The sequence below is a fragment of the Delphinapterus leucas genome, chromosome 14 (assembly GCF_059928025.1).
Source record: "Delphinapterus leucas isolate spDelLeu-1000000601 "Yukka" chromosome 14, BTC_Dleu_Yukka2, whole genome shotgun sequence".
In the NCBI taxonomy this organism is placed as follows: domain Eukaryota; kingdom Metazoa; phylum Chordata; class Mammalia; order Artiodactyla; family Monodontidae; genus Delphinapterus; species Delphinapterus leucas.
The window spans coordinates 17,229,622-17,370,189 of NC_143142.1; the positions used below are offsets into that span (position 1 = coordinate 17,229,622).

Consider the following 140,568-nt stretch of genomic DNA (forward strand, 5'->3'; position numbering starts at 1 on the left):
TTAATTTTCTGCATTGATGGATGTATTGCGATTCTGTAGGAGAACATCCTTGTTTGGAGGAAATACACATTAAAGTATTTAGGGTGATGGGGCATTGTGTCAGCAACTTAGGCTCAAATGATTCAGGAACAAAAAGCTATTTGAATTGTACACCTAACTTCTATGTAAGTTTGAGATATGTCAAAAGAAAAAAGAAAAATGTTTTGTGTTGCTTACATAGCATTAAGAAAGTTTTTTAAAATTAGTTGCCAACATCTAAAAATCAAGAGATTTTGCCCTCAACTCTAGGTTTCTGACTTCCCTTGAGAAATCTGAAAAGCTAGCAACTCCGGGAATGAGTTGTGCCACAGTGCCCTTTAGATGGTCTGTGCGATCCCCAGTTCTCCACAGTCCCCTCCACTCCTTATTGTGTAACCCTCAGCCCACAGCATCCATCTATGCTTCCAGCCTGGCCCCTAGGACCAGCCCAACCCCTGTCATAAGCTATGGGAATCCATAGAGCAGGCACTTAAAACATTTGTTGGATGGATGCGTGGGTAGACAGGTGGATGGACGAACTTTCAAGACATCGCATTAACCCAGAGCAACAACCTATCACAGCATCCTAAACCCATGTTCCATGGCAAGACAATTCTTCCAGACTTGAATTTTTTATATCAGCCATAATCTCTGGTGGTTTGGCTGCAATGGAGCAAGTTGAGAAATCAGGGCATTGTCTGAGGCTGGAGGTCCCTATGCGGGTTGTGATCTTTCTGTGGAATTAATGGCAGTGTCTGAAATGTAGGTGGGGTTCTGGCACTGGGTCAAAGTGCTGGGAGGGCTGGTGAGGGAGGCTTCAAGGAGATGGTATCTTAGGATGCCTGAGGGGGTGAGGTTGGGTGGGGTGGGAACAAACCAAAGTTGATGGCTTGGGCTTCCTATTAGTGGGTGAGTTGACTTTATGGGACATGTCAGGGTTTGGGTCATGGGTGAAAAGTGATGATAGCCTTGTCTCCCCCAGACCCTCTCATTTCCTGACTGTACATGGGTCGTGTCCTTGGTTTGGAACAGCCTCTTCTCCCATTTGCCCCCTGAAAGATTAAATTGAAAATATTGAATAAGGTCCGGCAATTATTTTTCTGACACCGGTGATTTCTCATTGCCCTTAGGATAAAATCCAAACTATACCACCCTCTACCTAACCCAACAAGCCCCTGCTCACCTCCCTGAGCTCAATTCCTATCCCTCCACTCCTCTGCCTCTTCCTCGCACTTGCTCCACTCCCATTCCCTCCCCCATTCCCCCTGGCTGCTTGCACACACCAAGTTTTTTGCCACCTTAAGGCTTTTGCACATGTCCCAGCCACTCTGGCTGTCTCCTACTTCTCCCTCAGGTCTTGGATCAAACGTCACCACTTCATAGGTACTTACTGCCCCTAACTCTCTACATCCTATCCCAGTCATGTCCTCAGTCATTCCCTGGCACTCCACCTTGTTTTAGTTTCTTTGTTTACACTTAGTATTTGAAGTTGTCTTATTTGTGTATTGTGTTATAATGTATTGTATTGTGTTGGGTTGTATTGTCTCCCCAACTAGAATGTCAGCCTCACAGGAGCAGGGATTTTGCTGTACTTTTCATCACTTTATCCTCAATGCCTAGCACAGTGCATGGCACCTAGTGGGGGCACAGTTAATTATTTATTCTGGAATGAATGAGCTCTCAACAACTGTGTGCTAGATTTTAGGACACAAGCATCTAGGTGGGTTGTGGCTGAGGTGAGCTGTGCTCCAGGTTGTGACAGGCGTGTACTCTGAGCTAGTGGGCTGAGGTCAGGTTTGAGGAAACAAGCACCAGTCAGGTGTTGATTGAGTTGGATTGTAAACTGGGCTGAATCCATCAGGTAATATCAGACTGTTGAAGTCAGACTCGACCCCAGATTTCAGGTAACAGGAGTCCTAGTTAGGCATGGCGGAGTTAACTTGTGACTTGAGCAGTGTCCAACAGGCATAGGATCACTCACGGAGAAGAATTATGCGTCCCCAGTGGTTGTAGCCAAAGAGAACTGTGACCACAACAGTGTCCAAAAAGTCACTGGGGGCTGTTGGAAGACAGGCTCTGTTTGCGGGGAAACAGATGTCCTAAGGGACGCTGGCTGGATTGGGCTGTAACCTGGGCTGGTGGATGGGTTGTGAGTTGTGACCTCGTCCATCAGGCGAGGACTCGGCCCAAGCCAGCCCGCCTGGTTGGGGGGGGGTGCCACGCCGGGGGCGGCAGGTAACTCACCTGGGAGCGGCTCACCTGGGCGTACCTGGATTCACGAGTCGGCGCGCTTTCGCGCCGGGCGGGCTAGCCCCGCCCCTCGGCCAATGGTGACGCGGAGGTCCGCGGCCGTGGGCGAGGATTGGGCGCGGGCGGGCGGACGGGCGGACGGGCGGGGCGGAGCGTCCGGCAGCTTAGGCGCACTGCCGGCGGGCGGCGCTGAGTGCTCGTCTACGCGGGCGCGGAGCGGGCGGAAGTGGCGACGCTGGCGTCCCTTGATCCTGCTGCGGGCGGCAGTGACGGACCCGGAGCTGACGGCGGCGGCCCGGGGGGCGGCGTGGACGCCCGCGGCGCCGGCTGGGGCATCCCCAAGGGCCTCAACCCCGAAATGGCGCTGCTGGCGGAGCACCTGCTGAAGCCGCTGCCCGCGGACAAGCAGATCGAGACGGGGCCCTTCTTGGAGGCGGTGTCCCACCTGCCGCCCTTCTTCGGTGAGCCGGGGTGAAGAGGGGAGCTGGCCCGCAGCCCTGACCCAGAGCGCACCCGCATCCTTCTTCTCCTGAGCATCCCCCAACCATCCCTCAACTAGACACCGCAAATCCTAATTCCCCACGCACCCAAGATACCCTTTTTCTCCAAGCACCCCAAATTTTCCCTATCCCTGCCCGCTCCCAAATCCTCTTTCCCCCGAACATGTCACATCCTTCATCTCTTCCCAGACATCCCCATATCCTCCATCTCCCTCAGACTCTCCCAACCCTCTTGTCTCCCCAGACACCTCACATGCCAACATGTCCTTCAGATGCTGGCAGTTCTCCGCCCCCTGGTGCACCCCAGTCGTCCTCTGCCCACAGACACCCCTACTCTTCCAAATCCCCAATCCTCCAATCCCCCATCTCCCAGAAAACATCTCTCACCCTATCATCCCCCTCTTCCCTTTCAGAATGGCTCTCAACTCCCTCCCCTTAAAATGAATCCCCCCCATTTCATAAACCCCCTCTTTTCTGTAAATTCTCCCAGCCTCTCCCTCATGGGACCTTGTGAACACTTCTTTCCTTAGAATTCCCTCATTTCAGATCAGAGACACCACCCACCACCCCCACTCCAAGGGCAGGAAGCCTGGCAGGGTGAGGAGGGGCCTTTTGGAGGGAGTTGCAAAACTCTGGGGCCCCTTCCTAGGGAGAACCACCTAAAGCTTTCCCTCCATTTAGAACAGGGCTCAGGACAGGGGGGCTGCTATGTGGGGCGACATCAGACATGGAGTGCTTGGGATGGGGTCCAAAAGGGAAAGATCCCTCCTCCGTATGTCATGCCCTGGGAGGTCATTGGAGCACTGAGCTGGTTGCAGACCTTCCTTTCTCCCATCCCTCAGCCCAGCCCACACCCTGGATGGAAAATGGGAAACTGAAGACAGTACCATCCGCCCCTGCCCTTTGCTTTGCTGGTCCCGAGTAAAGGCTGAAACCTGAGCTCTGCTTTTTCCTCTTCTATGTGGGCTTGCCCAGCGCCCCACCCTGCTGTTTCATTTGGTGGCCTTGCAGGAAGAGACCAGTCCGGAGGGCAGAGTCTAGCTGAAACCCGCAAACTGACAGAACCTTGACACTGACTTGAACTGAAGGGAAGGGGCACCTGGGGCGGTCACTCCCTTTCCCCCCTAGTGAGTGACCAGGGCTCATGGTGGGCAGTAGTCCCTGAAGTGCCGTGGGCTCTGGGGTGGTTGTGACTACGTGGAGTCGTGTGCCAGCTCTCCTCCTCCACCTCTTGAGCCTCAGCATCCCCATCTGTGAAATGGGCATGCTGATCTCCTAGGCTAGCGGCAAAGAGTAAATGAGGTGGTGTGTGTAAAGTTCTGAGGCCTTAAGTGCCAAATAGGTCTTAGCTGTTGGCAAGGGGAGATGTGTGGTTGTTATACAAGTTCCTGGATTCAGTTTTGGTTCCTTCATAGAGTGGATAATTGATTAATGAGTAGTATTTGAGTGAGTGCCATTGGCTGGTTTGTACGATTCTCAGACTGGCTCTTTTACGTCCACTGTTACATCCCTGGTACCCAGAACAGTGCCTGGCACACAGTAGGTGCTCAGTCAGAACTTGTTAAATGTATAAAACATTCTTATTTTCTGTATCTCAGTGTTGAGATAACACTGACTCTCCAGGCAGGAGCTTGGGAGCTATCTGGTTTGAGCGTTGAGGAGTTGTTGATTTTTGTGACAGGTTTTTCCCCCCTCCTTGGTTCTATGAGCATTTGCCCTGAACAAGGATTCAGAATCTGTTTAAGCTAGTCGTTCTCAACTGAGGGCGGTTTCGCCTCCTCAGGGGACATCTGGCAATATCTAGAGACACTTTTGGTTGTCACAACCTGGGAGGGGGGCGTGGTGGTGAGGGGCACGGGGAGATGCTACTGGCACCTAGTGGGTAGAAGCCAGGGATGCTGCAAAACATCCTCCAGTGCACACACAGCCCTCACCACAAAGAACTGATCCAACCCCAAATGTTAGCTGGATCTCAAGGTGGAGAAACCCCGAGTTAAGCTCTGTGGCCCTTTCCTCCTTCATCTTCAGCAAGGTTGCCCATCAGTTCTGCATTTGGGGGCTCCTTCATTTGATGCGATTATCGTGCCGGTTTTAGAGGAAAGGGGGGTGGTGGCGGCTGGAGCTGGCGGTGATCTGGTGTCCCTGCTGGAGAGCACCCCCTCCTCCTTTCCCTGATCTCAAAAGACCCTTGTCTTTGCTGCGAGCCGGGTGCTGTGGGCCGTCACATCTGTTGACAGAAGCACCATTTATACAGAGGCCTCAGTGGGTTGGCCCACAGAGGATAATTCTTAGCACTATTTTAAAAAACGTGATGATCTGTTTTGAAGCCTTAGGCTCTTCTTGGGGGAGAGTTCCTCCTGAGGGTTTAAGCTTCAGGAGGATGCTCCCACCAGTGGCTTTTCTCTGGCACTCAGGGGTCGCTGGAGATCCGCCGTCAGCTCTGACACACGGGCTTTGTCTAGGTCTTGGGAACGTCTGGTCCCCTGGATGATCTGGGTGGTGTGTTTCTGGAATGGAGCAGGCCTGGGATTATGGACACAAGAAGTCTGAAAGGCATTCGGTGCCAGTTTCCTCGAAATCAGGGTTTCTCCACCGTGACACTGCTGACATTTGGGGCTGGGCCATTCTTTGGGGTGGGGGTCTGTGCTTTGTAAGACGTTTAGTGGCATCTCTGGCCTTTCTCTACCAGATGCCAGTAGCACCCCATCTCCGCAAGTTGTAACAACCAAAAATATCTGCAGGGAGACCGAGTTACCCTTGGTTGAGAGCTACCGCTCTTGATATAAATAGGGCAGAGGGCTGAAAGCTGTGTTTTTTTTGGTTTTTTTTTTTTGAAAGCTGTGCTTTTAAAAAGTATTTTAATTCTGCAAGGAAGATCTGTTTCTCAAAGGAAAATGGAACAAGAAGAAATGATACATTAAAAATCTCAAAAAAAAAAAAAAAAAAAACTCCCTGCCATTTATTGAGCATTTACTGTGTGCTAAGCATTCCACGTAGATTAATTCACTTAATCCTCTCACAACCTTTTGAGGCAGAGTTTGTTGTTGTTGTTATTTGGGAGAATCAATGCTGACATTTCAGAGTATTTTCATTCCAGACCCATTTATATCTTTATCTATATTTAAGGGGAAATGTATAAGCTGCTTTTTTACACCCAACAATATAGCATAACCGCCTTTACCCATCAATCAGCATTTTTCATAGCTGCCTAGAACTTTGTTGTTTGAATGTGGCCATAATTTATTTAACCAATCCCCTGCTGTTGGACATTTACATTGCTTCCTTTTTGTTTTTTTGCTCTTGTAAACTGTGCTACAGTGAACATTCTTGTATATATTTCTTTGCATACTTCTTTGGTTATTTCTAACGTTTAGAAGGGAAATTGCCGGGTCGAAGGGTGTGAAGGCTTTTAACCTGTTAGCACAACCCATTTCTTAAACCATCATCGGTGGTGGTTTGGGACAGAATTGGTTGGGCTTGATGAATGCTAATTGGTTGGGCTGCAGGTCAGATGTAGCTCAGAACATCTGAATCCTGGGCTAACTCTTCCATATCTCCAGCCTGAGTCTCCCGAGCTGTATAGGTTTTGCTGTGTCCACTTAGAGGTCAGCCCTTTGTCCATCTTCTTTCTTTACCTTGACCCAGTAATTGGATCTCACCTCTGACTGATCAGTTTGCAGCTGACTTCTGTGAGGCCCTGCTCTCTAATCTTTTATGGTCAATTATGCAGCTGTTCTAGAACATTTGCAATTGGAGGATGGGGGGGGTGGAGGGAGGGTGAGGGAGAGGCTTAGTCATTTAGTCTTGTCACTCCCTTCCTAGAAGCCTCAGTGGCTCCCTGTTACCCCACCTTGATATCTGTGCTGTAGCCTTTCTGAATGGCTTGCAGCCCCACAGAGGGTACCATGCCATCACCTGCCTCTGGTACTTTACCCACGTCAGTTTCTCTGCCTCGGGTACCACTCCTCTCTGGCCCACCACCTTCCTTTCACCTGGCTGGGTTCCACTTATCCTTAAGGAATCAGCTTAGGGGTCACCTCATCTGGAAAATCTTTCCTGACTCCCATGGAATCTACCCCATTCTGACACTTGGAGTTATTTCAGTGCACTTGGTGAGCTAGTGATGTTTGTCGAGTGAATGCTTTTGGTTCCATTCCCATTTTTCTGGGTTCTTCTAAAAGTGTTTTGCTTTCTTCTCTCTTTCTAAGTTAAAATATAGAATCAAATTAAGATACATAACTCATATCCTGTACCCATGGCAGACGTTAATAATCAATCATGATACTGTTTTTTTCCCCTTTAAGTCTAAACACAGCTTCGGCCACTCCGAGGTCCATTAGAATTGATGCATGAGGTGACACCTGTTTGCTCTCACTGTTTAGGGAGCAACCAAAGATGCAGGAGCTGAAAGCAATGATTTCTACCTCTTGGTTCTTGAGATCCAGATTCCAGGGGTGATTTTACTTCCTTCAGGCTTCTTAGCTTAATTAAATGGATGTGCATAGAATCGAGCCTTACAGATATCTGATACTCACGAAACAGTCCTAGAGTAGCCCCAGAAAGAGTGGTTTTGCATCACTTTGGTTCAATGCTAGCTCTATTTGGCGGGGGCGGGGCTGGGGAATAGCAGGCCCAGAGGCACAGAATTATCTTGTTTTACAGCCAAAGAAACCAAGGCCAGAAAGGTTAGGTGACTTGCCCAAGGTCACACAGCCAGCAATTGACCACAGAGCCAGACTAGAACTCTGGCCTCTGGACTGCTTATGCAGTGCTTTTGCTGTTGTGCCTGCCTGCTTTCCTGGCTTCCTGTCTGGTCAGTGGAGCCAGCCTGTTTGGCCACCGAAGTCCAGGAGCTCTGCTGGCTCCACTGTGGCTTATCCAAGACACTGGGAGGGCTTCCCTCGTGGCGCGGTGGTTGAGAGTCCGCCTGCCGATGCAGGGGACGTGGGTTCGTGCCCCGGTCCGGGAAGATCCCATATGCTGCGGAGCGGCTGGGCCCGTGAGCCATGGCCGCTGAGCCTGCGCGTCCGGAGCCTGTGCTCCGCAACGGGAGAGGCCCCAACAGTGAGAGGCCCGCGTACCGCAAAAAAACAAACAAAAAAAAACAAACAAAAAAAAGACACTGGGAACTCCAGACCAACTATGCAGGTTTCCTTGGAGCTGCGTGCCTCATAATCATCTTGCCATGCTGGGACCATATCTCTTGCCTAATTGAACGCAGATTTGATAACTCGGGCATGGAAGTCATCCAGTGGGGAGGCCCCAGACAGCTCAGTTTTTCCTTTAATTGGGACATTGAGTTAACTGCCTGGGGACCAGCCCCACCCACACCCCCTTGGCCTCTAAGAAGTTGTTCCTACCATTGCAACAAGCACCTTTCAGGACTTGGGACCACAATTTTTTTGGTTCTTGTTTTATAAGTTGATACAAATGTATGTTTATTTTTGGTTTTGTATAGAATATCCCAAGAAAGAGAAACAAGAAACTGTATTAACCCTCGTCCAATAGCAGGTTAGTTATCATTTTGGTTGAGTGTCTGTTGAGAGCTGGATGCTGTAGGAACCGGCAGTAGACCGCTTCTAGGAGGAAGAAACAAGGTACTTTGCGGAGGGCGGTGGATAAGTCACTTTCAGCAATGGGTTTTGCAAGTTTGAACCGGCCTGCAGACTCCTCTCATCCACTGGGAGTGTGTTTGCAAGTAGTGAGTGAGGATTCATTAGCCTTGAGGAGCACCTACTGCGTGCTGGAGGGACATGCTCATGAGCTCACCTGGCCCGAGTTAGAGCCAAGTAACACCTGTATAGAGGGCCGCCGCTGGCCCTGTTGTCTTATCCCGTCCGTCTGTGTAACAGCCCATGAGCTGGCTGCTTTGGAGGCTTAGAGGGAAGAAGTTGCTTTGAACCTGGGTCTATTGTCCACTGAAGTCCATGAATCGAAGTCTCTAGATAGATGGAGATTGGCATCAAGCAGCCAGCCTGAGCTTGAGTGCTGCTTCCATGGTGCCCCAGCTGTGTGTCCATGCCCTAGTGCTTCCCCTCTCTGAGCCTGCAGCCCCAACTGTACAAGGCGGAAGCTGGGCATCCCAGGAGGGCCGAAGGAGGCGGCCTCCCCCAGATGATGTTGGCACCCAATGCCCAGAATCACTCCATCTTTTTGCACAGGTGGGACAGACATCCTCAGACCTTTAGACTCTGCACTTCTTGCCACACAGCCCTTGGGAAACAAGGTTCTTGCAAAAACAAGCTGCCTCTGGCTCTTGGTGACCAGCTGCCAGGGCTTGGGGCCAGCTGAGCTGCCTGGCTACTGAAGCAATTCTCACTTATAACATCCAAAGGCCAGTGCAGAGCATGGACAAATGGTGCCCACCTGCTCTGTTCCCCCAGTGATAAGGATGAGATCCTCTTGATCCTCTGGGTTCAGAAAAGTCCGGCCCTGAGGTCAGGGACTGAGGTCTGGCCTCTGCTCCTGGAGGGAAGAGGATGGAGAAGAAAGAGGGAAAAGACCCGAACGTCCACTCTGTCACTTGCTAGCTCATCCAACCCCCGTTTCATTCCTCATCTGTGGGGTGTCTGTCGCATAGGGCTTCTTGGAGGAACAGGGCCCCATTGTGAATCGCCTCCCAGGCCCCAGCAATGTGCCTGGCAGAGCGTAGGTGCCCAGCCAACATGGGACTTGAAAGGGAATGGAAAGAATGCGTGACAAAGGGCTTTGTAAAATATAATGCATGACCCCATCATAGCTAGCATGTAAAATATAATGCATGATCCCATCATAGCTAGCATAACCCCTGTTTTGAGTGACTCCCCTGTGCCAAGCATCGAACTAGCCGATATCTCATTTCCAGTCCTTATCATGACCTTATGAATTAGGAGGAATTGGTGTCATTTTACAGAAGAGGAGACCAAGGTTCAGAGTGGTGAAGGGATTTAACCAGGTCACACAGCTAGTAAGGGCTTTGTAGGGGGCCAGCCCTGCCACAAGTCTTCCAGAGCAGAAAGGGCCCTTTTGAGCTGTTTGTCAGGGAGGGGAAATGATAGGAAGTAAGTTCCCATCTGGCAGTGTGCTTATTTCAATGAGCTTATTAGAATGGAAATGTAGGTTGCATTGTTTCAGTTTTAAAATGGCCTGGATGGATGTTAACTCCTTGTGTTACATTCTTACAGAGTTACTTGTAACAGGGTTTTGTTTTGTTTTTTTTTTAATTGTTACAGTGTTAACTGTATCTGAGCTTTTAAAAGTCATTACAATGGGGGCTTCCCCGGTGGAGCAGTGGTTAAGAATCCGCCTGCCAATGCAGGGAAGATGGGTTCGAGCCCTGGTCCGGGAAGATTCCCACATGCCGCGTGCACCACAACTACTGAGCCTGCGCTCTAGAGCCCGTGAGCCATAACTACTGAAGCCTGTGTGCCTAGAGCCTGTGCTCTGCAACAAGAGAAGCCACCACAATGAGAAGCCTGCGCCCCGCAACAAAGAGTAGCCCCCGCTCGCTGCGACTAGAGAAAGCCCACGTGCAGCAGCGAAGACCCAATGCAACCAAAAATTAAATAAATGAATTAAAAAAAAAAAAAAAAGTCATTACAACGGATCAGCCCTCTCCAGAGTCCTGTAAAACCTCTGCTTTCTGTCCCTGCAGTTCCGCAGTCAGCTCACACTTCCCCTGGCTCAGAAATGATTCCTTTTCTGCACTGCTGTTCCCCCGAGTTCCTTTCTCCACTCCCTTCTGATCTCAGACATTAATGGTCAGGAATACATGGTCCTTATTTTATAACTGAAGGGCTCCTGTTAACTTTACCCATATCAATCAACTGACAACACCTTCTTTCCCTACCTCTCTCTCCTCCCTCCCTTCCTCTCTTTCTCTTTTGATTTCTTAATCATTGGAATCACACTTTTCTGGATTTCTTCTCTAAAGAATGATGATATAATGTATAATAATAGTTATTATAATCATAATCATAAAGAATACTTCTTAAAAAATTTAGCCAGAAACTATGAGGTGAGGCCTGTTATTAGCCTCATTTTACAAATGTGGAAACTGCGGCTCAGAGAGTTTAACTAAATTCTCCCAGGCCACACAGCAAGTAAGAGAAATCATTTTCCCATCTGCATTCCTGATTGAAGGCTGGTTTTTGACAAAGGGGTCAATTTTGGATAAAGAGAGTTGGCATGTCATGGGGGTAATTTTTAAAAGCATCACTTTGTAAACATTCTTTTCTCTTAGATATTAGGATAGTAGAATTTAGAATGGGAACTAGTTTTAGGAAGGTGGGCATTCTCAGGGCTCTTATGCTTCAAAATAGGCCTTATTGCAGACTGAGCCATCTCCACACACACACACACACACACACACCACATACCCATGGATTAATAAATGATTCATCTCCATCAGCTGTAATTTGAGTGCCTCCCATTATGATCCTTGTAACCCAGGATCTGTAAAGTTAATCTGCCCCATGTGTTTAACAACGAAACCTTATTCAGCTATTGAAAAAAAAAATTGAATTTGAAATAGAACCTCCCCAAACCAGGCTCCTAGAGTCATGACACAGGTACACTCTTCATCCTTTTTCAAATAAGTATTTATGGGTTGGGTCTGGTATTCCCACACTGAATCACACAGGCTGAAAGTGAAGCTGTGCGTCTTAAAAATGGGATGCTTTTTGTTCTTGAAGGAAAATTATTCCTGAGATGAAATGAGAGGGCGGGCCAGGGCGGGGGCGGTTCTCTCACCTTGCCTAATGTTGGGAACATCACCTGTTGGAAGATGTGGTTGTCTGAAGAGGCAGGTGTTGAGGGGCAGCTTGGATGGAAATTTCCAGATATGTGCTGGGGGCTTGCTCAGAGCATGATGGCAGGTGCTTTCCAACTACGTTGAGGCCAGAAAAAGAGGAAGTGAATGTGATTCTGTGTGGCATATGGTGACTGCTGGCTTACGGGGAATTCTGCTGTCTGGGCAATCTCAACCATCTGAGCTATGACAGAGACCCGGGCAGAACTGTCACAGAGGTCATGCACAGAATGCTTGCTTGGTGCCTGTTTCCTCTTATTTTGCAGGCAATGGTGACAAAGTTAGCTATTTGTTTTCCAAGTATCTAGCAGAATCAAAGCACTGCAGAGAAAACAAGAGGAGTTTAAAAAAACTACATAAAACTGTCCTAAGTCCCTGAAAACATACCATGTAGAGCCATTTAGAGAAGAGTTGAGGAGGCCTGTGACGTCAGTGGGCCACACCTTTATCATAATTCCTGTTTTTGATGATGGCCCTGTTTAGAAAACTGCAAATGGCTTGCTGTATAAAGGCAGGGACGTTTGAGTTACATTTTGAGAAGTTCCATTCAGAATGGCTGCATGTGAAAGTTGGTACATTCATAAAATTTGGTAGATGGAAAATATTTCACTGCTTTATTTTCTTTTTATTATTGAGATTAAATGTCTTTTCCTTTCTTCTTTTAATTGTCCATTTTTCTATAAGTTGGTTGTTGTTTTTTTCTTATTGATTTGTTCCAGCTCTTTACATATTAGGGATGATAGTCTTTGGTCTATGATATTTGTTACACAGGTCATCCCCTCCCCCAATCAGTTTGTTCTTTGGCTTAGATTGGTGATGGGATTTTCCCCCACCCCAACCCCATCCCATATAGAAGGTTTCTGGGTTTTGTAATCAGACTTATTGGTCTTTTCCTTATGCCTTTTGGGTTGAGTAGCATGCTTAGAAAAGTCTTCTAAACAGAAGGGGCCATTTGCCAACACGTTCCAGGTAACCAAGGCTTGACTGTGTTTGGAATCCGTGCCCATTAGAGTTGGTTCCATGCAGTGAGATGGTGAAATTGTACCTGATTTTTCTTTTGTTTTTGAGACAACTTCCTTTGATGAATGAGAAAAGCATCCGAGCGCCCCCCCGCCCCCCCACCCCCTGCCCTTCCCTTCTGGCAGGTTCCGGGTGTCATTCTAAAGACCCTGTTGGCTGACAACAATGAAAAACAAGTTTCGGTTAACTGCAAAACAGGTAAAACAAGAAAGGTAATAATTTTGAGACAGGACTGCATTCTGTGGGAAACGTAAAGCTGGATAACCCTCCAGAAGCATGTTGTGTCGTGTCGTATCCAGAGCAGCGGCCAGTTTGCATTTCAAGGCTTAGGCCACGGTGTGCTTGGGGGTTAAAATCATTTCGGGGGGCTTCCCTGGTGGCGCAGTGGTTGAGAGTCTGCCTGCCGATGCAGGGGACACGGGTTCGTGCCCGGGTCCGGGAAGATCCCACATGCCGCGGAGCGGCTGGGCCCGTGAGCCATGGCCGCTGGGCCAGCGTGTCCGGAGCCTGTGCTCCGCAACGGGAGAGGCCACAACAGTGAGAGGTCCGCGTACCGCAAAAAAAAAAAAAAAAAAAAAAAATCATTTCAGGGTTTTCCCGTCAGAGTCCTTTCGCTTTTGTTGAGTTCACACACACAGTTATAAATGTCCTAGAAAGAAAGGCTAGAGGAAGTCATGGCACCAGCCTTGGCTAATTGTGTCTGCGTGCCTGACTCTCGCCATGTGACCCTGGGCCAGTCACTTGGCTCTTCTGGGCCTGGTGGCCTCGGGCTGCGCCAAAGCAAACATAAACCCAGAGCCTTCCATGAGGCGTGTTGAAGCTGGCTTCAGCTTACCTGGAGCGCCTCCTGTTTGCCCAGCACTTCAGGGCTCTGGAAAGGGAGGGGCCTGAGCCCAGCATGGTTCAGGCACTTGTCCAGACACCAGAGCTGAGAGCCGAACCCAGGAGCGGGGCTCTGGAGCACAACCGTGCTCCTCCCCTGATCACAGGCGGCCCACCCCCAGATGCTGCCAGCCCGACTCCTGTGTGCCCATCTACGTGTACACAGTGATGCCTTTCCTGCCAGCAATTGCCCCCTCGCCCCGGCCCCATGCAGCGGGGAAGTGGATTCTGGGGTCGGTCGGCCTCACCACCTCCCTCTGCTGGGGTCCATCTCCCAGCCCTCGACTCTCCCCTCTCTTGCTTCTGCTCTACAATTGGCTCCAGAAGTCCATCCAGACCCCACATCCTACCCTACAGTAGAGCAGAAGCTCTGTCCCTGCATGGTAGCCACGACGCACAAGAACAGCTGCCTTGGGGCCCGGCTCCTGCCAACCATGGCAGTCTCATGACCCGAGTGACACGCTGTCGGGAGAAGGCGAAACAAAAAGCCTTTCTCCCCGCCATCGCAGGGTGGGGCGGGCACTCAGAACCACACAAGAGCCGTTTCTAGAGCCAGGGAAGCTGAATAACATTCTGTGCATGTCTAAAATGCACACCCAGTGACCTGAGTCGCTGGGAAAAGCTAGGAAGCCACCCACGCATGGTTGATGATGGTCTGTCACCAAGCTCTGGTTCCGCATCTCCAACGTGGGATGGCTTTACTTGAACATCAGCCGGTGGTGGGAATCAAATCACGGCCAGGCTCAGGGCCCTCACTTGGCACATATGGCGCCTGCCCCATCACAGCAACTCTACAGGGGTGGTCCCTTTCCAGGTGGGGAAACAGGCCAAAGCCCCTTCTCATAGCCTCTGCCATGTTAGTCGCGTGGGTCCTTAGACCCGGTGCATTGGGTCAATCTTCACTATAAGAAAGTGGCTAGAAAAAGAACCTGGCAGGAAATGTGCCTCTAGATTCACGTTTCCTATTATCTGCCCCCTCATTCATGCTGGGGTCCAGCTCCGTGCCAGGTGCTGGGGGCACAGAGGCGGACTGAGGCCCCCTGGTCTCTGCCCTCTCTGAGCTCAAGTCCATGGCAGGGATGGGTGGAAAACAGAGTTACACGTGGAACCACAATCACAGTAGCAGTGCAGTGGACTTGGAGAAAAAGTGGAAGGAAGAAGTATGACTTTTATGAGCAGAAAAAAGTGTCTGACATTCTTGTTCTTTTTTTTTTTTTTGGCTGTGCCGCACAGCATGTGGGATTTTAGTTCCCCCACCAGGGATTGAACCCGTGCCCCTGCAGTGGAAGCACAGAATCTTAACTGCTGGACCACCAGGGAAGTCCCAAGTCTGACATTCTTTTCCAACTTTATATGTGAACACTTTAATACATACAGCACCCTGTTTGGGAAAAGCATCTTAGGAACTTGTGTACGAATGAGCGATTTTTAGAAGATGGCTGCTGTCATCCGCCGATGCTGGCCTTCAGCTGCGACATTTCCAGCCTCCAGCCAGCCCTGCTCACTTTAGACTGGCCTCCACAATCTGAACTGGCTCTGGCCAGTCCCTCCTATTACTGAAGGCAGTGGTTTGTGTATACTGACAGACTCCCTCGGTTTGTCTCAAGTCTGAAGTCAAGGGGAGATCTTGTCAGCAACCAAAGACCTCTGTTCAGTCCTGAATGGCGGGGCAAGTTTGTCTTCCAATTCCAGGGCTTCTTCCTATACTTGGTGCTCCTAAGGGTATAGTCATACCCCTTCGATTGACTAGTTGGTGAATATATGGTGCAGTGTTAAATACATCGCAGCCTTAAAGCTGTTTGCCCATTTTGTCTTTAAAAATCTGAACAAATGGCTAGTGAACTCTTGGTGAAATTTAAATGTTAATAAAATAGTATACCCATAAAAAAAATGTACAGCAAAATTGAAAGAATTTTACAGTGAATATTCATGAATCTGTCACGTAGATTCTACCATTAATACCTGACCATACCTCTCTATCCACCTCTCCATCCATCCATCAATCCACCTCATGTCTTTGGACAACATACATTTTGAAAGATGTGGAGGTGAAGCCATTGGCCATCCCTTTGGAAGGGTTTTGTTTTTTTTTTTTTTTGGCTGAGCTAGGTCTTCGTTGCTGTGTGCTGGCTTTCTCTAGCTGCGGCGAGCAGGGGCTACTCTTTGTTGCGGTGCGCGGGCTTCTCATTGTGGTGGCTTCTCTTGTTGCGCAGCATGGGCTCTAGGTGCACTGGCTTTAGTAGTTGTGGCATGTGGGCTCAGTAGTTGTGGCTCGAGGGCTCTAGAGTGCTGCCTCAGTAGTTGTGGTGCACGGACTTAGCTGCTCTGCGGCATCTGGGATCTTCCCGGGCCAGGGATCAAACCCGTGTCCCCTGCATTGGCAGGTGGATTCTTAACCACTGCGCCACCAGAGAAGTCCCCCTTTGGAAGGGTTTCGCCAGTCCCTATGCTGCCCATCCATGGCACCTGCCCGGCTCCTGTGAGGCTCGGAATTGGTGACCCTTGGTTGCATAGTCAAGAGGGGAAGAGTCTCCAGTGGTGGAGAGTCCTGGCTGTCTTGCGTTATTATTATTTTTTTAAAGGAGGTTTCTTTTTATTTATTTATTTTTTGGCCACGCCGCTCGGCATGTGGGATCTTTGTTCCCTGACCAGGGATTGAACCTTTACCCTGAGCAGTGAAAGCACTGAGTCCTAACCACTGGACCGCCAGGAATTCCCTGCATTCTTTTTTTTTTTTTTTTGCGGTACGTGGGCCTCTCACTGCTGTGGCCTCTCCCGCTGCGGAGCACAAGCTCCGGACGCGCAGGCCCAGCAGCCATGGCTCACGGGCCCAGCTGCTCCGTGGCATGTGGGATCCTCCCGGACCGGGGCACAAACCCACGTCCCCTGCATCGGCAGGCAGACTCTCAACCACTGCGCCACCAGGGAAGCCCCCTGCATTCTTATTTTAAGTCTGGAATGCGTTGTCCTTTGGGGGAGTCGGTGGTAAATGTCCCGGGAGAGAACACGTTACAGGGCTAGCAAATTGCACAGACTCCCAGGTTGGCCTTGCAGGATGAGGTCAGCGATACATCAGGGAAGATGAAAGGGTGGGTGGAATCATTACCTCATTAATGCCCTTGGCAGGTCCACCTGGGAGTCCAGAGCGCCCAAGATCAGGTGGGACAGGCAGCCTGCATCCCCCCACCCAGCACCTCGGAGCAGCTCCTGTGGCCACCCCGGGGGAGGTCCAGCGTAACCCCATGGATGGAGATGTGCTCCCACGGGCGTGAGAGAGAGGCCGGTAGCTGAGAGCAGTGGGCTCACCTCTCGGCCCGAGGATTCTGTGCCCGGGAGCCTGCAGTGGGGCAAGGCAGCCACCCCGGGCCCCATGAGGGCCTCAGTCGGGAGGTAGGAGAGTAGAGGTGGCAGGGGGCACAGGCCCAGTGTTCCCACTCAGCAGAGGTCCTGACGGACCTGGTGCCTTCCGAGCCTGGGTGACATTTGCTGGACCGTGGAGCCTGGCCCTGGTCATGCTACAGAGTCATAAAGATGGTCACAGTTCGTGCACTGAGGGTTCCCGTGCTGGCCACTCTGCTAAACGCGTTCAGTGCGTGCATTTTAATCCCCACGTCAACCCTATGAAATAAGTACCACTGCTGCCCCATTTGACATGTGAGGAAACTGAGGCACAGGAGACTTGCTTAACTGGATTCAAACCCAGGGTGTCTGGATATCTACCCGACCTTCTTTCCATTGGGTTTTGGGGTATTTCATTTATAACGTCCAATGCTGTTTCCCCAATGCACCTTTTTTGTAACAGCTGCGATTAGAATGTTCCAGATGGCCGGCCAGGTGTGCTGGGTCACCTTGGGTGGAATTCAGCCCACAGGTGTCCCTCCCCCAGTCCTCCGCCCCATGCGGTCAGCTGGCACACACACTGAGGCCCCAGCCTGGCCAGCGGACAAGGGGAAGCTGGCGCTGGTGTTTCCCCGCCGTGGGTTTGGTACCCACTTGCGTCCTGCTTGGGCAGCTTTGCCCCCTGGGCTCTGTATCGAGGACGGTGAGAGGTGTTGGGGAAGCACAGCTGTCTTTAGGCTCTGAGGTGAAGTGCTTGTTGAGTCTGCTCAGGAGAGAACTGGCCCTTCCCCACGTGTTTCCTCCGTGCCCAGCCCTTAGCAGGGGGCTCTGACCTGTGGGCTGTCTTTGGTCCCTATGACAGCCTGCTGGGGGATCATAGAGGAGGGAAAGGAGGAGAGACAGTCCACAGTCAGCTCACATTTCCCATGGAGTCCTGAGTTCCAGGCACTGCCAGTTTCTAGGTCCACATTTCATCAACTCAAAGGTGCCACCTATTTTAAAATGCTCTGTTGTTTTATGAACCACCAAGACAGGAAAAACGCCTCCAGTTAAGAACATTCCGATTCCAGAGGTGAACAAAATTTGTGTCTTGGAAGTGGGTTGTTTCACATCATCCTCACAGCAGCTCTGATAGGTTCTGTTGGCCCATTTGCTAGATGGGAAAGCTGAGGCTCAGAGAGCAGAAGGGACATGACCAAACCCACACTGCCAGTGTGTGCAGAGTGGGTATGGAGCCCCAGTTCATCGAGCTCTGCTAAGTGACCAGAGTCCCACTCCTGGTGGGTTCTCCTGGGCTCTTATGCAGAGTCTCAGAACGGTGGGGCCTCTGGGTCACCAGCTCACTTCCTCCTTAGAAGCTGGTGAATGAGTCGGGTAGGATGCATTGGGAGATTGGAATTGACATATATACACTATGGGTACTATGTATAAAAAAGATAACTAATGAGAACCTAGTGTATAGCACAGGGAACTCTACTCAATGCTCTGTGCTGACCTAAATGGGAAGGAAATCCAAAAAAGAGGGGATATGTGTATACATATAGCTGATTCACTTTGCTGTACAGTAGAAACTAACACAACATTGTAAAGCAGCTATACTCCAATAAAAATTAAAAAAAAAAAAAAAAAAAGCTGGTGAACGAGCTCTTCTTCCAGCTCGTAAGATTCCTCGAGCTGCCTCCTGGCCAGCTGGTTCATTCGTGCCTCCGCCTTGTCAGCCAAGATGGTTTCTTAGAGTGTTAGTTTTGCAAGATACTCTACACTGTGCTGTCCAATTAGGTAGCCACTGGCCACGTGTGGCTATTTAAATGATGGAAGTTAAATCAAATTACAAATTCAGTCCCTCGATCACACTCAGCACATTTCAAGTGCTCAAAGGCCACATGTGGCCCATGTTAGACGGTGCAAATATAGAACATTTTGTCTTAGGAAGAGACGGTGCTGTGGACAAAACGGTTTGCCCCCTAGATAGTCCAGTTGTACTTTTTCTTTTAGTATTTATTTATTTATTTGGCTGCGCCAGGTCTTAGTTGTGGCACGCGGCCTCTTTTAGTTGTGGCATGTGGGTTCTTAGTTGCAGCATGCGGGATCTAGTTCCCCGATCAGGGATCAAACCCGGGCCCCCTGCATTGGGAGTGCGGAGTCTTAACCACTGGATCACCAGGGAAGTCCTAGTCCAGGTGTATTTTAAAGGCTCTGACAAGTCCTGCAGTAAGAAACTGGTCTCACTCAGAGCCCAGCACTCCAGATTGCCCATGAACCATTTTAGTACTTAACAAACAGCTCTGCCTTTCCTTAAACACACCAAGTGACCTCCCCTCCTGTCCCCATGGCCCATGGAGGTCCTGAATATCACCCTCATTGGGAATCTAAATCTCTCTTCTTGTTTTGTCCCCAGATTGCCTCGGCTCCCCAGTGTTTACTCCCATCAAGGTGGACATAAGTGGCAACATCACAGTACGTACTTGGCCCTGCAGCCCCGGTACCCAGATCAGGACTCTATAATCCCGTCCGGTCACCAGTGCCCTGCTCCCTGCCGCAAGTTCCCCAGGCTGAGGAACAGGAAGGAGATGTGGAAATGGGCCTGGGCCCCAGCTTCTCTGACTTGGAGCTCCAGGTTCTTGGTCCTCTTTGCGGTCATGCCATCCAGTCATAGCCAAACTAGGACCACAGTCTGGAGGGTTGACCTGAGAAGAAACCTACTGGTTCTTGTATTCACTCTACCAAACAAAAAATAAACTCCAAGGTCCACAGGTGCATTGACCCTGCCCTTCCCTTCCCCAATCCTGAGAGTTCCGGATGGCATCCCCTAGCCACTGACCCTCCCCCCATGAGGATCCACTCTGAGGCTGGTTCTGTGTCATTATCCCCATTTTATAGATGAGGAAGCTGAGGCTCAGAGCTGTTGAGGGGCTCATAGCACGGAAGTGGCAGAGGTGGAATTCACATCCAAACTGCCTGCCTCCAACTCAGGAGCCTTCTTCCTGGACATCTCAGAATCCTAAGAACCTATTTCCATTTGTCCACAAAAGCGAAACTTCAGATGCTAGGGGTTTGAGGCGCTGTCAGTAGTGGTTGGAGAATGTGGACTCTGGGGCCTGGCCAGTGCTGGAACCCGCTCGCACCTGCACCAGCTATGTGACCTTGTGCACGTCATTTCCCCTCTCTGAGCCTCGGTTTCCTCATCGGCAAATTGGAATCATGACAGCAGCATCAGTGTTGCCATGAGGATCAAATGAGGCTGTGCCCATAAAGTACTTCGCAAGTCCTGCAAATGCGAACAGTCATGGTTATTGTTATGACAAGCCCCTCTGACAAGCCCCACTGCAGGTCCTGGCACTGGGGGGCAGGAGAGCGAGGCTCTGGCGGGGTGCCCCTCCACCCAGCACGCAGGCAGCCGTCTATGGGGGCAGCCTTCCTAAGGGGGAAACCCTGTGTGCTCCGTTTCAGAAAATCAAAGCTGTGTATGACACCGACCCGGCCAAGTTCCGGACCCTGCAGAACATCCTGGAGGTGGAGAAGGAAATGTATGGAGCAGAGTGGCCCAAAGTGGGGGCCACGCTGGCGCTGATGTGGCTGAAGAGGTGATGGGCTCAGGTGGCTGGGTGTGTGTGGCTGGTGGGCCCGGAGTCCTGCTCTGCAGAGGAGGGACAGCCAACCCTGCCACTGCCCCACGGGGGCAGGACGGGCACTTCCTGTCTTTCACATAGGCGCTCTTCTTGTGCAAGGCTAGTTAGTGACAGAGAAAAAGCACCCTGGGGGCCAAGGCCAGCCTGATGGTGACGCTTCCTTGCTTGTTCCAGCCCCACCAGAGGCATAGCAAGCCGGCGGGTACTCTGGCCGTTGTGCTAAGCTGTTTAGACACCCAATCGCATTTCATGTGCTGTGAGTTAGGTGTGGTTATCCCCATCTCCCAGAGGAGGCCGCTGGGGCTTCTGGAGGCCAAATCACATGCCCAGGGCACAGGGGCAGTGCTGGGACTGAGTGGCTGAGCACAGCTGTGCAGGTTGTACACTGCACCAAGATATTCTGTCTAGGGCCGGTCACATCACACACATGGTAGATTTGTATATTATGACAGCTTCTTGACAGAAATACAGCATCTTGAGGACAAAGAACTCTAATTTGCACAAATTCGTCCTGTGGCCTGGGGGCAGGGTACCCCGATATGGGATATGAACTCAGACAGTCTTACCCCAGAGTTGACAGTGCTTGTAGCCGTGTTACATATTGTCCTCATAGCACATATTTGGAGCCGCATACAATTGTTCCATCTCACAGATGAAGCCATTGAGGCTCAGAGAGGCCAGGCAGCTTGCTTGCTGAGATCACCCTGCTCTCTACCAGCTCCAGAATTCTCCTTTAGCTGTGCAAACTCCACAGTCCCTGGCAACAACTGTGAAGCCAGGGACCCATTCTCTGCCCCACGGATGTTCCCAATGTTGCCCTTTCTCTGGGGCCTGGAGTCAGGAGCCAGGAAAGGCGCTCTTCCCCTGTCTCTCTCTCCATTCCCTGAAGCTACCCCACCCCCACCCCCATGCACTTCTTTGGTGAAACAGAACAGGAAGAATCTGCTCCCTGGAGGGTGTGGCCTGTGTGGGCATCAGGGGGTAAGTGGGCTATAATTAACAACCTTATGGCCTATTTTACGACTCGCCCCCACTGAGCTACCTACTCTTATCTGTCAACAAGAGACTCACAGACCTGGAATAAGGAACGCCCCTGGGTCTATCCATTGGCAGGTTCCATAGGTTTCTCAGGAAGAGCAAGCCAGAGAGTGACGTTCAGATCAGTTAGATGGTTTGTGTCCAGATCAGACGTGGGCAGAGCCAGGTGACTGGGAGAGCACATGCCGGTGGATGTCAACAAATCGAGCACATAATAAGCACCTGCTGTGTGCTGTGCATGGTGCCGGGTGCATGGGATGATGCTTGGAGAGGCGTGGTCCCTCTTAGGGTATCACAGCCTGGGCAAGGGGTCAGGATGGTGGGCAGATCCTGACAGCTGGATATCAGACTCTGGAGCAGAGAGAAATCAGGGAGGGCTTCCCGGAGGAGAATCGCCAAGCAGGGTCTCCAAGACTGAACAGGAGTGTTCCAAGAGGAAGAGGCCTTGCAGAGGCCTTGGGAGGGCAGGAAAGGCACAGCATATCTGCCCCTCCAGGAAGATCTGGTCTAGCCAGGGCCCAGGATGCAAGGCAGGAGCAGGGAAAGATGAGATGGGATTGGACAGGGATGAGTTCCAGCCTCCTCAGGGGTGCTAGGGAGCCACTGAGGGGCATGAAGTCCATTGGCAACAGGGTAAGATGGGGCTTGAGAAGGAATCGTCCCAGCTGCTGGTTAGAGGGGGATCATTTGGGCTGGGAGAGGCAGGGGCTCAGGAGAGGTGGTCAGCCAGGGCAGGGCTGGGACTGGACCCCGAGCTTGCTTCCACACCCCAGGCTGATCCCCAATGGTTGAGGGTTGTGATCCAAGCATGGAGTATTTCCCTTCACCTCATAGGTGATAAAGCTTAACTTTTATTCCTTTAGTCCTCGGGCCCAGAACACTTGCCCCTAAGAACCCCCCAACCTGAATCCTACCGCCCTGCAGGGAGGAAGCAGAGGACCCCAGCTGGGGAGTGAGACAGGCTGGGTTCACATCCCGGCCTTTGATTGAGCTTTTGGGGTACCTCTGTGTTCCCTTCTGTGAAGTGGGCAGGTCATGCTGAACTTAGTCTCACAGGGCTGAGGGGAGCAGATGAAATGATGTGGAGTAAAGGGCTAGTATTGATCTGATTTTCAACTTGGTCACTCTGCCGTGACCCACACCCTTCTTCTGGCTCTTGAAGCATCATCCTACCCCAGAGGAAGGGCTCAAGTGGCCATTGGAGGATGCAGACCATGGCTCAGGCAGTGATGGAGGCGGGGAACCCACAGGGTCAAACTCGCCTGTGTTCTCAGCATGTCCCTGGTCTCTGGTCCCTGAGCCCTTTGAGGACCAGAGCTGTAGCTTCAACCCTGCACTGACTGGCTTCATTCCTCAAGCACTGATGGCCATGTGGCCATGGAAATAGGCAAGACAGGCCCAGACCCTGCCCTCACAGACCTTACAGCCCAACAGGGACTGGCCCCAGACCTGGTATAGACGAGGTACTTGGGACATGTGATGTGAGCCGGGGAGTCACATTACACGGAAGCTGTTGTAGACACATGACAGCAGAGGAATCGTCACTCCCTTTGTGGTGTCCGTGCCCCGGCTCACTGTAGGAGGTTAATATAGAGCGCATCCGGGTCTCCGCGTGCGGCACTGGTGGGTGGTGCCGACGGGGGCGTACAGGGCCCTGAAGCGCAGTCTCCCTTCCGGCTGCAGAGGCCTGCGCTTCATCCAGGTGTTCCTCCAGAGCATCTGCGATGGCGAACGCGATGAGAACCACCCCAGCCTCGTCCGCGTCAACGCCACCAAGGCCTACGAGATGGCCCTCAAGAAGTACCACGGCTGGATCGTGCAGAAGATCTTCCAGGTGAGCCGCGCCGCAGGCCCGGAAGGACCACCGGCTCGCAGGGCCCGCCCTCTGCTCCGCGCCCTGTGGCTGCGGGCCCCGCCCCCCTCCCACCCCGGCTCAGGAAGGGCTCCCCTGTCCATCTGGGGTGAGGCTGGTGCTCCGAGGGACCCCTGCCGCGTGGTGGGCATTTTCCTAGATGCTCCGTGGTGGTTCTGATGAGGGGCCTGAGTGGGAGGCCATGGGAGGAAGCAGGGCAGAGGCTGAGGCTGTCAGGTTGATGGTGGGCTGGCCTCACTGGCCCCTTGGATTCAGCTGGGACCCTCGCACTGGGGTGGGGAGAGGAGGAAGGGCCCCTGTGCCCACGGGGGTGTCTGCTGAAAGAACGTTGGCCCACGAGGCTCTTGGTGACTTGTGTTGGGGTGATGATGACCACTGGCCTTCAGCAGCAGCCCGGCTTTGGGAGAGGTCCACTGGGGACGTGTGGAGAGCCCTCGGGGTGCCCTGTACACTGTCGTGGCTGCCCTTCCTCCTGAAGCCCCCACCACCCGCTCTTCCTCACTCCCGTGAGAACCGGCATCTGAGGGCTGGTCTCTGTCCCACCTGGCACAGGTCGAGGGTAGGCTGGGTTGGGAATCTGCTGGATCCAGGCAGGAAATAGGGCCACATCTGGGCCATCTGCCCTGGCAGGGCTGGGGACAGTGCTCATCCTGGGTGGGCACCGCAAGAGCCCTGTCCCCCGCCATCCTCGGCAGACCCCCTCCCCCTTGAAGGCCTCACGACCACCACCTCAGTAATAACCATGTGTGCTGGATGCCTGGCCTGGCGGGCTGCCGGTGGAGGGCGATCCTCACAAATGCACCGAGAGGTACTGTCCTTGCCTCCATTTCACAGATGAGGAAACTGATGCCCAGAGACGTTTAGGATCTTGCTAGAGGTCACACAGTAAGAAAAACGGGCAGCTGGGATTCTACCTCCTGAGCCTCAGTATCCTTATCTTGCAGATGGGTATAAAATAGGCCCTGCCTCACAGTCTCATTGTGAAGAGTCAGCGTGTTACTCTGTATAAAGTTCTTGGCATGTGGTTTACACTCAGCAAATTGAAGCTATTTCTATTTTGATTCCTAATGATAACGTAATTATTTGTAATTTCCTCACCTTCTCAAAAGGCTTGTAGCCTAAGCTTTTTATCCGGTTGCATCCTTTTCCTTCTGGCTCTGAAATTCTGTGTATGTCCGGTTCTCTGGACTTTTCAAGTTGTCAGGGAAGCCCTGAAATTTAGGGAAGTATCACCCCCTGAAGGACAAAAGAGGAACAGCACAGATCAGCCATCCTCTCCCCGGCTCAGAAAGGTGGGGTCTCAGGAGGAAGCTGTTCACTTTCTCCAGGGCAGGGAGCCCTGGGGGAAGAGGCTTATCCAAGCCGAGCACCTGCTATGTGCCTGGTGCTGTGCTGAGTACTTTGCATGACCTCCTTAATCCTCACAAAGGCAGCCTGATTGGGTGGGTGTCATTATTATCCCCATTTTACAGATAAGGAAACTGAGGCTCAGAGAGGCTAAGTAACTTGCTCAAGGCTCACCGCTAGTCAGCGGCACAAGCTGGAATTTGAACCCAGGTCTGTCTGTCCCCAAAACTTCCTGCTGTCTCTCACCGGAGTAGAAGGGGACACACATCCCCCTTGGCCTTTCCCGCCCAGCACCACGAATAGCACAGACCCCTGCCCAGCACGGACCTCTGGGGAGTCCCCTCCCAGAACCCCGACGGGCCTGGCCCGGTGGCTCAGGGTCTCCCCCTCCGCTAACACTGAGCACCCCCCTCTCACCCGTCTCAAGGCAGCACTGTGCGCGGCCCCCTATAAGTCCGACCTCCTCAAAGCACTCTCCAAGGGCCAGAACGTGACGGAAGAGGAATGCCTGGAGAAGATCCGCCTCTTCCTGGTCAACTACACGGCCACCATCGACGTCATCTACGAGATGTACACCAAGATGAACGCTGAGCTCAACTACAAGGTGTAGGCCAGACCCTCAGCGGGCACCCCGGGCCACACGCCCCTGACCACAGCCCCCCGCAGGAACAGGCAAACCCGAATCACTGTGAATCCAGCCGGCCGGCCACCCCCAGCCTGAGGCGCCCCCCAGAGCAGCCCAGAGACGGACCAGGGTCTGCAGGGGACCGGCCCTGCTCTTTTAAAAGTCACTTTTGGGGTCTATCCTCCTGGAGCAATAAATAACGATCTCACTTCTGAATTTCATGACAGCACAGACTGACTTTATGCCTTCATTTCAGTGTGATAAAAATTGATTAATGTTTCTAATAAATCAAGTCCTAGGGTTTTTTTGGTTTCCCACCACCACCCCATGCGGAGCGTGACTCTGGGGGAACTGGTGTCAGACTCCTCACTTTAAAAATAGGCATGTGTCCTTCTGAGGATCTGGCTGAATGACGTTTGGGGTATTTTAAGGACCACGAGGGGGTTTGATCTGAAATTATACAGGGCCCCTGTTGTGGGATTTTTTTTAAAGTAGACTGGTGTGTGTTCTCAGTGGTTTGCACAGCCCAACCTCACAGCACTGTCATTAGAGCCTGCTCTTTCTTACTGTCTTTTGCTAGGCAGTGTTTTTATAGCTGAAACCAACCAGCAAGCCTTTGATGACCAAGGGGAGGGTTATTTTAAAGCTATCAGGCACAAATAATTGACCATAGATGACTGTATTTGCATTCTTCTCCATAATTATCTTCTTCAGGGACAGCTTTTCCAACCTAAGAAACTACCTACCATGTGTATTCTTTCAAGGGAGAGAGGATGAACCCAAGAACACGCCTTGCTGCCTTAACTGTCCTTCCTGGCGCTAAAAAGAGCTGTATCTTTGAAAGTGTTGGGGCGAACAGAGCAATCCCCAAAGAACTGGTATGTGTTAAAAACCCAGTGAGGAACAATTGGTGATTTTTATGTGGAAACTAAATAATCCTTAATAAATAAATCTCTATTTTGGAATCACATTGGTGTGCTCTTTTGGTTCTTGATTTTTTTTTTTTTTTTTTCTGTTCTTTCTGGATCAGAGGTTACAACTGGGGATAAGCCAAGGACCTGTTTTCTGGCCTCCAGGTCCTATTTCTGGTTTAAAAAAATAGAACTGGTTGCCACACTGAGAAACTGGGGACATGTCACAGAAAAATCTTGATTTCTAGATTCTTTTGAAAAATCAGACTGCCTGTCAGGAGCTGAGAGATGACTGCCCCCTTGGCTGGATGCGGGGAGTGGGTGGATAAATTTTCCACTTTGCCTCAGTCCCCACCAATCCCTGTTGCCTCCCCAACCCTGTGACCATTGGTTATTGGAGTTTATCGTGGGCTGATGCTTTTTCTGTTCCTAGGGTCAAATGTAGAAGGAAATGTTTTACTTCATTCCTGCTCCTACAGAACTGATCGTCTAGTGGGCAAGATGGACCAGTAAATCACCAGTGATGATATAGAGTGGTCAGTGCCCAGAGGGAGCCTGGGGCTACAGGTGTGTGTGTGGGTCACATCCTGGGATGACACTAAACCTCGATGGAAGGGTTGGGGTGGGGAAGATCCCGGTAGAGGAGGAGAAGAAGGGGACACTGCAAACCATCAGCAATGTCCTGGTGGCTTGACCCAGAGCAGGCTGTGTGTATATGAGACATCATGCCACTGAGGGATTTGAATTTGACCCTGAAAATTATGGAACGCCTTCAGGGGTCTTGTGCACAGTCAGTTTGATATCCAGTTCGGAAGGCTGCCTCTGATGTGGCCAAAGGTTGGATGCCTGAACTAAGTTGTTTTGCTGTCTCTGATTTTATTATAGTTTCTAAGGTTGCTGATAGTAGGAATGCCACTGATCTTTCTAAACTCTAACTGCTTTTTAGGATTTTTCCCTCTGGATATAAAATTCTGCCAACAAAATTATAAAATTCTGTGTATTCCTTTTAAAAAAAAGAGCTTTTCTTCGTGTTTTCAACATAATACAGTGAGACCAGGAAGGCAGTTTCTTTGTGGAAGGTCAGAATATTCCCAGGAGAGCCTCCTTCAGTCCTGGTACCTGCCTGGCCCCAGGAGCCCTTTGGGTTTTTGACCCCAGAGACAAAGCCAGCAGTGCATGTATGCCTTCTCATTTCATCCTTGTCAAAGTGGGACTGAGTTCTGCCCGGGGCAGGGAGGAAGGAACACATTGAGCACCAGCTGTATACGAGGCCCTGCACAAGTGCTTCATATGCATCATTTCACAAGCGCCCTGACATGTGGGCATCAGGAGCACCATTTATCAGATGAAGAAACTGAACCCCCCAGGGGTTCAAGAGGACTCGGCTAGGTTGATCCTGCCAGGACTGGGGCCACTGGGAGTTCACATCTGACTCCATATCTCCCCCCAGCCATGCCCACTCCGGTGCCAGCGGACAGAGTGAGCCCGCCTTCCAGCATACATCCTGCCAGGACACTCCCACCGTGGGAAGCCCCGGATGTGACCCAGGTTAACATGATGGTGCACAGAAACCTGAGCGAGCCCCAAAGTTTGACAACGGCTGACTCTTTGCTCACTTGTTGCTGCATTCAGTTAAACCTCATGAGCAATAGTTCAAATCCGTCTTAATACATCTCTATTACAGACAAGGAACTGAAGCTCAGTTCTCCATAAAAAAGCCTCCGTTTCCTTTTCTGTACCATGGGGGTCTTGCTAACACCCATCTCACAGGTTGTGAGGCTTATATTAAATGTTACTATTTGTAGGGAATTTCCTGGTGGTCCAGTGTTTAGGACTCTAAGCTCTCACTGCCGAGGACCCAGGTTCAATCCTGGTCCGGGAACTAAGATGCTACAAGCTGTGTGGCATGGACAAAAAAAAAAAAAAGAAAGAAAAAAAAAAAGGAAAAAAGTTACTATTTGTAAAGCAATTAGAAGTGTCTGCAACGTAGTAAGCTGTCTTCGTAAGTGTTAAATAAAACTGCATGGATATTTTTGGTGTGTGATGAAGGGCGTATGTATCGAGTGTTGGAGTCCTGGCTCTGTTATTTATCAGCTGAGTGACCTTGGACAAATCGCTTCACCTCTCTGAGTCTCAGTTTCCTCATCCGTACAATGGGGATACTAACAGTTCCTAGCTCGCTGAGAGTCAATGAAACTGCCCAGGCAGGCGCTTGGCTGCTAATCGTTCAGTGTTGACCCAATGATCATCATTGACAGAAGCTTAATAGGAGAACGGAGGAGGATTCCATTCCCTGGGTTTAGTTGTCCGGTTGATGGGTTCCTTTGGTTCATTCCGTTGCATCTTCGGGTTGCGCGCCCCACCCGCCCTTGGGCCTGCGCGCTGACCTCCTGCAGGTCCCACGGGTTCCGGTAGGTGGCGCTGTTAGCACCGCGGCGCTACGACAGAGCTGGGAGTCCCCGCCTGTCCGCACCTCCCGGAACTGCAGCCCGAGCCCAGGGTGTGTGCCTTGCCTCGCTAACGTGTTCGGGGTGGTTTCCAAGGGCTACGTGAGGAGCCCTATTTGAACATTGTTGGAAAAGTTTGAAGCCTCTTAAGTGGGTGCTTTGGGATTCTGACTTCATGTCAGCCGCTGGGTCGAAGGTATGTCCTATTACTTCTGCTACTACTACTAGTACTACTACTACTACTGCTGCTGCTACTACTACTGTTGCTACTACTACCACTAGCACCATCACCATCATCACCTCACAATTTTTGGGTTCAAGTCCAGGTTCTATAACTTTGTAGCTGTGTGATCCAGGGAAGTCAATTCACCCCTCTGGGCCTCAGTTTCTGCATCTCTAAAATGGGACAGGAACACCTCTACCTTGCAGGATTACATAAGATAATGTGTGTAAAATGCCTGCCACAGAAAATGTTCAATAGTTGGCATTTATTAATATTTTTATTGTGATGCTATGGCCTGCCAGGGGCTCCTGAGGGGCAACCCGACCCCTAATGCAGTTAAACCGTAGCATGTTCACTTCTTGGTTTGAAAGATACAGCAGGGTGCACGGAAACACATCCACAGGAACACCCCAGAAAACATCGTGCAGTATGGCTGGGATTCCTCGCTCTGCCCTAATCTGCTGTGTGACTCTGAGCAAGTGCCTTCTCCCCTCTGGGCCTCAGTTTCCCCATCTATAAAGTCAGGGGGTTGGACAGTTCAAAGCTCCTTTCTAGCTCTGTCAATCTACAGTGGACTGTCACTGCATCCAGTCCCTGGTTTGTATTCGTAAGTCCAGGGAAATCAACACTCCATCCACAAGTGGGTACTTCGGTTTCTCCTTGTGACATCTAATGGGACCACATGTGCAAAGCACTTAGCACAGGGCCTGGCACCTAGAGGGTGCTTGATAAAGGGCAGCTATGATGATGCTGATAAGGTGCTTGATAAAGGGCAGCTATGATGTTGCTGATAACAATCAGCTGTCCACCTAGCCCAGAGAGGAGTGTCTGGAAGGCAAGTCATTCAACTCCTGTTTGCTGAACGCCTACTATATGGGAGCCCCAAGTCAGATAAGGCTGCACCCTCCAAGGGGCTCAAGGTCCACGGGAAGACATTTAGATGGAGGAGGGCAGGGAGAGCCCCTCTGAGGAGGTGACATTTGAGCTGAGATCTGAAGAGGGAGAAAGAGCAGACCAAGAAAAGAAGCCGCTACAGCTGATGCAAAGGCCTTGAGGCAGGAGAGAAAGCACCACGTTCTAAGGACAGAGAGAGGCCAAAGTGTCTGGAGCCTGGTGATCAAGCGGGGAGGAGAGTGAGGGAGGAAACCTAGCGATGCTGAGGCTAGTGTGAGTTTGGTTTTTATTTTAGAGCAAGGGAAGTCATAAGCCTCTGTGAGTACAGGGTGACAAAGACAATTCTCAGTTTAAAAAGCTGTTAGCCAAAAAACAAACAAAAAAAAAGCTGTTAGCTAGGATCTTAACCGTCCCGGCTGCTCCCTCCGCTGCCCCAACCTCTGCCCCTTCCTGGCTGGGAGAATTGAGCCCTTCATCACCTATGTGCCAGGGGGCAGGGGTGGAGGAGTGGCGGGGGAGGGGCTCCCAGGCCTCTGTGAAAGTCATGGACCTCTCAGGAACATGTTCATTCACCCCCCCTCACAATTCTGGTCACCATCCCAAGGGCCTCCATGCGTCCCCAGTAGCCCACCCAGGGGCCCCAGCTGGGAAGCCTGGAATTACTCAAACCCCACTGGCGCCAAGGCTCCCCACCCTCTCTAGGCCATAGCTCCAGATGAAGGCTAATTCCAAAATGCCCGTGGCCAGCTGTGGCTCGGCCACACCCACAGGCCACCAGGCCTGCTGCCCAGCAGCAGACTGGAATCACAGCCAGTGGCTGAGGGCTGAGGGTGGCTGTTCCCATGGCAACGGATGTCTGAGGGGAAGGGCTTCCTCCCGACCTGGCCTCAGGTTTCTGCCCCAGGGAGAATTCCAGAAGAGCCTCATGGTCTCTGGGACAAAGCCCGCTCTTTGTAGGACCGAGGTGGACAAACCAGCTGAGTGTCCCCAGCCTCTTGGTATCCTGTCTCTGCGGCTTCTAGGTAAATGTGGGGAGATGTGATCTCATGGGGGGCCTGCTGTCCATTGGGGCAGCCCCCCAGAGGAAGACCATCAGACCCCACGCCCTCCTGGCTCTGTGACCTTGGGCAGGTTCCTTCACCTCTCTGAGTATGTTCCTGTCCTGTAGCTGGGAGGGATTGGTGAGGATCAAGCCCTATGCAGTGCCTGGCACACAGCAGTTGTTGCATAAATGCACACAGCCCAGCACTGGTTCTCCCCCACCCTCGTCCCCAGTTGTTTCTTCTCCACATCATGACTTGAGCCCTTCCCTGGCACTCAGAGAAAAAGCCAAAAGGCCAACCAGAATTCTCACGCCTACAACCCCATGTTCCCTGATCTCACCCAGGTGGATGTGAGCAGGGCTTCCCATGTCAGAGTTGAGGGCACTAAGGCACAGGGGCCAGTGCCAAGTGGCTGCTAGAGGGGCTGGAGAGTGTCGTCCGAATTCAGACGGTCCTGGGTTCAGATCCTGACTGCATCACCAGCAGGTACCTCAGGCAAAGGGCTTGCACTGTATGGAGGCTCAGTTTGTCCATCTGTGAAAAGGGCTGGAGAAACCCACCCCTCTGAGGTATATTCGGAGGACGGGATGAGATGGCCAGGGTCTGCAGGAATCTAGCCCCACGTGGTGGTTTTGGCTGCATCCCTAACTCTGAGGAGAGCTTCAGGCCCTCAGGAACCTAGATACCAACTGTTGGCCTAAACCAAGCTCTGGAGCTGTGAGGACACCAGCAGGGCTAAGGGGGTGCCCAGGGGAGAGAAGGAGGGGAGAGGGCAGAGGCAGAACAGCATGGGGTGTGGGAACAGAGAGGAAGGAAGTTTCTGCCTGGGAGTGTAGGGGAGAGCCATGCCAGGGATGCCTGCTGCCTGCTGGACTCAGTAGTTCTCATCTGTAAAATGGAGACACTAATGCCAACCTCACAAGATGCGGGAAGGAAGATGTGTAAGGGAGAGTGTAGGGTAAACATAAGAGCGCTCAGAAGGGGATGTTGGTCTTGGTGGGGGAAGCACGGTGCCCTCACAGGACTAGTTACTGAGAGTTACTATGTCCCGGCATTGCCGGCCCTCACGAACATGATCGTGTTTAATCTTCCCAGGTAGGGGAAGGGGTAGGGGCAGTTGCTATTCCCATGTTATAGACAAAGAAGTAAAGCTCAGAGAAGCAAGGTCACCTGCCTGAGGTCACACAGCTTAGAAATATGGTACAGCCACTCCCAGATACTTTGGACTCCAGAGACCACATTCTTCTTCTTTTTTTTTTAATCTTTTGTAACAGCTCTATTGAAATGCAATTCACATACCATGCAATGCACTCACTTGAACTATTCAATGGTTTTTAGTATATTCGCAGATAGATGCAATTCTTACCACAGTCAATTTTAGAACATTTTCATCATCCTAGAAAGAAACCCCATACCCTTTAGCCATCACCGCTCCAAGCCCTTCCAGCCCCTTGCAAACACTAGTCTACGTTCTTTCTTTTTTCTGTTTTTTTTGCGATGCGTTGGGTCTTCGTTGAGGTGTGCGGGCTCTAGCTGTGTGGGCTTCAGTAGTTGCGGTACTTAGGCTCTAGAGCCAGGCTCAGTAGTTGCGACACGTTGGCTTAGTTGCTCCGCGGCATGTGGGATCTTCCCAGACCAGGGCTTGAACCCATGTCCCCTACATTGGCAGGCGGATTCTCAACCCCTGTGCCACCAGGGAAGTCCCTAGTCTACTCTCTGTCTCTATGGATTTGCCTCTCCTGGACATTTCATATAAATGGAATCATACAGTATATGGTCTTTGATGTCTGGCTTTTTTCACTCAGTATAATGTCTTCAAGGTCCATCCACTTCGTATCAGGCATGAACCCTTCATTCTTTTTTTTTTTTTTTTTTGGCGGCACCATGTGGCTTGTGGGATCTTAGTTCCCCGACCAGGGATCGAACCTGGGCCCTCGGCAGTGGAAGTGCAGAGTCCTAACCACTGCACCGCCAGGGAATTACTTCATTCTTTTTATTGTCAAATAATATTCCACAGTATAGATATACCACACTTCATTTATCCGTTCATCATTTGAGTCGTTTCTACTTTGGCTGGTATGAATAGTGCTGCTGTGGACACTTGTATACGAGTTTTTTTGGTATTCATATGTTCTCATTTCTCCTGGCTGTATCCCTAGGAGTGGAATTGCTGGGTCATATGGTAATTCTGTATTTAACTTTTTGAGGAACTGCCAAACTTTTCCACAGTGGCTGCACCATTTTACATTCCTACCAGCGGTGTATGAGGGTCCCAGCTTCTCCACATCTTTGCTGACACATATGTCTTTTTTTTTTAAAATCAAGTCCTTGAGGTTGCTACCAAGGACTCAACTTTTTTTTTTTGCGGTACGCGGGCCTCTCACTGTTGCGGCCTCTCCCGTTGCGGAGCACAGGCTCCGGATGCGCAGGCTCAGCGGCCATGGCTCACGGGCCCAGCTGCTCCGCGGCATGTGGGATCTTCCCATACCGGGGCACGAACCCGCGTGCCCTGCATCAGCAGGCGGACTCTCAACCACTGCGCCACCAGGGAAGCCCTATGATCTGTCTTTTTGAGACCATATTCTCATTGACTTTGCTATACTAGAGTCTGCCCAGCTTGGGTTCAAATGCTACCAGCTGTAGGATCTCAGGCACGTGAGCTCTCTGTGTCCTTTTATAGAAGATGGCATAGGAATCTCTCCCTTCCTCATTGTCAGGAGGTGAACTGGCAGCATCAGGGCTATGCTAACTGTAAAGTGAGGTGCGTATGTCTTGTTTTTATAACCGGGGGTTGGGGCAGATGTACCAGGTATAAAGTCCCTGAGATGTGGACCCATCTGGCTCCCGATCTCTCCCCAGTGCCTGGCACTGATTCTGGCATACAGTAGGCACTTGCTAAGTGTAGACCCTCGATGCTGCCCAGGAACCTCCCTTAGTGGAAGTGGCCGTGCCCCTGCTAGGAACTCTGGGACCCATGTGGGACAAGGTGCTGGGCCTGCCTATAGCCTCTACAGGACTCTCTGCCTGTTTTAAGGGCTTTGAAAATTTTTCCTTCCCTAAGAGGAAAAGTTCCTTTTGTTGAGAGTCTCTTGTTCTTCCAAGGCAGAGCTGGAGAGTTTCACCAGAGACAAAAAACAGTGAAATAATGGCAGTCACATCCTAGCAGTGGCCCTTGTTCATATTTAGTCAAACCACCGAGTGTTTGCTGGGTGCCCCGAGCACCTCACTTTCTCTTCCCACTCCCCACTTTCCTGCAAGGCAGGCCTGCATGCTTTCAATCAGCCAGTATTTTTTCCCTAATTTTTCTTTTATTGTGGTAAAATACACATAACAAAATTTGCCATCTTAAGCCATTTGTAAGTGTACAGTTCAGTGGCTCAAAGAACACTCACATTGTTGTGCAACCATCACCACCATCCATCTCCAGAACTCTTGTCATCTTGCAAAACTGAAAGCTTGTACCCATTAAACTGTGACTCTATTCCCCCCTTCCTCCAGCTCAATCAACCAGTATTTTTTTTAAATAATTTTTTTTATAACGTATTTGGCTGTGCCAGGTCTTAGTTGTGGCACGCAAGATCTTTGTTGCGGCATGCAGGATCTTCAGTTGCAGCATGCGGTATCTTTAGTTGCGGCATGCATGTGGGATCTAGTTCCCTGACCAGGGATCGAACCTGGGACCCCTGCATTGGGAGCACAGAGTCTTCACCACTGGACCACCAGGGAAGTCTCAATCAAACAGTATTTTAAAAGCACCTACTAAGTGCCAAGGGGCTGGTCCTGTGGCTGCAAATGAGACAGACGTGGTCCTTGTCTTGTAGGAACTGATACCCATTTTTCAGATGAGAAGACTGAGGCACTGAGAGGGAGAGGCTCTTGCTCACGGCTCCCACCTCATCAGTGGCAAAACAGAGTTTAAACCCATGGCTGGCATAGGGGCCAAGATTCAGCTTCTTGGCCCAAGATAAGTCACTTTTTTACATGGGGCCTCAGTTGCCCCGTCCATGAAATTGGGTTCAGGAGGGAGTTGGGTTAACCATACAGATGCTGAGGGCTCATATCTCTTCCTCCTAATTTTGGAGAAGAGCGGCCACCCTCCCCGACCCTATTTTCTCTCATCCCCTCCATCACCTTCCTACTAACCTGAATTACCCCTGTCATTTTCTTTTCATTTGAGAAGGGTCTTTCTGCAGAAATGGGCTCCAGGCTAGTTATGCCCATGACTCCTCTGCTTCCCGACCTGGCCCAGCCCCAGCCCCGGCCCAGAAGACCCCCAACAGATGGGCTTTCCATCAGGGAAGTATGAGGGGCCCCTGTTTACATTCCTCACTGCCAGATAGCTGCCTGTCTGCTCTGTTTAAGATCCTGGAAACCCAGAGTAAAAAGTTTCTCTTCCCCATCCCCTCATGGAGGGAGCTTTGGAGAGGCCACACTACCTTCCAAGCCTCAGTTTCCCATCTGTAAAATGGGCACAGCAGTCCCTACCTCATAGCCTGGTGGGAGGAAGGTTTACATGACACCCCCCCACCCCACCCCTTGCTCAGTGAGTTCATTATTAAGGTTTCTTTTTGGTAAATGTTTCACACTGGTGGTTTGAATTTTATTTTAATTTTTTGTCTGTTCGTTTTGGCCGCAAGGCATGCAGGATTTTAGTTCCCCGACCAGGGACCGAAACCATGCCCCCTGCAGTGGAAGCACGGGGTCTTAACCGCTGGACCACCAGGGGAGTCCTCAAACTGGTGGTTTGAACACATCACTTCCATTAAGGTTCTCTGTCTCCAGCGATTCTCAAATTCCACTTTCTAGCTGCCGAACCGACACCCCATGGGAACTATTTCTACTTGCAAGCTCATGAGGAAGGACGTACCCCACTGTCTTCCCAGTGGGAGATTTAGCTCAGTTTAGTAAAAACAATAACGATAAAAAGGGCTAAGAATGCTCCTTGGGCTCTGCACAGACCTGGTGCCCCCAGCATCTTCACTGTGATGTGAGGTGGGGACATATCTACACTGCGCTCTACAGAGGGGACACTGGAGCACAGAGAAGGGACCAGCTCTTCAGTTAGTGAGTCACAGAGCTAGGGCTTGGGCTCAGGGAGCCTGGCTCGAGGCTTCCAACCAGTCCCGGCAGAAGTGAGCTGCCCGTCCCATGGAGGTATTCAAGTGTCTGGGGTAGAAGGTGTGTCTGGGTGGTGGGGCTTACCTTCGCCATCTGATAAAAGAAAAAGCACTCGTTGATCTCCTACTCAGTGCCAGGCTCCGTGCTAGGCGCTGGGTAGAGGTGAAGTTAAGAGGAGCTCACATTGATTTAGTCCTGGACCTGCACTGTCTGTAACACAGGTGTCTCCCCTCCTGGACGTGGAGCTACCTGAGGCCCGGGACCTACCGCAGACCTGTCTCTGAATTGTCTGCTGAATGAATGAACGAGCGAAAGCGGTGAGCAATCAGCGAGATGCCCATTAACAGATAAGGAAGGAGTCCCAGGCTGGAGAGGTCAGGAGTCCATGATCTCAGGATTCCAGGCAGAGCCCCCTCCACGGAGCGCCTGCCCTCTACCAGGGATCATGACGCCCACTTTCCAGGTGAGAAAACTGAGGGCCCTCCTCTGTTCCCCGCAGGGGAGCCGATCCCGGGTGCGGGGTAGGCTCGGTGCCACAGCTGCAGGGCGGGCGGGGTGGGCGGGGTGCAGTCCGCGGGCGGCGCGCGAGGTGGAACCTGAGCTCGGGGAGGAGGAACGCGGCGGCGGCGGCGGCGGCGGGCGGGAGGGAGCGGGGCCGGCTGCCGGGATTCAGGAAGCGCTGTGCTCCCGGCCGCCGGCGCGGAGCCCTCCCGGAGGTGAGTGGGGCCTGGAACTTCGGGGCGGGGACCCCGGGAGGGACGACCCAGCCGAGGACCTCGCGCTCCTCCGGGCACGTCGTGGAAGCTGCGGAGTGGTGGCCTGGAGCGCGGGAGGCGCGGGACCCGCGGGACCCGCGGGGGGCCCTTGGGCCGGGCACCACCTCTCTGGGCTTGGGTTTTGTTACCTGCGAAGAGGGCGCCAACGTGGGCTCCGGGGATGCAGGCCCAGGTCCCCCAGTATCTAAGCCCAGGAAGCAAACACAGAAGGCCCTGCAGCCCACCCCGGAGTCACCTCCTTTTTGGAGAGCTTGGAAGAGGGAGTTGGGGTCCTGAGGTTTGCCCCCCACCTCTGGGAGGGAATTGGGAGCCTGGAACTTCCAAAGGCCACTTCGTAGTTACTGAGCCCCAGAGAGATGGCTCTTTCCCCGCAAGAGGCAGGAAAATCTTTAGCCTCCCCTCCAGCTATGCCCTGGAGACTCCTGGGAGGTCTCTGAAGACAGAGAGAGACCTCCCATCCTCCCCGCGTGGCTGGCTGTCCCAGCCACAGGCACCCCTGCCTGGCCCAGCCCCAGCGGGTTTCTCCATCTGTCTTCCCCATTTTGCAGATGAGGAAACTGAGGCTCTCAGGTCGGGATGTAGCCAAGTGGAATTTACACCCAGGGCTGTCCGGCTCCAACGTCCTCCCTGCCTGGTGCCCAGGGGGTGTCTTGGAAGTTACCCAGGAAGGGGTGGGCTTATGGCTGCTGAGTGTCTGCAACAAGGGCTTCTGCTGGGAGCAGGGGTAGGGGCCTGATGTCATGTGTGAGCTTTGATCTGGGACACTAAGACCCACTGGAGGGTCTAAGCTTTGCCACTTTATCTCTGGGGCGGGGACAGCGGGGTGAAGAGGTGGCCTCTTCTGAGAGATCAGGTACTAGGGTCGGCCCAGGTCATCTGTGAGGTTAAAAGTGGGGCTTGTGTGGGCCCGAACCCTCACTCTGCCACCCCACTACTGTGTGACCCTGGGCTGCTCCCTCAGCTGCCTGAGGGACAGAGAGCTCATCTGGAAAATGGGGTCGGCTGAAGGTGAACCCCGGGGCTGGGGTGAGGACAGCGGACCTCTGAGGGGACCCACGCCGTGCCTGGAGCCCCAGCTGTTACTATGCTCGTGCTGTTGTTGCCCCAACATCTTCTTAATGGAAGGGGATGAGAAAGGTGATTGGCCATTTCCGCATTTCTCTGCATCATTCTGTTTGAGTAACAGTGGGAACCAGAAAGGCTGGGGGCCCCTTTGCCCACCTTCATTGATCAATCGGAGCGGGGAGGGGCTCCCAAGACACATGGCAAATGGCGGTCATGGGCCAGTCAGGCTCACGTTTGTGAAAGCAGGGTGGGGTCATTCTGAAGGTTTAGGGAATGGTCACCTGAGGAAGAAGCGTGCAAGAGAGCCCCAGTGGAGATGCCTGGGATTCCCCAAGCTAAATCCAGACCAGATGCCTTACATCCGGCCGCGGCTGTGGACACCCCCGCCACCTCCTCAGGTGTGAGCTGGGCCTCAGCCATTTCCTTTGTCCATCGAACCCTCCGGGAAAGCCATCCTGTGTCAGCCCTAGGCTGGGCACTGAGGCACCTCAGACCCAGCCTAGCCCCAGCCCGAGGGGCGTGAACTGAGCGGTCCAAGAGAGCCGGTGAGATGGGAGGAAGGGCTGCCCCTCTCCCACGGCTGCCTCCCTGACCCTGGGGTTGCCCCTCGTGCCAGCTGTGGCTTCCAGCAGGAGCCCCCGCACCAGACCTGAGGGCGCCCAGCAAGGGAGCACTGTGCTGGATGCCGTGAAGGGTGTGCCGCCCGTGAGTGGGGGCCAGGAGAGCGCTCTGGGGGTGGCACTGTGGCGATCCAGTACCCGGGACGGCTTGATCAAGGTGGCACTTGAGCCTCACCTGGAGGAATAAATGCAGATATTGGGCAAAAGGGTTTTTAGGTAAAGACCTGACTCCTACCTGTCACCAGGTGGAAAACTAGGGTTTGGAGAGCTGAGACATCATCCTGTTTGTCTGGAGTGTGTGACATGAACAGGAAGGACAGGGGATCAGACAGGCAGGGACTGGGTCAGACCCAGAAACCCTATAGGGGTCCAGGCTGGGAGGGACATGCCGGATGTGTGGTCTTGAAAGGTCCGCAGAGTGGGGGCCAGGCGGGGAGGCCGGTCCCCAGGCAGGGGAAGTCATCCAGGCCAGAGGTGTGAGGCCCCAGGTAGGGACTGGCAGGGGCGGCTGGAAGGTGTAGGAGGGAGAAAACCACACAAGCCTTGGCCTCACTGCACCTGGCATGTGGTGCTCAGTAAATCACTGTTGCACGGTTGAGTGACTGAAAACATCGTTTTGAGAGGGCCAGAGTCCTTTGAGGTCCTTCGTGTGTTCCCAGGAGGGAGGGGGCCACATGGAGCAGGCGGCTCTACCCCTCCCAGGCCCGCAGCCTGCTGTCTGCCTCAGTTTCTCCCATTTGACTCCGGGAAAGACACTCCAGGCCCCTCCCCAATTCATGGGGACCCAGGGACTAGCTCCTCTTCTTGTCACACACAAGATCTGGGGAGCCAAGGGAACATTTCATGCTAGCAAGCCCTCTGGAATGCTGTGTGTCACCAAGTTGGGGTGGAATTCACCTGTTAAAGATTAATTCAGGTCTCTTGAGATGCTTGTGGTCCTGGGCCCCGCAGCTGCCGCTCTGAACTCTGGGTGCAAGGTTCTTTCTGGCTTTAGCCAAGCGTGGGCTGCATTAGCGGTCATTACGATGGTTGCGAACATTTATTGAGCACTTACTGTGTGCCAGGCACTGAGCCCAACACTCAGTACATTTGGATGCAAAGCTGGGATTATACCTATTTTTGAGAGGGAGGAACTGAGGTCAAGGTGGTGAAGTTGCTTGCCCAGCTGGGAAGGGCCGGAGCTGGGATCTGAACTCCATCTATCTGACTCTAAAATCCATGCCCTTAACTTCCAAAGTGGCCTGTCCGCATTTGTCTGGATCTGGGGTCATGGGAAGATAGTCTGTACTTTAGAGATAAGAACCTGAATTGTTCAGACAGGCCTGGGTTTAAATCCGAGGCCTGCTGCCTTCTCACCAGGGGAGCTCGGGCAAGTCACCTCATCTTTCTGAGCCTCGGTTTCCTCATCTGTCAAATGAGGCTGTCAACCCCCTCTTTGCGAGGACAGTCCAGGGCACACAGATGGGGCTCTGAGCATTATCGTCTTCCTCATCCTGTCCCCCGGCCTGTGCCAGGGTGCCTCTTCCTCCAGCTCATCTCTCTGAGAACCCCTCTGTGGCAGGAAAGCAGGTGGAAGGTAGCAGGGGCAGAGCTAGACTTGCGTTTGGGCAAGGGGTGCTGCCTTTTCAGCTACAAAATATTTACGGGCATTGACTGAGCGCCAGGACCGCCAGAGTTTCCTGCTTTCCTAATGTAATGCTACCTGGTTCAGATCCCGGCTCTCAGTAAGTCCCCTTACTTCTTCTTGGGCCTCAGTTTCCTCATCTGTAAAATGGGATAATGTTAGTGCCTGCTTCGTGGGGTGGTTGTGGACAGTCTCCAGAGCAACACGGACTGTTCAGTGTGTAACCAGTGTCTATTGCCTGACAGTCCCCTTGATGGTGTCACGGCATCACCCCCACTGGCGGTGGGCAGGGCAGGAATACTGAGTCCCATTTTACAGCAGAGGAAAGAAGTAATTTGCTCAGAGAGGCTGAGAGAGAGGAGTAATTTGCCTAGGGATGCCCCGCTGGCTCATGGGAGAGCTGGACCTGAAAGCCAGATCCCAGTGACTGGACATCTTGGGTCCCTGAAAACCCAGTGGGTGGCTCAGCTTCCTTCCTGGAAGGCCACTGGACTCTCCCCTCTTGGAGTCTGACCCACCTCTGTTCGCGTCCCAGCTTGGCCACTTGCTGCGGTGTTCCTGGGGCTGCCACCTGGGGTTTGCTGGAGGTCAGAGCTCTGCCAGTTGGGGAGATCTGGGTTATTCTGACTGCCACTCCTGCCCCGGCCTGGACTCCCCCTGCCTTGGGTGCCCCTGAGCTGTCACCCTGGCCGAGCAGGAATGAGGAAGGGAGGCCAGGCCCTCGCTTTCACTGTGACTCTGACTTCCTTCCCACCTCTGAGCCCCTTCCTGGTCATCGGCTTCCCCTTTCTGCTCCGAGCCCTGCCCACTGCAGGCTGTGTGACCTCAAGCAAGTCACCCCACGTCTCTGAGCATGTTTCCTCAATTGTGAGGGATGGTCACAGGCGGCACGCCAGGGGCATAGGAGGCGCTCACAGGTCTGCTCCAGGTGAGGTCAGAGGGTGGGAGAGGCTACGGAAGGAGGTGGTGGTGTGGTGGGGCAGACAGGAGGGCCATTGACCAAACGGGAACATGCTTATTTTTCTTTGGGTGGTGAGTAACGGCCGCCCCTCCTGCCCCCGCCCTTGCTGCCGCCGCACAAAGGGTCCTCAGTCTCACTGGACGCCTGTTTTTCCCTGAGGGTGGAGTGGCCTGGCTTCCACCCGGCTGACCTGGAGGGCTGACCACCTTCTGGGACAGCTCGTCAAGGGTATATATGGGGGGGGGCTACTTCCAACGTGTGTCCCCGATGGGCTCCACAGGCTCAGGGGGACCCCGGTGGGCAAGGGGCCAACTGACCTCAGACAGGGACCGGTTTGCCCGTTCACTCCTGTCCCTGTGTCCCTTGGCAGAGAGGAGGGGCTGAGGAATACCTGTGGACAGAGTGAATGGTGAAGGAAGGAAGGAATGAGTGACTGAACAGATGAATCAGCAAGGCGGGGGCATCAGGAGAACCCGCCTGCTCAGATTCAGACTTGGGTTTGGGCAAGTGTCCTGGCATCTCTGAGCCTCAGTTTCCTCATCTGCAAAATGGACTCATGATAGCTGCCACCTCATGGGGGGACATTGAACCTCATAGGTCAGAGAGCCCAGCACGCAGTAGGTGCTCAATAAATTATGTCAAAGGATGGGAAGGAGGAAGTTAGCTAGCTGGGTAGAGGTTCAGCTGTGGAGCTCTGTCTGCCCTGTGGAGAATGACTTAGCTGTTTGTGATTCCTTTCACTTATACACATGCGTTCATTCATTCGTTTGTTCATTCATTCAGCAAGTATATCTTGGATAGATACTATGTGCCAGGCCCTGTCCTAGGCACTGGGGACTCAGTGGTGACTGGAACAGAAGAGGTCCCTGCCTTCCTGGAGCTTGTGTCCGCGTTCCCATCATTGGGGGCTGCACTTTATGAGGCTCTGACACCCACAATGACCATGCAACCCAGCAGTAGGTGCTGTGATTAGTTCGCTTTTAGAAATGAGGAAACTGAGGCTCAGAGAGCTGACATAATCTGCCTGGGGTCACACAGCTACTAAGTGGCAAAGCCACGATCGAAACTCTAAGTCTTTTTGTGCAGTGCCCGCTTGCCCCGTGACTTCCAAGGGGCGTGGCATTTAGAAAGATGACCCCAGGGAGAGGGCTTCATAGACCCTGAAGGGATGAACTCAAATGAGCTTAAAAGCAGGTGGTTGGAATCCTAGCCACATTCCCTTCCTGTTGAGTTGTGACCTCGGCTGGGTCTCTTGGTCTCTCCAAGCCTCAGTTTGCTCATCTGTGAAATGGGGATGAGAAGTAAACGCGAGAGCGCTCAGCACATGATGGGTGTTGGATAAATGTCAGCCCCTCCCCTCCATTCTCCCTAGACGTGGTTTATTCATCTGACAATGGAGACGATGATATCTAACTTCTAGAGTTATTTTTTGGATTAAAAGAGATAGAAGATGCTGTGTGACATGTATCAATGGGAGGATAGGCACTGCTAATGTGGGATTTCAGGCCTTATTCTCAGCCATAATTCCAAGCAGTTAGCCAGAGACGCAGCCTACTGTTGGCATAGGCTGGTGAGGCCGGCTGGGGCAGAGACAGGATCTCAAACTGGTTTTCTGCTGCCTGGGGCTCCCTTCCCGGCTCCTGCCCGACCCATTCATTCCACGGTGTCTGCTCTCTTCTCTGACTTGGTCACCTCGAGATTTTTGCACGTGGGTATGAGGTGGAGGGGTGTGTGTAGGTATGGGTGGGTGGGTATCCTGTCTCCTCTGGGCCTCAGTCTCCCAGCTAGGAAATGGGGCCGTGACGGAAGACAGATGGAAACAAGGAGGGGAGAAGACCCTTTCAGAAGGCCAGGTCTTCGCGTAGAGTCACAAGTCCTGGGTCACGTCTCCCCAGCTGTAAATTGAGGGAATATTAACAATGAAAAGGCAGCTGCCTTTTGTTAACATTTACTATGCGCCAGGCGCTGTCTTAAACTCTTGAATTATCAACTCAATCAATTATCTTCCATTATCATTCAATCCTCACAACAGCCTTTTGGTGTAAGAGCTATCATTTTATTTTTTAATTCAAAGCATGAATGTAGAGTCCAACCAATAGCTATAAAGCAAATATGGGTTCACCCCTCCCAGGTGGCAGTAATTGTTTCCCCCATTGTACAGATGAGGAAACTGAGGCCCAGAGAGAGATGACTTGCTCCTAGCCGCCCTGCCAGGAAGTGGCAGGTGGGGAAGAGGACATAGGTTGGGTAGTTTCTGAGGCCACAGAATCCTCTCTGGGGGGGGCTCTCTGTGGCTGTGACTGTCCTCCAGGAGAGGGGCTGGGCTAGGGAGAAGGGGCCTCCGTCTTCCTAGCTGGATCTGGGTAGCATCACGCTCTGAGCAGGGCTGAGTTAGAGGGTGGAATCCAGGGCTGTGCTCTGATGGGAGGGGGCGAGGCAAGGGAAGAAGGAGCCGGAGCCTCCTGGGACAGGGACTTCATGTCCTTGAGCCCCTGCTCTGTGCCAGCCCCTGTGCTGGACCCTTTATGAGCGTCTAACCTCACGACGTTCCCTTGTTGCACTGAGGAAACTGAAGCTCCGGGAGGGGAAGTGACTTGTCTGAGGTCACCAAGCTGGGAAGTGTTATTGAGATGTAATTCACATGCATCTCACCCTTTCAACGTATACAATTTAGTGGCTTTGTAGAGTGTTCAGAGTTATACAGACATCACCACTGTCTAGTTTCCGTGCCTTTTCATCACCCCCAAAATGAACCCCATACCCGCTAGCAGTCACTGTCTCCCCGCCTCCCCCCAGCCCCTGGCAACCACTAATTTGATTTCTGTTGCTATGGATGTGCCTATTCTGGACATTTCATGTAAATGGGATCCTATCACATGTGGCCTTCAGTGTTGTTCAGCGTGTGCTCTTAAACCATTTAGCCACACTGCCTCCTGGTGGCTCCCACCCTGGGGCCGGGGACCTTGGAAGCAAATGCGTGCCCGTGAGAGCTCAGAGGGGTATTTGTGTGCACTGTTGGAATCCCTCTGGCCAAGGACTTGCAGAATGACCAAGTAACTGCCGTGGTCACATTGGCCTTGCCCTCTGTGGGGCCCAGTGAGTCACCCCAGCCCTGCCCCGCCTGGGCACCCTCCTGGGTGGGGGGACCCGACAGGACACTGGGGCTCTGTCAGGCCTGGTCAGGCAGCCACTGTGCAGCAAACAGGAAGCGGGCTGGGCTGAGACCTGCTAGGTAAATACAGGCTGTCTGGGGAAGGTGCCCGGCATGGCGTGATGCCCCCTGTTGCTGCCGCCTGCCAGGGCCCAGGGAGCCTCGGGCAGCTTGGCAGGCAGTGGGTTTTGCCTGGCCAAGGGGCTGAGCTCCCAGCGGCAGCTGCTCTGAGGTGGCTGCCAGAGTCCCAGGCTCTGGGCCCAGCCAGTCCGCCCTCCCTGGCTATCATACCTTCCTTGGTCCTCAGTCTGTCTGTTCATCTTCTAATAATGATGATGTAATGATACCGATGATGCTGACAGCAGCCATCATTTACTGGGTGTGTGCTCTCTGCTGGGTGCTATCTTCTTTAACCCTCTCAACAATCCGGAGATAGGTGCTATGATCATCAGCATTTACAGGTGAGAAAACAGAGGCACAGAAAGGCCAGTGACTTGCCCAGGGTCACACAACTGGTGAGTGGGCAGTTTGCCTCTGGGGCCCCTGGTTCCCACCACTCACCCTAAACCACTCTTCTTCAACCCCCATCTTCCACCCTTTTCTTCTCGAGTCTCCTGGTCCTTGTAAAGTATCCACTGAAGGCGTAGGTCCTGGGGCCACGTGCATCCTAGACCTGCTTCTGCCTCTAAGGAGCTGGGCAACCCTGTAAGAGTGACTCCACCTCTCTGAGCCTCAGTTTCCTCACCTGGAGGGAGGGGGGTTGGACAGAGCCGGTGTTTTCTCTCTCGGCACCAGCAAACCTTGGGATCCATCCTCATCTTCCTCCCCACCTCCCCATCCGCCCACCCACTCACCCATCTTTTCTTCCTCCCCACCTTTCTTCTCTGATGCCTCAGGCTGCACCGTTCCTCAGTGCCCCCTGCTCTTTCCCAGCTCCGTACCCTTGACCTTGCTGTCTCCTCTGCTCTTGTATCCCATTCCACTTGTCAAGCCCTCCTCCTTGCAGCCCCTCCCTGTGCCCGTCAGGTTTAGTGCTGCCTCCTCCCACCTTCCTCCTTCCAGAACTTCAGAGGACCTTGCCTTGCAGTGTAAGAACTTACTGATGCCTCGGCACGATGCTGATTGCTGGAGAGACAGCAGACACAAAAGAGTCCCTCCTTCATGGAACTCAAAACTAGAGGAGAAGAGAGAAGATGAATAAGAGAATGATATAAGTAAAGGTCAAAGTCTAATCATGAGAAGCGCTATAAAGAGAGGCACAATTTGCTCTAAGAGTGAACACAAGGGAGCCGGCTTAGACTGTGGGGGGGGCAGGAGGGCTTTTCAGAGGAAGTGCTGGTTGAGATGATACTCAAAGAAAGGGTTAGTGGAGGAAGTACATCCCAGGCAGAGGGAACAGCCCAGGCAAAGGCCTGGAGGGGGAAAGCCACCTGCCTTCCCTCCTAGACTGTGAATTCCCTGAGCTTCCACTCCTGTTTGCCCTGCAAGCAGGTGGCACTCAGCAGATGGAGTGCACTGATCCCAGCTCCCTGGAATTCCTCCCCCTGGGGTAGAGCAGCCCCTGCACGCCTAAACTTGCCCCCAGATTTAAGCAGCTTTCCTTGGTCACATAATCAGGAGGATGGGATTTGACATTACGTGCCAGGGTTTCCATGAGATCAGGCAAAGCCACGGGGTAACGGTGAGGATGGGTCCCTTCTTCTACCCTCTGCGTGGGGACAGGGGGATGGAGCAAGAGACTTCCACCCCACCCCGGCTGAGTCCGGGATTCTCAGAAGGCACCTGCCATTCACGTAGTCTTGCGGTTTGCTGTTTACTGAGGGCTTACTCTGTGCCAGGTGCTTGACTCAATTCATATAATCCTCACGATGACCCAGTTAAGTTCCTCAGGGAAAGGTGAGGCAAGCGAGCCTCGGAGAGGCTAAGTAAGTCTCTCAAGCTCCTCCAGCTGATGAGCGGTGAGTCTGGGAGCCAACCCGCTGATCTGACATCAAAATGCAAGTTCTTTCCATGCCCCCTTAGCTCCTACCAGGTGCCCCCTCCTTAGGGGGGAGGGATTGTGGGTTTGGCTGCTCTGACTGAGTCCGCAGGGCCATCAGAGCAGAATGCATGACCTTCAGCCATGTTTCTGGAGAGCCTGGAGTCTGACCCAGGCAGAGAGGAAGGCTTGGGGACCCTGGCTCAGCACTGTATCTCCTCACCCTGCCCGGGACCCCTGCACCCCTGACCTCGGCCACTCCCGAGCCCTTCTGGTCTAACCAGCTCTTGCCACCAGACATGCCTCAGCTTCTTGCTTTGTCTATAGCGGTTTCTTCTATCTTCCCACCAGGTCAGCCCCAGCAGGGCAGGAGTTCTTTGTCTTGCTGACGTCTGTGTCCCCAAGACCTGGCACACAATAGGTGCTCAATAAACATTTGTTGAGTAAATACATAGGTGAATGGTTTCCAGTCCTGCTGCTTGATGCTAAAACAAAAACATTTGAAATCTGCTGCGTTAAGTGAACACAGCGGTCACACAGTGTGTGGGGATGTCCACGCTCTGCCTAAATGTCCTTCGCTGAGCCCCAGACATGCTCCTGGTGCCATCTGGGTGCTACCTGCTGCAAAGGCATTCCCAGGGCTCACAGCAGGCAAGCCGGCATGTGCCTGATCACATGGGGAGAGACAGGAAGAAACATACACGATATTTACACACAGAGGAGATGAAGGAGGACTCTCAGCCTCTCTCCTGCCCTGTACCCCTCCTTCCCTCTAAATATGGCATGGGTTTGGAATGTGTAATAACAGCCTACAGGGCAAATTAGAACAGGGAGTGAACTGTATCCCCAACCACAGAGAACAGGGCAGTGTTTGGGGAGGGGATGGCCACAGAGCAGGCTGTGTGTGTATGTGTGTGTGCGTGTGTGCACACGCACGTGTGTGTACACGTGTATATGTGTGTGGATGTGCATAGTGGTGTCTGTACACACTTGGGTTGTGTGGTGTGGAAGGAGTCCAAGGTTCGGAGTCCAGAGGCCTTCTTCAAGGCCGTTCGTTCACTCTCTGTGTGGCATCTCAGAGTCAGTTTCCTCAGCTGTAAAATGGGAGGCTCTGGCCGGTTAACCAAGGGAGAGGCTGGGAGGGCTTGGTGAATGTTAACCTGGGCCGAGAATGCCAGGCTGTAGTCCTACCACATGTGTGTGCCCGGCAGGCGGGGTGGTGAGGAGGACAGGTAAACTGGGACCGTATCATAATGGCGACGATGATTAAAGTATTTGTCAAGTGCTTATTAGGTGCCCAAGAGACAGCTGACTTGCCCACTACAGCAGCCCTATGGGATAGAAGCTGTTTTGCAACCCTCATTTTATTGTAGGGAAACCAAGGCTCAGAGAGATTAGCATGAGCTGAGAATAATAACCCTTACCTCCCGGGGCTGTTGTGCACCTTGAACAAGATATTCTAAGGGTCTGGTGTGGCGCCTGGCTCCCAGGCCATGCCTTCAACTGAGGGGTTAGGGTAGCCCAGGCTCCACAGCCAACTGCCAGGATTTGAATCCTGGTTCTGTCACTAATCTGCTGGGTGGTCTCAGGCAAGTCACTTAACCTCTCTGAGCCTCAGTTTCCTTATCTGTGAAAGGGGAGTTATAGCAGTACCTACCTCCAGGGCAGGATTTCTCAACCTCAGCACTATTGACTTTTTGGGCTGGGTCGTTCCTTGTGGTGGGGACTGTCCTGTACATTGTAGGATGTCTGGCACTATCCCTGGTCTGCCTTGACCCACTAGATGCCAGTAGCCCTCTCTCCTCTGCGCAGTGTGACAACCAAACATGTCTTCAGACATTGCCGAGTGTCCCTGGGGAGCAGTAGGGCCCCCAGCTGAGAACTGCTGGTCTAAGGTTGCAGTGAGGACCGGGTGAGAGTGCGTGTATGAAGCACTTGGGCCCATCAGAGCCACATAATCACGATGATGATGGGGGTTTAGTTCAAAATTGCTACTTCACCATAATTAATATGTTCATATTGATCTCTATGTGTCTTGTCAAGGCTACGAGCAGTGTGTGAGTGACTGAGGGGGCATTTGAACCTGGGGCTGGCTGACTCCAGACCCCCTGTTGTGGAGTCCCCAGAAACCCTGGATGCCATCTGAGTTGAGATTTCTTAGGGCAGGGGGTGCAGGCATGGTGGGGGTTTGAGCGGCTGCCTCCTCTGGCCCCCCTAAGGCAGGGGCTGTCCTGCCCCCGTGGGGCCCTGGGACGGGGTGCAGGAATAAGGAGGGTGTTAACAGCAGAAGCACGTGCCCAATGCCTCCTCTTCCCTTGACCCTGGGTCCCCATTGAGGTGAACAGGACTGGGCCGGGGGAAGTCTAATCTTCCCCCTCAATGCCTGCACCCCAGTGGACACCCTCTCTGCCTCCACATACCCCCATTCCTGCATTACTAAGCCCAGACTCATGTGGCAACCACTAGGGGTCTCCCTTTCCCACCTGGCAGGTGGATAGGAACTAATGTCTCCTGAAGTCCTACTAAGTGCTGGCATCAAGTGGGTGCTTCAAATTCCTGAGGGCACTGGCATTTCCCAAGAGCTTTAGGAGGAGGTGTGGTTACCCTGGTTTTACAGGTGGGGAAGCTGAGGCCCAGAGAGAGGAAGTGATTTACCCAGGATCACACAGCTGCTAATTAACCAGGGCCAAGATGGGAACTGGGTATATCTGATTTCAGCAACTGTGCTCCTAACCCTTACTTACTCCTTTGATTATAATCATTGACAGCCCCCAGTTTAATCCCAGGGTTGACACTGGACATGCCTGATCTCATTTACTTCTTCCTGCAAATGTATGAAAAAAGCTACTATATTGTACCCATTTTACAAATGAGGAAACTGAGGCTCGGGTAGCTAAGGTCACTTTCTCAAGGTCATGCTGCACATAAATAGCAGAGCTGGGGTTAGAACCCAGGCCTGGAAGACTCTAAAATCTAGGCTCTCCCTACCCTCTGGTGCCTAGAAGGGGGTCTGTCCCCGGCAGGAGCTCTGACCCTCTGTGTGCCCTGCTGCACCTGCCAAGAGAGGCCTCTTGCAGTGCCCTAGCCTTCCCTCCTGGCAGCCACAAAACAAACAAGGTGGGAACCAATCTTTATTTGTTTTTCTGCTAATGTGTGGGGATGGAGAGATATAGAAAAGAGGGCTTTCCAGACATTTTCCTGCAGCCCGGGTGGGATGGTCGGAGTTCCAGGAAACTTGCCCTTGGTGTCTAGCCCTCCCAGTGGCGTGCTGCAGAGGGCAGGGGGCTGACAGCCAGCAGGGCCTTGTCCCTCCCTTGCCCTTCTCCTGGCTAAAAGTTGGGCCTGGGAGCCAGAGAGAACTGGGTTGAAGTCCAACTCTTCTTATAAGCTATGTGACTTCCCCTCTTTTTATTTATTTATTTATTTATTGCTATACGCGGGCCTCTCACTGCTGTGGCCTCTCCCGTTGCAGAGCGCAGGCCCAGCAGCCATGGCTTACAGGCCCAGCCGCTCCACGGCATGTGGGATCCTCCCGGACCGGGGCACGAACCCACGTCCCCTGCATCGGCAGGCGGACTCCCAACTACTGCGCCACCAGGGAAGCCCATGACTTCCCCTCTTAAAGCTCCATTTTCCTCATCTGACAAATGGGAACAAATAATACCTTTGTCATCAGGTCGTGTGTCCATGTGGCACCCTTCTAGGTGTCAGGGACACAGGAGTGAACGAAACAGATGCATTCCCTATCTTCTGGTGCTCACAGCTCAGGAATTAACTAATCTCATGAACAAATGGTCAGGGAGGGCTTCCCAGAGGAATGGACATGAGCTGGGATCGCAGGTGGGCAGGAGTTAACCAGGCAAAGAGGGGAGGGAAGGGGTCAGCGCTTGGCACTGGGGAGCAGAGTTTGTGCACTGTGGGAAGTTAACTAAATTCTCGGAACCTTGGTTTCCTGTTCTGTGAAATGGGGTCATAATGATGGTGCTGGGAAATTGAGGGCTACTGACTCCCACAGTGGGTTCATGAGTATTTCTGAGCACCTAGTGTCCCTGAAGCATAGATTTGATGGTTATGTTTTAGTAGGTGCTTACGGTGTGGCAGGCACGGCACTGGCCACTGGAACACATGCTCTCTGCTTCAGCATCCCCATTTCACAGGTGAGGAAACCGAGGCTGTGAACCATCCACTTTCGCGTCACACGGTTGCTAAATGTGGAGCTTGGAACTTGAACCCTGCTCTGGGGGCCCCGAAGCTGGCTTGGTTGGCCAGGAGTAGGCCCCAGGCTCCAGATCTGGGGACCCAGTGTGACTCTGATGCCCTTTCTCCTCCAGCTAACGTCCAGGGTACCTGGACCTGAGGCAGACTCATGTTTCCAGGTCCCTGAAAGAGGCTCTGTTGCAGCTCCTGCCGGGGGCTGGCGGCCAACCACATCTGGGAGTGGCCACCCTGAACCCCTGTCATTACAACGGTGGCTTTGAAGAAGCTGGCAGCAGTGCTGTTTGCCCACGTGGGAGGGGGCTTCCTGGAGCCGGCCTGACTCCCCTCCTGTTCCCTTGCAGGCCGAGCAGTGCAGACAGGTCCAGGGGCAGCATGGCGGATCCCAGCGAAGGCCCCCGCGCGGGGCCTGGGGAGGTAGCCGAGCCCCCCGGGGATGAGAGTGGCATCCCCGGCGGGGAGGCCTTCCCCCTCTCTTCGCTGGCCAACCTGTTCGAGGGGGAGGACGGCTCCCCGTCGCCCTCTCCGGCTGATAGTGGTCGCCCTGCCGGCCCAGGCGATGGGCGACCAAACCTGCGCATGAAGTTCCAGGGCGCCTTCCGCAAGGGGGTGCCCAACCCCATCGACCTGCTGGAGTCCACCTTGTATGAGTCCTCAGTGGTGCCTGGGCCCAAGAAGGCGCCCATGGACTCGCTCTTTGACTATGGCACCTATCGTCAGCACCCCAGTGACAAGCGGTGGAGGAGGAAGGTCATAGAGTAAGTATTGCTGGCTGCCTGGCCGAGGGTCTCCGCCTCTGTATTGAATCCATCCATCCATCCATCCATCCATCCATCCATCCATCCATCCATTCATCCATTCACCCATCCATCCATCCTTCTATCCATTCATTCGTCTACCTATTCACTCATCCATCCATCCACCTATCTGTCCACCTTTCTGTATACTTGTCTATTCATTCATCTGTCTGTCCACTTATCCATCCATCTGTATATCCATCCATCTGTGTATCCATCCATTATCTACTCATTCATTCATCCAGCTACCTATCTTTCCACCTAGCCATCCACTTGTCCAGTCCGTCCATCCATCCACCATCACTCATTCAAATATCTATCGACCCATCTATTCATCTGCTGTCTCTCTGCCCAGCCATCCGCCCATGAAAACCTCTCTCAGGCCTGTGTGTGTGTCTGGAGGAGAGTCTTAAAGTCTGCGGATGCCCTGTTGTCACCTGGTCCTCCTCTGTTCCCCCTTGCTGATCACAGACTCATTTATGCCCTTGGATGAAGCCCACTCACCTCCTCAGCCCTGGCTTTGTTTCCTTTATTTATTCACTGAGCCACCGATTTGTTCGGTGACCGTTTCTGGAGCACCCACCACATGCCAGGTAGGGCGGTTGGCCCTGGGGCTCCAGGGGTGAGTCAGAACAGACGTTACCCCTACTCAGCTCAGACACTGAGTAGCTGTCACTGGTACCTTCAGTTTGGAGGACAAGACAGGTAATAAGCAAGTGATTAGACAATTCACTTTTGGGGAGGTGCTGAGGTGGGAGAGGGGAGCTGATACAGAAAAGGTAGTCCAGGAGGGCTTCCTGGAGCAGCTGACATTTAAGCCCAACGCTAAGGGGTGAAAAAGGGCAGCCACACAGTGGGGGTGGTGGGAGGAAGGTGTTCCAGGTGGAGGGAAGTGCATGTACAGGGGCCCAAGGCTAGAGGGGCTCAATGTGTCCAAGAAATGGGGCCTCGCAGTCCACATGCTGTACTGGACAAATTGCATAACCTCCACTCAGAGGTGGAAACAGGCCCAGGGCAGCAAAGTGCCCTGGTGTCCCATCCCTCCAAGGTCACATTGGAAGCTGGTGGACTCCCTGTCTCCCTTTCCCCTCCCTCAGACCCCCTCCTTCAAGCCCTCATCCCCACCATCACCCCAGACAGCCAGGGCTAACGGCTTTGCGGGGGCCGCAGAGGAGTTGGGACGTGGCTAAGCGGCTGAGGTCTTCAGAGACCCCGAAGGCTGCCTCGGTGAAGACTGAGGGTGAGGGTGTTACTTCATCTCATTTTTTGGCTCAAAGGTCACAGTTCAGGAGCAGATAAAATGGGGGCTGCCCTAGCCTGTGTGCCCCCGTCGTCAGGAAGCACCTCTTCCCCCTTCCCTGGCCCCCCATCACTGGAGGCCCTGCCCTGGGGTGTAAAATCTGGGGCCCGGGCAGAGGAAGGAGGGAGAGCGGCTGTCCACTCCCCCTGGTGAGCCGCTGGCCTTCTCTGCCCTGAAGCCCCTGCCTCAGTGTCCCTTCCCCGTCTGGCCCTGCCACCTCTGTCGTGGTTCACTCTCTGCTCCCCTACACCCCCTCTTCTCCCTCCCCATCTCCACCTCTTTCTCTTCTCCATCCTGTCTTCATTTCACAGATTGTTCTTCGCCCTTGTATGTTCCGGGCACTGGGTGCGTGAGGACATGACACAGGGCGTCCCTGCCCTCATGGTGCCCCTGGGCTGCTGCTGCTCCAGCTCTTTGGCCCTCAAAACCTAGCACACAGTAGGTGCCCAATGAGTGTTTATTGAATGACTGAATGAATGTGTGTTTTTTTCCCTTTTTTCTTTCTCCATTGCTTCCTCTCCCCCAGCCCTCTCCATCTTGTTCTGTCTCCACCTGCCTCTGTAGCTCGGCATTTCTCCCACACATACAGACTCTGGACACACAGTAGGCGCTAAATAATAATAGGAATATCAGCTAACATTTATTGGGTGTTTACTTTGGTGGGGCCTGGACTAAGAACCTATGTGCGTGGCCTCATTTGTCTCAAATGTTTGTTGAATGAATAAATCAAGGAGTGAATGATTGAATAAAAGATAGAGTTGCTTTATCTTTTAGTCTGGTGTTCCTCCTTTATTTTCTTACTATCTTTGTCTCTTCCAGTCTCTGGATTCTTAAGTACTTAGTAAATGACAAATGGATGGATGGTGGGTGGGTGGATGGGTGGGTGTGTGGATGGGTGGATGGATGGCTGGAAGAGTGGATGGGTGGATGGGTGTGTGTGTGCGTGGATGGATGGATAGGTAGACGGATGGATGAGTGGATTGATGGGTGAATGGATGGGTGGGTGGATGGATGGATGGATGGATGGATGGATGGGTGGGTGGGTGGATGGGTGGGTGGGTGGATGGGTGGGTGGGTGGATGGGTGGGTGGGTGGATGGGTGGGCTGTGTGTTTTCTGTCTGTCTCCAACCAACACACTGGTACCAGGTAGAGTCTATTGGGATAAAACTTTCCTTTGTGTCTCCAGATGTCTTTCTCCTCTCAGTCTGGTCCCTCCCTAGGGCTCCAGCTGCCCCCACCCCCCAATCCCTGGGCCCCTAAGGCTAGAGACTGTGGGATGGGCAGAGGATGAGCCCTCCTATCACCCGGCTTCCTCCCCCTTCAGGAAGCAGCCACAGAGCCCCAAAGCTCCCACGCCCCAGCCGCCTCCCATACTCAAAGTCTTCAACCGGCCTATCCTCTTTGACATCGTGTCTCGGGGCTCCACCGCTGACCTGGACGGGCTGCTCCCCTTCTTGCTGATCCACAAGAAGCGGCTGACTGACGAGGAGTTCCGGGGTAAGCCACCCAGGAATAGCAGGTGGGCCAGCTGGGGGTTGGGGGAGGCCTGGCATTGGGGGCCCCCTTTCCCCTCAGCATTTTCCCTTGGGTTAGTGGGCTGCGCTAGCCAGGAAGAGCACTGGACAGGGAGTCTTGTCCTGTGTGTCCTTTACCATATTACTTAACCTCTCTGGGCCTTTGCTGCCTTTCTTTGTTCATTCATTCAGGCTTCATTTATGAAAAGATTAGTGTCATAGGTGAGCAGAGTTTACCCACCTGGATTCAAATCCCACCATTACCACTTAAGGGACGTGTGGCCTCTCTGGGTCTCAGTTTCCTCATCTGTACCCTGGGGAATAATAATAGCATAGTCCTGGCCTCTGAGGACAGAGAATTCCATAGTGCCAAGCACAAGGCAGCTGGGGTCCCAGGAGCTCCTGCCCTCTCTGAGGGGAGCTCTGGAGTGGGGAGCAGGGCATTCCTGCTTCTGCTTCTGAGGCTCTGCCCCCCTCCCCGCCCAGCTTTCTGGCTCCCCGCTATAGGCTGGAGCCCAGTCACCATTGCCCTGGGACTTACTCAGCCCAGACAGCTCACTCTCCAGCCTCGTCCAGGCTCAGAACACCCACCTCGGGGCACTAGCTCCCTCCACTACCCCAGGGCTTCCCTGCAAATTGGGGAAGGTGGCCTGTGAGCCTCTCCACCCAAGTCAGCCACCTGCTAAGTGCCGGGTGCCAGGTGAGCTGTAATTAACTGGCCGAGTGACCCCACAAATCCATATAAAATGTCGAGAATTGTGGCAGCTCGGGGCTGACGAAGCTTCAGGGAGATCAGGGGCCATTTTTGGAGACTTTAGGTACTTCAAGTAAATTAAGTGTGAAAGTAGGCTGACCGGGTCTGCAGTATATTTTTCACATATACCTTTATCAACCAGATTCTTTGAACACCAAAACGATATGATGCTGTATTATTGTGTCCATCAGAAGAGAATTACCGGACTTATAAAAAATATTCATTCATGGTGCCCAGCCAGGTGCTGTGGCCTCGTTTGGGGCACGAGCTTAGAGTTGCGGAGAGGGTCTCCGTGATGGTGTGAATCTCATTTGGCGATAACCCACATTTAAGCCCCGGCCAAATGGCCCCAGCTGGTCCCCCAAGTTCACCAGGCAAAAGTGGGGAGCTTTGGGGGTGGAGTGAACCCCTGTGAGATGGGGATCATGGTGCCTGTGCTTCGGCGTATAGAGCAGCATCAGGCTGGGCTTGCCAAGCCTTCTGGCTTCTGAGTTCAGGACTGAGCTGAAAGGGGGCTCTAAGCCTAGGCTGGGAACCCCCAGGCCAGTGTGTCTGCATGAGGGTGGGTGGGGGACCCTAAGATAGGCTGGGAGAGGGCCCTGAAATTGTACAAAATAACGCACCTGTAGAGGGGGATTTACCGTGAGGCCCATTAATTAGGCTTCAGGCCCCTTGCGTGCTCTGGCCCTTTGTAGCCCTGGACCTAATCTGGAACTTGTAATTGTGTGTTCGCTTTCATTAACAGGATCCCCAAATTGTGTAAGTCTCAGGCTCCCCAAAACCTGGATTTGCCCCTGCGTGTTTTTCTAGCCAGAGGCTCGTGAGCCAGAGGCTCATTGATTCTTAGGGGAGTCAGTGACCGGCCCTCCCCTCCGCCCACACACAACCTCCAACTTGGCAGTTAACTTAGGGCCCTTGGCTCCAGCCGCCCCTCATCCCCTCGTGGGCAGAGCTACTTCGCCACCTACTGGTGGAGTCCGTAACTGCAACCCCTCCCCATTTCTGGGTAGCCGCCGTTCTTTGTGTCTTATACCAGGACCCAGGCTGGCAGCCCCGGACCCTGCTACAGCCTGGGCCTGGGGGTGTGGAAGTCCAAATCCAGGGTCTAGTTCCACATCCCACACAAACCACTTGAGCTCCTGTGGTTTGGAATTCCCTGCAGTGCCCAGCTTGCCCCTTCGCTGAATGTGTATTAATTCAACAAGTGGTTATTGGGCACCTACCAAGTGTCAGGCTCTGTGCTGGTGTGGGGCGGAAGTGGTGAGTGAAGCAGATATGACCCTGTCCTCAAGTTGCTCTCAGTCTCGAGGGTGAGACCAACTTGATCAAGCAATCACAGAAATAAATACACAATTACAAACTGTAATTTGTGTCCACAAGAGGCTGTATTGGACAATTTGACCTAATCAGGAAGATCTGGGAGAATTTCTGGGAGGAGGTGACACTTGAGCTAAGTCTGAATGAACTGCAGTTAGCCAGGTAAAAAGAGGTGGAGGAAGGATTAGAGAGGAGGTGAAAGAACAGCATGTGCAAAGGCCCTGTGGCTAAACATGACCAGAGTTGGACTCAGTTGCTATGTGGAAAGTGGATTAAAGGACGTCCAGAGAGGCTGGTGGAAACCAGGCACGTGAGAGAAATGGTGGCTGGGCCAGGTTGGTGGCAGTGGAGATGGAGCGTGGTGGAGGGGTTGGAGAAATAGGTAAAATCTGTGGGACTTGCTGGATGTGGGGAGAAGGGAGGACAAAGATAAGAGTGACACACAAGTTTTGGCTGGCTGGGGACACCATCATCTACGGAGGGGACACATGCAGACTGGGTTGGGCTTTGGGGAGGGAAAGATGACGAGGTCAGCGTGGAGAATCATGAGTTGCCTGACAATTAGAAAACAGACTGATTGAGGTTCCCCTGAGTGCGGGTGTGTCTGGACAGAATCTCCAGGGGCCTCGGCCAGCATTTGGGGTCCCCTCCACCTTATGAAGATGGGGAACTGGAGTCCATTATCATTTGGTACATAGTTACCTGGTGTCGACTCTGGGCTGGGCGCCAGGGGTGTAGCAAAAAGTAACCAGAACAAGGCTTGTCCGAGCAACCTCACTCCTAGGAGCATGGGACAGAAATTCAGGTCTCTGCGTTTTCACCACTTCCCAGCACCTAAGGAGAGGCTCTAAAGCATTTCTCGTGGAGTAATAAAGGCAGCAGTATTACTTATTGAAGACTCCTATCTGCCTGGCTCTGGGCTCATCAACAAATACCTATTAGCTCACGATTTCCCTTTTATATATATATAAGTTTATTTATTTATGGCTGCGTTGGGTCTTTGTTGCCACACGCGGGCTTTCTCTAGTTGTGGCAAGCAGGGGCTATTCTTTGTTGTGGTGTGCAGGCTTCTCATTGCGGTGGCTTCTCTTGTTGCAGAGCACGGGCTCTAGGCGCGTGGACTTCAGTAGTTGTGGCTCGCGGGCTCAACAGTTGCGGCTCACCTGCTCTAGAGCACAGGATCAGTAGTTGTGGCGCACGGGCTTAGTTGCTCCGTGACATGTGGGATCTTCCTGGACCAGGAATCGAACCCATGTCCCCAGCATTGGCAAGCAGATTCTTAACCACTGTGCCACCAGGGAAGTCCCACAATTTCCCTTTGTAGCCTCAATTTAGCTAGACAAGAAACTGAAGCAGAAAAGGTCACACAGAAATCAGGAGCAAAGCCCAATTCGAGCCCCCAAAGACCTGGCTCCAGAGCAGGCCCCTCAGCCCACACCTGCATTTCGCATTCCTCATCCCTTTCCTGATCCCCTTTCTGCATCTGGCCGTTTTGCCCCCTGCCTGATTCACAGGTAAGTTCTCTTTTCATTGACTCGCTCTTTTAAAGATATAAATCAACTCCTGTCACCATAAAAATTAATACAAGGGAAAGAAAATTGCAAAGGGACAGTAAGCATTAGTGGGAGGTGTTAAGGACCAATTAGGACAAAACAAAGACTGACTTCACAGGAGGGATTTGTCAAGCGGATGAAACCTTGCACACTCGGGTTTTTAATGTTATTATTGCTGCATCTGCAGAAGCCCCCAAATCCTCGAAGGTAATTTCACGTTCGCTATGGCTCACAGCCTCCACTTTGGGGAATGCTGCACTCCCTCTGCTCCCCTCTAGGGGCACTAGTGTAATCGCTTCATGGGAAAAGGATCTATGTGCAAATAGGCAGGAAAAGACTGCCTCCTGGGTCTGCTTTTAGAGGTTCACAGTCCTCATTAACAGATTAAAGGTTCTGAGAAGTCCTGTAGTGAAGAAATACGGTTGGCTTTGTTTAACCCAGCATTCCGCCTTTTTATTTGATTTTTAAAAATTCTCTCCAGATATGCTTTGGTAAACACCAACCTCTCTACAGGCTGCAGCTTCCCACATTTTAAAAAACTTCTGCTCCTGGGCTTCCCTGGTGGCGCAGTGGTTGAGAGTCCGCCTGCCGATGCAGGGGACACGGGTTCGTGCCCCGGTCCGGGAAGATCCCACATGCTGCGGAGCGGCTGGGCCCGTGAGCCATGGCCGCTGAGCCTGCGCGTCCGGAGCCTGTGCTCCGCAGCGGGAGAGGCCACAACAGTGAGAGGCCTGCGTACGCAAAACAAACAAACAAACAAAAAACCTTCTGCTCCTCTGAGTTTATTTGACCTTCTCAGTACCATGGGGAGCAGATAGGGAACAGGCTCGGAGAGGAGGACCGACACGGCCAGGACCTCTGGCTCCCTGCCCAGTGCCCTGTCCACAGCTGCCCAGCAGTTTGGGCCACGGGCCGAGCGCCCCTCCTCCCGCACGTCTCTACTCACAGAGCCATCCACGGGGAAGACCTGCCTGCCCAAAGCCCTGCTGAATCTGAGCAACGGCCGCAATGACACAATCCCTGTGCTCCTGGACATCGCTGAGCGCACGGGCAACATGCGCGAATTCATCAACTCGCCCTTCCGGGACATCTACTACCGAGGTGAGGCCCTGGGCTGGGCGGGAGGGGGGCACCGTCTTCACTTGTCCAACCATCCCCCCAACTGAGAGCTTCAGTCTGGGCCCCAAGTGCCAGCACATCCCCAGGAACCAGTTGTTGAATGAATGAATGAACGGACGAAAGGACAATAACTACCCCTTCCAACTTGGATATTCTGAGTTTCACAATCAAAGGTTCCAAGGTTCCCAGATGCAGTGAGCCAAAGGGGCCGTGAACCTGGAAATCTGGACCCAAGATGCTCAGGTTCTGGATACTCTGAGGCTTTGTTGCAATAGTTCTATGAGCCACCAGCTCAGAGAGGCACAGGTGTCACCAGTGCCAGCTCCCTGGGTCTAAATTCTGAGATCTGTGAATCCAACTTGACCTTCCAGATTCCTGGATATGCAGATTCAAAGGCTGTGAATTTTATATCCCAAATTCTGTGAGACCATGATGCCGTTGTTTCCTCTAGGATGAAAGCCTCTTATGAGTCTGAAAAGTTCCCACATTTGGGACCCTCCAAGTTGGATATCTCTTGAGCCTGAGATTCTGCTTGCGTGATGCAGCAGATCTGGGACCTTGGGCATCAGAGGCTCCACATCTGGGAATGTCTGAAGGTCTATTTGCTGCCCTCGGGTGGATTTCTCCCTTTTGCACCCCAGCGCCTCCCACGACTGGTTGGGTCTTTGCCCCTGGTGACTGTCCCTCACCCCATCCCAGGCCAGACCGCCCTGCACATCGCCATCGAGCGCCGCTGCAAACACTACGTGGAGCTCCTGGTGGCCCAAGGTGCCGATGTTCACGCCCAGGCCCGGGGACGCTTCTTCCAGCCCAAGGATGAGGGAGGCTACTTCTACTTTGGTGAGGAGGGGCCCGGTGGGGCCTGGGGCCCACGGGGGAGAGGCTGCGGGCTGGGGGCCTATGGTGGTGCTGGCAGCCCTGACCCCTCCCCAAACAGCCAGGGCTGCGCTGGCCACAGGCCCAGACAGCACCCAGTACACAGGCCGCCTTACTGGTCTTGGTCACTGAGGTCTTGTCTTTGAGGAGTAGAGCATCACCACACTGCCCTGAGCCTCAGTTTCCCCATCTCTACAGTGGGGATCGTGATGGGATCAGAGGGTTGTGATGGGGTGTCCCCACCCCTTAACACTCGCATCCTCCAGTCTGACTTAAGCTGGGACTGATGGTCGATTGCAGGGCCCAAATTCCATCACCGCCATGTCCCAGTTGGACCCATGAAAGATTTTAAATTTCACCCCTGCTCAAAGGCCCATGTTATTTGGGGTTCAGGCACAAAGTCCCTTAAAGAATCCCTCACAGCCTCCAAGTCACACGACGCCCCCCCCCCCCGCCCCCGTCTACCCGGGGGCATTGCCTCCAGACACGTGCAGCCAGCCGGGGCTTGTCCACGTTGACCGTGGGCACTGCATCCATTGTCACGGCGTCTGCCCCTGAGTGTCCGCCCCCGGGGCCCCGTCACTGACCACCCCCTCACCCACAGGTGAGCTGCCCCTGTCGCTGGCGGCCTGCACCAACCAGCCCCACATCGTCAACTACCTGACAGAGAACCCGCACAAGAAGGCGGACATGCGGCGCCAGGACTCCCGTGGCAACACAGTGCTGCACGCACTGGTGGCCATCGCTGACAACACTCGCGAGAACACCAAGTTCGTCACCAAGATGTACGACCTGCTGCTGCTCAAGTGTGCCCGCCTCTTCCCCGACAGCAACCTGGAGGCCGTGCTCAACAACGACAGCCTCTCGCCCCTCATGATGGCTGCGAAGACGGGCAAGATTGGGGTGAGGGCAGGGCCGGGGGCACACACCCATTCTTGCCCCTCCACACACACACACACACACACACACACACACACACACACACACACGGGAGGGACTGCTGCTGGCATGCATTATTATTAATGTGCACACCCACCTCCCATCCTGCCAACCCCAGTGTGCAGATGTCCCAGCTCAAGAACTGCTGTGGCTCCCTATTGTCCAGCCAAGCTATTCAACCTCATCCCAGAGCCTCTCTGCTCCTCCCACCCCATTGGATGCTCACTGCCCCATTCCCACCAGCCAGGGCAAGCCACTGACAGAGAGCTGAGTCCCAGAGCTGCAGCCCTGCAGTACTCCCCTCTGCTCCATGGCAGGGGTCCTGGCTCAGCCTCTAACCTGCTGAGTGGCTGTGTGCCAGTCGCTTCCCTGTCAGGCCTCACAGCACAGGGCCTAGAGCAGGATTTCTCAGCTTGGGCACTAGTGCCATTTGGGTCTGGATGTTCTGGGGCGTGGGGCTGCTCTATGTCATTGTGGGATGTTTAGCTGCATCCCTGGCCTCGACCCACTAGATGCCAGTAGTACCCCCCACCGATTGTGACAACCCCAAATGTCTCCAGGCATTGCCAAATTGTCCCCTGGGTGGGGCACCCATCGACCTGATTGAGAACCAAATCTGGGGTTCTCTAGAGTCAGGAGCACCTGGGTCCAAGGCCAGGCTCTGCCGCTTCCCAGCATGTCACCTCAGGCATCTCACCGGTCTGTGCCTCAGTTTCCTCATCTGTAAAATGGGGATAACAGTAGTGCCCCGTGGTATGGTGTTCTGACAACTCAGTGAGGTGATCCACTTAAAGCTGTTAATAAAGATCCTGGGATGGGTAATAAGTGCTCAGTAATCGGTAAGAGTTATTATTCCTCTATTTAAAACATAGCAAAAAATTACTAAAATCACAATTATGCCAGAGTCCTGAGGTGGTAGAAAAGGCCTGGGTTTAAAACCTGACTTTGCCTATTGAACTCTGTGGCCTGGGGGGACCCCCACCTGGATCTGTTGCCCAGTTCCCCTGTGTGTAAGCCAGAGATAGTGGGAGTAGCAATAAGAAGGACCGAATAGGATAATTGTTACTAGATTTAACTGATCAGTAAGATTGATTAATTGCTGTTTTAATTAATATAAAGAAGATACTCATGACAACTCAGATTTTCAAGGCTGACCTGGGTTCAGTCTGGATTCAGTGGGCTGTGTGGCCTCAGGCAACATCCTTCTTTTCTCTGAGCCTCTGTTTGCTCATCTGTCAACCAGGATGGTAAGGGTAGGAAATAAACAAGATGATGTGAGGAAAGGGTCCGGCATGCAGCAGGTGCTCAGTAAATATTTTACCCTTCCCTCCATCCTGCTCTCTGGGAAGGTGCTATTTGATGGGCTGACCAAGCTCCCCGGGTCCCTCCAATGTGTGTGGCCCAGCAGCAGTGCTCCCCGCCCCCCAGAGGACCCCCTGACCCTCCCTCCTCCCATGCAGATCTTTCAGCACATCATCCGTCGGGAGGTGACAGACGAGGACACCAGGCATCTGTCCCGCAAGTTCAAGGACTGGGCCTATGGGCCAGTGTATTCCTCGCTCTATGACCTCTCCTCCCTGGACACGTGTGGGGAAGAGGCCTCCGTGCTGGAGATCCTGGTGTACAACAGCAAGATCGAGGTAGGCATCAGGGCAGGAGATGGGGCCCAGCGAAGGAGGGGCCCAAAGTGGTGGGTCTGTGAACTGGGTGCAGAAGAAGAGGCCAACTAAGTGCCCAGAACAGCATCTGGCACTGGGGGGCAATGAGAGGTTGTAAGGGTCGGCCTTCAGGGGCAAGCAGGACTGGTTCAGAATCCTGGCTCTGTAACTTACGTGCTGTCTGACTCAGGACAAACTACCCAACCTCTCTGAGTTGCAGCTTCCTCTTTTGTACCATGTGGATAAAGATAGAGCATTTCTCATTGGGTTGCTGGGAGGACCAAATGAACAGCCTGGCGCAGGGTAAACAGTATGTGTCAGCTATTATCATTAGCATTTGTTATATGAAGTTTTCAAAAGCTCTTTTTTTTTTAACTTAGGAGTATTTTATGAACATCGTTCTGCACCATTAAATATTCTTCTGCAATATCATTGCTGTGTGGAAATGTACCACATTCTAATGAACCATTCCTCTATTCTTGGTCATTTGGGTTTGTTTCTGCACTTAACTATCAGGAATAACACTGCAGTGGCATCTTTGTGACTACATAATTGCACAAATCCTTGATGATAAACTCAAGTCGTTAAAGGGACAGGATGCTGTACAAATGGGGTAGAAAGTGCTGGGTCCTGGGTGCAGAAGGTCTCCCTTCTAGCCCTGGCTCTGTGAGCTTGGACAGATGCCTTTCCCCTACCAGAGGTCACTTCCCTCATCTTTGAAATTAGTGACCAACTTGATTTAGATTGGGGATGGTGGGAAGTTTAGCATCTCTGCTGCAAACTCTGATTGATTGGTAGTGTCTGCCCAGGGAACTGTATAGAGAACTATTGTGTGGGACTCAATTATTGATGTCTGTCCTGGGTTCAGAGTTGGAAAATTGTGGTGAGTCAAGTATTTATTATCCTTGGGCTAAATTTCCAAGTCCCACTTCCTGAATCAGAATTTCTGAGGTTGAAACCCAGGGATTTATATTTTTAACAAGCTCCATAGGTGATTTTGCTGCCAGTGGCTTGGCACCATCCACAGATTGGAGTTTGGGGACCACAAGAATAGATATTCTTTAGGGATCTTTCTAGCTCTGGGTTCTATGAGTCTAGAACAGGCTGGAAAGGTAAGTTGGGGCAGAATTGGGCAGAGCCTCGAATGCTGAGCCCAGAAGTTTGGGTGTCGTTGAAGAATAAATTAGGAGGAAAAAGTGCTCCCAGGGCAGAAGGTGGGGGAAGGCGTACTGGAGTCAGCCTGTCTAGCCCCCTGACCACCCCGCCTTCCACAGAATCGCCACGAGATGCTGGCCGTGGAACCCATCAATGAACTACTTCGGGACAAGTGGCGAAAGTTTGGGGCCGTTTCCTTCTACATCAACGTGGCCTCCTATCTGTGCGCCATGGTCATCTTTACCCTCACCGCCTACTACCAGCCGCTGGAGGGCACTGTGAGTGACCGCGAACCAGGCAGAAGCTGGGGCACAGTGGGTTCCCCCGTGGGAGGGACTGGAGAAGGCTTAGGGATGGATAGGGGGAATTCCCTGGCGGTCCAGTGGTTAAGACTCCGTGCTGTCACTGCTGAGGGCCTGGATTCAGTAAATCCCTGGTCGGGGGAACTAAGATTCCACAAGCTGTATGGTGCAGCCCAAAAAAAAAAAAAAAAAAAAGAAACGGGTGGGGAGGTGCCTACCCCACACCCAGGGGGAAGAGGGTGAGGGAGGAGGCTCCACAGGACGTAGATGTTCGGGGCATTGGGGAACATATGGATCTGGGACCAGATGTTGGTGGGGCTGGAGGAGGACTTGCATGCTCCCTGCCCCCCAGCCACCATACCCTTACCTCACCACGGTGGACTACCTGAGGCTGGCCGGCGAGATCATCACGCTCTTCACCGGGGTCCTGTTCTTTTTCACCAACGTGAGTGCTTGGCCTCCCCCCTCATCCCCCCGCTCACCCTGCCCGTCCCTCTCCTCTCCCTCCACCTGTTTTAGCTCCGTTCTCCTCCCCTCCACACTTCTCTTGGCTCCACCTCTCTCACACGTCCCCTCCCTTCCTCCAGATCAAAGACTTGTTCATGAAGAAATGCCCTGGAGTGAATTCTCTCTTCATCGATGGCTCCTTCCAACTACTCTAGTGAGTAGAGGTCCCTGGGGTGGCAGCTTCGGGGTGAGGAAGGTGGTGTTGGGAGGGACATCATCCAGGTTTGGTGGTGGGATAGGGGCTGACTCTGTTAGGAGTGAATTCACCCAGCCTGATGAGGACAAGGCCAGTGTCAAGCAAAAGGGTCTTCTGGTTAAAGCAAGATTCTGGTTGCTAAAGAGTTATCACCATATACACCATGGATAGAAATAATTTAACCTCTTATGCTTGTGATTAATTGCTAAAGTCTGCCAGGAGTGCCCATGTTAAGAATCTTGAGGCTGTGTCTGTGTTTAGTGGGAAAGAGTGCTGGGATTGATTAATGATGTCTGCCTAGGGCACAGGATGTGTTGTTACGTGTGTATTACTGCTTTTGCCTTTTCCTTAGAGTTAGAGAACAATGAAAATTCACTTAGCCACAAAATCGCCCCTGAACACCACTGAATCTTTCTCTACCAGTTCCAAAGGACATCACTTTGGGTTCTGGTAGGGCCTCAGGGCCATTACACATGTATCAGTTGCCAATTAATTGAGCGTTCTGGTTAACAGGATGCTGGGGAACCCAGTGAATCCACATGGTTTCTCTTCTGGGTGTCATTGGACTGACCTACTACCTAGAGGGCTTGAGGGCATGCCTCCCCCTCCAGGGCCTCATTCTCCCCTCTCCCCTCTGGCCCTTCTTGTGACCTCTGCTGCCCTGTAGCTTCATCTACTCTGTGCTGGTGATTGTCTCGGCGGCCCTCTACCTGGCGGGGATTGAGGCCTACCTGGCCGTCATGGTCTTTGCCTTGGTCCTGGGCTGGATGAACGCCCTTTACTTCACCCGTGGGCTGAAGCTGACGGGGACCTATAGCATCATGATCCAGAAGGTATGGGGTCGGGGGATTCCCTCTGGACTTGTGTGTCCTTGGAGAAAGCCACACACACCACATATGTACAGACAGTGCTGGCGGCCTTGAGGCTGTGGGGTGCCGTGGGGGCAGTGGGCAGGGCCTGGACATCGGAGAGGGACAGGGTGGAGCTGGAGAGAAGATTTGGGATGAGGTGTTGGGAAAGCGAGAAACCACGTGTCTCATCTTTGCCTCCATATTCCCGCCGGGGTCTTTAGATCCTCTTCAAAGATCTTTTCCGCTTCCTGCTGGTCTACTTGCTCTTCATGATTGGCTACGCTTCAGGTGAGCTCCGGGTGCCCAGGTGGGCCTGGCGGGGGTGGTACTGGGACTGGAGCGGCCACCACAATGTGTGGAGGAAAATAACCAGCGTTTGTAGAGTTCTTATTGTGTGCCTGGCACTGGGCTAAGTCCTTTCCCATTCCTGCCTCATTTAATCCTCCCAACAAGTCTGTAAGGGAAGTGCCTTTCTTATCACCTTTTACAGATAAGGAAACCAAGGCTTAGAAAGGTTAAATATTGTGCCCAAGTTCAAAAGCTAGGGAATGGTAAAACTGGTGTCTTAGCTATTGTTGCAAAAGAAGCCACCCAAAACTTAGTGGCTTAAAACAACCACCACTGACGATTACATTCAAGTCTGTGGCCCAGCTGGGTGGTTGTGCCGACCTGGGCCAGGTTTGGCTAATCTTGATGGGCTCCTGTGTCTGTGCTCAGCTGGCGGGTTGGCTGCCGGCTGACTGGTGTAGCTAGGGGGTGACCTCAGTTGGGGGTGACTTCGCTGTCTTCCCTGGGGTCACTCATCTCCAGCCGGCTAGCTTGGACTTGGTCACATGGTGGTCTGAGGGTTCCCAGAATGTGAGCGGAAGTGTTCAAGGTCACTGCCTGGCACAGCATCACTTCTGCTTCACCCTATTGACCAAAGCAAGTCTTAAAGCCAGCCTTGATTCAAGGAGTGGGAAATAGACTCTACCCTCTTGGTGGCAGGAGCTACAAAGCCACATTGAAGGGGTGTGGTTACAGGGGAGGGTGCATTTTAATCATTCACCTACCAGCCCAGGTCTTTCTTTTTTTTTAATATAAATTTATTTATTTTATTTTTGGCTGCATTGGGTCTTCGTTGCTGCATGTGGGCTTTCTCTAGTTGCAGCGAGCGGGGGCCGCTCTTCGCTGTGGTGCGTGGGCTTCTCATTGTGGTGGCCTCTCTTGTTGCGGAGCATGGTCTCTAGGTGTGCAGGCTTCAGTAGTTGTGGCGTGTGGGCTTAGTTGCTCTGCGGCATGTGGGATCCTCCCGGACCAGGGCTCGAACCCGTGTCCCCTGCACTGGCAGGCAGATTCTTAACCACTGCGCCACCAGGGAAGCCCCAGCCCAGGTCTTTCTTAAGGCTCAGCACTGGCTCCCTCTAATAGGCTTTCTCCTTGATGACCCAATGCTGTGGGACCTCAGTGGCACAGACCATGGGGGAAGGACCAGGTATGGGGAAACTAATCAAGCTGTTGGGCTGGTTCCCAAGGGGTGGGTGATCTGCCATCCAATGCCCAGTATCCAAAAGGGAGTGGCCAACTCAGGCTTCACCAGGCCACATTCACATCTGAGGAGGTTGGTCTAGGAACCAGCACTGGCAGCAGGAAATCTGATGATGGTGATATTTTAACCCAGATGGTGCCAAGGCTCTGTGTGGATTATTTTGGAGAAGGAGAACTGTGGCCTTAGCTTAGCTGGGGAGAGAGGGACAGGGGCCAACTGCCCCTACCAGGAGTAGGACTGGAAAGAACTAGACAGATTGTCAAGGGTTCTCCAATGGTTTGAAAGTCATATCAAGAGTCCAGCCGTACCACAGTCCTAAATATAGAAACTGAGGCAGAAAGCTAGGGGTTAAAGTAGCAACTTAGTGGTCAGCTTGGTCCCAGGGCTTCTCCTGTTAGGGAACACTAGATCTTCATTCTGAGGCTAACATATCCCAAACATGGTACATGTGCTGCTGTTTCCCACTATTGTGCTCATGACAGACATTGCTAATGGATCACAGAATCCCTCTCAACACATATTTCAGCAGTCACTACAGAATTGAATAGCATTAGTATATGAGTTGGAACCTGCTTACTGTAATCCCAGGTTGAAGGCATGGTGACAGTCTATGCCCCACTGACTGAAGGGGCTCAGCCCTCTCACGCTCCCTGCTGTGAATGGTGTAGGAGCAGATGCACATGTTGGTGCTAAACTGTGTTGAGAAGGACTCTGAAGCTTCTTCTGGGTTTAGTGGGAAGGGATGAGCACCACGATCAGTTTGAGATGTCTGGAGGGGGTGAGGGTCTTAGTGAGAACAGCTTCTTCCACCCTTCCTCTCTGGGCTGCTGTGAGCTGGGAAACAGGAGCACGCGAGAGAGTCTGCCCCCAGAATGCTGGCATTCCAGGCCCCCAAGACCTCTAAGAACAATAGGCACGATGAGGTTTTTCTTAGCCTTGGCACTGCTGACATTTGGGATCAGATAATTCTCTGTGGTGGGAACTGTCCAGTGCATGGTGGGATGTTGAGCAGCATTGCTGGTCTTTTTTTTTTTTTTTAATTTTTTTGGCCATGCCGCATGGCATGCAGGATCTTAGTTCCCTGACCAGGGATCGAACCCACGCCCCCTGCAGTGGACGTGCGGAGTCTTAACCACTGGACCACCAGGGAAGTCCCAGCATCCCTAATCTTTACCCACTAGGTGCCAGCAGTGCTCCCTCCTCCAGTTGTGACAACCAAAAATGTCTCTAGACCTACCAGAGGTGCCCTGGGGGAAAAATTACTCCTGGTTGAGAACCACTGGACTAGGTCCTGGGAACCTCTTCCTTGTTAACAAGAGTTTGTGGACAGAGCAAAGGCTTTGCATACAGGAGGGCCCAGATGTGACTGCTGGCGTGGCTTCCTCGCTTAGTAACCTTGGGCCAGCGCTGTCCGCTAACCGGGCCTCAGCGTTCCCCTCCATCAAATGGGAAGGGTCCTTCCCACTCCTCAGCCGGCGTCCTCACCCTCGGTGAACATCACCGCCGTCCCTCCCACAGCCCTGGTCTCCCTCCTGAACCCGTGTGCCAATGTGAAGATGTGCGGTGAGGACCACACCAACTGCACAGTGCCCACGTACCCCTCGTGCCGTGACAGCGAGACCTTCAGCACCTTCCTCCTGGACCTCTTTAAGCTGACCATCGGCATGGGCGACCTGGAGATGCTGAGCAGCACCAAGTACCCCGCGGTCTTCATCACCCTGCTCGTCACGTACATCATCCTCACGTTCGTGCTGCTCCTCAACATGCTCATTGCCCTCATGGGGGAGACGGTGGGCCAGGTGTCCAAGGAGAGCAAGCACATCTGGAAGCTGCAGGTGAGGCCCCAGGACTCCCATCCCCACCCTGCCGCCCACTCTTCTCCTTCTAAGATGGGCCCACCTGACCCGCCTCACCCCCTCAGCCTTGTGCTCTGGGCGAGCCGCACCATCTCATTCTGCCTCCACTGCCCTGTCTGTAAAATGGGCACCGAAGACTGCCGTCTGTTTCCCAGAGCCGCCTAACACACTTCCAGGTGGCTTCTTGCCTGACCACCAGCAGTGGGCTCAGATTCCCTTGTGGTCCAGTTTGTGGTATACAGTCAGCTTCACCCGGCTCCACTGAGCGAGCTCTGTCGGCAAGCGAGCTCTATCGGCACAGGCAATGCTCAAAGAGCATCACATTTCACATTTCAGTGAGGGTTCTGCAGTGAGCACAGCGGGTGGGGGGGGGCAGCTTCCGTGCCCCACCCTGGCCCAAGAGACAAGGCTGGCATGCGTACAGGCCACCCCAGAGCCGGGAAGCGTCAGCATTCTCATCAGAGGGGCTTCTACCAGCCCAGGGGTAGCTTCCAGATTCCCCACCTGTCTCCCGCCAAGCAGATGTGGTTGGATGTAGATGCAGGCCTCGTGGGTGCTGGGGAGCTGCTGCCTTTGCTTCCCACAGGTTGCTGTGCAGTCCTAGACAGCAGAGGCCCTGGGGGTGGGGGTCACAGCCTGCCTGGGTGCATGCAGTTCAATAACTGGGGTTCCCAATAAATTCACTGTCGCTGTAAGGCCCGGGAACGCAGCATCCACATTTACCATCACTTGGTGCATTTCCAGGAAAAGGCGCAGTGAGAAAAAACTCCAAGTTCCTCCTCGCAGGTCTGGGTCTCAGGGAACCATCTGGACTTGCTCTTAACCTTTATCCATACTGCTTACTTCCCTGGGCCTCAGTTTCCCCACTGGGTATAACTCATAAGATGCCACTGGCAGCCTATGGACTGGATTTGACCAGCTCAGATTTATTTTTTTCCTGCATCACCATATTTTTTTAAATTAATGCAAAACTTTTAAATTAAGAGATTTCATAGAAAAATCCAGATTTCTGGCCTTTCTTGAAAGGTTGGAAGGCTGGCAAGGTGAGCTCACATTCCTGCCTGGCGGCGCTCAGATAGATGAGAGGTGGCTGCCCCCTTTACGTGGGGTGGGGGACCTGCACCCCCTGGTCTGCCCCAGTCCCCACCCCTCCCTGGGGATGCTCAGCACCGAGGGGACACAGGGTGTCCTGGGGCACAGGCTGCTGATCCTTCTTCATTCATTTTCTTCTGCCAGGCCCCTGTGGGTATTTGAGTTTTTAATCCAGAGGCAGTGGGAGCTGGGAAGCCTAGTTCTTTGTCCAGACTGGCCCACTGAATCATTCCTGCCTTGAGAGCAGTTAGGCGAGGCTGGGGGCGGCTCACCCACGCCTGCCCGCCCTCCCTCCCTCCCCGCAGTGGGCCACCACCATCCTGGACATCGAGCGCTCCTTCCCTGTGTTCCTGAGGAAGGCCTTCCGCTCCGGCGAGATGGTGACCGTGGGCAAGAGCTCAGACGGCACTCCAGACCGCAGGTGGTGCTTCAGGTGAGGCCGGGTGAGTGGGCAGGACAGGACCATCGGGCCTCCTTACATTTTCTACCCATTGCCACTTCCCGAGCCACTGAGGCCCCCATGGGCCCAACCAGAACTCAGTTCCACCGGCTGATCTTGGGCCAGTTGGTTTAGTTCTCAGCCTTGGTTTCTTCATCTGTGAAATGGGGACAATGATAGCATCACTCCCTTGGCCATCTGTGTAGATTAGACGGGTTGGCACGTGAGATGTGCACGGCCAGCACCTGACGCACGTTGGGACAGACACCCCCCGATGGCAACAGGTGTTACTGCTCTGTCCTTTGGTGGAGGAAGCGGACTCAGGCGGGTTCTCATCACAGGGCACCGCCCTCTGTCGGCGAACCAATGGGGTGGGTTTCAAGTCTCCGTCTCAAAGGGGGAATCTGAGCTATTAGCAGCTTCCAGGGCTTGGGATGTTACCCAGATGCACAGGGAATGCCAGCTTCTTAGGGGAACCCCTGGGTGAGTCTTTTCTTTTAAGGGGACTCAGTCTTTGTAATGTGGTTGCCAGCACAGAGCGAAAGCATCATGTTTGGAGTCAAGCAAAGTCAGTTTCTGCTATGGTAGCCCCCACCTCACAGGCCAGCTAGTCAGTCCTGTTCAATGTGAATTTGAAGTTCAAGCCCCGACCGTGATTTATCAGCTTTGTAACCTTGGATGAATAGTTCAAGCCTCAGTTTCCTCATCTGTAAAATGGCAACAGAGAATGTATCTTCCTTGTTGGGTCCTGACCCATAGGAAAAAATGCTCAAAAAATGGAAACTGAAGGAAAATAACTTAAAAATAATTTTAGAAAGGAAAAATGATCTTGAGCCCATTTGGGCCCAAAAGGGTATAACCTGACTTTAGGAGGGTGTCTCAATAATAAGAGTGAGAATATCAAGAAGGAGGGTGTCCATCTACAGGTGAATGGATATATAGCCGTACAAATAAGGTCTTTCCACACAATGGAATATTATTCAGCCATGAAAAGGAATGCAGTACTGATCCAGGCTACATTGTGGATAAAACTTGAAAACATGATGCTAAGTGAAAGCAGCCAGACACAAAGGGCACATGCTGAATGATTCTACTTACATGAAATGTCCGGAATAGTTAAATTCATAGAGAAAGAAAGTAGAACAGAGGTTACCAGGGGCTGGTGGGAAGGGGAATGGGGAGTTATTGCTTAATGGGGACAGAATTTCTGTTTGGGGTGATGAAAGTGTTTTGGAAATAGATAGGGGTGATGGTTGTGCAATCTTAGGAATGTATTTAATGCCATTGAATTGTACACTCAAAAGTGGTTGAGGGGGAGTTCCCCGGCAGTCCAGTGGATAAGACTCCGTGCTTTTACTGCCAGGACAGACACCTGGCAGGGAAACTAAAATTCTGCAAGCTGCGTGGTGCAGCGCCCCCCCCCCCCAAAAAGTGGTTGAAATGGCAAATTTTATGTTATATATATTTTATCAGAATAAAAAAAAGTAGGAGGGTATGCTGGGAGGCTGGAACAGGGATGCTGCCTGGGGGTGGGGAAGGGGTGCTATCTCTGGGGAGCTCCCCTTGACCCTCCCTCTGCTGTGGCCCCACCAGGGTGGATGAGGTAAACTGGTCTCACTGGAACCAGAACTTGGGCATCATTAACGAGGACCCCGGCAAGAATGAGAACTACCAGTATTACGGCTTCTCGCACACCGTGGGCCGCCTCCGGAGGGGTGAGTAGAGGGCGGAGTGGAGGGGTGGGGGACATTCAGGGGTGCAGAGGGGGAGCCCTGGTCCTGCTCCTCACTGATTTGTTTTGAGTGGTCCTGTCCCTTTTCTGGGACTCGGTTCTCTCATCTGTAGAATGGGAGGGTCTGATGGGCTGGCCACTGAGCTTCCTCCGCTGCTTGTGAAGGCCTGGGGCCCCTCCGTTCCACTCAGCTGAGTGCATGACATGCAGTGGAGAGGTCATGGGCACTCAGGCGTCCTGACCCAGGCTTGAATTCTTATTCTTTTATTTACTCCTGTGTGTTCCTGGGCGGACTCTGTGACCTCTCTGAGCCCCACTTTCCACCCTATAAAACGGGATAATATACCTCCCCCTTTAGAGCACTGTGGAGTGCCAGGTACACAGAAGGTGCTCAATATATGCATGTGCACTCTCCCTCCGCCACGCTCACTACAGATCGCTGGTCCTCGGTGGTGCCCCGCGTGGTGGAGCTGAACAAGAACTCGAACCCGGACGAGGTGGTGGTGCCTCTGGACAACGTGGGGAACCCCAGCTGTGACGGCCACCAGCAGAGTTATCCCCCCAGGTGGAGGACTGACGACGCCCCCCTCTAGGGGCTGCAGGCAGGAGTAGGGTCCCCTCCACCGCCCATTTCTAGTCCACCCGCATTTCAGCGGCGCCTCCTGGGGTGTCCCCTGCACCCTTGTTCGACCCCCAGAGGTGAGGGCCAGGTGGAGATGCCAGGGAGGCCCCAGGACCCTCTGGTCCCCAGGCTCCTGCCTCCAGCCCCACCTCCCCACCCGGGCACGAGGCTCCTGGCCGCCTGTCTCACTCCCATGGAGTCACATAAGCAACACCAGTCTCTCCGCCCACCAGGGCTCAGACCCTGGCCTCTCCATTTATTTATTTGCTCTGTTCTCAGGAAAGTGGCACAACCTCCACCCCCAACTGGAGCCTGGCAGAGGCCTCAGGCCCCCGTCCCAGGTGCACTGCCGCCGGCTAAGCCCCCGGCCCCGCCCCACGCTGTGGCCGCACAGGCCACCCTGGGCTGAAGTGGGGTGGCTTTGCTGAAGGGCCGGGCACTCGGGGTGGGGCTGCGCCTTCCGTGTGTTCTGTAGGGGATTGTTGGTGCTCAATAAATGTTCACTGGTGGTGGAGACGGTGGGGAAGATGGTAATAGGCACGGGTATGACAGCACAGAGATGGACAAGCTAAGAGATGCCTGTGTTGGGGGGATGGGGCGGTGGGGATGAGAACAGAACGAGGGTTAGTAGTAACGACCAAGGTGATGTTTAGGGTGATGGTTGGTGGGGGCTGGATGGGGGGTGGTGGCCTGAGAGATGGAGGTGAGAGTGGAGTGTGATGGGAAGGTAGAGACAAAGGGAGTGAGGAGAGGAGGAGTGCTGGCGGAGGGATAGTGATGCTGGGGGGAGATCGTAAATCTGTCGAAATGCTGGGAGCGCGTAATGACACTGATGGGGGAGAGTAATGCTAGTGGGGAGATCGTAAAGCTCATCGTGGGATAGTGATGCTGGTGGGGGACAGTGATGTGCTGGTGGGTGGGAAGGCTGCTGGGAGAGGGCAGAGCAGAGGCGGAGTTGACAGGCACAGAGACGGGTGAGCCATCCGGTGTCGGCAGTGGGGCGATGCTGAGAATGACAGAGGCCTTAGTAAGACAGCGGTGGTGACCGGAGCCGTGAGAGTGCTTGTGGATGGAACCGCGTGCCATCGGGGCTGTGAATGTGAGCTGGAGCTGAAGGCCGACCTGCTTCCCTTCTGAGGGCAGCCATTCTTCCCAGGGTCCCACCCCGCTGCTGATCAAGCCCCCAGGGCAGCTCCAAGCCTCTGGGCATGAGGAGAGGCCCCCAAAATACCCCATCCTGCTGCTCCACCTTGAAGTGGAGGGATCTGCAGTCAGCTGGTTTCCCTCCGACCTCCCAGGTTCCTGGTCCCGGCTTGGACTAGGCCTTACTTCCTCTCTGAAGCTTCAGTTGAGAAGAGCTTGGGTCTCTGAGGACCTGGCCAAGGGCAGCTGCAGTGGGAGACGCACAGGGTGTGGGGTCTGAGACCCGAGTTCACACCCTCTGCCCAAACTGTGGCAATGGGTCCCTTTACTCTGGGCCTCCATGTCCCCGTCGGTCAGAAGGATGGCATATAGTCTGTTCAGCTATATGAGGATGAAGGGGAGACTCATTGTATTACCGCTGAGGGTGGCTGAGGGGCGCCAACCTTCCCACAGACGCATTCTTTCCATCTCCCTCTATGTTGCTGATAGGCAGGGGCTGATGGGCTTCCAGGGGCTGATGGGCTGTCCTCGTGATCCAGGGATGACCCAGCTTCTCCCAGGGCTACTTGCTTCCTCATTCCACCATTCTCAATGGAGGTCCCAAGAGCCATTCTGATTGGACGGACTCGGGTCACATGTCATGCCTGAGCCAATCCTGTGCTGGGGGCTGGGATGCCCTCCCTGGCTGAGCCAAGCCTTCTGGGTAACCGTGGGTAGGGCCTAAACTCTGATTCTCAGTGTCCTCAACTGTAAAATGGGGCACAGCTTTTGTGAAGGTCAGATGATTCCCTGGGCCTTTCAAAGAAGAGAGGATTGTGGTTGTGGTGTTCCAACAGTTATGTGTTTGGGGCAGCAAGTCAGAAAACTTACACTGGCTTGAAGAAAAGAATATTTATTGTCTCGGCAGGAAGTCCCAAGTTAGGGAGGGCAGTAAGTCTCTGTGACTCATTAAGGGTTCTGCCAGCTCATTTAGCCCTTCAAACATTTATCAGGCACTGTGCTAGGCACTACCCACCAGATGTGCTGGCTTTTTCCTCACACAGGCCTCCATCAAAGAAACAAGATGGCGCCACTGTTTCAGGAATCACATCCAGATTCGGCAGCATCCAGAGGAAGAAGGAGAAATAGTTCTTCCTGTGTCTCTTTTTATGAGGGAGGAAACCTTTCCCTGAAGTCCCCCAGCCAACCTCCCCTCTTGTATTATTGGCCAGAATTGCGTCATGTGTCCCATGCTTCAGCCAATCAGCAGGCTGGAAGCAGCAGTTGTCTCAAAGAAGCAGAAGACAATATGGAAAAAGGTAGTTTCCCCAGCCAGGTCTCGGTTCTGTGGGAAAGGAGGATGGGGAAACCAATGTTGCCTAGGCAGCCAGTAACATCTGCGACAAGCCTTCTCCCAGATGCCCACCCTCTACCCGATCTGGGCAACATTGTCATGGAAAACGGCTATGACTTACTCTGGGGCTATAAAGAGGTCATTTCTCTAGGGGGTTTTGTGATGGGCTGGCCCACAAGATCAAAACACCCTCTCAACTCAAAGAGACTCCATAAATTAGTGAGGTGAATGTTTAATTCATTCATTTTTTAAAAAATAACGAAAGAATTGTAGGCTATGAATTTTCCTCTGAGAACATTTTCAGCTAAATACATAGTAACTTTTTCAACTGTGATTTTCTAAATATTTGGTGGTTTGGGTGTTGATATTCTATAACTCAAAAGCTGTTTAGGGGGAACTTAAAATATTTTCAGGCCATTGAGATTTTGTTTGTTCCTGTAAGATCTGAAAGATGACCTTTCCCAATGTCCTTCAAAATATAGGGCATGTACTGGTGGTATGTCAAAATATTTTCAGGGGACACATTAGACATAGAATCACTTAGAGGAAAACGTCCCTCCTGATTAGGACATGGTCTCAGTTTGATGTTTCTGGGCTTTTGATGACCTTCCTGACGCTCACTAATCTCTCTTTAATGGAGAAAAACCTGAGGATCAGAATCTCTGAAAGGTAGAGCTAGAACCAGGGGTGATGTTAACTTCTCCCGGACTACAGGGACTGAGCGTGGGGAGGGGAAGTTCCCGAGGAAAGTTGGAGTGTTGCTACCTGTGCTAGACTGCTTCAGTGGCCCTGACTCTTCCCTTTAGCCATTCCTTTGCAGTACAACTTTGTCTTTCGACTGTGGGCAAAGCATAAGTTTGCATCCCTGGGCTTAACCATGTGACTTGTTTTAACCAGTGGGACGTTAGCAGACGTGCCGGCGCCAGCACCCGGGAGTAGGGTGAGAGAACGTGGAATAGAGCTATGTCATCCCAGGCAAGCCTCGCAGAGATCGGAGGGACCCCACAGATGCGGGACCAAAAACATTTTTTTTGTATGTCATTGAGTTTTGTGATTTTTTTCAAGTGCAGGCATCAATTTTGTGGCAATAGCTAATGAATACGGACAATAGAAGAAAGAGTAACTAGAATCTGGTGAGGCCAAAAAGAAACAAAAAACAAAACCCAAAAAACTGAATGTCCACTGCACTCCATGTTATAGATGGGGAAATGGAGGCTCAGAGAGGGGAAGACACTTGCCCAGGGCAGCTGGCTGGTAAGTGGTGGAGGTGGGATTTGAACCCAGGCATTCTGCCCTCAGACCCCATCCTGGAGAGAAAACACTCTGACCCCTGAGGGGTGAGAGGTGGTGAGGCCAGATGGCTTCTGCAGTGGGGTAAGACCCTGGCTGTTGCCTGCCACTTCCGCTGAACCCTGGAGACTGTCAGTTTGAACATACGCTTAACTTTATTCCAACAAGGATTTCTTATTATGTGCGTGTATGTGTATTTAATAATGTTAAAGCACTTGTATGTCATGTGTGACAGCAGGGTTTTTTTCATCCCAACTTTAAAGCGCTACTGGGAAATAATTAGTGCTACCAGAGTCAAAAACAATGGGACCCCATCAGAAAAGACAGTCTCAGAAACTCTTGGATCTTAATTGAACAATTACCTCTTATGCCTGTGAATAGTTCATTATTACATGCACTGTTATTATTGGCTGTTATTATTGTTTTAGATGAATGCTGGGGATTTTTTTTTTTAATCAAAAGTCATTTTCAACCATACTGTTCACCTCCTCCCGGCGTTCGCACGCTTCTGACATTTCCGAATGTAATAATGTAGTTGGCAGTCAGTCTCCACACCTTGCCCGGATAACGGTGTATTCTGATCACTCTGGTTGCTTGGACGGGGTGGTTAAATACTCCATGCCTCTGTTTATACTGTTATTAATTTTTGACTCCCTGGCAAAAGCATTTGCATGAGAATCGAGCACATCCCGTCTTTTATTTTTTAGGAATCTGAAGTCATGGGGGACAATGGGGAGATCCTTGTTCATCCCAAGCTTTTGAGACAGAAACAAAAGGAGGTGGTGGTGATGGAACCAGAGGACAGGGTAGAAGGGGCATTGGGCAGTGGAGACCCCAGCCCGAGGGATGGAGGGCAGGAGGCTGGGTCAGGAGAGGCCAGGCTGGGAGTCTTGTGTTTTTGGAGGGAAGCACAAAAAGGAGAGAACAAATGAACACACATAAGGCACCTGCCATGTGTTAGGCGCTGTGCTCAGTGCTTGGCATTCATATTTCAGGAACCATGTGTGGGACCTCATGGACTGGTGTGGATGCCTCTCCAAAAGTCATGACTCTCTTCCTTATTCACAGCACCTCATTTTGTTCAGAGTTCTCCACTCTGCTCTACAGTCATGGGCTTTTGCCGGGCCAACCACTGTGACTCTATCTCCCTTACTAGGTATTGGTATAGGAATAGCCATGTGAACCAGTTCTGGACCGTGAGACAGAAGGGAAAGTCTGCCAAAGGAGGAAGAATTCTGGGGGGAAAAAGAGAAATATAAAAAACACTGTCTTCTCTTTTGCTGGGCACTGTCAGGTCTGGATGTGATGCCCAGAACTGCAGCAGCCATTTTGTGACCATGAAAGGGCTTGGTGGAACAGACAGGTGCAAAGGACATGGGTCCTTGATGACACCATTGTGCTATTGAGTTAACGAACCCTGGAGCTACCCTACCATAGGGTTTCTTATGATTGTTTGAGATAATCAATGTTTTTTCCTCATTTATACCCATGAGTCAGGATTTCCTATTACCCTGCCCAAATCATGAAGATACAAGAACAAATTTTTCTGCCTATTTTGCAGGTGAAGAAAGTGAGACCCAGTGAAGTAAAGGCATTTGCTGAAGCACACACAGGCTGGATGTGGTGGGCTCAGGATTTGAATCCTCTGGCTTAGAAGGAGACCCCTGCTGGGGGGTGGCAGGATTTTTTTTCTTTTCTTTTCTTTTTTTTTTTTTTTAGCGATTTGGCCTTTCCACAGCACGGGGACATTCTGTTTTTCTATAGCAACAGGCTGTGATGGCTTCTAACAGGTGAAGATGGGACAGGTTGGGTGGAGATGGGACTCAAACCCAGATCCCCATATCCCAGCTCAGAGTCTTCTCAGCGTCATCAGAGACTCCCCCCCTCAGTTTGGGATATACCCACTGGATCCCACAGATCTGCCTTTGGCCACTACAGGGTGGGGCGGCTGGTCGTGGAGATTGGCCACCAGGGGCTGCTGTAGTCACACCCGGGAGTCTCCTCGGAGGAGGCCTTAGGGAAACTTGGAACCTGGGGACGTGGTCGGGAGCCCCTAGAGTGAGCTCCCCATTAAGTGAGGCTGACGTTACAAGACTGAGGAAACCCTGCCACTGCCACTCCCACAAGGAGAAAAAGGAGTCTATATCTGCCTCTGGAAAGTCTAGGACCTAGCTGCTGTGTGCTCTCAGGCAAGTTGCCTCCCTTCTCTGAACCTTTTTTCATTTTCAAAATGGAGGATCATCCCCAGTTCTCAAGTGAGGGCTTCCTTTCTCTCCCTGGTGGTCTTTCCCTTCTTTGGGGCCTAGCTCTACACAGTGGACAAAGGCCAATTAGGACGTGAGGCCCAACGACTCAGGTCAGGGTTGGATTCCAGTTCTGGCTCTGCAGCAAACTCATTAGGAGTCTTTGTGTTGCAGTTGGGGAAACTGAGGCCCAGTGAGGAGAAAGGACTTAGTTTCCCCAATTGCAACACAAGAGTAAGGACTCAGTATTTCCTTAAGTCCCATTTGTTCCTTGGGATGCTAACAGATAGGAACAAAAACTTAGGTGATCGGAAAAAGTTAGGGAAATGCTGGGTTAAAGCTGGAAGGGTATCTTGCCTGCAGGACTTTTCAGAGCCTTTAATATGCTAATGTGATTTGTGCATCTCCAAGGTGGTGGGGGGAGGGGGACATAGGCATCTATTTCTCAAACTCTTTTAACCTAGAAACCCACTTTCCAAGGTGAAAATCAGCCAGACTAGGTGAACACAGAAATAATACATCTACAGAACAGGATCTGGGCTGCCTAGTAGATCTGACTACCTGTCTCCTCTGTTCAACACCACATGGTACGTGCATTGTAATATTAGTTTCACTTTATATTTGAGACATAGGTGGCTCAAAGAGGGGCAGTCACTTGCCAAAGGCCACATGCTGGTGGGCGGTAGCCTCAGGACTGGAACCTTTGGGCCCCACTGCTCTGGGGGTGGGTCCCACTCACAGGACTAATTTGCCCTGTCATCCTGATCACACATCACCTGATGCCATCCCAGTCCTTCAAATGCCTCCACTCCCTTTGATAGAGGCTCAGAGAACTGGAACCAAGGCTCAGAGAGGCCATACAAGTCACCCAGGGTCACACATGGAGTCTATGAGGACACTGAGGCCAGTTTTTCCTGACTCCTCCCCTCCTCCTGCCACTCTTTAGTGAGCTGGTGATGGTGATGATTTAAACAAAAAACCTTTTGTCCACCGGGTTTGCCCGCCCCCCTGGCTGGGCCCCCTTCCAATGGCCAGCGAAGGGGGTCCTGTGGCAGCCGTGTGGGCCCTTTAAGAGCACCCGGGACGCGCAAGCGCAATACAGCGCAGGGGGAAACCCAGGCGCACGTGGAGTCTCAGATGCAGCTCAGAGCTGAGCGGTGCGGGTTCGAATTCGCTGCTTGGAGGCAAGGCAGGGCTCGAAATGGGAGCGGGATCTAAAGGCTGGGATGAGTCAGGAAAACACGGAGCCACCCTGAAAAGGTGAGTGTTCCCCACGTGGATTCCCTCCACTCAAATGTTTGTCGAAGCCCTCCCTCCAGTCTGATGCCTCTGGAAGATGGGGTGATGTTCTAATTGCTGTTATGACCTGAAGTGGTAGTAATAGATTCGGTTCTGGGCCAGCCACACGTGGTTACCGTATTGGACAGCTCAGCTCTAACTGGGGTGAACCCAAGACAGCTACAGGGAGAAGAAGAGGCTCCTAGCGTCCTTATGAAGAGACAGGCTTGCACCTCGGGTGGGGGGAGGGGGCTGGATCGGCTGGCAGCGGCTCCCCTCTCCCTCGTTCACCCAACATGAAGTCCCAGCGGCGCGGGGTGTGGCAACTGAGGCCGGACCTGCGTTCTGGAGCCAAGCAGGCCATAGTTGGGGGTCGGTGGTAGTTCTCGTCCCTGCACAGCACAGCAGTTAAGAGCTTAGACTCTGAATCAGGGCTGGTGTTCTACCCGAGCTGCTTCTCTGATCTCCATCCTCAGCTGTGTGACTTCAGGCAAAGTGATTGCTCTTCTCTGGGCCCATATCACGTGCACCTGAACAGTTGTGAGGCCTAAATACCATTTAGTGCTGAGCCTGGTAGCCAATCTGCCTACAGCAACTGGGCTGTCTGTAATTGTAGTAATGATAACATCGTTATCACCTGCGCTGCTCCTCCAATGTGGTATAAAGGGCAGGAGTGCCTCACACCAGAATGACGAGGCTGGAGGGCCCTTTGAGATCAGCTAGCTCAGCTCCCAGGGAGGAGAAACCTGTCCAAGGCACCCAGGGAGCCAGTGCTAGGACAGAGCTAGAACCCCAGCTGGGTCCTGGGGCCATGCCCCGACTGGCTGTGCTCCGTGCCTGCACCTGCCCTGCTTGCAGACCCACCCTGCAGAGGGTAAGATTCTTCCCAGGATAGGGGGCGGGTCCTCACCCCCCGGTGTGAGGGACCTGGCCTGGAGGGTGGCTCCCATCTCTGTCCTCTCTCCTGATGCCCCAGTGTGGGCGGGCCTGGTGGTGGGCCCAGGACGTGGGGGCCTGGGCTACCTAGAATTGGTGCTGGTAGCCCCTTAGAACAGCTGAGCCACAGGCTGCCAAGCAGCCATAAACCTGGCTGTAGACCCTGCTGCTCTGTCCCTCTCCCAAGTACCCACACTGTGCTGTGGTCTCCTTGAATCCCATCTCTGGTTCTGGCGCTGCCCCCTTTGGGGATGGACCTGTTCCGGGTCACTCAAAGTACCATTGGTAGGATTTGCACCCAGGCTAGCTCACTCCAGGGGCTGGGATGCCCTGGGTGCTGCGATGCCCCCAGGCGTACTTGAGTGATGGATGAGGGTGGAGCGTCGAGGCAGCCTGGCCCAGCGTGTGGGGCTTGATGCCGGAATCTGGCTCCCTCTTACCATCCTTGTGGCCGTTTCTCAGATTCTCTGCGTCCTCCTCTGTAAAGTGGGGATGCTTTTATTATATACCCGAGAAGGCTGTCATGAGACTCAAGTACGTGTGGTCAGAAAAGCACTGTGTCAGCTGCCGTTTACATCCTATTTGTGATAACTCCCAGGGGCCTTTCACGCAGCGCTGACTTCCCTAGCTTGTCACCCAGCAGGACCCCTGCTCCTGCTCTCCAGGGCCTGGGTGGTGTGTTTGGTTCATTGACCCAGCTCAGATGGGCTCGGGTCCCGCCCTGGACACAGCCTCTTCCTCTCAGAGTCTCTGTGTGCTGCCAGGCTCAGGGGTCTGGCCTTAGGGAGGTGGGTGTCTGCACTGCAAGGTCACATCCAGGGTGTCCCCTCTGTCCCTCTTCTGCCCTGAACCTACCATGCCAGGCATCCAGACAGGGCTCCATGCATGAGAGCGGAGGCCTGAATCAGACTGGGGACTCCCCCTGTTCAGACATTGGGCCAACAAGCCAGGGGAGAAGGTGGGGACAGGACGTGAGGAAGAGTCTGTGCTTTGCTGCTTGAACTACAACTTTCCACAGACTTGCTGTGTGACCTCAGGCAGGTCGCTTCACATCTCTGAGCCACTTCTTCCTCTAGAACACCCGCTACCTTGCAAGCAGTGGTGAGGCTCCAAAGAGCTGCCGTGTATAGGAAAATGGCCAGCACACAGTAAGTGCCTGATAAATGCTGAGCATCCTGGAGCAGGGATGGTCTCCTGGACATCCCCAGGCACCAGGGCACGGGGTGGGTGTGTGCTGGGGCTGGCCAGGGAGATGGCCACTGCTCAGCCACTTTGGCCTGTCCCCAGCCACTCTGCCTCCAGGGAAGCAGGGATGGTGCCAGGCACAGAGGAAGAGCTGGGAAGGAATTTAGTGATGCAGGGGAACACCAGCCCCAGACCACCTCTGTACCCCTCAGGGAATGAGCCAGAGCGGCCCGGGCTCAGTTCTGTCTTGGCTGCTCTAGGACCGATCACTGACCCAACTGAGTGGCTGACACGTAAACAGGGTAAATGACAGTGTCCACTTCGAAAGAGCTGGAGAAGTAAATGAAACATTGCATACGAAGTGGCCCAGCAGAGGAGGGGCCAGGAGGCTCCTGGCCTGCTTCCGAGGGCTCCAAGCCCAGTCAGCAGGGGAGGAGACAGCCCGTTTTACTCCTAAGGGGAGGAAGGAAGAACGAACAAAAACAAGAGCTGCAAAACATCCCACAGCTGAGACACCATCTGTGTTTTCCTTTTTTTTTTTTCTTTCTCTTCGTTTTTAAAACAATATAGTGCAGACCGCACTTCTCACAGTAGAATATAATGGTCAATTTTAGTATAAAAAAAAAACATTCTCAGAGATTTGTAAATGCACTTAGTGCTTGAACAGGCCTTGGAGAGAGATACAGTACCGCTTCTGGAGTGCCAGAGGGGCCAGGACTTGGGGAAATCGGGCCTTGGAGACTTAATGGGGGGACCCCCTGCCTGCCTTATCCCCCGGAATGGTGTGGGGCAGGCCTTGGAGGGTGGCTTGCAGGAAAAGAGTTGGATTGGATCTCCCAATTAAAACCAGCAGGTTGCCCCCGGAACTGGCTCCTAGGAGAACCCCTGAAGGAGGCGGGGTCTGGTCCCTCTGACATTGTTAGCCCCTATAGCGCCTTTGTGCACATGGGTGAATGGTGCCCCTTCCTCAAGATTCAGAAAATTGCTGTAATAAATATACAAGTCTAGGATGCAAATGGTGTCTCCTCAGATGAGTTGCCTTGTGCAGTACACAGCCTGCACAACCGTGCCCAGAAGCCCTGTAAGATGTACTGAAGGGAAGGGAGAAGGTGGTAGTCCAGGGTTTGGAGAATGGAGATGGGATTCTGTGTTGGGAAGGAATGGTGGGGAGGGGAAGAGAGTCTAGAAGAGGAGGAGCAGGGGGACCTGTAGTCCCCGGAGCCTGTATTCGAGTGATCTTCGCCTGGAGAGGGCAGTGAGGGCGCTGTGGGCTCGATGACTTCCTCTAGGCCCCCTCTGCTCTTTTTCCAGGAGACTGGGGAGCTCATGGAGGGAGGAGCTGTCTAAGCCCTGGGGGCCGCTCTGATCCCACCCCGACTCTAGACCCTAACATTTCCTTCTGCATCACTGTGGTCTGACCCCCTCTCCCGGAGAGCCGGAAAGAACCACTTCTGGTTTAAGTGGTTTCTCTCTCCCTGCCTCTGCCAGCTTGGATGGAGGAAGGTGTGGATGTCGGCAGCTGCCCCCCCACCCCCCCGGCCCTCCGCGTGTCCTGGGGCAGCTGATGGTGGGGAGGGGCCTTGGCGAGTGAGGTCACCTTGCCACTCCGTGTCAGCAGCAGCCGGCAGCAGCCGGCCTGGCTTCCCTGTGGGTATAAATGGGCACTCGGACACAGCGCGGGGCTGGCACCCCCGCCCCGCGTGCTGCCCACCCTGTTCTGCGGCCTGCCTCCCCCCTGGGCGCCCTGTCCGTCTGTGCATCTGCCAGGCAGGCCTTATCTGTAGACGGGCAAGCGGATGTGGGCGTGCTGGTGGTCGAGCAGCCGGGGCACAGCCACCGTCTCGTAGCCCTTGCCCAGCATCTGTTCCTTGATGCACGGGGGCCGGATGTCGTTGATGAGATACTCCAGTGACTGCAGGCTGCTGCTCAGCACGGCCGTGTTGCACACGCTCTTGCTGGGCAGGCCTGAGAGGGTCTCCGCCGGGGGCCCTGCCAGCTCCCGGGCCATCCCCGGCCCCAGCTCGGTCACGGCCACTGCCGCGGCTGCCGGATTGTAGCAGTCGCTGGTGGGGGTCACCAGCACGCTGTTCCAGGGGGCAGCGAAGTACTGGCCCACGGTGAAGCTGGTGGGCAGCCCCACGCCGCAGTTGACGGGCGACCCGCCGGCCCGCTCGTATACCCGCCCCCCACAGGCCTCGGGGGACTTGCTGGCCACCGTGCCGCCGCTGTAGGCCCGCAGCGGCTGGGGCGGGGGCGGCGGCGGCGGCTTCTGCGGCCACAGCAGGTAATCCAGGCCTCCGTCTGCGTACCCTGTGGGCTTGGTGGCCCCAGCCAACGTCAAGGCCGGCGTGCTTCCCTGGCCCAGCTCGGCGCCCTTCCGGCAGTCGGGTGGGCCGGCAGTGGCCGGGTAGGCCAGGCTGGGGAAGCTGGGCACCGGGCCGTGCTTGGCTGGGCTGGGGTGGGGAACGGCCACGGCCTGGCAGGCGGCGGGCGCAGCGCCTGGGGCCTGGCACTGCTGGTTGAGCTGGTAGAGGATGCTGTGGATGGAGGGCAGGTTGGAAGGCGGCAGGGGCAGGCCGCGGCCGGGCAGGGGGATGACGGAGGCGGCAGTGGCCGCGGCCGCGGGCAGGCCGGGTGGTGGGGCGGGCGCCTCGGGTGGCTTGGGGTAGGCCAGGGACCCCAGAGTGCTGGGCGCCGGGTAGGGCGCGATGCCCACCTGCACGGCGGCCGGCGACAGCTTGGTCCGCTTGCCCTCGGCGCTCTTGAGCACGCTTTTGGTGAGGCCGGGGGGCGCAGCCACGCCGGAGGAGGAGACGGCGGCCTTGACGACGGCGAGCAGGCCCTGGTAGCCGGCCGTATGCGGCGGGTAGGGGCTGTAGCGCTGGCCACTGGTGTCGTAGCCGTTGACGGTGCGGCTGAGGTGCTTGTGCTGGGGCACGCGGATGTTGCTGGGGAAGATCTTGATGGAGAGCGGGCTGTTGGCCACCTTCTCGGCGTAGGCGTCCAGCTCGGCCGGGCTCGGGTAGCGGGAGGAATGCATGGAGCTGGCCACCGTCTCGCCTGTGGGGACACGGGAGGGGAGGAAGCACAGGTGAGAGCCGACCCTGCGACCCGGCGAGGCCCGGAGGCCGCACCCCGCCACTGTCCCCGGAACGACTCGCCAGCCACCCGTCCCTCGCTTTTTCCACCCAGTCACTTGCTCCTTCATTCATTCTTTCTAAATCGTTAAGCTTCGGATCAAAGTGTAAAGTACGTTAAAGGAAACTGCATACATCACAAGCCGGCTGCACTTTCACAAACAGAACACACTCGTGTGACACCCTAGGTCAAGGGAGAAGCCTGTGCCAGTCCCCAGAGGGCCCTCTGCGCCCCCTCCTAGTCAGTACCCACACCAAGGGAACGGCTCTCCTGGCTCCTAACGGCGCGGACTCGTGGTGCCTGGGCCTGGCACAGGTGAGCTGGGATCCTGCAGTGCATGCTCGTTTGCACTGTCGGGCCTCCGCCACTTAAGGTTACGTTTCGAGGTTCGTCCGGGCGGCCATGGGCGTGGCGGTCTGTTCATTCTCATGGCCGTGTGATGTTTGAGTGTGACTACATCACAGTTTACTCATCCTTCCCACTGCTGATGGCATTTGGGCCATTTCTGGTTTGGAGCTGATACAAATAGTGTGACAGCCCCTGGGGCACGTATTCAGTGAGTCCTGCTGGGAATAGGCCCAGGAGCAGAACTGCTGGGACAAAGGAGAGACGAGAATGTTCAGCTTCAGGAGAAAATGCCCAACAACTTGCCGAAGAGACTGTGCCAGCTGTGCTCCCCGCACACCGGCCCCCCCAGCACGGGAGTTACGGGGGCTCTAAACCCTCCACTCCACCTGCCTGGTACCGTCGTCCATTGTATTAGGTTGGCCAAAAAGTTCGTTCAGGTTTCCCGTGCCATCTTATGGGAAAACCGGAACGAACTTTTTGGCCAACCCCAATACCACCACTCTGGTGGGTGTTCATTCTGCCCCTTTACTTGTCCTCTCGGCGCCTCATCTGTAGAATGGGGTGATGATGGCCCATGGATGGCTCAGTGAGTTGCTACGTGGCCTGGCGCGGGGCAAGTTGCCGCAGGTGGCTTTCATCCTGGTGCTCACCGACCCTCGTTCAACCAACAGGCAGCCGGGAAGGAGGGGTTTTGCCCCCGCTGGCTGCCCCTCCCCTCCCCAGGTCTGCCTGTCACCTGCAAGACCTGTGTGGTGGCCACTGCCTTTTTTGTGAGCTGTCAGCGCGGCAGCTGAAGGGTGTACTTTGTTTATTTTTTTGGCCACGCCGCACAGCTTGTGACATCTTAGTTCCCTGACCAGGGATTGAACCCGGGCCCTTGGCAGTGAAAGCGTGGAGTCCTAACTACTGGACCGCCGGGAATCTCCCTGAAGGGTGTACTCTGTGTGACAGGCTGACTGTCCCCACCGTCAGTGGGCACAACTGGGCCCTGCTGTGGGGGAGGCGGGTTGCCGGTGGGTAGACCCCCTTCTCCCATCCAAAGCCCCTCCCTGGTCCTAAGACATTCCTCAGTGCTGCTCAGGACCCCCTCTGGCGCGGGGAGTGGAGCAGGAGGCCTGCGTGAGGCAGATGGAGAGACCCTGGGCTTTGGAGCTGGCTGCCTAGGTGGAGTCCTGTCTGGTTGCAGGGCTGTGTGGCCCTGGGCAAGTTGTTGGCCTGGCCGAGCCTCAGTTTTCCCACCTGTGGAATGGGGATAAGGACTGTGGCAGATCTGCAGGGCGGCCTCAAGGAATGTCTGTGCCAAGGGGCCGAGCAGGGGGTGAGACAAACAGTAGGTGATGGGAGATCGTGACCTGGCTGGGCCCTTGGGTGAGGAGGACCCTACAAGGTCTCATGGTGCACTGCCTTCCTCTCGGCCCTGTGGGCACCCCTGGGACCCAACAGTGACTCCTGCGAGGGTGTGGGGGGGGTGTTCACCACTCTGAACCTCAGTTTCCTCATCTAAAATGGGGTTACACCGCTGCCAACACTGCCTCCCAGGAGGGCTGTGAGGCTTTCATGAGTCGTGCGGTGGAGCGTTAGCAGAAGCGGGTCTAAGTGTGTTAAGACCCCTCCACCTGCCTGGCACAGGGGTCTTCCTGGGAGAGGAAGGGGTAGGGCTTGTGCATGGCTGGGCCTGGCATTGTGGCTAGGACACAGTGCAGACCCCACCGCCTTCCTTAGGCCTTCCCACCACATCCCCTCCTTCCCGAGCCTCACCCGACTCCCTTGTGGACTTAGAGCCAGTCTGAGCAAAATGCATGCCGTGATGGGGGAGCCTCACCCCCAGGGCTTCAGAGGTAGCTTTCTGGAAGAAAGGGCATCCCTGCTAAAGGCAATGGCGAAAGGAGCGAGGAGGGAGGAGAGAAACATATTCCAGCAGAAGAAACTGCACAGGCAAAGGTCCAGAGGTGAGGAAGCCTGTCCCGGTGGGAACTATAAACCAGAATAAAAGGAGAAGCCCAGAGCAGGCATGCAGGAGAGGAAAGACCACAACAGGCAGCTCAGGAGGGTGTCGGGCCAGAGCAGGGGCTCTTCGCTGTGGGGCAGCGGTTCTCAATGGTTCTGTCCCCAGGGCACACTGTTGACATCCGCAGACGAGTTCGGCTGTCATAGCTTGCAGAGAGGGTTCTACGGCAGCTGGTGGGTACGGGTCAGGGAGGCTGCTAAACACCCTGCGATGCACAGGACAAAGACCCCACCACAAAGACCTGTCAGGCCCCTAGTGTCTGCACTGCTGTGCTGGGAGCCCTCGCCCAAGGCATCGGCAGCTGTGGAAGGTTCTAAGCAGGTGAGGGGCAGGGCAGGCCTGGGTTAGGAAGACCGTTCTTCTCTGCCCTGAGGCGCAGGGATGTGGTCTGACCTGGGCAGGACAGTGGGGAGGGAAGAGGGTGGCGGCACCGAGTACCCCAAGGAGGCTGGGGCAGTGCCCCTCCATCCGTGTGGCCTAACCTGGGCCAGGTGGGTGGAGCTGACCCCAGGCCCCCCATCCTGACCCTGCCTGGGGCAGCCCCCACTCCTAAGTGACCTAAAATAAACTCAGTGTGGAGAATGGAAATGTCACTTTGGCCAATGGGGGAATCTTTCTCCGAGATTGGATTTAAACTACATTATACAAGCAATTTCATGGGCACTTAGCGCCGCTCGGAGAGTCCCGCAAAAAAGGGACCAGCTCTTCATTTACCAGCCATAAATCAGCAGTTGCTATAATGAGCACAAAAATGTCACTTTTATGCAATTTTACAGATGAACAAAACTGGTGAAATTAACTGTGGTAACCTACTATAGTCAGCAAAAGCGGCTGCCGGGGGAAAAAAATCATATCTGTATGTATTTTTGTTCCTCTTAAACTCTCTTCCCAAGCAAGTTTCTGCCATTGCGGTGTGAAAACTCATTTGTCCTCACCCGTATACTTTCATTTGGAGTTTATCTTGAGTATCCAATGAGCCACCAACTGTGAAAATGATTAAATCTACAAAATCCATCTAATGGATGGAATAAATTAGGTGCTTAAAACCTTAAGAAGAAGAAAAAAAAAGAGCAATGTCTGTTACTAGTTTCCATTCATTGAAAGAAGGGGCCCATCTGGCCCCTCTGCTGGTCAACAGGGCTCAGCCAGGGTGGGTTGGTCCCTCCAGTTTGTTGGAGCGGACGGTGGTGCCGTGACACAGAGGCCGTCCTTTGGTGAGCACTTAGTATATGTGAGGCCCCCTGCCTACAGCTTTTCTCCATGCCTCTTGTTTGGAGCACCTGACAGCTCCGAGAGGTGGGAGGTGGTCCCATTTTACAGATAAGGAAGCAGACAAGTTGTGGCACTTGGCAGGCAGCCTCCAAGATCTGTCCCCGACCCCAGTGTTTCTCACCTCCTGGTATTCACGCCCTTCCACTCCACATGGGGCTGACCTGTGTGACCTGTAAGATACCGTGGAAGTGAAGGAGTGTGACTTCCAGGGCAGGGTCGTGGAAGGCTCTGTGGCCTCCTCCCCTCTTGGATCACTTGCTCTGGGGAAGCGGCCGCCTGTAAGGATGCCGGAGCAGCCGAGGGGGAGGCCCCCATAGAGGGTCACGTGCGCCTTCTCGGGGGCAGGTCTTCCAGCCCTGGCCAAGCCTCCAGAGGACTGCAGCCCCTGCCAACATCCGCCTGCAGCCTCACGAGAGACACGGAGCAGAGCCACTGGCTAGGTGGCTCCTGAGCTCCTGACCCACGGAAACCGTGAGAGACGGTGCGTGATCACTGATGCTTTAAGCTACTAAGTTCTGGAGCAACTTGCTACACAGCAGTAGCTAACTAATCCAGGCCCCCATTTTACAGAGAAGGAAATGGAAGCTTCCCGAGAACACACAGCCGGGGAGGGGCTGAGCTGGGATTTGCCTTCCATGTCATCATCCCCTCACCTGCACCCCAAGGCAGGCCCCAGCTGAAGCCAGGAGACTCAGGAGGCTCCCCCTCTTCCTCCTTAGAATTAGGAGGCGGACAGTCCTGAGGAGGGACTATAGAGTCAGTCCGGAGGCTCAGAGAGGCAGGAAGTGACCCATCAGAGGGCACACGGCCGGGCAGCTCTCACGGCTGCCCTCGGCTCCCGGAGACTGCCGGCTGGCGGCCCTCGGCAGGCCTCCCCTGGACACGTGCTTGTCTCTGGGTGGGCGTGTACCAGGGTCACCCTGTTCCAAACCTGGCTTGATTGCTGCACCCCTGTGAGTCTTTGCATCTGCGGCCTCTACTGTCTCCCTTGTTCCTGAAGGGCTTTCTGCTGAGCCACCCCGGGGGCCTCAACCCCAGCCTTGTCCACCAGCGTACAGTAGCCCTGGCTTGGGCGGGGGGGTCCTCTGGCCACTCGGGCCAGGCTGGGCCCCCGAGTCCCGCTGGGCGAAGGCTCCTGACCCTCCCCCGGAGGTGGGCACCACCACCAGTGTTCAGTGCAATTGCACAGCCCCATTTTGGCAAATGTCATGACACAAAAAAGGCCTCACATGGAGGAACCAGCCAAGCCAGCTGTTTGCGGCAGGCTTCTATGCAGTGGCAAGGATGGGGGGCAGCGCTCACGGGGTTAATGGGCAGAGGAGGGGACCCATGGCCCTGTGGGCCCCCTGGGGAGCCCCAGGGCCCACCTTGCCTGGTTCCCCGAGTTGGCCAGGGCACCCCAGCGAAGGTTCCATCGGCGCCTGGTGCATCGCTGCAGGCACCACGGCAGATTCTGACTGCCCTGGGCTTGTCCTGCTGCCCCAGCAGACTGGACTCCCTGAGCTGGCTTGTTCAGTGCTGTCCCCACTGCCCACAGGACATGGAGTAGGAACTCAGGAATGTTGCGTTGAAGGAATGACGAGGCTGTGGCTAGAAGGACCCGTCCAGCCTGGGAGCCCCTGTTCACCGCCAGTCACGACACTTGGGGGAAACTAAGCCAGAGACAGCCCCATGGAGAGACGCCTCCCCCCAAGCCCGCATCCCCTGGGTGTCTTCTGAGCCCTCCCACGTGCAGGCACTGTCCTGGGCTTGGAGACGAGCAGCGGTCAAAGCAAACCGAAGTCCCCGCCCTCTCCGAGTTGACATCTAGTCGGGGGAGACAGACAATAACGTGTAATGCGTCCGGCAGCGATAGGCCCCGCGAACCAGGAGAGAGCAGGTGTCGTAGTTTATGTCCACAATTCTTTGGCGTTCCTCCCACAAACAGCGGAGGCTAATTTTCCTTTAAACATGAACTAAGCGACTCGATTCTACTGAATAGAACGCGTGGTGACTGGTGACTGTCATGGCTCAGTGGCGCTGAGTGACTATCATGGCTATCACTAAGTGGCACTGATGACTATCATGGCTCAGTCCTGAGGGCGTATGGCTGCCTCCTGGAGCTCCAGGTGGATCTGTCTCTCAGGAGGTCCATCCCCGGAGTCATGTCCATCCCCACCATCATGTTCTGGGAAGCCCAGGCCACGTGGAGAGGCCATGTGTGGGTGTTTCAGCCAACAGCCGGCACCCACCACCCGATGTGTGAGGGAGCAGGCCTTCGGAAGGTTCCAGCCCCAGCCCGGGTCTTCCCGCAAGGCCCCCTACCCCAGCCCCGTTCCCAGCGACATCACAGAGCAGAGACACCAACCCCATGGTGCCCTGTCCATAGTCCTGAGCATACGACAGAGCTGTGTGAGGCCGCTGAGCTTTGGGGTGATTTGTTACGCAGCCGTAGTCATCGGGACAGCGGGGCGTGGGGGACGGAGAGGGATGGGATGGAAGGGCGCCTCGTTCGGACACGGCAGTCAGCGCAGAGGCTTCTCTGATAAAGCAGCTCTTCAGGACCGCGGAAGGAGGTGCGGTGTGGGAGTGAGCCGCGTGGGCGTCTGATGGGAGAGTGGTCCCAGCAGCAGAGGCTGAGGGGAGTGGATGCGTGCGCCAGGCGCAGCGGGACCGGCGGGGGAAGGTCATAGGAGATGGACCGGAGAGGCAGGGGGCGCACAGAGCAAATGGGCTGGGCCTTGGGGCCATTGAGAGGACCTGGGCTTTGCCACAGGGGAGGGTTGGGAGCAGAGGAGGGACATGACCTGATGTGGGTTTTAATGGGACCCCTAAGGCTACTGGGTGGGAAACAGGAAGAAATCATCCCGGGAGCAGCCTGACTGTCCCTATGAGACAGAGCACCCAGGAGGCCCCTGGCAGAAACACACCTCGCTGGGCACTAACGCTTAGGGTGTTGGAAGGCTCTGATGATGCCGGGAAGCGGGTACAGTACAGGGATGTGGAAAGAGGTCACAAAGGGGGCTGTGTCTTCCTCCTTCCCTCTCGAACCAACACTTGAAGGAAAAAAGCCCTGGATGCCAACAGGGGCTGGCCTGGGAAGGAGGCATATTTTATTTCTTCTCTGTGCTTTTCTGTAATTGCCGGTGGCCAGCTGCACCTGAGTATTGCTTTAGGGTGGGGGACAGGCACAGGCTCCCATTCCTCCCAGGGTGCTGCCTTTGATGTCTGCTTCAAAGCATCCTCCACTGCCCTTGGCCTTGAGCAGCCTGAGGCTCCCCGGCTCCCCATGTCATAGGGCAGCGTCTGCTCCTGGGCAGAGCACAGAGGGTGGTCGGCAGCCTTTTGAGAAGGAATCACGGTCAAATCCCAGCTCTGCCACACACTGGCTGTGTGGCCCTAGGCAGGCCGCTGCCCTCTCTGAGCCTCGGTTTTCTCTTGTGTAAAATGGGGATGATACTGCTGTTGCTGACGTTCGAGAGTTTTTGTGAGCACTGGAGAGGGTGCCTGCCTTCAGTGGGTGCCAAGGTTGTTGGCGATGAATTCACTGAAGCCCCTTCACCGCCTCCAGGCCCCCAGCTGCCTTGCTGTTCTCTGTAAAACCCTCCCGTGAGCCCCCCATTTGCATGAAGTCTTAGCTGCTCAGGGTGGCATTCAGGCCACCTGGCCTTGACCTCCCTCTGCAGCGCCCCCCCACAGGCCCCTGGATGCCTGCACGGTGTCCCCGGGCCTCCTGTACATGCTGACCGCCCCCCTCTGTTGAGTGCCACCTCTGGGTCCGGCATCGCCCCAAACACCCGGGCCTTGCCCCTCTGCCAGCCCCGTGGAGGCCCTGGGAGGTGGGCCCTGGGTTCCAGAAGAGAAGGATAGGCATTCAAGGGACAGGACATCGGTGAGGGTTGCAGACGCAAATCCCTGCGTGGTTTGCTGACTGCTGGCAGACAGATGGGTTGCCAAGGAGCCAGAGCCCAGGTGGCAAGGACGGAGGTGGGCGGGGAAGGCGTGCCCTGCCCTGAGGTGTTCTCTTTTGGTTTTTTGTTTTATATTTTTTGGCCGCGCGGCACGTGGGATCTTACTTCCCTGACCGGGGACTGAACCGGCGGCCCCTCTGCATTAGAAGCACAGAGTCTTAACCACTGGACCCCCAGGGAAGTCCCCAGAGGTGTTCTCTTTTGAAACAGTGTTCAGACACCAGCAGGACACACCACACACCTGGTGCGCAGGTTGTGGCTCGTGGGCTGCCAGTTTGAGACCTCTGGTGGCAGAAAAACAATTTGTGAGCCAGGATTTGAGCCCCGGGCATCTGTGCCCCGGGACCCTGCTCTCAATCACTGGGCACCATGGACACCATGGCTGGACCGGTTCTCTCAGGTTGATGCCGATGGCCTGGACACCCTGCTCGTCTAGTCTGTGTCCGTCTGTCTCCCCCGCCCCACACCCCGAGGAGAAGTGCCCCATCTCTGGGTCCCCTCCAGTACCTGATCTGGAAGGGTGAACCTGGGGTGGGGTGGAATTGTCCATGCAGTGCCCAGCACGCGGTAGGTGCCTAAATTATGTGCCGAGAGGATGAAGAAGAGGTGTTGCTTACACCCCCTGGTCTCAGCTGAGACACGGCCCCCGGCCCCCATCCAGGCAGCCTTCCCTGCCTGCCCCCCAGCACTCCCCTGCTGTAGCTGTTGGCTTGTCTCCTGGGCTGGATTTGGAGTTGTTTGAGGGCAGGCCTTGCTCCTTCTCAGCACCCTGATGCCTAAGAGAATGTGTGGAACCGTGGCAGGTGCCCGGGAGCATTGCGTGAATGACGGTGCGGGGTCTAGCGAATCTCCCCCCATGAACTGGGCTGCCCCTGCCCCCTGCCCCCCCTCCCTGCCATGGCCCCTGTGAAAGCCTTGTTGGGAAATGTGAAAGACTGCCTGGCTGGCTGGCGGTGCAGGCGAGCCGTCGCTGTCGTTAAGTTAGTGTTATGGGCCTTTTACAGGTGTGATAAGTAGACGCAGTTATTAACAAGTACATTAAGCCAATTAAAAGCAGCCCTTCGAGTGGGATTTAATGTTGCTACAGGGAGACAGGAGCGTGGGCCTCGGTGGCACCCTGCCTTCCGGAAGCTGGAGGGGTGAGACTGGGGAGAGGTGAGCAGCTCGGATTCCGACTGGAGGCAGGCCATGGCCTTTTGATGCCCAGCTCAGCCACTTGCTGGGGGTGACCTGGGGCAGCCGCTGGACGTGAGCCTCAGTTTCTCGTCTGTAAGGGGCTGAAGGGGCGGGCGCATCAGGGGTTGCCGAAGTCAGCGTGATACTCTGTACGGGCAGGCACGTGGTACCTGCCCGTCAGGGGGTAGGTGGAGGTGGGAGGGGTGGCCAGGGCAGGACCCCAGCCCAGGATTCCTGCTCCCACGCTCCGGGCTTCTCTGTGCTGCCCCGGTGGCAGCCCCAGGTGCCCCCAGGCACCTACCAGCCAGACGCCAGTCCCTGTGCGGCTGAGTGCAGCTTCCTGCTGAGCCACTGGACGTCCCCACCAACCCTGCCCCCGGCGAAGTTGTTCCCTTGGTGGACCTCAGACTTTCTGAGTGTAAAATGGGGCTATTGATAACTGTAGCTTTCCTAGAGGAGGGGTGGGAGAATGAAAGGTGTGCCGGGCACCGGAGCACAGCAGGTGTTTGGTGAGGTTTTTTTCCTTCTTATGTTGTCACAGATTTTGCCTATCACCTCCTCCCTAAGGCTCAGGAACTGGACATGATCTGTGTTGAAACGGGGCTGGGGTGGGGTGTCCAGGACAGGAGGGGTCCCTGGGCCTGGGGCCTGGCCCCAGCCCCCCGGGAGGAACAGCCCGTATCTGCATTCCCCTTTGCTGCCGACACTCTGCCCTTGGAGGTGGCAGCCTTCTGAATGCTCAATTAACGTGACACTAATTAGCTGGTGGCACCAGCAGAATCCCTAATGAGGCTGTCCCGGAGGGGGGCAGGGGAAGGCGCTGGGCCGGGGCAGACGTAGGGCCGGGGCAGACGCAGCTGTTCTCTGGCCTCTGCTGGGAGGGAGGCAGGGAGGGGAAGGGCGGCGGCCAGCCACCCTGACCTGCCTCCAGTCCACTGCCCCGGTGGCAGCCCCAGGGCCTTGAAGGTCAGGCCCTGGTGTCACTCCAGGTGCCCCAGCTACCAGCTGGGGGTAGGGGAGTGGCCCCAGCTCCCTGGCCACCACTTCTCCTAAGGGGACGGAGTAAGGATTAAACAAGAGGATGCGTGTCAGAAGGCCTGGTACATAGTGGTGCTCAGAGAAGGCTGGCTGCCTGCCTTCTAGCTCTTTCTGTGCCAGAGCAGGCAGTACAAGATAGTGGTGGTCATTGGGCACCGCACAAAGGGTCCTCTCATTCTCTAAGCATGTGTGTGTACACATGTCCAAGCTCACACACATGCTCTAGGGTCACACATGTGAGCCACGTGTGCCCAGATATTCAGGGACATCCTGTACATGCAGAGACTGGCAGGTGTTCGCAGGCACACGTACCCGTGTCTACATCCTCCTTCCCCACTGGAGCCCCAGCTGGAGCCCTGCGGCGGCCAAGGTTTCCCTCCCCGTAGGCAGGTCTGGGAGTACTTCAGTCCCTCCCCAGTCTGACTTTCCTGCACCTCGGTTTCCCTGACCTTCTCCCTGACTGGGCTCGGTCTCTGGGAGTCCACCCCTCACTCTCTCCCAGGACCCAGCAATGTCCATCCCCCGCCCTGGGCTTTGCCTGTGTTCCTGTCTCACCCTGCTGCATTGGCCATGATGCATGTGGGATCTTAGTTCCCCGACCAGGGATTGAACCTGCACCCCCTGCTGTGGAAGCTTGGAGTCTTAACCACCGGACCACCAGGGAAGTCCCTGTCCCTCTGTCTTCGTGGCAGCTGTCTTCGCCCTTTGGAACTGCTGGCTCATCTCTCCCTCCTTTGGGCCATTTTCCTACTCCTGTCTGTCTCCGTCCACATCCATGCTGGTCTGACCCCCCATCCCTTCCCTCCCCGCTCCAGTCTCTGTCTCCAATCCTTAGTCTCACCCCCTCCCACCCACCACTGGCTCCCTACCCCTCCCCGTTGCTGTCTTTGTGCCACCACATCCTGGCTCTCTATTCTGCATACGGGTCCGTTTTAAGTGCTGAAGACATCCTCTCTCAGTTTGGGGGCTCATCTTGACTTTTTTTTTTTGGTGTATTTTGCTGAGTTTTAAATTTTATTGTGGTCCAACCTGTCTTTTCACTTGTGCTTTTTTTCCCCTCTCAGTTTGCAAATCCTGCCTCTCCTGAGGATGATGTTCTCTGTCACTTTCTTCAAAGAATGCTATCTGTTTTCCATGTTTTTTTGGTCTGCCTAGAATTCCTGTTGATGTATGGTGTTGGGTAAGGCTCCAATGTCATTTACTCCATATGTATAACCAGTTGTCCCAGCTCTGCATATTCATCCCCAGTGATCTGCAAGACCCAATTCATCCTAGATGGAGCTGGTAGTGTGTGGATCTATTTCTAGATGCTCTTCTCCATCCCCTGGTCCCCTCTTTCCCTTTGTTAGTCCCATGGTTTCAGCCTTAAGCCATGGCAGTACTGGCCCTTATACTTCTTTTTTTTTTTAAATTATTATTTATTTGGCTGAGTTGGGTCTTAGTTGCGGCACACGGGATCTTTCGTTGCAGCACGTGGGCTCAGTGGTTGTGGTGTGTGGGCTTAGCTGTCCGGCGGCATGTGGGATCTTAGTTGCCCGACCAGGGATCGTCCCCTGCATTGGAAGGCAGATTCTTAGCCACTGGACCACCAGAGAAGTCCCTGGTCCTTATACTTTTTTGTCAAAAGCACCTTGGCCATTCTTGGCCCTTTGTTCTTTCCTTATCAACTTCTACACCAGGTTTTCAAGTTATACACAGGATGGCCAGGATGTAGGGATTGGATTGAATTTTTTCCATATTGAATCTCTGTCCATGCACAGGACATATGTCTAAGTTTGTTCTGGTCTTTAAAAACTGTCATTATATAAACTTAAATTTTTCTCCATAGAGGTCATTTACCTCTTTTATCAATTTATTTTAGGTCCCTTAATAAATTGTAATAGTATCATAACTTAGATAAAATGGACAATTCCTACATAGACACAAACTACCAAAACTGACTTAAGAAGAAATAGAAAATCTGAATAGACCTATAACAAATAAATATATTAAATTAGTGATCAAAACATTTACCCACAAAGAAAAGCCCAAGCCTAGAAGGCTTCACTGTTGAATTCTATAGAACATTTAAAGAAGAATTAATGCCAATTATTCCACAAACTCTTCTAAAAAAGAGACTAGGAGGGAACACTTGCAAACTAATTCTGTGAGACCAGTATTACCCTAATGTCAAAACCAGACAAAGACACCACAAAATAACTATAGACTAATATCATTTATGAATACGTACTCGGTCCTCCGTATCCACAGGTTCTGCATCCATGGATTCAACCGAGGACCAAAAATTCCAAAAAGCAAAACTTGAATTTGCTGTGCGCCAGCAACTATTTTCATAGCATTTACATCATATTTACAACTATCTACATATCATTTACATTATATTTACAGCTATTTACATAGTATTTACATTGTACTAGGTATAAGTAATCTAGAGATGATCTAAAGTATATGCAGGGGAATTCCCTGGTGGTCCAGTGGTTAGAACCCCACGCTTTCACTGCCAAGGACCGGGGTTCAGTCCCTGGTTGGGGAACTAAAATCCCACAGGCCACGCGGTGCGGCCAAAAAAAGAAAAAAGGATATGCATAGATTATACGCAAATACTATGCCATTTTATGTATCAATATAAGAGATTTGAACATCTGTGGATTTTTGTATCCATCGCCGGGGGGCGGGGGGGAGTCTTGGAGCCGATCTCCCATGGATACCATGACTGTACATGCAAAAATCAAAAAAATACTAGCAAACTTAATCCAGTAATATATAAAAAGCATTATACACCATGACCAAGTGGGACTTATCCCAGGAATACAAAGTTGGCTTAACATCCAAAACTCAATTAATGTAATACACCATACAGATAGAATAAAGGACAACTACCACATGGTCATCTCAGTGGATGCAAAAAAGCATCTGATGTAACCTAAGGTACCTTCATGATAAAACATTCAACAAACTAGGATAGACGGGAACTTCCTCAACTTGAGAAAGAGTATTTAGGAAAAATCCACAGATTATGTCACGTTTAATGGTAAAAGACCGAATGCTTTCCCTCAAAAATTAGGAATAAGATTGCCACTTCTGTTCAACATTGTACTAAAGATTCTAACCAGGGCGATTAGACAAGAAAAAGATAAAAGTCATTCACATAAAAAGCAAGAGGTAAAACTATCTCTTTTCATAGATGACATAATCTTGCACATAGAAAATCATATGAGGGCTTCCCTGATGGCTCAGTGGTTAAGAATCCGCCTGCCAATGCAGGGGAAACGGGTTCAAGCCCTGGATCTTCAAGGAAGATCCCACATGCCGCGGAGCAACTAAGCCTGTGCGCCACAACTACTGAGCCTGTGCTCTACAGCCTGCAAGCCACAACTACTGAGCCCACGTGCCAACTACTGAGCCCATGTGCCACAACTACTGAAGCCCGTGCGCCTACAGTCCGTGCTCCGCAGCAAGAGAAGTCACTGCAACGAGAAGCCCGCGCACCGCAATGAAGACCCAATGCAGCCAAAAATAAATAAATAGATAAATAAGTTTATAAGAAAAAGAAAATCCTATGAAGTTCCCTAAAAAAACTGTTAGAATAAACAAGTTCAGCAAGTTTGCAGGATCAATATACAGAAATCAACTGTATTTCTATACATGCACAAAGAATGGTCCAAAACAAAATTAAGAAAATGATTGCATATACAAGAGCATCAAAAAATAAAACTTAGAAGTAAATTTAACGAAAGAGCAAAAGTTACAATCTGAAAAAAAATTTTTTTCAAAGAAATTAAAGAAGATTTAAATAAATGGAAAGACATCAGACATTCATGGATTAGAAGACTTAATATCAAGATGATAATATTCCCTAAACTGGTGTACAGATCCAACACAGTCCCTATCAAGATCCCAGATGGCTTCTCCGCAGAAATTCACAAGCTGATCCTAAAATTCACGGGACCCACAAGACCCAATACAATCCTGAGAAACCACAAAGTTGGAGGATTCACAATTTCTGATTTCCTGACTTACTACAAAGCTACAGTAATCATGACAGTGTGGTACTGGGATAAGAAAAACACGTAGGTCCAAAGAATTGAGAATCCAGAAATAAGCCCTCACGTTTACGGTAAACTGATTTTTGCCGAGGGAGCCAGACAATTCAATAGGGAAAGGTTGGTTTCTTCAACAAATGGTGCTGGAACAAGATATCCACAGGCGAAAGAATGAAGTTGGACCTTTCTTCACACCATACACAAAAGTTAACTCAAAATGGATCACAGACCTAAAAGTAAGAGCTAAAATTAGAAAACTCTTAGGCAAAAACATAGGAGTAAATTTTCCTCCTTAATGTAGTTAGGTTAAGCAAAGCCTTTTTAGATACAACACCAAAAGCACAAGTGAGAAAAGAAATTTTTACTTCATCAAAGTTAAAGCCTTTTGTACTTCAAAGGACACCATGAAGAAAGTGATAAAGGCAACCCTAGAATGGGAGAAAATATTTGTGAATCATGAATCTGATAAGGAACTTGTAACTAGATTATATATAGAACATTTACAACTTAATAAAAAGACAGCCCAATTTAAAAATGGGCAAAAGAGCAGAATAGACATTTCTTCAAAGAAGATATACAAAGGCCTATATGCACATAAAAAGATGCTCAACATCCTTAGCCATTAGGGAAATGCAAATCAAAACTACAGTGATACCACTTCATCTGCACTAGGATGGCTGGAATCAAAAAGATGACAAGTTTTGGTAAGATGTGGAGACACTGGAACCCTCATACACTGCTGGTGGTAATGTCAAATGGCACAGCTGCGTTAGAAACCAATTTGGCAGGTCCTCAGAAACGTAAGCAAACAATTACCATGTGACCCAGCAATTCCACTCCTAGATGCATATGCAAGAGAAATGCAAACATACGCCCACACTGAAAATTATATACAAATGTTCACAGCATTATTCATAATTGCCAAAAATGTGGAGATGACCCAAATGTCCATCAGTTGATACGTAGATAAACAAAACACGGCATATCCATACAATGGAATATTATTCTGCACTAATAACGATGAAGTACTGATGCATGCTACAACATGAACCTTGAAAACATTAAGAAAGCCATACATAAAAGGCCACATATGACATGATTTCATTTATATGACATATCCAAAGTCGGTAAATCTAGAGAGACAAAGTAGTTTAGTGGTTGCCTAGGGCTGTGAGGGGGCTGAGGGGTAGCTGGGCAGTGACTGCTATTGGGTATGGGGTTTCTTTTGGGGGTGAGGAGAAAATGGTCTGGAAGTTCATAATTGGTGATGGTTGGACAACTGTGAATTTATGCTAAAAAGAATTCCCTAGTATACTTTTAATGGATGAGTTGTATAGTCCCTGTTACCATACATGTAAAACTGTCCCCACCCCCAAGTGAAATAGTATCTTTTTGTAATACACATTTTCCAACTCTTCGTTATAGATACAGAGCTGGCAAACTACCATCTGCAGGCCAAATGTGGTGTGCAACCTGCTTTTGTAAATAAAATTTTATTGGAACCCAGCCATGCACACTCATTTCTGTGCGTCTGTGGCAGTTTTCGCACCACGATGCCGCAGAGCTGAGTAGTTACAATAGACACTGTGTGGCCTGCGAGGCCGAATATCGGCTCTTTACAGAAGAAGTTTGCCCACTTCTGCTGTAGAGGAATGAAATTGCATTTGTATGTTGATATTCTTTTTTTAAAAAATTTTTTTCTATTATTCCACTTTTATTTTTTAAAAACTTTGTTGAAATGTAGTTGATTTACAATGTTGTGTTAGTTTCAGGTGTACAGCAAAGTGATTCAGTTATGCGTGTGTGTATATATATATATATACATATATATTCTCTTTTAGATTCTTTTCTATTATAGGTTATTACAAGATATTGAGTATAGTTCCCTGTGCTGTACAGTAGCTCCTTGTTGGTTATCTACTTTATGTATTGTATGTTGATGTTCTGTCTGCAAATCTTGCTGAATTCTTGTTCTCTTGAGGTTTCTATGCAGACAGTCTGACTTCTTTCTAATCCTTAAAACTTGTTATTTATTATCCTCTGTCTTACTGAGATGGCCAAGACCTCTGTACAGTGTGGGAAGGCAGTGATTTGGGTCTCTGTCCTCCTCTGATTTTATCAACCCTTGGGTTGGTTTGTGGTGGATTGTGGCTGTATCCTCCCGTAATAGAAGAAGGAAGTTGCCTGCCGTCCTAGTTTGCTAAGAGCTTATTTTTATTCATTCAATCGTAAAAGGAGGCTAACTCCATCCGGACCTGTCCTGGCTGTCACCTCTGAGCGTCTCTCCTCTCCTGGGCTCGGTTCCGAGGCGGGGGTGGCCCTGGACCATCCCTCCTTCCCCGGGGCTGTGCTCAGCAACAGCTCTGTAATTGAATCTGTGGTGCGGCCAGCGGTGGCTTTTTAATTTTATTGGAATTTTAAATTGCTTTGTTTCTTCCTTATTTTATTAGTGTTAGTGGAAGCAGCGGCACCTGCAGGAATGCTTGTGGGGCTACGGCCCACAGGGGCAATGGCGCCAGCCTTTGGGGTTGGGGGCGTTGGGCAGGAGTCAGGTGAGGAGGGGTGGGCGTTGGGGAGAAGCTTCACCTGTGAAGATGCGAGGGATGGGCTGGGGAACCTCTTATCCCTTTGTGGGTATGGGTGTGGGGAAAGGGGTCCTGCCCTCTGGGGGAGATGGGGGCAGGTAAAGGGTTTGAGTCTGCTGCCAGGCCCTGGGGATTCTCTCCTTTTCTTCTTATTCCCACGTCACAGCGGAGGAAACTAAGGCCTAGAGAGGGCCAGTCCGTCATTTGCCCAAGACCACACATACATCCCATTCAGGGCACAGCCAGGATTTGAACCCCAGGCCATCTGGTCTCAAAGCCTGTGTCCTGGGGGCTCCTGGGGAAGAGGGCAGGGCAGTCACTCAATCCTCATCTTCAGAGGACCAGCCTGAGGCACAGAGAGGCTGCGTCCCTCGCCCAGGGTCCGGCAGAGCGAGGCTGGACGCTCACACCAGTCTCCTAGGGTAGCTGCCACGGCCCCTCCCTCCCTGGATGACAGGTCCCTGAGTCTACCCCTGCACCAGCCAAGCCCCCATGGTGCCTCTCTGCCTGGCCCATACTTTTAGCGGCGTGTGACTCAAAGTTTGTGTATCAAAACCATGATGAGAAAGTCAAATATTTATTAGGGGCACGGTCCTGAGCAGCTGAGAAGAACAGGCTTCTGTCCCAGGGATGGGTGGGTCCTGTTTGGGACCCAGGGACTCTACCCAGCTGGGAGTAGCCCAAGATCTTAGGCCTGAGGTAGGGAAGGGGGATGGACTTTGCCTCCCGCCACATCTTTTTCCCTCTCTTTTTCTCCAGGTCACTTTCTCCGGTTAGCTGGAACAGGCTACAACAGCCAGCCACCTGGGCTCCTGGACACGTGGCTGCCCACGCCCCCGGCTCGGCCACCTGCCTGACCTCAGGTCCTAGAGAGGTAAACAGCCATTTCTGGTTCACTGACTATGTTCTGGGCGCTTGTGGAGGTCAGTCCTCGTGCAGCCCAGTGTGGTCAGGCAGCTCTGATCCCATTTCACAGGAAGAGGGAGGGGGGCTCAGACCAGGCCACGTCTTCTCCCCACCGGATTTTTGACATTATTATCACAGATGGTCAGAGCTGGATGGCTTCTTAAGTCCATCTGATCTGACCCCTTGCTTTACAGAAGGGAGAATGCAGGCCCCAGGAGGCCAACTGACTCATCCAAGGTCACGCTACATGTGGCCCAGTCGAGACCTTTCTCCCTTAGTGAGAAACAGCATAGCCTGAGGTCTGGTCACAAAGCTCAGGGCCAGCCCTTGCTGTCTCGGTTCTGCCTGGGGGCCACAGGGACAAGAGGGTCAGCCTAGGCCTGAATGCCTGGGAGTCTTTCCAGGCCTTGACCAGGCACCAGGGCACCCAATTCAATTTGCTTATCTCCCTTCTTGCCGCCCTCTCTGCTGTGCTCTTCAGTTACAGGCAGAGTCAGTGTCTTTTCCAATAAGTGCAAAGATGTCAAAGGGTCTGAGTGGGCAGGGGAAGCAGGACATCCTTGGTGGCCCTCCACATTCTCTAGTTCCGACCTTGGAGCAGGAAGGAAGGATTGGCCCAGGTCATTGTGCCCAGCCCTTTTCTCCAGCCAGCTGGCAGCAGAGGGCAAGGCAGGAAACACTGGCACCTGGACAGTGGCAATCAGAGGTTAAAATGCACAGATCCTTTAAGCCAGCAAGCCCATCCTGGAAGAATTTTTTGCACAGATATACGTACGTGTACGAAGTTGATGTTCATTACAGCACCGTTCAGAATAGCAAGAGACCAGAAACAACCTAAAGGTCCATCAACAGGGAGATGGTTAAAATGTTATATTCATCTGTACAATGGAATACGAGGGTACTCTTTCTGTCAGGTGAGGAATAATCTCCAAGACACATCGGTAAGAAAAAAGGCAAGGAGCTGAGAAGTGTGTCGGGGTGCAAATGTTTACATAAAAGGTATTTACTGCCCCTCCTACGTGCATGCATTTTTCAGGAGGGTATTTAAGAAACTGCTAATGCTGGTTTCCTCTGGGAAGGAGAGTTATTTTTCACTGTAAATTCTCATGCCTTCTGAATTATGTGCCACAGGACAATCTATTCAGTGAAGTATCTAATTTTATAAAAGAGAACATGTTCTCCCTGGAGGCCATGTAAAGGAGGGAAGGGGGCTGTGCATGAAAAACATTTTTCCTTGAAACCGAAGGCCCTTCCAGATTATCTGTCATTGTTCTATTTTTGATGAGGCAGACATGTATTCTGTAAACCCCTATCTCTGAAAGAACACCATCAGAGGACCTTCAGTTCTGAGGATGTTGATATAACATCTTAGGTCCCCCTTGTCTTTCTGTAAATACCCTCCAGAGGCAAGTAATCAAAATTGAACCAGCACAGGACCTAATCAAAATATATAAGAAAAGGAAAGGAAAGGCAAATTATAAATAATGGTTGGCAAATAAACACTTCCCATCAGAAAAATGTGGCCACAGATGAGATGAAGATTATGGCCAAATATTTCATTGTGAAGGAAACAATGTAGTAAGCAACTGTTTCCATAAAGCAGAAATGCAAAGAGTAGGAGGGAAAAACTTATTATAAAAGGAGAAATGGAATGAGCACAGGGAGAAAAAAAAGTCATAGAAAACAGGATGAAAAGTGATCAAAATGAAAGGGAAATAGGTGATCAAAATGAAAGGGAAATAGGGAGTCAGAAAGGCGTAATTAGAAGAGGGTACATAGGGAAGATGGGCAAAAGACAGCCAATCTGTGCTTAACTAGAGTCCCCAAAAGAAGGAAAGTGAAATAATACAAGCCTTGGAACCGCCTGTCGAAAGGCACAGACTGTTCCAGGAGAAACAGACTCTGAAGGGTCAATCTCAAGACACAGGCTAGTAAAGTAATGGCATGAAAGATGTGGAAAGATCAAAATGAAATATAAAGGAGGAGGGCTCAGGCTTCAACTTCTCCATGGCAACATTCAACATAAGAAAAGAACAGAACAAGGTCTACAAAAATCCTCAAGGAAACAAAGTGACCCAGGAATTATTTTTTTGCTCATTCAAGTAGAAAGTCGACAGACCATTCTGAATGTGCGGGAATTCCAGGAGTGTTGTTCACAGGAGGCCTTAAGCCGTAGACTAAAGGGCAACTTCAGATGGTGGAAAAATAAGGCAAAAGAACTGGTGATGAGCATGGACCCTGTTTATCTAGGAGACTGAGATGGATAGAACTGTGGGAGTGTGGTGATGTAACCAGATGTTAACATCACAAGCCCTAGGAGTAAAGTAATGGTATCACTAAGAAGAGAGGGGATGGGGAAAGAGGGGAACAGTAGTATAAGTACACAGGTGTCCTCATTTTTAATAGCTGGGATCAAAAGATATTTAAAGCTGATGTCAGTTAATAGAGGTTTAAAAGGATGAAGTGAACGCTGAGTAAGTGCTGTAGGGAGAAAAAGGAAATACACTAATTTCATCATTTTGTTCATTTTAGGGTAGATGGAATAGATGCTGTTACAAAGAGATAAAAAAATTAGGGGATTATTTAATGCTACACCACTAGAACAAGAACACCAGCCTTCCCTATGAGTAGTAGGTACACAAAGCAGAGAACTTAGATCACACAGGGAAAGACTTTTCAAAGCAATTAAAACAAAGCACAGCATGACTGAACTAATACCAGACATCTGTTATATCAATAAATGTAAATGGCCTAAACTCTATTAAAATTTTTTTAAAAGGCATTCAGATTGGATCACAAAGCTTAATTCAACTCTATATTATATGAGTCACATCTAAACAAAGTAATTCAGAAAGGTTGAAATAAAAGGACTGGCAAAGGTTTCAAGAAAAATGTGAATTAAAAAAGCATCTTAATAGGCAGTTACCATCTTAATAGATAAGATTGAATCCAGGCCAAAAAGTATTAAATACAGCCGAGAAGGATGCAATTCACTATGGAGATTTAAGGTACTAATACCTGTGCATTAAATTCCATTGCATCTTGGATACACAAGACCTAACTAATGTAATTAACAGGGTAGATATAACTGGTTAACACCAAACTCTGAATCCCGGAAACAAAGCCACATCTTTTCAAATTCCCATAAAAAGTCACAAAAATCACCGGAGATTATATCACAAAGAAAACTTCACTAAAGTCCAAAAAAGTAGAAATCATAGATAGCATTCTCTGATTATAATGCAATAGAACTGGAAATAACAAAATACAAAGGCACCTACTACCTGGGTGGATAGATGGAACTCAAATGAGCCTGAAGCCAAAGAAGAAGAAATCAAAGCCAAAGTTGTAAAGTTATCTAGAAAATACTGATAATAAAAATACATGCTAGAACCTACAGGATACAGCTAAAGCAGTGCTGAGAGAATTCACAGCCTTAATTTTCCTTTTTTTCTTGTTTAGCAGTATAAAGATTTAAGCCTCTCAAGACATGTTTTAAAAAGGAAAGCAGGAGGAAGATTTTAATAAAGATAAATGCATAAATTGAATTAGGAACCAGAAAAGGGTAATTACTAATAAATGGATCCTAAAGATGGTTCTTTGGGAAAGGGGGGCAGATAACCTCATTAGCTAACTAACCTAATCAAGAAAATGTGGAGGGGAGCACACACAAAATATACAATATAAGAAACAAGGGTGAAGTAATCACTTAAGAGAATTTATTTTGTGCAACCTCATGCAAATAAATTCAAAAACCTGGATAAAATGGGTACTTTTCTAGAGAAACATAATTTACCAAACTCATTCAAGAACAATTAGATCAATCATTACAGAAGAAATAGAGAACATTATCTCAGAGTTACCCAGCCCTCCATCTCCCAAATAAATACACTAGCCCAGACTGCTTCATGAAGGATTAAACAATCTTCAAAGAACAGATAATCCATTTCTACTTAAGCTGTTATAAAGCACAGAGGAAGAAGGAAAGCCTCCATTGTCTTTATGAAGCAAATGTAACACTGACAGCAAAACCCAACAAAAACTGTTCCAAAAAAAGAAAACTAAAGACTGTTCTCACTGATGAAATTGAGGCAGAACTCCTAAACAAAATATAAAATCCAATTCTATGGTATGTTATAATGTAATATTTATCGTGACCATGTGGGAACCAACCAGGAATGCAAGGATGGTTCAATATAAAGAAATCTATATCATTATTCATATTAACAGAACAAAGAAAAAACCCATATGATCAGTTTCACAGACGTTGAAAAGTCATTTGGTAAAGTTCAGATTCCATTCTTGATTTTTAAAGTTCTCAATAAAATAGGAATAGATGGACACTTATTTAACCTGATAAAATACCTGCCCCTAAACCAGCATTCTGTGTAATGAGGAAATCCTAGAAGTTTCTCAAGGGCAAAGACAAAGCAAGAATGTCTACTGTCACCACTATTATTTTTCACTGTGCCAGGGATAGTAGACAACACTAATAAATAAGACAAAGAAATCAAGGTATAAAACTTGCAAGGGGCTTCCCTGGTGGTGCAGTGGTTAAGAATCCGCCTGCCAATGTAGGGGACACAGGCTCGAGCCCTGGTCCGGGAAGATCCCACATGCCGCGGAGCAACTAAGCCCGTGCGCCACAACTACTGAGCCTGCACTCTACAGCCCATGAGCCACAACTGCTGAGCCCGTGTGCCACAACTACTGAAGCTCGTGCGCCTCGAGCCCGTGCTCCACAACGGGAGAAGCCATCGCAATGGGAAGCCCGCGTACCGTAACGAAGAGTAGCCCCCGCTTGCCGCAACTAGAGAGAGCCCACGTGCAGCAACGAAGACCCAAGGCAGCCAAAAATAAAAATAAATAAATTTATCAACAACAAAAAAATTAACTTTCCAGAGGAAGGAAACTCTAAAAATGTGTAAGATCTAAATGAAGAAAATACTAAAACATTCCTGAGGGACACAAAAGAAAGTCTGAACAAACAGAAAGGTATAGATCATGTTATTGGAGGGAAAGACATCATAAAAATGTCATTTCTTCCTGATTTATAAATTGCATGCAATCCCAGTAAAAACCAAAACAGGATTTTGTTCTTACCTAGATAAGGTGATTCTACAGTCCAGACAGAAAACTAATGGAACAGCCAAGGAATTTCTGCATAAGAGGATGGTGAATAACAAGCAAGAAGCACCAGCAAACATTAAAATGTTTTATACACATGCTTACAGCATGGATGAACCTTGAAACACTATGCAGAGAGAAAGAAGCCAGTCACAAAAGGCCACATACTGTACGAGTCCCTTCCTAGCAAAGTCCAAAACAGGGGAATCTATAGAGAAGGGAGGAGCCAGGGGGATGAGGGAGTGGGTAAGGGATTTCTTCTGAGGTGATAAAAATGCTCTAAAGTGAACTGTGGTGATGGATGTAAAGTTCTGTAAATACACTAAAACCACTGAACGGTACACTTCAAATGGGTGGATTGTATGGTACGTGAATAATATCTCAATAAAGCCATTAAAAATGTTTAAATGTGTTATAATGCTACAACAATGAAAACAGTATTGCACTGATATTTGAATACACTTGCATCCATACCCCACACTTTGCACCAGATAAATTATCAACTAATCAAAGATCGTATATTTTAAAAATTAAACCAGAGAAGAGCTAGAAGAATCCCTGGGGACACCTTTTTTTTTATTTTTAAAAATAATCTCAGCATGAGAAAGGACATTCTAAGTATGACACAAAATCCAAAGGCCATACTTCAAAAAACTCGTCCATGGCAGAATCAAAGACAAATGACAGTTTGGGGGAAACATCTGCAATTCATATGACAGACAGAAGTCTAATTCCATCATATACAAAGAGCTCCTATAAATTAATAAGGACAAAACCCAATGAGAAAAATAGATCAAGAAGATGAATAGATAAGTCAGTCAAACCACATCCATCAAAATTACAAAAGCACATACCTTCGACCCAGTATTTCTTCTTGTAGAAATTTATGCTGTAGTTTTATTCACACCTTTGTGACATACCCAGTGACAGAGTTTGTTGCTGCATTGCTTGTAATGGCAACAGGTTGGGTATGGTTCTTCTTAGGGGACTGGTCAAATAAATTATGGATCATCCGTGCTATGAAAAACTATATGGCAAAAGAATGAGGAAGCTCTTTAGAGGCTGACATATAGGATATACTGCTAAGTGAAAAAGTGAGGGGTAGGACAGTGGATAAAATATGTATATACACACATTTGCTGGGATGTGCATAAAACGTTTTCTGAGAGGACACACAGCAGCGGGGAGAGGAGGAGTTTTATCTCTATACCCCTTTATTCCTTTTGAATACTGGACCACGTGAGTATATTACCATGTCTGAAGATAAAATACATATTAAAAAAGCAAAAAGCAACAACGTAAACACTATGGTAAATGGCAACCACTCCTGCACTATAGGACAGAGGCAATAGGAAAGGGTGGGGACTGTGGTGAACTGGAGATGGGTGTCCCCTTTAAAGAGGCAATAGTTACATTCTAACCAATAGCTACAGGACAGGAACACAGGCTTATGTTACCAGGTCCTCTGATTTGTGTTCAAGACACACTACATCCAGATTTTTATACAAATCTCCCCGTTTTTAAATGTGTCTAAATACTTGGGGGAAAAAAAAAAACCCAAACAACCTATGGTGGTTAAAAATAATCAGATCAGCGGGTTTGGGAGCCCTGTCCTGGATGGTAAAGGAGGACAGACCCTTGGAGGTTACCAAGTCCAGCTCCCTAATGGCCCAGAGAGGGAAAAGACATGCCCAAGATCACCCAGCAATTCAGGCCGCAAGCTGGGATCCCATTCAGGACTACAGTGAACTTTTGAACAACGTGGTGGTTAATTCAGGCATAACTTACAGTTGGCCCCGCGTATCCTCGGTTCCTCCATATCTGCGGATTCAACCAACCACGGACCCTGTAGTACTGTACTATTCACTACTGAAAGAGATCCACCTATAAGTGGACCTGCACAGTTCAAACCTACATTGTTCGAGGGCCGGCTGTTTGCTTCCCCGTTATCCTCTCTGCTAATGCAGAGGGAGACAGGACACATGGTCAGGTCACAGAAGAAGTGCTGGGGTCGGGGCCATGGTGCTGGTAGTGGTCAGAGAAGGCTCCTGGGGAGGAGGTCACACCCAGTGGGAGTCAGCCAGACCAAGGGAGTGGGGAGGGACCCCAGGGAGGCAGCACAGCCTGGGCAAAGGCCTGGGAGAACACGGACGGTCCAAAGCAGGGTGGTGGTGGGCAGATGTGCCGGAGCGTGGACGGCTTTCCCCGCCTGGGAGCTGCCCTGCGAGGGCCCGAGGCGGGGAAAGCTTGGTGTGTCCAGGAGAGAGGCAGCCCCGTGGACTCGGGGTGGGCAGAGGAAGGGGTGGGGCTAGGGCCATAAGGAGGGCGTGTCACTCACACTTGCGCAGCTCCAGGCTCTTGGTCGGGCAGGCCAGGTGTTGGCCGGGGGCGTTCTGGGTCCTCTGCAGGCAGGCCAGCATGGCTGAGCTGGGGGCCCGCGGCGGGGGGGACGCGCTCTGCGGCAGGGGCCCTGTGAAGAGGGAGAGGAGGCGCTGGTCACCGGGGCTGCTCTGTGCCCACCTCCCCCCTCCCCGCCCAGCCCTGCTCACTGTGTGGGCCACCTCCTCCAGGGGGCTTCCCGACGCCCCCAGGCCTGCTCAGACCCTCTCCCCCTTCGTGTTCCCCCAGCAGGCCGTCCTTCCAAGGGTGGTGGCCTCCAGCTCTCTTGGAACCGCCTGCCAGCAAATCCGTACCAACCTCCCCGCCCCCAACCTTCAGCCTTGAGCTCATCTAGGGCAAAGGCCCCATCTGGTCATCTTGGGAACCAACATGGAAGGGTGCCCGGGAACGGCCAGTGGGCGAATGGGTGTCCCCACTTATTCAGGTGATGGTCTGCCCTCATCCCCCGCCTGGAGACTTCTCACAGCGCCCCTGGAGGGGAGATGCCCGGGATGGTGTCCCCGGGAGAACCAGAGGTGACCTGTGCTGAGCCCTGGGCCCAGGCCCCGAGGGCCATCAGGGCCCCCTGACCGAGTTCCCTACTCCGAACGGAAAGGGCAGGGCCACCCAGGGCAGCTCTGCCAGGCTGGGGCGAGGTCCCCCATGGGCAGCAGCTCAGATGTGGCTCCACACAGGTCCACCTGTGCTCATTCACCCAGATTCACACAGAAACGAGCATCTTTATCTTCACAGAACCCACTTTTCCGAGAACCCAGAGCCCCCGAGGGGCAGGGTGACACAGCCTGCCCTGGATGGATGGGGAGAGGGTGGGAGGTCTCCTGCCAGGGTCAGGGTAAGGAGAAGGCGGGCTCAACCCTGGACACTACTGATGTCCACCCAGCCTGGGCGCCCCATGCCCACCCTGTCCTGCTCCCACACCACCGCCACTGCCAAGGCCTGAGCCACCAAGCTGGGCTGGGTTGAAAAAAGAAGCAAGTGGAGGGGAGGGTGTGTTGAAGGGGAAGAAAGAGAAGTTATTTAACACTAAACAGGTGTCTGGAGCCCTAAATTCTGCCGCTTTCTTCTAATAATGAAGTATTCATGAGGAAAAGCCTTTTTTCACTACTTTCTTAAGATACTAATTTCACAACAAGCTCCTTGTTACGGCGCAATTATTCCAATCTTGTATTTCCCCGAGACGGGTGCAGCCTCCTGTCTGTCCTGGACTCCCGGTAAATGAAAGACAATCACGTACCCACCTTTCATTATGCTCTATTTTACTTTCAGCAAAGGTAGCCTGAAAGAAATGATTTACTCTGAAAGGGACTTTTATTCAGTTTCAAAACCAATTTTCTCCTATTACTGTCTCAGAAAAAAAAAAAAAGAGAAAGTGGGGGTGGATGGGGGAGGGTCGGTGGTTTTCATGCGCCACGCGCCCAGTCGCCAGCCTTAATGCAGCGATGCAATGAAAGATCTGGTATCCACTTCCTGGCTTTGATTTCTGGTAATTTAAAAATATGCCATTACAATCAGGCAGAAATTATACAGTTTAAAAAGGGAATGAAGTAGGGCTATTGCAGGGATGAAAGCCCTTGACTGCGGGAATGAGGCGCCGCTCCCTGGGGACGCGGACAGCGGGAGCGGGCCATGCTGGAGCCCTTTGGGACACACCCGTACACATGGGGGCAGCCGGCCCCCCTGGACACCTGGGGACACGTGGACATGCATCCCGGACATGCTCGCTGCATACATTTTCCTGCAGGTGGGCACACCCCGTCATACCCTCGCCCACCCCGAATGACACGCTCCTCTGGCACCTCTCAGCATACGCGGGAAGTGCACGGACACGCACAATCATGTGCCCACCTGGAAGGTAAGAGGCCTGTGGTGACCCTGGCAGCCCAGCCCCTCGCCCCTACTCCAGCCCAGAGCAGCAGCCACTTCTTGCTGCTCTGATGCAGGGGTTAGGGGACAAAGGGGATAGCTGGAAAAGGCCAGCCAGCTGCAGGGCCCAAGCAAGCCCTCTCCCTCCACAGATGGGGAAACCCAGGCCAGAGGGAGGCAGCACCCTCCCCGGGGCCACCCAGCAGACAGTGACTGGGTGAACCTGCCCCCTCTCCACTGGGCTACACTGCTCCCCACAGGCTGGGGCAGCGCTGGGCCAGGAAGGAGGGAGGCCAGCCACCTGGCACACCGAGGAAACCTGGGCTGGAAGCCTGGAACCTCCCCTGCCCCAGTGCCTGCTGTGTGACCCCAGGGGAGCTACTGCCCCTCTCTGGCCTTGTAATAGCACTTCCATGATCCTTCCCAGGTCATTTTTCTCCAGGGTCCTGGCCAAGCCCAGCCCCACTTTGGGAGGTCCTCCCCACTTCTGGCCTTTCACCAGGTGCTGGGGGCCCAGAGGCCCAGCCCCTCTCCAGCGCCCCCCCTCCCCAGGGGCCATGCACCCCAGCATGCTTTTCAGCTGAAAAGGGCAGGCTGGGACTGCAGTGCTAATCGGGTGAGGGGTAGGCTGCCTGTTCTGGGGCCTCTCTAGACCCCATCAGCTGCCCTCCCAGCAGGGCTCTGGTTTCCGAGTGCTCGGATGGTGGACGACCGGGCAGCTCTGGGAGCTGAGCGGCCACGTGGCCCAGCCCAGGGGACCACAGAGGATTCCCCAGAGGAGACGGTATCCACGTGAAGGCCTCAGCTCAGCTTTTCTGGTGCAGCCACCTGGATCATTTCATCCCTCGCCACTGGAGGACCAGCAGCCTAAGAGGCTGTCTTCACTTGGAGAGGAGCAATTTCTCTCTCTACACCCCCAATCCCCCCAACCCACTGCCCATTCTCCCAGGAGCCTGTGACTGCTGCTGGGGCAGGTGGGCGGCTCCAGCGTGGGACATGGGCAGGGACCAGTTCGGTATCATCCACTTCATCTACAAACAAGACAAACAAAACAGAGCCCTGTTTTTGGCCATAAAAATTCTCTCTGGTCCCAGAGTAGAGCCTAACCTCCTTTACCTGGCCCTCAAGGGCGCTATGACCTGTCCTCCCCTCCTCCCACCCTCATCTCTCCTAGCTCCCTCCTAGAGCTCCCTCCAACCTGGCAGCCTCCCACCTCCAAACCTTTGCCTGTGCTGGTCCCTCTGCCTACAGCACCGCCACCTGATCCATTTTAACTCAAGACTCTGGCTCCCCTCCTCTAGGCATCCCCCCTCACAGCCCTAATCACACAGAGTTGTAATTGCCAATTTTCATGTCTGTCTTTCTCCACTGGACTGTGAGTTTCTCAGGGGCAAGGACCATGTCTTATTTGTCTCTTTCTCCCCAATGCCTGGCAAAGAGTAATCACTTTATAAATAGGTGTTGAATGAATGGCTAAATTAATGAATCAGTTATTGTCAGATGAAGTGATGGAGGCCCAGAGAAGCCAAGCGTCCTGCACAAGGTCACACAGCAAGCTTGGAGACAGGACTGGAGCAGGTGCCTAAAACACTCATGATCTTCCCATGACCCACCCCCCGCCCCCCGCTTGGCATCATCCCATCTGCAGAAAGCCAGCCCCTCAGAGCCCCCGCCCCAGCTCATTACTCCCCCAGCCAGGGACCATCCTTGGAGCGCTGCTCATTCTGAAACCCTATCAGTAAATCGGGCTGTTTATAAGCCCAAGGTCTTTTGTGACTTTAATAATAAAAAAGGGGGGGAGGGGGGAAATGTCGCAAGCCTCAACGATTAGAATGCTTCGGCACCGTCCCCGACGTGGGGGCTGATAAGACGCCTTATCTCGGAAGCACCCCTAGGAAAAGGTCCCCTCCACCAGATAACGCCCCCAGCTGTCGATATGCCCTTTCATAGCTGAGGCTTTAGATAAAGAAAATGTGACAGGGGAGGGGAAAGAAAGGAAGGAACTTTCCAAGTCCGAGGAGGAACTGAGTCTCTGCTGCTCGCCTTGGCAGAACAATGCATAGCAGAAGGATGTCTAAAGGCTGTCTTTATTTTTATTAAAAGAACAGGGAATTGGGGCCTTTGGCCCTGCCCGCCTTTTGTCATCTCTCCCAGCCTGTCCGGCTGCAGAGGGTGTTGGGGAGCCACCCCCCAGGCTGCCAGTGGGAACAGGGAGCTTGAAAATTACAATACGCATGTTACTGCTAATAGCAGCAGTGCACATTGATTGAATGCTTCCTCTGTGCCACGCCCCGTGTGCATCCTGTCTGTTGTATCTCACAGCATCCTCCTAGCAGCTGCTGTGGTGGGTTCTGTTTTTAGCCCCATTTCACAGATTAGGAAATGGTCACAGACAGCAGAAGTAATCTGCCCAAGGTCACACAGCTTTTGGATGGCAGAGCCCGAGGGTGTCAACACGGCTCCACACTGTATGGCCTCCAGCCCTGGCTCCAGAAGTAAAGTCCTGCTTCTCCCCGGTGCCCAAGTCTTTGGTTCTACTCTGGGAGGGGCTGGGGTCACAGAGAGGGAGATGAGAGGAGGGAGAGGAGGAAGAGGGACTCTCAGGAATCCACCTACTCATCCCATAAACATTCATGGAGGACAACGCGAGAGGCCTTCAGAACAGTACAGAGGTGGCTAAAGCAAGGCCCTGCCTCCAGGAGGGAACTGTTTCGAGGCAGCTGTCATTTACCCAGCCATTCATTCACTCATTCATTCATTCAGGCAGCAAATACTCCCTGAGCATCTTTTGGGGGCCAGCCCCGTGCCATACGCTGGGAGTATGGAAATCGGTGAGAACATCCTGCCAAAACAGAATATCCAACCGGAAGTGACTGCCTACTCCCAAGGCCAGCCTGTTCAAAGTGGACTTCCCTGGCCTCTCCCTCCGGCCTCCAATATTGCTCTGAAGTGGCAGGTGGGCAGGACTTTCCCCCATGTATCCTGTAGGTCAGCAGTCTGCCCCTCACCAGACTGGGCTGGCCCTGGAGCACGTGGAATGCAGGGACGTACTTGGGCTCCACAGCAGGAGGAGGCTGTGACCCTGTGAAGGCCATGAGCGGTGCCGCTGCCAGCCCCCGTCCTTCCCTCCTCCCTGGAGCTCCCTACTCTGGCCTCTGTGGCTCCACTCAAGGCCAAAGACCCGCTGTGGCTTGGAGAAGGTCATGTGAGGCCTTCCCGGCGTCCAACAGGACTAGAAGTTCACAGTAGAGGGCCAGCCCCAGAGGCCTTAGGGTTGCACCTGCCGGGCAGGGGGCAAGCACCAGGGTTCTGATTGGCTGAGTGACCTTTCGGAAGCGACAGCCCTTCTCTGAGTCTCAGTTTCCCTTGCTGAAACCTGACAGGCAGTGGCCCAGCCGATCGTAGGAGGGCCTTTGAGGGGATGTTACCATGTGGTTTTCAAACACAATCCAGTGCACTACCTGTGTGCAAGACACAGGGCTGAGTCCACAAAGGGTGGGTTCTAGATGTAGTCTGTTCTTGAGGGATTTGGAATGTTGAGTCAGGAAGCTGGTAAAACCCAGCATGTTAAGTGCTGAGTGGACAGTTGGGACCCTGAGTTCCCTAAAAACAGGCGAAGGAGAAGCGTGCTATTCCCAGGGCCTCACAGCCTTCACGGGGAGGGGGCAGGAGTTCCCCCCCCCCGCCCCCCAGCTCTCACCTCCATCCCCAGGGCTGCACTTGAAGCCTTGCTCTCCTTCACCCTGTCCTGGCCCCAGAGCCTGCCCCCAAATGCAGGGAAGAATTTGAAGTAGAGGCAGAAGGCCGAGGGCCTGGGGAGGGGAATGAGCATTGGATTGAGAGCCTGGAAGAGCTGGGTCGGATCCTGGCTGTGTGGCCCTGAGTACCAGCTCCCTTCTCTGGATGGGTCCCCACCACCATGAGCCAGGCCAGCACAACGCCTCAGAAAGCTCAGGGCCCCCTAAACCACAAGGGGCAGGGTTTGCCTGCCCTTGACCAGGAGAGAAGGGTGGAGGGGCCCTTGCCTGAGAGTGCCATAGGGAACCTGGGTGCACAACCCTTCCCCCACGATGGGTGGATCCACTGTCTGTCCTTCACTCCTGTCTCTATGGCTGTCGCTCACTCCATCTGCCTTCCTATCCTGACGCTTCCCTTCTTCCTCCCTGCTGTCTCCTTTCTCACTCCCTTCCTGACCCCACTCTCCCCTACCCCTTCCCCCTCCAACCCGCCCCAACTCTCTCCGCAAGGCAGCCAGAGTAGAAGCCCTCCCCCACCCCCTCCTGCCGCTCCCTCCCCCATTCCTGTTCCAAGCCCGAGCCCGAGGCCTTCCAGGGGACCCTGTTAATAATTAAATGTTAATCTAAAAAGCAATTTGAGCTGCGGCTAGGCAGATCTGGTTAGAGATTGCATTAGCATGGAGGAGGCAGGGTAATTTTCTTTAACCCCTCGCCTGATCTCTCAAGCCCGGGAATCTCCAAGTCACGCTGGCACTGCTGATTAAACTGGCGCAGGGCTTGGCTGTGGATAAAGGGGCCTGTGAAAAGTGATTATTTCCCACTGCCATTTGGGCTGCAGCACCAGAAAGGGGAGTTTCACTTTCTTTTTTTTAAGGCTGGGGGAGGGGGAGGGCACTGGCCCCTTCCAGAGGAGGCCTCCTCTACTGCCAAGTATTACCACTGCATCGATCCCCACCCCCAGAGGCCGGAGGTCTCTCTAAAATGCGAATCTGTTCCTAGGACAGAGATGCCAGCCTCCTGCCTGGGGGACAGCACCCCTCCGTTTAATCCTCACTCATAGTTTCTAGCACCTTGTCTGGGCCCTACCCTGGGCAGACCACTGGAGCCACAGATGCTGGTGGCTCTGGGCTGCAGGGGAGGCCAAAGAGTGAACCACCAGCCACAAGTTCTGGATGGCGGGCAGCAGAGTCCAGAGGCAGGCATCCCTGAAGACATGCCTCTCACCTGCACACTTGCAGGCCTTTGCCCATGCAGCCCCTTCTGCGTGAAGCCCTTGAAATTCTACTCAGCATTCACCTGAAGCCCAGGTTCCTAAAAGGCTTCTTGGAGACACACGAGATGCCCGATAAATGTTTGATGAATAACTGGAGTGCCCCGAGCGGCTCTCCCCGATCCCTTCTCCATGGGTTCACGGTGCCATGACCAGTGCTTGTGAACAATAGGCCCTCAGGAAACCCTCTCATGAAGGGAGGATGAGTGAGAGGCTGGCCCAGGGAGCTAGGGCAAGGCGGGGCTCAGGACGTATCCGACTGGGACACAGGGCTGCGGGCTGGGGTAGGCGGCGGTCCCCAGGCCGTTCAGCACCATGGCCAGCTCCCAGCACAGGCACCCTGGAAAAAGGGGCGGGGCGGAGCCTGGGAGCCTAGCTGTCGATCGCCATGGGAACTACCTTGATGTGATCTGCCCTGGGCAGCACTCCAACCTACAGAGATGACCACGTGACAAATTAAGCACCTACTATGTGCCAGGTCCTGTGCTAGATGCTGAGGCAGATGCCAGGAGAGGGGTGTGTGCGTCAGAGGGGCAATTACAAGGCAGGGTGACAAGTGTACCCTTGATGGAGCCACCCTACCTAGCTTGGGGGCTGTCAAGACAAAGGGACAGCTCCACTGCCTCATAAGGAGGGTGACAGTATTGTGTCCCAGGCTTCAGAGCCAGATGCCTGAGCTTTGTCTCTTAACTAAATCCCAGCTTTATCCATTAAGTCTGGCCTTGGGCAAATGCCTCCATCTCTCTGAGCCTCAGTTTCCTCGTCTGAAAAAGGAGTTAATTCCTTACCACAGCTTAGTACGAATAAAGTGCTAGGGTCACAGTAGTAACTCCCTAAGTGGTAGCCATTACTAGTATCATTTATGATTATTATCAACAGGTAAGTAGGAAACAGCCAAGTGAACAAGGCAAGGGGGAGGGGGTCCCAAGCAGAGAGCTACACAGACAAGCTTTTGGAGACCTGAAAGAAATCAGTGAGTATGGAGAACCTGAAGCAGCTCTGGGTTGCTGGAGAAGACCGAGAGCATCCTGTCCTGGCCTGGCAGGGTCACCAGGACAGAGGGGACAGCGGCAGGGTCCCCCAAACCTCAAGGTGGGGAGAGCCGCTTTCTGTGGACACGTGCTGGGTCAGGGCAAGGAGAGGCTAAGAGCAGGTGCTGGGTGCATGGGTAGGTGGGGGGCTCACAAAGGCTCAAAAGCTGCCCCATCAGTGATGGGGTGAGATGGGCAGTCACTGCCACCAGCAGCAGACCTGGCTGGCTCTATCCCAGAGGCCCCCACCACAGTACCTAGGGAGTGAATGCGGGGCTCATTCGCATGAAAATGAACCTTCGGGAAGCCCTGGCTGGAGAGCAAAGCCCCCAAGTCTCAGAACCCCCTGGCCAGTTTCCCTGAGAGCCTTCTTCTCTGAGAGCCAGCTCCCAAGGGGGGGAAGTCTGGGGCGGGGTCCCATCCTACAAGTCATTTATTCCTCTCCTAGTTCTGGCCTTGGCTCTTCAATGACAAAGTGGCAGTCACCTTCCAGCAAAGGGGTGGGGTGGGGGTGCGGAGTGGGGCGTGCGGTGAAGCCGTAATCAATACCAAACGTCATCAGCGCTGTGATGCTACTACAGTGGGGGCCGGGGGGAAACCCAGCAGAAAGGCCCAACCCAGTATTTTTGGAGGAGGGCATAGACCCTTCCAAGAGGAGCAACACGTTACCAGATGACTCTAGGGATAAGGGGTCTGGAAGAAGAAACATTGTGTGCAAAGGGCATAGGTAAGGTCCACTGTAGAGCCAGGAAGGGCTGGATGCGCCCAGCCATCCTCCCGCCTATCCAGGTCCCTACATCCACAGTTCAGGGTTAACCCAGCAACGGAGAAGGAGAAAATCTAATACTCAGAGCAATAATAGGAGCTCGTTTTTATTTTTAGTGTTCCCCATGGGCTCAGCACTTTACAGACATCACCTCATTTAACCCACCCCAGGCCTGGGAGAAGGAGAGAGATGATTACCATGGTGTGTGTACCCATGAGGAAACAGAGGCCTCAGGAGGGGGAAGGGCTGGAAGAGGTGGGCCTGGGCCAGACGGGCATGAGGTTTAGACCCTGGGGGCAGGGGAAGAACGATGGAAGATTGGGCCCTGGCAGGAACGGCCAGGAGTGCTTAGGAGAGAAAAGCCTAGGTGGGGGCGGCCGGTGAGGGCTAGTCTTTAAATCAAGGATCAACAGATGCTTCTGGGGGTCAGGCTGGGGCAGAAATCAGTAGAGCCTTCCAGGCAGGGGTGGGGGAACAGGGCAGGGCACTTGGGACCAATAAGAGCACAAACATAAAAGTATTAACCCCTGAGAGGCAAACCCCACTTCTGTGTGGGCCAGGTCTCCCCATTCTGCCCTTGCTATGAGCGAGGCTGGGGATGCAGTGTCCCTAAGCCCGTCTCTGGTAGGGGAGCTCCCTCTGTGTCATCTGGCCACAGGGCGCCATGATTTTAGTGCTGGGGTGCAGGGGCCAGACCACCTGGGTTCAAACCCCAGCTGGGCCAGAGCCTCCCCTACCTCTGGGGAGTTTGATTTTTCCTCTTTGTGCTTCTCTGCATTTATAATTTTTCTATGGTAAATATGCCATCATTTCTGTTTTCTTAAAAATAACTTTTTGGAAGGGATTTCAACCACTGACCACCTGGACACAAAGCTGGGGTGCTGTACATTCACTGACTTGACAGGGAGACAGCGGCCAAGGAGGGTAGAGGTGGGCGGGGAGAGAGACAGGAGGAGGGGAAGGCATCGAAATCCAGGAGTGGAGAGACAGACAGATGGAAGCATATCGGGTCTAGCCCAGCTTCCAGCAGGTCCTGTGGACCACTCTTCTACAACAGGCCCCTGACGCCACCATGCGCCCCATCACCTACAGGCCTCCACTCGGGCCCCTTCACTCCACACTCCACCCTGCAGGGGCCAGGCTGAGCTTTCCTATATGGAACTCACTGCCTTCCCCACTCAAAACTCCCCCGCTGGCCTCCAAGGCATTTCGAACAATATCTTCTGTGGCCCTGCACGTACCCCTTCCTCACTCCTTGCCCAGTCTGTCACTCTCCCCTGGTGCACCTGGTCCTCTCACAGGCCGACCCTGGTCTCACCCCAGGGCTTCTGCAATTACAGTTTTGTCTCTACCTAAATACTCTAGATCCAGTGCTCTCCTATAGAGATATAATGTCATTATAAATTTTCTACTACCCACAGGGAGAATTATGTTTAATAATATATTTTATTTAATCCAATAGATCCAGAATAGTATTACTTCAACATGGAAGCAGTATTCAAAAATTACTAATGCGGTATTTTATGACCTTCTTTCCATAGTAAGTTTTTGAAATCTGGGGTGGATTTCACACGTAGAAGACATCTCAGTTCAGATGGGGTGGCACTCTCTGTGCCAGCTCCGTCCCCTCGTTCACACCTCAACTCAAACATCACCTCCGCCAAGAGGCCCTCCTTGATCACTCTGTCTAAGCTGGCAACCCTCTGCCCCGGCCACTATCCTGTCACCACTGTAGTTCCTTCACTGTCATTACCACTCTGAAATGATCTTATTGAGGAATGGTTTAGCATCTACCTCCTGTACTGGAGCACAGACTCTGCTGTGTTTGCACACTGGGGCACACAGTAGGTACTCAGGGTGAGCAGGTGGTAGGGGGCCTGGGGCCCTCGTCTGCCTGCCTCATTCCAAATTCTACTCTCAGTGACGAGAGGCAGAGGCCTGTGTGTGTGTGTGCGCACATGTGGGGGGGGACGTGCACACACACACGCACACATAAAGACCCCCCCCCTCCCCCTGCTTCTGAAAAGCGGGCCCAGAAGATGGGCCTCCTTTCAAAATCAGCCCGGCGCAGAAAAACGGCTGTGACAGCACAAAGCCGAGATTGAATCAGCGACGGGGCCGATCGCCTGGTGACGGTTACAAATGATCTGATGTGGAAAAGACGGGATCAGATGTGTGCAGAACAACGTCTGCTCCGGCCCCTACACGCCAGACAATGGGCTGCCGGGTGGGCAGGCGAGCGGGCAGGTGGCTCCAGAAGCCCAGGCTGGAACGTGCTGATCGGTGCGGGGCCCAGGCGAGACTTGGCCGTGTCCCTGCACCGACTCACACGAGGTCTGATTGACCAGGACGGTCGTTCATGCCACGCAATACCAGACCCTCCCCAAGTGCCCTACACCTGGGAAGGATGGCCCCAGTGTGAGACCAAGTCCCCAGCTCTGGGCAGCTGGATGATGGCCAAATTTTTCTTGATCAGACTTGTCATTTCCAAACACTAAAAGAGAAATATTACTTTTGTCATAGGGGAGGAAAAAGAACTTTCTCCCTACTTCTTGTACCCCACCAGCCCCCAGCTTCTGCTCTCAGAGCCAGGGGCCATGCCCCCTCCACACACAGCCACCGAAGCGGCTCCCACCTACCCCCAAGGGGCGGGCAGGGCAGGGGTTTGAACCTCTGAGGGTGGAACTCCCTGGCTCTCAACCACCTCGTACTGAATGTTGTCTCACCTTGACCCTCTCCACAGCCCCCTGAGAGGAGGCTGGGTCCAGAGAGACTGCCTGGCTTGCCCAGGGGTGCACAGCCGGGAGGCGGCCGAGCCTGGGGCCTCACAGACCCAGCTCCAGTCTTCCCGCTCTGAGGCCAGGCACAAAGCAGATGCTCAATAAATCCGCACTGAACAGAGGATACACTGGGGCCTTTCTTTCCCGAACACTCCCTGCATGCCCGGGGCTCACAGCTCTCCTCTCCGGTCATCTGCCCTGGCCCCTGGGGTCTCTCCCCTCCTTGTTTCACTGCACAGTTTACCACTTCAATCCAACACACCCCTCTGCACGTCTGGAACACCCGGGACCCCAGAGAACCGAGCGGGTGTTTGTCAATGCAGGTGGGTGAGCGGCACGTCGGATGGGAGGCCACGCAAGCCCCATCCCAAGCTGTGTCCTGGAGGCGCGAGGGCTGGGAATCATCTGGAAGAGGGATAGGGCTGCTTCCTCACAGGTCTGAGCAAGGGGCTGCTTCAGCCGGCAGCGACCACATGCTGAAGCCACGTCCCAAGCTTGAGCCCATCCTGAGAGGTGTGGGCACAGCCATGCCTCCCATGCTCCCGGGGGACACAGGACAAGGGTTTGTCTGAGGCCAGCTGGTAGGGTGGGGGCATGAAGCTGCGTCTGCTGGACTCTCAGGCCTGTGGCAGGGCCATGCCAAGGGAGGGCTGGGATTCCAAGTGGGCACCCAATGTCCCACCAGCCACCCCTGGGGGGGGGCACTGGGCCACCACCCTCAGGGGGCCACCGCCCTCAGGGGGCCACCGTGGCCCTGAGTGGTGGGCGTGACTATAGGCCGAGGCTGATGCCAAATAACCTGAGGTCAATGAAGTTAACCCTCTACCACCACCACCAGGACGGCGGCCTGCTGGTCCTCACTGTCCAGACCTGCCAGACACTGCCCCCTTCACCCCGGACCGGTGGCATCCAGGAAGGGCCAAACAGCACCGCAGCTAAAGCGCAAACCCAGAACTGCTGTGTTTGTACCCCAGCCCTGCCACTTACCAGTGGGACTCTCTTGAGTCTGAGTTCCTTGGGGCCTCAGTTTCTCCATCTGAAAAATGGGGCTAGAAACCTCCCCTCCCTTACCCAGTCGTGGTGAGGACTAAGCCGGGTGATCAAGTACTGTCACTCGATCGGGGGCAGAGGCTACTCTGTTGCCCTCTTAGCAACTTCAAATCCACTGCCCACTAGGTGCCCACCGTGCTGGCGATGTCCACCCTCAGCTTTCACCATCATGGACCAGAGATGAACGCAAGGGGCTTGCGGAGGTGAAGGGATTTGTCTGTGGTCCTGCAGGGCAGGGGGAGGGGGCTGGGGAGGCGTCCGCAGCCCTGGCCTGGGGACCCTTGAGCCCCAAGATCTTAAGCCCCAAGTCCTTCCAGCACAGTTTCTCCTTCAACTCCCAGGGCCAAGCCCCAGAGATGCCCAGGTGGGGGTGGGAGCGAGGGGATGGCTCCAGTCACAGAGCCTTGCCTGAGCACCAGCTGTGCGCCAGGCTGCGAGGACCTGAAGAAGAATCAGACACAGCAGGGAGGATCAGGCGCACGCCCTGCAATCCCAATCCTGGGTCAGACAGAGCTTCGAGGGAGCCCGCAGGAGAGGGCTCATTCCCAGGACGAGCAGCTTCCCAGCAGGGAGGGCCCCTGAGCCCCTTGACTGCGTGCTCCGGGGGCAAGGGCAGCCCAAAGGCCCCCAACAGGGGCTCCTCTGTCAAGCCAGGCCTTGGAGGGCCAACTGAACGGTGTGGGGCTGGGAGGGACCCCACCCCGTGGGCAGGTGCCAGAGGTAGTACTTTGCAGTCATTCACCTACCGAATCTCCTAACCTCCCTGCGGAAGGGACCATTATCATCCCAGTCTTCCAGGAGGGGAAACTGAGGCACAGAGAGGGCCAAGTCACTTGCCCAAAGCCATCCAGCGAGGGACTGACGGATCAGGGATCTGAACTCATCTCCACGTGGCTCTGCGATCCTGACCACCACACCCACACAGCCCTCGGAACGAGACAGCGCGCTGGGCAGGGGTGGGCAAGGGCTCCAGGGCTGATCACTCTAGGTTCAAACCCCAGCTCTTCCTCTCCAGCTGTGCAGCCTTGGGCAGGTCAACTAACCTCCACGTGCTTCAGCTTCCCCATCTGAAGAAAGGGGTTCAGATCAGTGAGGCTGAATTTTGGCATACGATGAATTTCATGCATTTATTAAATTGGAAAAGAAAACAAAAAAGTGAAGAACGTGAAAGCCAGTGGACTTAAGACAGTGCCCAGCCAGGTGTGGGGATAGTCAGGTCGCTGGGCCTAGGGCACATTTTGGCCCTGGGCCGTGGGCTCAGCCCGGCCCGGCCCAGCCCTGCCAGGTGGGTGCCAGACCTGGGAAGGGGTGGCAGCGGTGTCTCCCAGCCTCGCCGGGGCATGCGCCAGCACGTGCGTGTGCGCGGCTGCGTGTGTTGCTGCAGCAGTTTCTATGCAAACATGTTAATTTGTTTTCATTTTGTGTTTTCTCTCGCAGGATAATGGGGTGAGTCTGAAGTCTTGGCTGCTGATTATAACTGTCTGGGTGGTGCCCTCGTGGGGCTCGGGCCCTGCCTCCTGCCTCTGGCAGTGAAGGCGGTGGCTGGGGGTGCCTTCAGGGGTGCGTGGAGCTGCCACTGGGTTCTGGGGACTCTTGTTGGCCGGGGATGGGGAAGGCAAGACATCCTGGGAGCCCCATCATTCCCGCCACCCAGACCACACCACATCAGTGAAGGGTACAAATCCTGCCCACGAACATCTTTTCTGTGCTCCGTTTGTTGAAGTAAAAAGAAATTGTGACACGGTTGCCAGTATTGAAAAGCAAAGAACTAAAATTCCATCTAAAATTCTCATTGTCTGGTTTCTCTTGAAAACAAACTAGAGCTGGCAGCTCCGGGGCCCACGTTCCCACGAGGCCCAGTGGCAGCTGCTTTGTTCATTGTGTCACCTGGTTGGCCAATGTGGGTACCTGAGTTTTCCACCCGGGAGCAGGGCACAGGCTTTGGGATCGGATGGTCCAAGCCTCCAACAGAGGCTCCGCCCACAGAAGCTGTGTGACCTCAGCCAGCATCTGTCTTCCTGAGCCTCCTGTCTCATCTGTAAACCCCTGCCTCGCCCTGGGAGGATTAAACCGAGATGGCCGAGCTTTCAGGAGCATAGTAAGGGCTTGGAAGTGTTGGTTCCCTTGGGTAGAGGAGGGAGAGCTGGGGTGGGACCTGCCTGCTCCTTGGATGTCCTGCACTTGACCCCATCCCCAGACATGCAGCCTTGTCACTGATCTGTTTGTATCTGTTTCTTCCACTAGGCTAGGCAGGGACCTGGTCCTGATGGCCAGGGCTGCATCTTTGTTTAGACTTCACTGAAGGCCTACTACATGCCACACTGTGGACGGAGAGTTTGGAGAAAGAGGCTTGGGGCTGTGGCATTGGTGAGCAGGGTACAGGCCCAGAGGAGGGACTTGGAGCCCTTTAGGGAAGAGGAGAGTTGGAATCACCCCTGAAGAGAAGGCATGAGTGTGCCCGCATGAGCGTGGGGTGGGGAAGGCGCTCCCGGTGGGAGCCCCAGCCTGAGCAAAGGCACAGAGCAGGGAACGACCTGGTGGATGCAAGCTGGTCCCAGGTTGCTGGACTATGCCATGGGAAGCCAAGTGGCCTTTGGGGGCTTCCTGTGGGTGGTTCTGGGCCTCCCACAGGGCTGGAATCACAGACGGGACTTGGTCAGTGGCTGCAGGCCAGGTGGGGGTCAGAAAAACACTAAGAGCTGGGCTTTCTGAGAAGCTACCTTCCCTGTGTTCCTTAGGGTCCTGGGACCCTGGACAAGCCACTTCAGCTTTCTGAGCCTCAGTCTGCTTACCTGCAAAATGGGGCTATGGCAGGGACACAGTGAGCCAATCCCTGCCATGTGCTTGTGCTCCTAAGAGTTACCCTCACACCCATGCCACCCACCCACTGCCTTGTCCTCTCACCTCTCCCAGGAGATGGTAGGGGTGCCGGGAAACCCCAGGCCACGTTTGTGCAGCCTGAGTACATGCAGGCACTGAGCTTGGCACATTACCTGCCCCCTGGCCCAGCAACCCTGATGCTCCCAGGGGTGGATTCTATTTCATTCTCATTTTTAAGCCAAGGGGATCAAAGCTCAGAGAAGGTTTAATGGGTAGGGCAGCCCTCAACAGGTCCCGGGCTTGGTCTCCACTAAAGCTGCAGCTGCTAGCCCAGAGCCTGGCCAGGATGGGGATGGAATGGACGCCTGGTACCCTGTTGCCCAGGCAACAGAGACAGCCAGCAGCCTTCCTCAGGCCACCCCGGCAACTGAAGCGGCACCTCAAATTGCAGCTCTGGGTCTAGGCCCAAAAGGCAACTCCATGGGAAGAAAAGGCTTTGAAGTCGGCCAAATCCTGGCCCCAGGACCAGCTGTGTGACTATGACAAGTGGCCTGTCCTGAGCCTCAGTGTCTTCACCTGTAAGTGGGACTATTGCCCTCGACCTGCAGGGATGGTGGAGTGTCTGGCCCAGTGCTGGCGCACAGTAGGCCCACGGCAAGCCAGGTTAATGGCTGCCCTTGGCCCCTCTAGCAGCCGGGGCCCCCAGAAAACAAGAGGCAGGCAAATAATGGTGGAAGGAGGTGGCAGGGAGAAGATGACAGGCTCCCTGGCCAGTCCCTTGGGGATGGCGGCAGGCCTCTGTGGAGGATTCAGGCCTCCCCGGTCACACAGGGTGGCAGCTGGCAGCACCCCCTCCCCCACTGAGCACCACACAAAGGAGCCTCTATTCCTGCTCTGAGCATGTGTCCCTGGCTGGCTGGGCTGCACCGCCTCTCCCCACTCCACTGGCTGCCCCGCCTGGCCCAAGCCTGCCCAAGCCTAAACAAAGGCCGGTGTGTCCCTGCCGAGCCAGCCTGGCCTCAGAAGACCCCATCCACAGAGAGCTAGAGAGCTCAAAAGGGTCCTGGGGAGGGTTCGTAGAGTTGGCCAGGCCTCACATCCAGGCCACTGATGGGGAGGGGGCTGGAAAGGCACGAGAAGGGCTTTGGAGTGGCTAAACCTGAATCTGGCTCCAGCTTCCCCACCTCCTAGCTCTGCAGCCCTAGATCAGTTTGGACCTCAGTTTTCTCATCTGTACAATGGAGGCAATGATGACAACCTGCCCAACTTTCTGGGCAGTGGAGGGTTTGGTTAGGTATACGGGCCTGGCATGCAGTTAGCACCCAGCACCTCCGAGGCAGGTCAGAGGCAACTGCGGGAGAGGCGGCAGGCAGCATCCCCCTATAGACCACTCCCCTCACTACCTCCATCCAGCAAGGTCTACGTCTTTTAGTGCTGTCCCTCAGGCCTGGGACTGAGCCCCTTACTACCCCTGGCCCATCTGCAGGCAGTGGGATGACAGCAGCTACTGTTTATGAAAACACCTACTGTGTGCTGGGACTTTTAGCTCCATCATCTCCTTCTGACCCTACAGTTACCCTGGGAGGGCACAGCAGGGTAGGCTCTGGAGTCCAGCAATCCTGGCTCCACCACTTCTGGCTGTGAGACTCCGGGCCTCACACTCCCTGTTGCTAAGAAGAGCAGCCCGCCCTCAAAGGGTCCACGTAACAACTAAATGAGAAAAAGCCTACTTCATGCCTGCAGCCCGGAGCTTGGCCCCAGCCAGCCTGAAATCCTGACCTACTGGGCTATGACCCCCCAACTCACAGGTGGGGAAACTGAGGCCCGGCTGGCAAGTGGCACAGGGCCTGGCATGCAGGGGGAGGGCAATAAACCTGATAGATCATTCTAGGAGATGGGATTCAAAGCCAAAGTCTGGTGAACACTGAGCCCCTCTTTTCTCCTTGAGGATTTTGCAGACGTATTTTAGGTGTTTTTTTGCTTTTTTGTTTTTTTTTTCTTGTTTCACAGTCATCCTCAGCCTGTGAAGGGTATGGCTGGAGACCCGGGCCGGGCGCCTGACCCATCTCCCTGGCTGACCCCCAGGAGCCCTCATCCTGCCAACACAAAGTCCCCCTTTCTCCCTTCCATGGGCGCGGGGCGGCCAAGAGAACAGCAGAATCCCAAGTAATTAAGCCGGCGTGCACCATCCGGGCGCCCGGGAACACTGTGGAGTTTCCCTTTTATGTTTATAGCAATTGTATGAAAATGTGCAACACGGAACGGCACCAGCTGACAAATGAGATGAAACAGACAGGATTCCGGGCCGGCTTTTTTCCGGCCCTGATTGGCATTAATTGTGAGCGTTTACAAAGCACAACTCGGCGCCTGACATTTGCTTCAAGCGAACGTTTCCTTCTAATAGTTCTAATGATTACAACGGGAGCTGGTGATCACTGCCAGGTGGGGAATGGGCTGCCTGGTATCTGCCCTGGGCTCCTGCCAGGGGCCTGGCTGGCCTGTGCTTGCCCGGGTCCCAGGGGTCCCCTTTTCCCCGCTACCTGTTGCAGGAGGGCTGCCCCAAGTACCGGGCCTCAGGCACCAGGACCCCAGCATACGGCCTGGAGCTGCCAGTTGGTGAAGTTGATGGGGAAACCCACTGGCACAGGGATCCTGGTGCAGACCTGGGGGAGCTGGAGGGCAGGGGAGGAGGGAGGAGCAGCACACTTGGCTGGCCTGGCTCCGAGGCTGGAGGGGCTGAGTTTCCTCAGTTTACAAGGGACTAGGAAGGACCCCACAAACGCTGCCTGCTGTTTCCTTGCCGTGTGACCTTGGCTGAATCCCTTCCCCACTCTGGGCCTAACCTTCCTTACCTACAACGTGAGGGTGAGGAACATGGTCAGATCAGAGTTCCGGTCCCAACTCGGGCCTCTTTCCAGCTGCATGACCTTGGGAGAGGCCCTGGCTCTCTCTGGGCCTCAGTTTTCCCCATCAGTAGAATGGAACTCATAATCCCCACAGTTTGCAGAGTGGTTTCTAGACTCCAACAGAAAGGGTGTAAAAACCCTGAGTTTCTGGCTGGCCTGGAGCCTGTGTCTCATTCCCTCCCCAGAGAGTCCTCCAAATACTTCACTTACTCATGCATGCATTCATTCACTCACTGACTTATTCATTCAATAAACATCGAGTGTCCTGATTAGGAACCTGGGAAGACATCAGTGAACAAAGACCTTCACTTGGGGAAGAGATATGACAGACAGATAACAGAGGCTTTTCACATGCAGTATCGCATCTAGTTCTTATCCCCATTTTACAGAGGAAAAAACTGAGGCATGCAGGGGAAAAAAACAACAGTCTGACATCCCCCAGCTGGGATGAGGCGGTGCGGCAACAGAACCCTAGCAGGCTGCCCCAGAGGTGAGTGCTCTCAGAAGACCAGCCCACTCAGCCCTTCCTGAGGTCCCAAGGAGCGCTGACCCCATGGACAGGGCTCATCTGCCCAGCCGGGCTGGGCACCATGCCAGGTGGCCAGGACCAATGGGAAGAGCGGAGTCTGTGAGGCCTGGGCAGCCTGGGGGAAATGAATTCCTGGGGCTGCATTTCCTGGGCTAGAAACGGAAGAAGAGGCGCCTCGTTCCAGGAGCCCCACTCGTGCCCACATTTGCATCGATACTGCGCAATGCCCATTCCATGCCAAGAAAGAACAGCAGATACTTGGACAGCTCCATGGCATGTGCAAAGGCCCGGAGCCCAGAGAAAACCCAGTGGGTTCAGGAACTCCTGGCAGTTTGCTGAGGCCAAAAAAGCCTCGTCTCAGCAGTCAGGCCCCACGGGGCCTGCTCAACCCTGCCCCGCCTAGCCCCCTGACTTTGCCGGGCCCACACTAAAGGAAGCCCCCAGGGTGGATCCCAGCTCCATGCTTGGCTCCAGCCAGAAAAACCCTGGCAAATGTTTCTTTTGGAGTCAGTTTGGGGGGATGGGGCAGGGAGAAACGTTTTTTCTTTTTTATGGGAATTTTTTTTTTCCCTTTTGCATATGGTGGCACAGATGGGCCCATGATCCATAAAAACTGTTTGCAATTAAACTCCCACTTTGCATGGCTGGATTTGTCAGTTGTGTGAGCCACAAGCACGGGGCTCCACACTGACAGGGAGACGGGACTTGGGGCAGGGCGGGGCCACATTCTGCAGGACGGTTGGAGGCCCACAAACCTGCTCTGGGCTTGTGGCCCAAGATGATGGTGTGTTGAGACAGCCAGGCCAGCTCCCTCTCTGGGCATCCCCCAGCCCTCGCCAGGAGTCGGAGTATGGCCAGGCAGCTGGGGTGGGGCTTGGCAGGGCTCCCCTACCCAGCGGAGACTTGGCCAGTGCTGGGTGACCCGGCTGTGTGGGTAATGAGGGGGGAGGGGGGGAGGTAATCACCACTCAGCCCCTGCCAGAGACTGGGGCTGGGACTCAGGACAGGCAGGAAGTGTGGTCGGGCAGCACGAGCCATAATGGGGGTCCAGCGGGCAGAGTGCAATGCCAGGTTCAAGGCTGAGGAGCCAGAACCTCTGGCCCAGTTGGCAGAAAGGATATCAGGTGGTGCCAGGAAGAGCTGCCGAGGGCCAGAACTGGCTCCTTCCTCATCCCCAGGGGAACTGGCAAAGCCTCTTTGTACCTCTTCGAAGCAGGTAGGGAAATCGAGGCAGTCACTAAGAATATCTCAAGGGCCTGGGCTTCCCCTTGCCACACCAAGGGACCCTCTGCATTTGGAGCCATTTCCAAGGGTTTCCAAAGTGGAGGTGAGGGGCCTGCATCCCTTCCACTAGTCCTGGCCTCAAAATGCCACCCCAGCTGCCACACTGGCATGCCTGCTTAATTTGGGTTAATAAATGCATCATTTGGCTTTGGGAAATCCCGTGTTCACTAATAATTGTTCCCCGATGAAAAGAAATAAGGCCCCGATACCCCCTTTCCCCTCACCCCCTCCAAGCTGGGAAAGAAAAGTCATAAAAATAGCTTGTTATCTCACCTACTGAGGCCCCGACTGGATGTTACTGCTAATTGGGTATAACATCCTTGTCTTGTTCTCTTAGAAGCTAAATCAAGAAAGCGCCACTGCTGTGAACTAATTATATCTCCGGCCTGCAGCCTGCAGCTTGTCTCTCCCTTTATTGAGTTAAAAAATGGTCACAAACCTTCATCTTTTATCCCCACCAAGCGCTGGGTCCAGGCTGCCTGCCACGCCTGGTGGTGAGGAGGGCGGACAGCCCTGTGGAAAGGTCTAGGAGGGCTTTGGGGACACGCAGCAGGGTTGGGGAAGGCGGGAAGTCCCTGCCCCAGGTACCTGCCTGGTTCCCTCCCCCAGCCCTCACCCCCAGGCCTGGTGTTCAACTTTTCCTGGAGAGAGAGACTGGCCTCTCTCCTCCTTGCAGCTGGGCCCACAGGGACACCAGGAGCGTTTCAACCCGGTAAGCATTTTCATTCATTGATTCATTCAACAAACATTTCTTGGATGCCTACCTACTATGTGCCAGGCAAGGTTCTAGGCTAAAGCCTCCAGTAGACCAGAGGTAGCCCCAAGCACCAGCTGACCTCACCCTGGGTTCATGGAGGCGCTGAATAAATACACTTAGACAAGACTGGATCATTCCTGTGCTCCAAGATCTGCCATAGTTCCCTACTACGGGAGGGCAAAGTCTAAATGCCAAGACCACCACAGTCTCCTCCACAGCCCCGTCCCCCCCAACATTCCAGCCACATCCAGCCATACACTAGTCCCTCAACCTAAACACTCTTGCCTGTGGCCTCTGAGCTGCTTCTCATGCTGTTCCCTTCACCTAAAAGGACCGCCTTCCCTTTCCCAGAAGGCCCAGCTCTGCCTGTCAGAAGTCCACCAGCCTTTAAGGCCTTGGCCTTTAATGACACCTCCTCCAGGAAGGCTGCCCGGTTTGTCCCAGGCTGTGGACTTCAAGACCTGGATTTGAATGCCAGCTCAGCCACTGAGTAAGTATGTAACCCTGCTCTGCTTAATGGCTCTTAGCCTCAGTTTCCACATCTCTAAAATGGGTTAAGACTTCTTCCTACGAGTGCTGAGAGGCACACTGCAGGTGCTCTGGGGAATGATGAATGAGAGGGTGCCCAGGAAGGACCTGGCTCTCAGGAAGAGCTCAATAAATGCTATTATTATTACCCAGACTGAAGGCATCTGCAATCTGCTTACAGCACCCCATGCTCAGCATGTGATGGGCTGTGCAACTCTGGGAGTTGGAGGAAGGTAACAGACTCTCACACCTCAACAGTCTTCATGGCTGAAGAACAACCCATATCCTCAGAGGAGATTCCCCAGAAATCACCTCGCTCTGGTACCCTGGTCCTCTGAACCGTACAAAGATGGGCTAAAGGGACCCCTGAGCTTATTGAGGCCAGGCAGGCAAGCAGGCTTCAGCACATAGGCCCCACTGATTGACTGGTGCCACCTGCCCAGAGCCCTCCCTGGCAAGAACCCAAGGTCAGGGGAAGAACTCAGCGGGGGAAGAGGGCAGCAACTGACTGGCAATGTCTGCCAAGGGCACAGCAGAGTAAAGCAAGCCAGACCTGCCACGGATTTGCTATCCTTGACATCTTACAAAGGACACGGCTGAGGCCAGGCTAGAGTGGAGGGTGAATTGCTCCAGGTCGTGAGCTCATGAAAGCAACAGCCGGCCCAGAACTGGTCCCCTTAGCTCCTGCCCAGGGATCCTCCTGTGACAGCCCAGCACCCTCACAGGCAGAGGACAGGCAAAAGCTTGTGTGGATAACGAAGGGGATTCTGCTGACCTGCCATGTGGCCCTGGGCTGAGCCTCAGTTTCACCATTTACACAACAGGGACAAAACCTTGCTGAGTCTCAGTTTCTCCATTTACAAACAGGGACAAAAACACCCTTCCCAGAACCACATGAGGATGTGGTTGCCAAAGCGGAAAGCTCTGTCTGGTACACAGCAGACACCAGCCGTGTCCTGTGATTCCCATAATAGGTGATGGTGTTTAGACAGAAGCCCCCAAAGCTAGCAATAGAAAGTGCCTCCTCCTCCAGGGAGCCCTCCCTGAATACTACAGCTCGAAGTAGTCATTTCCACCTCTGATTTCCTAGCATGCTTTTGAAAGACTGGGGGCCCCAGAGGGCAGGGTCCATATCTGGCTTGTTCATTGCTGTCACCCCGCCTCTGGCACAGTGCCTGCACACTGTGAATTCCTATATTGTGGCGACCTACCCACTATACTGTGATGGTGTGTCTAAAGCCTCACCACCTCTTGAGGCAACTGGGCTTGTTCATCTTTGCATCCCCAGCTTCTGGCAGGGAGCCTAGCACAGAGCGGTGAATCTCCCGGAATGAACGGATGAATAAAGAGCAAAAAGAGCAGTTCCTGTTTACTGCCCGCTTGCTGTCGGTTCCTGCCAAGCCTCACAGCTGCCCTCCGAAGTGGACCTCTGGCCCATCTGACAGATGAGGAGACTGAGGTCACGCAGATGTGAGGGGCAAAGCCGAGCCCCCAGTTCAGGCCTGGGGACTGCAGGCCAGGAGGCTCTGCCACCTCTGCCTCTCCCAGTGCCAAGCTCAGGCCTGGACCCTGCGGGGCAGCTGCCCCTGCCTTGGCAGCAAACCCTGGAGCAGAGAGCTGGTGGCTGGACCTCCCTCCTCCTCCCCCTCCTCGGCCCCCTGCCCCACAGACTCTAGGTCAGTAAGTTCTGAGTCATTAAGTCCCCATCCTCAGGAACCTGTTCACAGCCAGCCTCGGCCTTACCCCCTGACCTCCCAGGCCTTTGTCCCCTGTGCCCTCTGCACAATGGCAGGGGCTCCCAGGGCCCCAAACAGCTGCTGTGGCCAGGATGCTGGTTTGTTGTGAGGCCAGGATGACTGGCTGGGTCCTGGGCCTGAGCCCACCTAGCTCTGAAAGGCTCAGTCAAGCTCCCCCAAGCACTCCGCACACTCAAGCTCATCCCACCCACAAGCCTGTGAGAAAACTGCTATTACGCCCTTGAACAGATGAGGCAAGTGAGGCCCAGAGAGGCAAAGTGACTTGTCTGAGGACACACAGCCAGCGAGAATGGAGCCAAGGTTCATCCCAGTCTGCAACGCCCAAGCCCCTACAGAGGCTGCCAGACTGGCCTACGGGCACCCAGATCATATTGCACCCCTCCCTGCCAGACACCTTCACTGGCTTCTGGCTGCTCTTCCCCTGGACAAGTCAGGTACTTAGCGCAACACTCCTAGCTTAACTCCCTTTTACCTCCGCCCTCTTATAAGCTCCCCCTGCCCCTTTGGTCATGCCCCTGGGTTCTCAAACTCCCTCCTAGTGACATCCCCATTCACTCCATACTGGGCAGATCCACCCAGTCCTCCTGGCCCAGAGCAAAAGCCTCCTCTGCAGGAAGCCCTCCACGACCAGCTGTAGTCTCCCCCTCCTCAGTGTCTCTCCTCCAGCCCTGCTCTGGCTCTGTCTATAATTCGAGTCAGTTGCAGACTCATCTTACTCCCCATGTAGGCTGCAGGCCATCTGATTCCTTAGAGCTTTGTCACCCAGACAGTGGCCAGCAGGGTGCCCTCAACCCAGGCTGATGCCCATTGTTTACCAAATGGAAACACAAAGGGGTGAGGGAGAGGGGAGCTGGAACCCATGCCTGCCCTTTCACCCTTCTCACTGCCCACGCTGCACCCCTATTTCTGGCCATCAACAGACCTCACACTTCTGCCCCTCCCTGGCTGTGTGACCTTGGGTAGTAATGTAATCTCTCTGTGCCCCTGTTTCCTCCCTGGTCAAATAGGGCTATGACATAAACCCTGGGAGGTATCAGACAGGAATGATTACTATTATTATGTCTGTCTACACCCCACTCCAGCGGCCAGCAGCGGCCAGCGCGTGAATTTAGGGTCAGAGAGACTTAGGTCCCGACTGACCACTTATTGGGTGTATAATTCTGGGCAGGTGGCTCATCCCCAGGACCTCTATTTTTCCCATCTCTAAAATGGTACTAACTCCGCCCCTAGGAATGCAACCCGCCCACCCCCCCATCCCCCGCCTTTTGTTCCAGGCACGCAGTAGGCATTCAGATATTTCTCAACTAACAAACCAACCAACGGCCCAGGTGGAAGGAATCCCTTCCCCTTCCAGCCTCCTCCCTCACCCCACCCCTCCAGCCTCCAGAATCCCCCTCCCCACCCCCAGCCCGTGCAGACTAAAATAGTCATTAGGCAGATTTCAAAAGATGTCAGTAGCTTATAATTATAGTCGACATCCTTCTGAGATAAAAGTGATTACCTTGGATGCAAATCACTTAGCAACCAATCAGGGCGGTGGGCGGCACCCGCAGAGGTGACCGGCCGGCGCGCAGCCCTCCTCCCGCAGCCCGCCCCGCACAGGCAGAGAAAGCGCACAATAGCTCTTGACACGCAAATGGGTTAACACAATAAAGGCGGCTCCGGCCGCTGCTGGGGGAGAGCAGCAATCCCCGGCCCGCGGGAGGTAATAAGGCGGCCCTTTTGTGTGCGCCTCCCCGTTCTCACCCCCGCCCCGGAGCCCAGAGGAATCTCCGCCGCCCGATTGAATTACGGTCCTTGAATACGAGCTGCTCCGCTAGCTTCCTCCGGTTTGTGAGGGACTGGAAGGCGGAGGGGGCAGAAGGGAGATTGGGCAGGGGGGGCCCCTGGCCAGGCCCCAGGCCCCCAAGGGCTCACATGGGAGCCACGTGTGCTCACCACGTGGGGTGCTCTGGGAAGGTGGGTGGGAGACACAGCACAGGCAGCTGGAAGGGTGGGGATCCCTGACCTGCCCTAGGGTCTTTGATCTTTGGCTCCAAGAGGGGCTGGGAGAGCCATTCAAGGCCCTGTTCTGAGGATAAGGCTACCAGTGGCCATGAGAATGTGCATTTATGGAGTGCTTATGGTATGCCATCGTCTGTGCTCAGCCCTCACTGAATCCCTAACACGAGGCTGGGCAGTGGATGCTATTATCTGCTTCTTCTCACAGATGAGGAAGCTGAGGCTCAGAGAGGCAAAGCTACTCACCCAAGGTCACACAGCCAACAAGGTGGACCCACTCCACAGCCTGCCTCTTAATCACGAGCCACTGGGCATTAAGAAACCCAGCCCAGTGCAGCCCCGGTCCAGAGCAACTGTGAAGCTCAGAAGGGATAGGGGGTGGGTGAGCTTATATGGAATTAGACCTGTGATAAGGATTACTGCGGGTGGAAGGTAGGGAGCTAACCTTGAGAGAGGAGACTGCTCAGAGAGTTGAGAAGGTTTCCACACCCCCCCTCCACCCGCCCCGGACTGGAAGGGATGTCCAGGGTCTCCGTCACTGTCAAGGGAGCCCTCACTGGATCCTCTCCCTGCTTAAATCTCTCCCATCACCTCAGCCTCCAGGACACACCCACCCCAGGGCCACCTCTTCCCCTCAGCAGCACACTCCAGCACTCAGGCTTGCTACACGGCCACTCCTAATGCCCAGAACACCTTTCCACTCCCCTGCCTGGCAGGTCTCTATGTGTCCTTTCTGAGACTCACATGGTACCATGTTATAGGGCCCTTCCTGACCCTCAGGCTGGGTTGGGAGCCAAAGCTGTCATTGCCCCATCAACATCCTTGACTTCCCCACCAGCTGAGGGCCAACCAAGAGTGTGCCCAGAATGGCTGAGGGCAGACTCACACCCCTCCCCGAGGTAAGCCCAGAGGGGTAGGTGACAAGGAGCCTAGGGCTGGCTCTCTTGACCCTTCCTGGAAGGCAGGTTTCATGCCATACCTTTCTTACCCCAGTATTGGAGAAAGGGGTGCTGGGGGTGAGGGGAACAGGCTGCTCACAAGGCCAGGACATAAGTTGCTACTCTGCTCAACACTGTCCTGTAGGTAATGGGGAAGCAGGATTCAAACCCGGGTTTCAGTGTGGGAAGGCATCACAGTGCCTCCATAGCAGATGGCCCCTGAGTCTTACAGGGACCCTTGTCCAACAAGTGGGGGTGCCTCCCTCCACCCATGGAAGGGGCGGGAAGACCTGGGGACTCAGGAGCCAAGGCAGTTCAGAGCTGAACCTCTGCAGCTGCCTGGCTGAGCACCTGTAGCCTGTTGCTTCCTCTGTTTGAGCCTCAATTTCCTCATCTGTAAAATGGGCCACAGCACATAAGCTACTCCAAAGAGTAACTGAGATCCTGTAAAATGCCAGGCACGTAGGAGACGCCGGGTAAGCTGGCACTCCCTCCTGCTTGTCGCCTGGTGCTATTGCCAAGCCCAGGGAAGGGAACAGAAGGAATTGCCCAATTCTGACAGCCTCTCCCTCCGCCTTGGCTGTGGAAGTGTAAACACTCCACGGAGGACCTCCGACTGCCTGTGTTTGTGGATCTCTGGCGCGCACTCCGAGTTTGTTTCTAAACTGGGAAGCTTCTAGAGGCAGCGCAAACAGCCCTTCTGCCCACCTCTCCCGCTTCTACCCCCATCTGCCGTTGCTCTGTCCTTGGAAGCCTGTGTGTTTAACGACACCATTTCAGCTGGAAATATCATCTCCCTGCCAAGCCCCCCAAAGCAGATCCACTGATACTTATCGACCTGTTAAATCTAGCTAGATAGCCTGGTAGGAGAACGAGGGGGGGGGAAGCTCACTACGTAGAGACTGGGGCCTGGCTTCTCATAGTGACCCCCACACACTCCCCTCCGCTGTCACTCCACCCCGCACCGCTTAAGCAATGACACAGTTCTCTAACCTTTTCCTAGAAATGTGATCACAGCAGTTTCACCCACATCCGACACCGGCAGCAACTGCTGGAAGGAACTTAGAAGAGGAATCAAAGAGCCAGCAGCAGAATGCTGCTCTGGGCCTTCACAAGGAACTGGGCCAGGGCTGGGGTGTGGCGGGGAAGAGAGGGCTGCTGCCTGACCCCCATCAAAGCTGGCCCCTGGCAGGGGCACGCTTATTCAGACCTTGGCACTGATGGGCCTGACTTATCCTCCATTCACTTAATGAGCACCACACTGTGCTTGTCAAATCATCTTAAACACCAAGAGGAGAGTGGGGCAGTCAGGAGTTCAGGCTTGGCCAAGGCCCTGCCATCTTGGGGTCGAGCAGCAGGGGGAACCCCTGGACTGGAGGGGCAGCAAGCAGCAGCTCCCCTGCACCTTCCCTGGCTGGGGGTGGGTCACCCCTGTTTCCCTGAGCAGAAGTAGCCTGCTTTAAGGCTGGGGGCCCACATCACTCTGGGGACCCTGGGAACTTCAGCCTGCTGGTTGGGGTTCAGGGAGCTCTCCTCTGTAGCATCCCCTTTTGAAAGCAGAAAGTTGCTCTGCTTGGGAGTCCTGCGCCCCCAGGCACTGCCAGGCTATATGGGCAAAGCTAAACACCTGTCTTTGGGGGGAGGAGCATCAGCAGGGACAGCTGGCACTGCCTCCCTCTCCCACCCCATTGGGGAGCTGGGGATTTAGGTCAGAGGACTGCAGTTGGAGGTGGGGGAAGTCTGCTTTCACCCCTCCACTACTCAAAGGCATCCAGCCTCGCTCCAGGTTACCACGACCCCGCCCCCTCCGGCCTTGGGTCAGGACAAGTCGCGTCGCCACGGCAACCGCAGCGACGTCAGAGGTCTGGCAGTGACGTCACGCCATGACCCCACTGGGGAAACCATCGTCCCTGCGAGCTCTTTGTAGGAACGCGGCGGTAAGGTGAACCCTGCTACAGTGCAGCCTCAGAGGGCACAATCCTCAACGCAGCCACCTGCATGGTCGGGACACCACGTCCCCCTCTGAGCTAATGTCCCTTGAAGATTTCAGAGGCTACTCGGGAGAAGCCCAAGGTGTCCCATCCTGGGTGCTCCCCCAACCTCTCTAAGACGCGAGAACTCCCGGGGTATTTTCGGATGATTGAGCTGCTACCTTTGTCTGTTGGCTTTAGGGGTGGGGTGACCTTTCCTCTCCGGCAGACGCCCCACCCAGGGCTCTGCCGGAGTCCTCACAACGAGCGCCCCATGTCCACTCTGGCCGACAGGCCGGTCTAGACAAGTTGTGCGCGGGGGGAAAGGGGCAGACAAGGGCCACTGCTGCTTCAGGATCCCCAACAGCCCAGGGCCTCTTTATTTCCAGTCTGGCTGCCCCGACGCCAGAGGGTGCCCCCAGCTTCATCCCGGAACCCCGCCCCACGGAACTCACCTAATCAGCCAGGCCGTCGAAGGGCACCACGTCTCAGCGGCTACGACTCTCCGCTCGCCGGGTCGCAGCCATGCAGAGGTGGCAGAGGCGGCAGCGGCTGCCTGAGGAAGCCCCCTTTGGGGGCCGATGCCTCTCTCCGGGTGGGAAGAGACGCTGTCGGTGTGGTCTATCCAGGCGCCGGCCCACGCCGTCCGAAGTCGGGGGTTGGGGTTCTCTCGGCTCAGCGGGGGTCGTGCCCGCCCGGGATCCGGGCCGCGCGGGCGCTCAGGCGGCGCATCCTCGCCGGAGGCCTGTGCTCACAGCGTCCGGCGGGCGGCGCTGCGCCTCCCCTCGGGGTCCCGCTCGGGGCTGCAGCTCCCCTGGGCGCCCTCTCTGCCCGCGCCAGGAGCCCGGGGACCACGGCTCCTCTCGCCGGCCCCAGCTGCAGCCTGTCTTTGTTGCTTCCTCTCGCTCGACCGCCCGCCCGTGGCTTGCAGCCCCCCGGTTTGCCCGAGGGTGGGGGGGTCGCCTCCTCCGAGGCTGCAAGCACCTGCAGCGGCCCGGCTCCTCGCTGGGCATGCACCGGCCCCCGCAGGTTGCAAAGAGAGGCGGCGAGAATGCACCGGCCCCTCCTCCTCCTGCTCGGAGCCCCGGGTGTGGGGGGAGGGGAAGCCGGAGAGCAGCGGCAGCCGCGTCGGCGGCAGCGGGTGGTGGAGGCTCGGGTGCAGCCCCGGGGGCCTCGGCGCCGAGAAATAACCGGTCCGGGTGGCGCTGGGCGGATGTGAGGACGGCCCGGAGGATGGTGCACTGGGCGTTCGAGCTCTCGAGCTGCAGCAGGGGCGGCGCGCGCCGGGCTCTCACGCGCCCATGGCCCCGGGCGGCGCGTGGGGGCTCCCGGGGCCTCAGCCTCAAGCCGCCTGGCGCGCGCCGGCGCCTCGCCTCGCCTCGGGCCCGGGTGCCGCGCGCCGCGCCCCACAGGCGGCGTGCCCGGCTCTTCGCCTCCCCCGGGTGCCGCGCGCAGCCTCTCGACGGAACCGTCAGCCCTGCAGTCCTGCCCGCTGCTTCGCTCCGGTCCGACTGACAGGCGCTAGCGCCCGCAGCCGCAGCCGCGTCTCGCCCCCCGCCCGCCCCCTGCGGTCTGGCCCAATCAGCGGCGTCCGAGAGGCGGTTACCAGGGTGACGCGGCGCCGCGTCCTGCGGGGGGCGGAGCCGAGGGCCGCCACGCGCGCTTTTCGCGGCAAAATTCAAAGGCCGGCAGGGCGGCTCTCCAACCTCCAACCCCAAGCTGCGGCGAGGCGGAGCCTGCCTCGTGAGGACTGCAACTCCCGGCATGCAGCGCGCCAGTGCCGGTCGTAGGGGCCCCAACTGGGGGCGCAGGGCATGCTGGTACTTGTAGTCCCTTTGTCGGGAACGAGGAGTGGAAAAATCGGTATCATTTTATTGAGCAAGTATCTGGTAGCACAAGCTAGGTGCATTGTCTGCATTGTTTCACTTAATTTTGGAAACACCCCAATGAGGAGTTCGTTAAAAATAATAAAAGTAATAAAAGAAGCTAACAGGGCTTCCCTGATGGCGCAGTGGTTGAGGGTCTGCCTGCTGGTGCAGGGGACACGGGTTCGAGCCCTGGTCTGGGAGGATCCCACATGCCGCGGAGCAACTAGGCCCGTGAGCCACAACTACTGAGCCTGCGCGTCTGGAGCCTGTGCTCCGCAACAAGAGAGGCCACGATGGTGAGAGGCCCGCACACCGCAATGAAGAGTGGCCCCCGCTTGCCACAACTAGAGAAAGCCCTCGCACAGAAGCGAAGACCCAACACAGCAAAAATTAATTAATTAATTAATAAACTCCTACCCCCAACGAAAAAAAAGAAGCTAACACATGTAACCAAGTATTGATACTTTACCTAAACCTCACACACAACCCTGTGAGATAGGTATTATCACCCTCACTTTACACATGAGAAAACTGATATAGCAGGTACTATCATTATACTCCCAACTTATAGAGAAAATTGAGGCTAAGAGATGTGAAGTGACACTCCAGAGTGTTTTGCCTCAATTCATATTGTTGGCAGTGATTGATTTTGGCATCACAGCTGAGATCTGTGGAGCACTAACTATAAAACCAGGCCCCATGCTCATTGTAAGTTTCACCTCACCGGATCCTCACCACACATGTGGGAGGTAGGCACTGGTACCCACCGCCCCAACTTAACGGATGGAGAAAATGAGGCACAGTATCACCTGGGGTTTCTGTTTTTGTTGTTTTATTTTGTTTTGTTTGATACTTCATTGGAAGTTTATTT

At 53.5% G+C, this 140,568-nt stretch overlaps 3 protein-coding genes and 1 non-coding gene across 5 annotated transcripts; 2 read left to right on the plus strand and 2 right to left on the minus strand.

The window, feature by feature from the left end:
• Positions 1-2,496: 2,496 nt before the first annotated feature.
• Positions 2,497-26,277, plus strand: GLTP (glycolipid transfer protein). 2 transcript variants are annotated; one of them, XM_089894582.1, is made up of 6 exons: positions 2,497-2,729; positions 19,196-19,254; positions 20,248-20,381; positions 23,148-23,298; positions 25,112-25,288; positions 26,024-26,277. In XM_089894582.1, the coding sequence occupies exons 1-6, from the start codon at positions 2,627-2,629 to the stop codon at positions 26,084-26,086; spliced, it is 687 nt and encodes a 228-aa protein (XP_089750708.1). In that variant the 5' UTR covers positions 2,497-2,626; the 3' UTR covers positions 26,087-26,277. The 2 variants fall into 2 exon arrangements, with proteins under 2 accessions (XP_089750708.1, XP_022406602.1); XM_022550894.3 differs by having other exon boundaries at positions 2,500-2,729; positions 25,112-26,277.
• Positions 26,278-34,480: 8,203 nt separating this feature from the next.
• On the minus strand, positions 34,481-34,553 carry TRNAG-CCC (transfer RNA glycine (anticodon CCC)). Its single transcript has one exon. It is a non-coding gene; the product is annotated as a tRNA-Gly (tRNA).
• Positions 34,554-50,683: 16,130 nt separating this feature from the next.
• Positions 50,684-83,720, plus strand: TRPV4 (transient receptor potential cation channel subfamily V member 4). Its single transcript, XM_030764334.2, has 15 exons — positions 50,684-51,093; positions 53,758-53,930; positions 58,520-58,672; positions 59,390-59,530; positions 60,171-60,469; positions 61,966-62,145; positions 63,438-63,596; positions 63,973-64,065; positions 64,208-64,281; positions 64,991-65,156; positions 65,396-65,462; positions 68,221-68,537; positions 69,956-70,083; positions 71,683-71,804; positions 72,257-83,720. Exons 1-15 carry the CDS (start codon positions 50,711-50,713, stop codon positions 72,412-72,414), a joined length of 2,613 nt encoding a protein of 870 aa, XP_030620194.1. The 5' UTR covers positions 50,684-50,710; the 3' UTR covers positions 72,415-83,720.
• Positions 83,382-109,973, minus strand: FAM222A (family with sequence similarity 222 member A). Its single transcript, XM_022600341.2, has 2 exons — positions 109,781-109,973; positions 83,382-84,911 (listed from the first exon to the last, which is right to left on the minus strand). Exons 1-2 carry the CDS (start codon positions 109,860-109,862, stop codon positions 83,626-83,628), a joined length of 1,368 nt encoding a protein of 455 aa, XP_022456049.1. The 5' UTR covers positions 109,863-109,973; the 3' UTR covers positions 83,382-83,625.
• Positions 109,974-140,568: the final 30,595 nt, after the last annotated feature.

Excerpts from the sequence above, each read along its gene's own strand:
- GLTP (XM_089894582.1), top strand. The coding sequence starts at position 2,627 with ATGGCGCTGCTGGCGGAGCACCTGCTGAAGCCGCTGCCCGCGGACAAG. Across the intron at positions 19,255-20,247 it reads ACATAAGTGGCAACATCACA|AAAATCAAAGCTGTGTATGA; the intron begins GTACGTACTTGG and ends GCTCCGTTTCAG. Across the intron at positions 23,299-25,111 it reads TCGTGCAGAAGATCTTCCAG|GCAGCACTGTGCGCGGCCCC; the intron begins GTGAGCCGCGCC and ends ACCCGTCTCAAG.
- TRPV4 (XM_030764334.2), top strand. The coding sequence starts at position 50,711 with ATGGCGGATCCCAGCGAAGGCCCCCGCGCGGGGCCTGGGGAGGTAGCC. Across the intron at positions 53,931-58,519 it reads GACTGACGAGGAGTTCCGGG|AGCCATCCACGGGGAAGACC; the intron begins GTAAGCCACCCA and ends CTCTACTCACAG. Across the intron at positions 68,538-69,955 it reads AGCACATCTGGAAGCTGCAG|TGGGCCACCACCATCCTGGA; the intron begins GTGAGGCCCCAG and ends CCCTCCCCGCAG.
- FAM222A (XM_022600341.2), bottom strand. The coding sequence starts at position 109,862 with ATGCTGGCCTGCCTGCAGAGGACCCAGAACGCCCCCGGCCAACACCTG. Across the intron at positions 84,912-109,780 it reads GAGCCTGGAGCTGCGCAAGT|GCGAGACGGTGGCCAGCTCC; the intron begins GTGAGTGACACG and ends GTGTCCCCACAG.